Here is a 144,179-nt window from a genome sequence, read left to right as displayed (position 1 = left end):
TTGTCTTTTAGTTCTTATATTCCTGGCAAAAAAGGAACATTTTATTTCAATTTGTCAGTAAAAATGTATATTAGAAGTAACTTTACTTGCCAAATGTTCATATTTTGGCTTTTTTTAGTTCTTTTTTTCCTGGCAAAATAGGGACATTTTTGTCTTCAGAATATTTGAAATACCTGCCAAATTTTGACAGTTTTGACACCTACTTCATATCTTTGTAAAAACCCAGAATTATATTATGTAAGGACATGTGTACTTAAATTTGCATGTTACCTGTTTTATTTCTGTTATCCATTTACAAGTAAATCCAAGAAAGTTAAGAGATGAATGGGCATAAAAATCAGATAAAACACAAGATGTCCGTCTTTAACATCAATTTAGGCCTACTTCAGACCTGCCAACTTTTGAAAATCTCCATGGGGGATTTAGCGCACGACCAGATTTTTAAGGGTAACAATTTTAGGGACGTTTCTGTGTGCATTGTTTTTTACTCCTAAAATAGTCTAAGTTCTCTTCTTTTTTCTTTTGGTATACTAATGATGAGCTTGTAGGCCTTGATTTCTTTTATTTGCATGATTCTTGTACTATTAAATTATAAAATTGACAAAATAACTGAAGAATAGAGAAAAATGGCATTAAAAATAAAGGATTCAAAGTAGACCCCCCTTTTCCCCCTCCAAAGACCTTCTTATCTATGAACCTTGACTCAAAAGACCTAAAACTACATGTCCTAAAATTAGAAGGATGAAGACAGATTTTGATTTAGTCTTGCTTATCACTTGTGGTCTTATCAGTATCAATGAAAAAATGGATAACATTTGAGTTATCTTTCTTTGTATTCAGAGGTGCTCTTACCGGCGGAGGCTTATACAGTAACATGGTAGAAGTGAATACAAAATGGCGTCGATTTTAAATAAACAGACACACAACGTCTGGTTTCAAAAATTAAACGGATTTCAAGATAAACGATGTTTTCTTGAGAGTTCATTACAGTTCTCATCTTTCAATTAATTATGATTTTGTTGTAGAACTACGGCAAATGTTGCAAGTTGCGCTTGTATGATAAATTGATTAAAATTGAAAGGCTGTTTGACCAAATTTGTGTATACAAATTAATTTTGAGGACTGTTACGACCCATTAGGTAATCTGATTACATACAACCACTAATTATGACACCTGTTGTGACTGTTGATTAGCGGAGGGTCGTTAACTTGTCATAATATGTCCCCAGGTAAAATTATAGATTTTTTTTAAATTGATCAAATAAAACTTCAAAATCGGTAAACAATAATTTTTTCGGGTATATTTGGTGAAAATCGGGATTTTGACTAGTTTTACGATCCCGATATCGGGATTCGGGTTGAGGAATAAAAATCGGGATGATACCGCGAAAATCGGGATAGTTGGCAGGTCTGCTACTTACTAGTACTGTTAAGATTTCAAGGTTTCTAAACACAGGAACTGACAACTGTTACAATTTTATATACATTACCATTGAATTCTTATGAAATATTGAAGAACAAAATTGGATTTGTTGGCTTTATTAAAATGTTTCAGTGTATCCCAAACTCTGTCTGACCGACAAAATGTCAGACAAAAAACCATTCGGTCAGACAGAATTCTTATGGTTTTTTGGTTGAAAACATAGTACAAAATCAATTTTTCGGTCAAACAAACACTAAAACAGTTTGGCACAGACTGATGTTTATTGTGAAAAATGTCTATAGATGACTCAGATCATACAAGTTTGACCTCTAGTTAAAAAACAATGCAAAAAGTGCACAGACATCCATCATATACACATACCTGTCCTCATATAAAATTTACTGTAGAAAATTTGCCCTAGGACCATTTATGTCAACATTTGCAGTATAATATTGTTTTGTCTACCAAATGCATCCTTAAATTGATGAATTTTATTAGCAGAGGGAAATTATTTTGACATATTTGTACTTCTGAAAACCCAAGTGTCCTGTATCTAGGACAAGGATATAACTTTTAAGTAACAAGTATTTATGTTTTGTCTACTGGATTAAGTGAACTAATCTATGTATCAATGATGATTTCTGCCAAATGGGGCTTAAGCCAGGATTAAAAATGTACAAATTTGAGGTCCAAGATGGGGTAAATTTATGTCTATTCATTCAAGTCCTTTTCAATTTGAAAAGAGCCTCCTACTGACTTTTTTTAAGACTGGGTATTCAGCTGAAGGGATGTCATTATAGATTATTTGGACTTCTATGTACCTTAATTAAGTCAATGAATAATACCTACTTATGCTATTTTTTTTTATTCAGACAGTACCAATTCAAGCACTTGTTTAAGACGGGTTACAATTACAATTAGGACCTTTTAATAAAGACCATTATCGCTATTTTGTTCATTTTTCCTTTGATCTTTTTTTGTGATATTTTTCATATCATGCTACTCGCTTGAGATGGAAAATTATTGCTAGAAACTAAGCAGGCACGTGGCGTTGCTAACGAAATTTACATGAAATTGACAACGTCATCATAGGTAAAATAGCGATAAACAGATTATCATTGGTCATCTCAACTCGATTGCCTTTCTCTGAGATGATCAACGATAATCTATAATTATATACTATAGGCATAATGCATGGTCGATAAGTTGAAACAAATGTGATATATAATTAAAGGCCCCTGAAGATTAAGAGGTCTTTTGAAATCCTATCGAGAACAAAAATGTATCATTTGTTAACTTTTAAGTATAAAAGTCATGTGAACTTTTAAGTATAAAAGTCATGTGAGTCGACTGTAATTATTCTTTTTTTTATATATTATGTATTTCTCAGATAATATAAAATAGTATCTAAAACTTGCCAATTTGCCTTCAAATTATCTACGCAGTAAATCAATATCATTCTTATCAATATTATCTTAATAAATCTTTTATTTGATGGATACAAATATGAATTTCTCAGTCAATTGTTATATCATTATAATGCAAATGTACTATATGTCACAGAAGACATGAGATCATGATTTCATCTCATCTACATGTATATATATACAGGTATATTGATGTTAAAGATACAATAAAAAATCTAAATGATTCATGCATATTATATTTTAAAGCCTGTAGGGTTGGAAAAAAATTGTTATAGATCTATCTCAAAATGAGATCATTTTTTCCCAAGACAGTTTAAGCTCCACTTGGCTCTGACCTGATGCATAGATAATTAATTATGCATCCATAACAATGCAAAGTGCCAATATGTTTAAAATAACATTCTGATGTTTTTTTTATTTTAAATATATTCAAAATACAGGGATGATCCACAAGATGAAAAGAAATGAAGCAACTTGTGAATACTTATAACAATGAGAACATCTTAAACTTTCGTAGAATAGTAATTGTGAAAACTTCCCTCAATAGGAATAGCTAGCACTGCTTTGCGAGAAAAGCTAGAAAATGTCTGCTGGTAATGCTCAGGCCATTAATTATATTATTCCTTTTTTTAAATAAAATGTATATACAGAGAAAATTAACTTTCTGATAGCTAAACAAAAGTATTTTCTGCCTAATGAAGAAAGAATGAAGAGACTCACCTTTTACCAGCTGTGCATTGATGTATCAACGTCCTTGACTTTATATACACCATGTATCAAGAATATCACTCAGGATTAACATTTTTCTATTTCATGTTCATTGGTTTTAAATTTTAAAATTGAGGCATACAAATGAATATATTATATATGCATGTATTTAAAGTATTGATACAGCTGTTAACAAATCTATTGAATTCACTGATATAAAAATTTACAAGTCTTCCCAACACTCATGAACATGTAGCCTAGTCAGACACACCTGGGAAACTTGAGAAAAAAAGACCGTGGATGAAAATTTCCAATATAAAGATGCCTCTTCATGAAATTGTCATGACAATGCTGATGTACACTTGCAGGGTTCAGAAAGATATCGAATGTTTCCATTGTAGTTTATCCAATATCAATAATAATCTGAACTATAATTGTGATTCGTTCAATACACCAGACACAAGTTTCTCAGATAGAATAGTATTATGAATATCCACCAAATTCAAAAGTACCAAGTTTAAACAAAGTATGTCCATATATATACTTGACTTTATGGCTGAGCTTTGTTTTATATGATACTATACTACCAAAGACATAATTATCTTAAATGATAAATTAATAAAATATTAAGACAACAATAAAGCAAGTCTACAATACCATATTTGAAATATTATATCATCCCCTGGAGAAGCATCAGAGTATCATTAAACATCAAGAACAGAGAAAAATCCATACACAAGAAAATGTTATAGATATAATAAACGGATTTCAAGAGAGTCTAGACATTCGGCAGACTATTAATAAATTTGAATGCATTATATATTTTATTGTCAAATATGGCTATGCCTGACAAGCAAAATGTCTTCACAGAACTTAAAGCTGCCAAAACTATATTGACAAATTTTGGTAAATTCCGCAGACAATAATTGCATGCAATCAATAACTTCGACTTGAACACTAACTTTTTTAAAACTACCCACGTGCAGCGCTGTAACTCAACAAACCATTACAAACACCTTCTAGCTTTCATAGAACAAAGGTCAGATAAACTAATGATTAATTTAGAAAACAAAACAAAAATTTTACCAGACTGGACCACTTTACACTAGAAATGTAGACTGCCTTAAATCACATATATAATCATACAGATTAAAACGGTTTGAACTTATCTGTCCAGTTCTTGCTCAGTTTAACCCTCAGATGTTTAACCTTTATACAATAGGATTATTTAAACTTTGTCTGAAAAGTGAGAAAGTTTATGTGACTTGACTGTATATGTAAACTGTCATTTCAATAGACAAGTCTTTAAAATCAAATTAAAACAATGTTACAATAAAAGATGTTTAATTTTACATTTTCAAAAAGCTTTTATACTTCGAAATAATTATATATAATATTATACAAGTTATTATTTTTTTTAATATAACTGACCAAGGTCACAACATAATGGAAATAATTATGGATTATCTCCCTTATAACACTGTTAATGACCTTTTTCTATAGAGTGAATACACAACAGTCTCTTAAACAAGATTACTAAGATCAATCAATACACATGCTATAGATTTCTTGTCTGGGAGGTTTTGCTGACACAGCAAAAATTTGATGAGCTGAAATTACATTGTTAACATTCCCTTCAGACAAAAAAACGCCTTACCTCTTATTTCTGAATAATCAATTACATGTATCCATGTACAAACGATTAAATGTATAGTCATATATTATTGATATTTCCTGATTCCACTGAACTGAAAAACTTGGGTTGAAAAAACATCTTCCTACTTCCTGTTAAATATTCTATTATTTTTATTTCTGACATATCTAAACTCCTGATGAAACACAAAGTCTTTATTCCTTTTTTTTCAATTAAATAATTTAAACAGGTGAAAAATCAGCCTATCCACTCCTGAAGATCGATTATGTTTGAATTCTAAATACCAATACATTAAATCAAATATAATATATATAAGAAGGTCAAATTTTAGCACTTCAATGTTCAACTTCATCCAATATCTAGGTGAACATATACTGGACTGTGAAGTGCTCAAGGTTATACAGCCCCATTCAGTACACAGCTGATCATTCACCTGAACTATCTCATACTAATTATGTCTTGTATGTTAAAAACACATGAATACTTTCAAAAATTTGACAATATTACAAAACATTTTATAAAATCAGTTGTTAGTGCGTTAAAAAATCATAGCAATTCTGAAATCTTGATGTCAGCAGTATTTGAGATAGTTTTTATTTCTTTTAACTTGATCCAAAAATAATTAAGGATAATCCTACACTGACTTTCCTACTAAAGACTAAAAATCTTGGAAGTAAAAGTTGTCTTTTATTCCAACAAAGCTGTTTTAAAGTTTAGTTTTAATCATGCCAATAAACAAACCTTACATGTTTTCAAAATTTTTAATCCACATGTGCAAATAAATTTGATAATATTTATAAACAACAGTTTCCATCCTTTATCCGTGTAAACAAATGTACCATGCTTTGCATTGTGATCTTTTTGGACCTTGACCATTCACTGCATACTTGCATTTTTTTTACCTATACATAGTTTAATGCTATCTTTTCCCCCTCAGCTTGAGTATTAACATTCATGTATTTTATATGGATGAACTGAAGCAGCACGAGTGGTTTGTACAAAACTCTAGAACCCCCCTTCCACTCCCCCAAAAAATGCCTGAAGGCCATTTGAATTAAAAGAAGACTTAAGTTTACTATAGACAGTTGAATAGGGCAAAGTGACTGATCAGCACTTTTTGCACCAAAATTCTGAAGCATGGGCCCTTTTGTAATTTACAGACTTGTAACAAACTGCCAATAATAATAATAACCTTTCATTACACAACTCAAACTAAGATCTAAAATTTAAAATTACAGGGTCTACAAGAAATATACAGATATATATGACTTGCATCCGTATACCATGATGTCATTAAATTAGCTGGATATCCTGCATTCATCATGCTTTACTAATGTTTGTAAAAATTTTCCATTGGTTTTGTTTTGCACCACCCTTATATGTATACATATTATCATGTTTTGAATAAGGTAAATAGTTTTATCATAGTAATCCCCATATAAAATATATATAGGAATACTGCCCCAATTTATATGTACATCTAATAAATATAGGCTGGAAAGAACTGAATAAACCAATGCATTTAACAAATATGAAATAATACCTAACAAAGTATGCAAGAAAAGTTTAGATTTCCCCAAAAGATTGTAAGATATTTTCACTTCACAGTTCAATACCCCAAATAATGTCTTAATCAGCAAAAAATAAGTAATAATTTACATGTAGGTATACTATTGATTTCAGATTCTAAATAATTTGAATTTCATCCAACAATAATCCTAATAAAAGGTTAAGTCCACAATTGGTTTTATAATGTCCAGTAGATTTAAACCATTACTTGATGGTACAGTATTTTGCTGAATCAGCAGAAAGTTTGATATACAGGTATAACAAGTATGTAGACACATAAATACCTGAACTCAAGTCAGCTGATTCATACCTTTATGTAATTACATCATTCTATTTCTGTTTAGTAAGGACAGAAACAATTCCTTTCTATACAAATGTATATATTGGAAAAGATCGTTAGGGAACACTCTTAAAACTCCTACCTAATGTGTATCAGCCTACTTTATGACTTTTTATATAACTTATCACATTACCTGACAAACTAGTATGTATAGATATACATGTACATTTTTTAAATATCTGTGAAGGTGTACTTGTTCAAAGTTAAGATGAACTTTCATGAAAAGGGCGTAACTAGAAAATTTCTATTAGACACAGATATTGATTTTTTTTAAGGTTAGGATTAAGTCCTATTTTTTAAAGTGACTTTTTAGCTTGCTTAATAAGAAATTTTAAAATGGAGCCTATATAGATGTCTTCATTTTTATTTTATCAATTTTACAGATTTTTATTAGATTGTACAACAACTAGGGCTAGCCTGTCTGCTGTCTGACCCATTCATAATCTGCCAAACAAGATACTAGACCTCCAAGCTGTAAGAGATGATCCAGAAGAATACAGTATTGCTCAAGTTCAAAACATCAACTTTTAGAGAATATGTATAAGAAATGTCCTTTTTTCAGTTACTCAACAAAATAGTTATTATCAAAAGTACAACTTTCCAAAAAGACTTAATATTATATGTTAGTGTATAAAAAATTTAAACATACAGTATAATCCAATACTTAACTTTATCAGAACTTTTCCCAAAATATCCACAAATATTACTCACCATCTGTCTGTACTTATTTTAATATCAATTACACGAAAACATGACCAGATCTTCCTACAGAAGTCATAGACCCTCAATCCTTTTATGGTTGATTAAACTCCCAAGATTTCAGTACAGGGTGTAGACATCATAAAATTTAAACAATCTGTATCTAGTAATTATACCGTGAACAACAACCTAGACTTAATCTGTATTTAGTTTCCTACCTTCCTAGCTACCTAATGTCATTTATATAAACGAATAAAAAAAAGTGGTCAGTTTTTAAAACTGCCCAGCTGGTAACAAAATTGATTTTTTTTTCACACAGTGTTATACCCTTTGTTCGTTAATGAATTCAGCTCTATTATATGTTGTACAAAGATAATGATTACCAGCTTAAATTTTACAAAGCCGCACTTATGATTTGGTGGACGTTTTTTTTACTAGGACTGTACAATTTAGTACATGTACTCTGAATTACGAATCTTTAATTCTCCTTTATCTAAAACAATGAAAAACCAATACAACAACTTTCTGTCAATTCTTTCCATGTGTTACTATCATGACTATTGTTAGCCACTGCTTTTTTACTATTCACCATCTGGTGCATAATACATATAAAAAGACAACAAAACTATCAGACAGGACACATCATAATGAAAGCGCAACGCCAGCATGCATACTAACAAAGGATAATAAAACGACCAGAAAAGGACAAAGAAACAGGAATGTGTCCTCAGTACACGGATGCCCAACTCGCACTGTCATTTTTTATGTTCAGTGGACCGTGAAATTGGATATTAATCTAATTTGGCATTAAAATTAGAAATATTATACTATAGGGAACAAGTGTACTAAGTTTCAAGTTGATTGGACTTCAGCTTCATCAAGAACTACCTTGACCAAAAACTTTAACCTGAAGCGGGACGAACAAGGCCATAAAAAAGAAGAGGTTTGTTTGCCCAAACCCTACCTACCCAGAAAAAAGCTGCCAACTCAAATTCTTTTATTGTCCTGATTTGAAGAAGTTTTTTTTTTTAATCAGATAGGCAAGAAGACTATTAAACATCCGATACGTAAATTTCTTTAAAAAAAAATAAAAAAATGCCTACCTACCTACCCACTGTCTCAACCTTGGGTAGGGTTTGGGCAAACCAAAATATTTTTGATTGTGGCCCAAACGAACTGACGGATAAACGGACGGAGCCACAGACAAGAAAACATAATGCTCCTCTACTATCGTAGGTGGGGCATTAATCAGCCTCACAGTTAGTTTGAATCCTAAACGAGTCTCAGCATTTTCGTATTTTGATACCTTCAGGAGGTCTAGCTAGAAACATGACTTTGCTTTGGTTAAAGAGGCAAGACTGAATCCCTTGCCAAAACAAAAATGTACAACTTGGGTAAAGCTGGGCCTGTGTAGTTCAAAGATGGACCTCTGATGTCCACCCCTTATTTAACTACTTGTATATATATGAACTTTGAACTTACCGTTAAGGATTCCCTCTTTCTGCCACTGGTAATAAAGGAAAATCCTTGTGTTTCTATGGCAACACCAGTTCTCTGTACATGTTCTTCAACATACCTGAAAATAGAAATACAATGATTTTAAGAATTTGAAAAATATATTCCTATTGTAGTTTTAGAAAATACCAATATCATCCATCTATTGATTGTTGCCTGCTTAACCTAAAGAAGCAAATGTTATGCTTCTTCAAAATAAGATGAATTACAGTCTTTACCAAAAACTTTTTCAACTACTAGTCCGAAGACCAATATTCTGACATTTTTCTTATTGGTCCAAACAAAGTTTTGCAAAAAATTACAAGTCTGAATGAAATTAGACTAGTCTTGGGCATCAGACTAGTGGCTAACCGTGCAGACTAGAATTAACAATGAATTCATAGGAAAATTCTGCAAATTGGGTTAACAAGGATATGGATAGAAAAATTATCTGCCATTGCAATAGTGTGGCAACAATCAAGCTAAAGAAAAACAGGTTATCTACCTACTAGTAAGTTGTTGCCTAAGGTTTCCACACAACTTCAGCATGGGTTTAACTGCTGGATATAAGTTCAAGAACATCATAATTCTAAACCCCAGTCAACATAAGAGTGTAATTTAAATATATTATGTAAAATTCTTATTTAATCAGCATTCTTATTGGCTTAAGGTTATACCACATGACACTGTCATACACTTTCATATTGCATGAAAACATTTTGCTACCATAGATACATGGTAATCAATAGGTAAATCAATTAAAATAAAACATTCTATCATTTAATTATCATAATTATTCTATTTTTATAATGTATTTAACTTATATCATGCATACTTGTATTTATTAATATGTAGATATATAAGAAATGACTGAATTTTTCTGAATTTCAAGTCATAATAAATCGTATTCATTTATATAACAATGCACATTTTTAAACTACTTTTTACTTGATGTTTTTAGATGTTTTATGTCAACAGCAAAATGAGCAATATCCCCTCCTGTGGATTGATGCAAGAAACAAGTGTCCACAACTCATCACATCCACAATATGAAAAGGACTGGCAGGTCGTCAGTAACAAAATATGATTTATTATGCACTCAATCTATAATTCACTATTTTAGAGTTATGGACTTACTATTCAGCTTAATACCTTAAGGTGCACTACATGTATATCAAAATCTGGACAAGAGCTATAATCATGTACAAGGTAACACCCTCAGTTCAGTGAAAAGTAGTCCAAAATCATTTAATGTAATGCAAAAATTAATCCATAATTTCAATCAATACATAAACTGAATATCATCAGCTCAATGTCTCACGACACAACACAGAATATCTGAACAAATATCAAATTTTGGAATGGTGGACACAAGTTTTACTAAATGCCACAGTCTGAGTAGATATGGCTTTAACTTTTATGGCAAAAAATAGATGTCTGAACTATTTGCTCATCCTGTATGGTTATCACCTAATCTTAAAAGTCCATGGGACAACTAAAAATTACCTAGAAGGAAGTAAAAATTGTGGCCAATCATATCTATCCTTTAGCTGGACAAAATGCACTTTAACTGAAGAATATATGAAAGAAGGCAGTAAATGTCAATTATTTTCTTCAACGAACAAGACTTTAAAAAGTGTAAATTCAGTGTCTCTTGGTAAGAAGCTGTGACAATAGGATTGTTATGAAATAAAAAATAAAAAAGTGAAATGTTAGGTTTCTAAAGAGTTTCATTGTTGTAAAGTTACTTGTAGGACATGATCATTTCCCCATACTACTTTGATAATGATCACAAAATCCTTAAAGTTCATGAAGTGATGGCCTATGAACCTGAACCTACAAATCAACATAATCCATACGGGTGCTACATGTGGTCCAGGATCTGCTTCCAGAGCACCTAAAATCACCCCCATTTTTTGGAGGGGTTAGTAATGCTTAGTCTTTATTTTTCTATGTTGAATTTTGAGTACTAGGGTTTGTCTGTTTGTCTTTTAAACTTTTTTAGCCATGGTGTTGTCAATTTTTACGATTTATGAGTTTTGATGTCACTCTGGTCTCTTTCGCAGTTTCACCCCTTTATAACAAAAGGTTGTAGTTTAAATTGATATTTATATATATATATACCACAATGTATGCACACATGTAAAACTAACAAAGATTGATTGATTGCATATATTAAAATTAATGTTGTATCAGCATAAAAAGTTTCTTGATAAACCAATTTAACAATGCCAGCAAAAGTTTAGTTTAGAAAGTCAAGTTAATAAATCCAATGAAAACAATATAACCACATATCTGTGACATGTACTGAGTCAATTCATTAGCATTTTCACTGAATTGATTATTAATCAAAAGGATTTTTATCTTCTATAACAATAAAACTAGGCAACAGCTGTTAAATTTTCAATGGGAGATAACTCTTCAGTCTTATACAACAATACAAAGAATAGATGCTGACACATCAACTTTTTATATATGATTTCCTGCAGGGCAGAAATTAAATAATTTATTTAAATCAAAAAAGCTAATAAATATATACATTTTTCTATTGAGTCAGCTTTTGCTTTAACCATCCGAAACAATCTCTTAGGTTGAGTTCAAGGGTTAAATTAGGAAGATTAGTTAAGTTTCATAATTATAATGCTATTTTTGAAATTCAGACACTAAAAAAACAAGGAAAATGTCATCTTGGAATGGAAATCAGTAGAGAAAATTGCCAATTGTAGAAATATAGCAAGATTTGGAATAGATTAAGCAGAAACCCATACTTTTATCTTTAGGCATGTAAATCTGAAAATTCAATTCACAGTTTTTAAAGAATATCTTAGTTAAAAACATAAAAAATTGTACTTACAAATTGGTATAAAACAAGTCGATATTAATCAACCAATAATGAATAATTACAGAAAGTACGTATTCCCTCAAAGATTTTAATTACATGATGAACTAAACAATAAGTCATAAATGATGGAAACAATATCCGCACAATTTAACTCGTTCAAATATTAACTGCTAGACAAAAGAAGTACGATTTTTTTTAACTCCGCCAGAGTTCATTATAAATGCAGACAGTTATAAGCATTCTGGAAGAGACATTAATAACGCAATAACAAAAGACAACATGTGTCTCAATTTTTCACATACTATCCATTATTCGGGTATAGATCAATACAAACTTACCAAATTCCGTTAAAAATCAGACACAATATGTCTAACAACTAAAACTGCCAACATCGGCAAATTTTTACATCTCGTGTAGGATAAAAAGGATGGGAACCGAATTAGCTATCTGCTATTGATTTTACTGATGCACTTCTACATATGTACAGTTATTAATGCTCTTTATATGGTTGTTTTTTAGACGTCTGATGTAATTTCTTTAAATAGTGATGTGGTTGGATTTCCTCTTCAGATTAAGAGATTAACTACACATTGACGTATTTGTAGGTGTTTTCTGTAATTTTAAATTCATGTTTAAAGCCAGATTCCATAAATAACACCAGACTACACAAATAACTCACAGCCAATACTGGAGTTTTTCCTTTAAAATTAGCTTTCCCCTTATAATTGATTTATATAATGTTAATAAGGACTATGGCAAACAATGAAACACCAGTATAAGAAATTTCTCTCTTTCTGTTCATCACAGAAAATTAAAATCAGGCTTGAAGGAAAAGGATGAGCAGACCTTTTTGGGCCAAGTTACACTCAGCTTCAGACTATTAATATTGAGCTGGGCTTTTACAATTAAGCTGAAAATGCACCAAGTGCTTACATGTATGAAAATTTTTCATTTTGAGGAAGGTTTGGTACATTCCTTCTTCGTTCTCTTTTTTTGACAAGAATCTACGCACCAAACAACACCTACATTTGAAACCATATTTTATTTCAATCATATTCAATTTGAATCTTTTTCAAATTAAAATGTCGCATCCACCATTTTTTCAATTACTGCATCAGAATCTAGAAATACTTTAATCGTCAGAATTTCTTGGAAACTGCAAGCCTCCTAGATGTGGCTGTGGTTTTAATCGGAGACAGAATATTGATTTTCATACAGACGCAATAACATTTGACTGTCTGCTTTGGCTGACAAGCAAAAGAAACCTACATCCTTGTTGCTTAATAACTCTCACTTATTATGTAAAACAAAATAAAATTGCATTGCACCTTAAGGACTTTGATTATTAGTCAATAGATGAAGGTGTTTAAGTTGTCTGACAGCTATAATCAATAGCTTTTCTCTTTTTATTTTATTTTTTCCTTTTTGAAATGCTAGTTTACTATTAACAATGACATGTCATGTAATGCAAATAATTACAAGTAAATATATAAATCAAACTAGAACAGAATGATCCAAGCCGAGGCTACGCTAACATATTGATACCCACCTGGTCCAAGCAATGTCAATGTTTGGATACAATACTGTACATCATTTGGATTGGAAAAATAGTGCACAATGAATAGCATCATATATTAAAATTCAGAAAAATGGTTACTGAAAACCAACTTATTTTTGCGGATGCTTTATTTCGTGTTTAGCACTTTCTAGCCCATTTCGCAAAAACTAAATTTTGCGATTCTTAAATTTACTTGATGTCATTAAGGTAGCAAAAGTTTTTCTTGTTTTGACGATTTTTTAGCAATACTTTTCTACTGGCCAAATTGCTCGTGAAAATTAGTTGGTTTACAGTAATTGATTTCCATTCATTATATTTTAGCACTGCCAAGCATTTAAATTGAAAATCCTACAATGTAGGACTAATCTTGTCATATTAACCTATGCAAATTAAATATATAGTTGGAAGGCACATCTTGAAAAATGGGATGTATCATTATGTCAACAGGCAAGTTATTCCCAACTATGGAGAACATATTGAACTGACTCCACGAAAACAAACTAAAGTAGAAATCAAACACATTCAGGCTCTAGATCAAATATATTATAAGGCCAAATGCACTTTTTTTGTGTATGTTTAACAATTCTAAAGGAGTGTGAAGAGCTAAAATACATATGATCATATGCAGCTCAGGACTGGAGTGTTGTCCACTTAAATTTCATTCCTGATTTGTTATGAAAAATTAAATACATTTCATTTGCTTATTTTAATGTACAACACCTGCATATCTTGTGCAAAAAACAAGTATTGTCCATTCAAAGACTAAGAAAGCCATTCACCTTGAGACTTTGCTCACACTACACTGTTACTTAAAATAAAATCCGTTGAGTCTGTATAAACACCAAAAAAAATCTTACCAGTTTATAAATGAGCTCTTTCCAGCTGAGTGGTTACCAATCATCAAAACTGTAATTTTCTTCCTTGGGGCCAGGAGAGAAAGACCTAAACCTTCAGCTATTTTTACCATTCCTATAATAAATAAATTAAACATGCGTTGTAAAAATGGAAATCTTCTTTAACCAAACAGTAATCAGCTGACCTCAACATTTAATTATAGTACATATTCATAAGGTTACAATCTACAAGAGGACATAACTCACCAAGACATGTAACTAACTTTGGACACCCAGGCAAACTAGATAATGCTTATGGCGGCCAGGAAAGGCAAAGTGATAGACAGGAAGCAACTCTCTGGTCGCCTTCAAACATGAACCCTGACATCTATTAGATAGAAAGAATGAGAGTCGAATATGCAATAGATGTTGATGAAATTCAAATTGAATGTATGAGATAGATGAAAGAAAGATAGACATTTGATAATAGATGATTAAAAGCAAGTCATGAACTGGAAGGATACAAATGGTGAGTCAAATTCAGACGCAGACAGTGACTCAGAAAAGTGGGTCATTTGAGATGTCTGAATTCAAGACTAGCAAAACATTGATGACACATTTATACAATTAACCTGTTCCAATATATCTTCAAAGTAAATTTGCCCAGTGGCGGATCCAGAAAATTTCATAAGTGGGGGCCCACTGACTGACCTAAGAGGGGGCCCGCTCCAGTCACGCTTCAATGATTCCCTATATAAGCAACTAATTTTTTTCCCAAAAAGGGGAGGGCAAGGGCCCCGACCCTAAATCCGCCTCTGTTGCCTTCTTGTTTATTCATTGATATTTCTAACTACATTTATGCAAGAACAGAAACAAAGTTCAGCCAGTTTTCCATTGGTAACATTGGGCATAACTCTACAACTAAAGATAGAGAACGGAAACCATTTTTAAGACGTACAGACGGAAAGACAAGGGTAAAACATAATGACCCATCAGCTACGACAGGGCATAAAAAAAAGCCTCAAGGTGTGTAGTATCATTATATGAGTTAGTTTGTGAAAACTTTGTAATCTAAATACATATTTACATTTTTTCAGATGAGACAGTTTGAAATCAAATACATAAATGAGAAAGTGTCCATTGGACACAGATGCCTCCACTTGCATATCATGTAAAGTTATAAACTGACATAACTAATCAACTGTAACAGTGACACTTTCAACTGAGTTCTGTGGTAATAGTTATTGTGTTTTAGACTCATAAAAGGAGTAGGTCCGGTAAGGACAGATTTTGGCCTCAAATTTCAGGTTCATCTGACGAAAGATTTTGACCACTTTTTAAACACTTAAGTGTTTATTTTATTTGAATTCATTAGTTTATGTGAAAGATTTTAACAGATTTAGTCATTAAAAACGATCCGATTCAAGCTCAAATATGAAAAATCTACCTAATATACCGAAAAATGTCACTTTTCAGATGGTTTTTGGTAAAAATGAAAATGGTCGCATCCGTGTTCATCCTCAACCTTTATATATGTTCTGTATTATCATAAAATACAACTTACATTTCAATATTAAGGATGAACACGAATGCAGCCACTTTCGTTTTACAAGAAAAACCGTCTAAAATTTAACTAAAATGCTAGAATTATGAGGATTTCAGTAATTTAGCATGACTTAATGGTGCTAGTACCAGATATATGTGCATTGTATTGTCAAAAACAGCCCATATTTATGTAGCAGAAGCATACTACTGTCCAAATAATAACTTAAGGTTTACACTTTAACAATTTCGTAAAACTGCTACATTTTGGGGCCAAAAAGGGGTCTTACTGAACCTACTCCTTAAATTGAGGCAAACTTTTTCATTTGTAAAGGGACACAACTCGAGAACAGTTGAAGTGACGTCACCAAAACTTGAAATTTATCTGTTTTGTTGTAATAAACACTATGTATAAGTTTCTGATATTCATTATATTTTGTAGAGGCAAATTGACGTTATAGAACAGATACCAATATTGTCAGTGGCGGATCCAGGGAAGGGTTCCGGGGGTTGGAACCCCCCTTTTTTTGACGATCAATGCATTTGAATGGGGACATATAGTTGGAACCCCCCATTGTCCTGGGTTGGGAACCCCCCCTTTTTAAAATGGCTGGATCTGCCCCTGATTGTTGAACAATGGAATGCAAGTATGTACAGACAAGGGTAAAACTTTATGCCCCCACCACATCAGCATGGGCATAAAGGGATTAAAGATGCAGGTACCCCTTCAACCCATTTGGTATAACTGTGCATTATTCACTTAACAGTAAAGTTGAATGTACATTGTAAAAAAGCAACAGCACAAGTCTTACATTTTAGAAAAGGAACCTACAAAAAGTATTCCACTCCAATACTAGACAAAGGGATGCCCCCGCACTTCACTCGGAAGTAACTGTACAATGACAATGTACATTAGGACTTTCTTCAAGATATTATTGTGTTTGGGAGACAATTGAGGCCCCTGCAGATGCAAAGTGTAAATACTCCAAAAAATGACAAAGTTCAACTAAAGTATCCCCCAAAAGAACAAATATTAATAAAAATAAAAACCCTGACCACATTCACTGACATCTTCTGACATCAGACTCGGATTTCTCTTGAACTGAATTTTAATGTGCGTATTGTTATGCGTTTACTTTACTACATTGGTTAGAGGTATAGGGGGAGGGTTGAGATCTCACAAACATGTTTAACCCCGCCGCATTTTTGCGCCTGTCCCAAGTCAGGAGCCTCTGGCCTTTGTTAGTCTTGTATTATTTTAATTTTTTTTTCTTGTGTACAATTTGGAAATTAGTATGGCGTTCATTATCACTGGACTAGTATATATTTGTTTAGGGGCCAGCTGAAGGACGCCTCCATGTGCGGGAATTTCTCGCTACATTGAAGACCTGTTGGTGACCCTCTGCTGTTGTTTTTTTTTGGTCGGGTTGTTGTCTCTTTGACACATTCCCCATTTCCTTTCTCAATTTTACTGTCAATATATGTACATTTTAGACAGAAAAGTGAAAAATCCTAGGATTCAAACTGTAGGAAGAAATATTCAGAATAACTATATACATGTACATTTGTACCCATAATGGGAAAATAGACAGGGGTAAAACAATACGTCCCGAACTTTTAGTTGCAGAGGCATAAAAAGGTAGGAGTCAAAAACAACACTGTATGGGCAAGATTGTGAGAAATTTTCAATAAATTGATGGACACAAATTAGCGATATTAAAAAATTGGACAGGTACATGTATCTTCATGTCCTCCATCACAAGATATATATAAATGATTCCTTGGACAGGTTTAAATTTTGAACAGTGAATGTGGTCCTCTTTGACTTTATACAGACAAGCACTAGAATGCAACTGAAAACTTAAGTTTAAAGGCACTATCACTCTAGATCTCAGATTTAGACCCACTAATTTGCACTTGTCCTATCAGGTACATTGTACTTTATAGTTAAGTTGGTAACCCAAACTTAATGTACATGTATGCATGAAATAACACATTTATAAATATTTATAACATTTTAGAAAAAAAAATGCAAAATTATGCCCTAGACAGACTGCTGAGAAAATAAGATGTGGTATGTTTACCAATGGGATAGTACATTTCACCACCAACTACATATGATGAATTTGTCCAGCAAATAGGACTGTTTTGGAAACAAGATGTCCCAGTACAAAAAAAAACAAATGTACATGCCAGAGGCTGAACCTCTCTGATATTCGTAGAATGATCTCAATGTCAAGCAAAACACCTTAGTTTCAAACAGAAGTAGTTTATTTCATATAAAAAAAACTTTGGCTAGGGCCAATGATGGCTAGGGCCAATGATCACCTGTGACCTTGTGAACCTGAACAGATCAAATTCCTGTCAAGTCAGCAACCTAGACAATGCATCTTTTCAAAGGTTTTAAAATGACTGTCACAAAACAACAAACAGAGGTTATATATAATTTATTAAATATAAAACTATATAAACATGGAACATGTATTTGTGAGGCTGAAACTGCTAAAGTAACTACAAAGGTCTTCAAGTGCTTTATGATTCATCTAATCTGTAATGGTTAATTGTATTTCAATACCAGTCAGCAACTTCCTTATCTTTAACATTCCCTGAATTATATACTGTAATAAAAGAAATATGTCCAGAGGACAACTTTACCCAATCATTTATGCATGACCTTTGAATTGGTTGAATAAGAAGGAATTCAATAGTCAGCAGACTAAGGATTAGAAGTTATATTTAGCGCAGCCGGGTCAACCTTGAACGGGCAGTAACAAAAACTGGTCTTGCTGAAAAAAAATATGTTATTAAACGAATAAATAAATATATTTTAAGATGTACATACCAAAATTCACATATTAATTTTCCATGACGTCGTATTTATTCGATTTTCTTCGGTCACTGCCCTTTTTTCTACGTTTTTTTGTATGTGGCTTAAAAAGGAAAAAGTTATATTCAGATAAAATTAAGAAAAATTCTCACCATTTTCTGGTTCTGTGTAAAGAGAATGGCACTCTTTCAAGATCTTTTCGTTTACAGACTGAGTGGCTGAGTCAGCGGCATTTGCCGACGTCCTCTGCCTCACTTTTCCTGACATCTTCTTTCGGCTCCTGTCAAAATGTGAGCAGACAGACGGAGGTCGTAAGGGATAAATGAAATTATGATAAATATTTCCGAAAAATCAATAACGAAAACTACCTTTCCAGCAAATCTATCTAGTGCATTAAATTTTTTGATAAGTTTATATAAATTAAATGGAAACACATTTTCTATATTTGATTTCTTAAAGCTAAATTTTGTGCAAATAATTTCTCATCAAGAATATCAATTCCGATTCCCAGTCGGTTCTAAATTCTTACAGGTGCGACACCTACTTCCGTCAGCTGATTGGCGAGTGATTGAATGATTTGCATTGAAAGAAAATGAATTAATAAATAAATCTTAGATATATTTGTCTCCTGTATGTGAATTTCACTTAAAAACATAAAAGTCTTTTTATTTGTAACCTAGTGACAATGTTTAGGGAGGTTTATTTTGTTTGAACTATGACAACATGGCATAGAAGGTATGCCGGTAATTTTAACCAATGAAAATATTAAACTTTCTCAGCGCGATATTATAAATTTAACCGGAAATGGCATCTTTGGTAGCTAATTATGGTAGTGAAAGTGACAGCGAAGACGAAAGTCCTGTAGAGTATGTTTTTAGGTTTTATTCAGAATATGTAGTTGCACATCAATATCGTGTTTATCTTTGGTGCCCAAAACAATTGTATGCAGCGAGGTATGCAGCTTCAAAATAAAAGGGGGAGGGTACTTTGTTTACTAATAGTAATACGACTATGTCTATGGAACCAGAGACATATATATGTCTCTGATGGAACCAAGAGTATTGGACATAATAGTCACAGAGTAATTAAGTAGCGTCTTCACCTAGCTACAATTTCACAGTTATACTGTCAAGGGCAATCAGTAGGCTGGCACTTGTCAGTAAACATATAAATTAGTAATAGAGAAATATTAGAAAGGGAATTGTAGCAAGTCTATGTCGATGTCTATTGCAGGGAAAATTTAGTTCTTAAAATACACATACAATAATTGACCAACCCACAGCTGAGACTACTATAACACAGTGTTAACACAATATTGGCAATTGGAAGAAAATAGTGTCCATATATATAATATAGAAATATTGGCAATTGGAAGAAAATAGTGTACATGTATATATGGACACTATTTTCTTCCAATTGCCAATATTTTTATACTATTGCCTGTGACCAACCAATCTGTATTACCAGAGACTTATATATGTCTCCACTATAACATTTACATATAAAGTGATAAAAATCAATAACCACTTGTATATTTACATTATTAGTCAAAATGTTACCTCATGCATGTACATTTTTTACAGTGGCGGATCCAGAACTTTTCATCAAAGAGGGGCCACTCTAGTCATGCTTCAGTGATTCCCTATATAATCATTCAAATTTTTCCCACAAAATGGGGAGGGGGGGGGGGCCTGGATCAGCCTATGTTTTATGTACTTAAGCATAAAAAGAAAGCACAGCAGATGAGAAGCAGACTGCAGTAAACTACAATTCATCAACAATATTATATTTTAATAATGCTCTGTAGCACTGGTATTAAAGAGATAATAGTAACTGCAATTACGATTATCCCAATATGGCGACGGTAGATATAGGTAAAATCTTTACACTCGTTTTTCTTAAATGTAGCATGTTTTTGTCAATAGTTACTCAGCTGCAAGGTTTATCTATACCATTACATCATATTTGAATCGTAACGGTGCACTGGAATTGTCTAAGAGCTGTGAAAATAGCCGTTGAAAAATTCGGGATGATAATCGTAACTCTATGGTATTTTTCTTCTTTGATAATCGTAATTGTCTTTATATGATAATAGTAACTGAAACATAATAAATGTGTCTTTCAGCATTTCAATGGTATTTTGTGTGTTAAAAATGTTAATGCCCAGTTAAACGATGACATTAACGCATATAAAAATAAATGAAGAAACTTACAGGTTAATATCTAGGATAAATTTACCTATATATCTCTAATTGATGAGAAAAAGGATGGATTAGCTATATCCCATATTCCAAAAGTGCAATACTTTCAATTCATTGCTCAAAATGAAAGTCACGTATACCACATTTTCATATGTCAAAAAAGATATATGCCTGTTTCATTGATTTCAGGAAGGCATTTGATACTATTAATAGAGACGCCCTCTTTTACAAATTGTCTTATTACAACATAGATGGTCCCTTTTTTTAGTATAATGAAAGATATGTATAAAGAGGTTTTGTACTTGGTAAAGATCTCGGAAGGTATCACTGATTTTTTTAATTCCTCAGTTGGGGTAAAACAAGGGTGTATTTTAAGCCCTACATTATTTTCTTTATATATTAATGATTTACAATCTATTTTTGACTCAACATGTGAACCACCCAAGTTAAATGATAATGATATATCATATCTGTTATATGCTGATGATTTAGTTCTTATCAATAAATTCAGCCGTCCATATTTTTCCTTTGGATTCACTTTTTTCTATTTTATACTGATATATGATTTTAAAAATTAAATTCAAATGTTTTGATCAAATTCCCATGTATTTTAGGACGTTTCTTTAAACAGTGTGGATGGTAAAGGATCTAGAATAGTTACCGGTTTATTGTTACTATTGTTTATTGTCACTTTTGTTTTTTGTTACTTTTGTTTATTGTTACTTTTGTTTATTGTTATTTTTGTTTATTGTTACTTTTATTTTTTGTTTTTATTAGCCTTACCTATAGTCTTACGAAGCATTTGACAGACGAAAAAAAAACACAAATATGTATATTGATAAATTACATCAAAGGGCCAAACATGTAGATTATCACAGTCGGAACTGGTTTAATTACAAAGATTTTTATAGATTTTAAAACAAATATTTTGTGCTTCAGAAAAATGCATGAAAATTAGGAAAGGCTAATTTATGTTTTCATTTAATAGAAAAGTACTAATTATATGGCAAGTATGCAAATACAAAAATGTTCCTTGTTTAGCACCTTCAATATTTTTCTCTACAATATCTTCCATGCATATGTATGCAGCATACTTTTCATATACCGAGTATTTATGAATTTTTAATAAGTTTGTTTCTAATTTTGCGGAATATGCGTTATTTTATTCTCATCTTTGCAGTCATTCTTTGAATAAGTATTTCTTGTAAGAAAATTTAAAGCTACATCAATTTTATTTTTTGATTTTCGGGCTTTTGGCCAAACTATAAAAGAACACAAATCCATGTTTGTCAATGAACTCCACGTTACTTAATTTCATAATACACAAAGAATCTCATTTAGGGCCAAACATTCTCTAGTCTTATATAGCATTGAATGTTTTAAGGATGTCATATTATCATAATTCAAAATTGAATTTGTGTTGTTTATAGTTTATAAATATCTGAGATACTGAAATTTCAGTGACAGTCGTGAAGTAGCTAATATGAATAAGAAGATGTGGTATGTTTGCCAATGAGACAACTTTCCACAAGAGACCAACATGACTCAGAAATTAACAAATATAGGTCACCGTACGGTCTTCAACAATGAACAAAGCCCATACCGCATAGTCAGCTATAAAAGAAATGACACTGTAAAACACTTTTCAAAGTTATCCCTTGTTCATCATAACTTTTAAGTTGTGATATCATCCATGAAAAATGATCGAAGTGACATGAAAACTGTAGCCACTAATTTCTCGTCAAACGGTTTTTGACGAATACTAAATGTCTTTCCTACTTCGTTATGGCATAATAGGGTATGTTCTAGAATTAAATCTAACTACATTTACTATTTACTTCAGGATAAATTAATTTTTGTTTACTGTCTTAATCAGAAATCTGATGTAAGGTGACACATGCGTGTCGCCTGACAATTATTGTCATGTATCATAATTTCCATCGCTCATTCACATATTTTGTGGCATACCTAGTTCAATAAATTTCTGTATATTAACAAAGTTCGTGTTTTCCCATTTCCAAATTTCTTGAAGCTTGTTCACCCTTCCAATTTTATAATATACTAGTATGTAGCTGTTTTCATAAGAACAATTAATTATATATGCATAAAAAGAAATGTCATAAGATGTTGGGACGTTTCGTAAATAATTCATCACCATAATTTCATAATATGCTATCAGATATACGTTTTTAGTGTCAATATCAATAAAACAGTTTCCAGTTACGATTATCTTTTTTATTTTTAAATACCATAATTACGATTATTTTTTTTCCGAGTTACGATTATCATCCCGAATTTTTCAACGGCTATTTTCAAAGCGCTTAGACAATTCCAGTGCACCGTTACGATTCAAATATGATGTAATGGTATAGATAAACCTTGCAGCTGAGTAACTATTGACAAAAACATGCTACATTTAAGAAAAATGAGTGTAAAGATTTTACCTATATCTACCGTCGCCATATTGGGATAATCGTAATTGCAGTTACGATTATCTCTTTAATACCAGTGTGTAGATAGGTCCACAATTATTAAAACCTGAGACTATTGTACTAAGTTAGCATAATAGTCCCAGATACAACTGAAAATACTGTAATATAACATGTATAATAATCTTAAGATTACAAGAGCTTTAAAAATGTTAGCATATTCTTTATGGTCTTTGCTTTCTGACAGTTTTTTTTTATACGACCGCAAAAATTGAAAAAATTTTGGGCGTATATTGGTATCACATTGGCTTCTGCGTCGTCAGTGTCGTCGTCGTCCGAATACTTTTGGTTTCGCACTATAACTTTAGTTTAAGTAAATAGAAATCTATGAAAGGAGTATGTTCGATAAGGTCCTAAAATGGCCCCCCTTTTTAGCGTAAATTTCAAATTCGGATTTATTTACCAATATCACGATAAATTATAGCTAATACATTGACTAGATAGGATATAAGCCATTTTATTGAAAATTTCACATTTCTGCGTTTCATTATGACATCACAAGTTGTACTCATATTGATTTTTCACGAAAAAATCAATGAAAATGGGTAAATTTCCAGGAATTATTGGACAGGAAACATAGAGCGCATACGTCGACAACAAAGATCTTTTAAAATAATGTTTGTGAAGACATTTCACATGTCTTATTTGAATAGTAAGCTTGTCGACGCCTGCGCTCTATGTTTCCTGGTCCTTAATTTGGTTGAAATCCAGCTGATTTTGTCAAATTTCACAAAAATCCCTTATGTTGACCTTTTTGGGATGTAAAAATCAACTTGTTAGAATTAAACTTTGACAAAAACAGTTCTGTTTAACTTTCTCACATGTCTTTAAGGCAACTTAAAGCATTTATTGTCTTGTAACTATGAACTTTAAAATTGTGGCCAAATATGGCCCTTACCGAACTTACTCCTTTAAACACAAGGTTTATGACCATAAAATGAAGGTTGTGATTGATTTTGGAAGTTTTGCTCCCAACAGTTTAGGAATTAGGGGCCAAAAAGGGCCCAAATAAGCTTTTTTTAGGTTTTCGCACTATAACTTTAGTTTAGTAAATAGAAATCAATGATATTTTGACACATGGTTTATGACCACAAAAGGAAGATTGGGATTGATTTTGGGTGTTTTGGTTCCAACAGTTTACGAATTAGGAGCCCAAATAAGCATTTTTCTTGGTTTGCACCATAACTTTAGTATAAGTAAATAGAAATCTATGAAATTTAAACACAAGGTTTATGATCATAAAAGGAAGGTTGGGATTGATTTGGGGAGTTTTGGTCCCAACAGTTTAGGAATAAGGGGCCCAAAGGGTCCAAAATGAAACTTTGTTTGATTTTATCTAATATTGAATAATTGGGGTTCTTTGATATGCCAAATCTAACTGTGTATGTAGATTCTTAATTTTTGGTCCAGTTTTCAAATTGGTCTACATTAAAGTTCAAAGGGTCCAAAATAAAACTACATGTAGGTTTGATTTTAACAAAAATTGAATCTTTGGGCTTCTTTGATATGCTTCAATCTAAACATGTACTTAGATTTTTTATTATGTCTTTATGGGCCCAGTTTTCAAGATGGTCGAAATCAGGATCCAAAATTATTATATTAAGTATTGTGCAATAGCAAGAAATTTTCAATTGCACAGTATTCAGCAATAGCAAGAAATCTTCAATTGCACAGTATTGTTCAATAGCAAGAAATTTTTAATTGCACAGTGTTGGGCAATAGCAAAAAATCTTCAATTGCACAGTATTGTGCAATAGCAAGAAATTTTCAATTGCACAGTGTTGGGCAATAGCAAAAAATCTTCAATTGCACAGTATTGTGCAATAGCAAGAAATTTTCAATTGCACAGTGTTGGGCAATAGCAAAAAATCTTCAGTTGCACAGTATTGTGCAATTGCAAGTATTTTCAATTACACAGTGTTGCGCAATAGCAAGAAATATCTAATTACACAATATTGCACAATAGCAAGAAATTTTCAATTGGAGTTATCTTTCTTTGCCCAGAATAGTAGTTGAATCAACTTAAAACATTGTTTTATACAATATATACAATGTATATTCACTTTTACTACAAACTGATAAATTAAAACAATCTTTACCATTCAGTGATAACAGGCACTTTTTTTACATTTTAATATTTTATGATGTATTTAAGTGAGTAGTTATTGTTGCAAACTCCATTAGTAATTTGAATTGATATCAGTTTTGGAATAAGGGAAAGGGGGATGTGAAAAAAAAAATTGGGGGAGAGGGTTCAATTTTTCTCATTTCAGATTTCATAACTAAAAAGAAAATTTCTTCAAACATTTTTTTGAGAGGATTAATATTCAACAGCATAGTGAATTGCACAAAGGCAAAAAAAAAATTTAAGTTCATTAGACCACATTCATTCTGTGTCAGAAACCTATGCTGTGTCAACTATTTAATCACAATCCAAATTTAGAGCTGAATCGAGCTTGAATGTTGTGTCCATATTTGCCCCAACCATTCAGGGTTCAACCTCTGCGGTTGTATAAAGCTGCGCCCTGCAGAGCATCTGGTTTAAATATACAGTTACACAACAATTTTTGCATTCCATCTGAACACACAGCAGCCTGCATGAAGCTTAAAGGTGGGGCTTTCATTTCTTCCCTAGCACTATGGCATGAAAGCTGGATTAGTTAAAGCCCAGAAGAATGAATAGAAAACCCCTTTTAATTATTTTCACTCAATATTTCTTTTTATCTGATAATCACGATTTATACATAAATTTACAATATGACAGTTTTGATATGAGGAAGGTGCTACCTTAATTGCCAGCTTTATACCAAGACTATGTCCTATTATATTGATTGATTGTGGTTGCTTAACGTCCAGTTGCAAATATTTCATGCATGTTTAGGACGTATGTCCTTTATTATAGTTTTTGTCTTAAATAAAATAGGAAGTTCAGATGCTTGAAAATGTTAAGGGAACGATCATTGAACTTCAAAAGGTGGGAGTGGGTATGGGTTTTCTTCTTTAAAAAAAACATTTTGATTTTCAAATAGTTGAGAAAAAATTCTGTTCAAGCAGAGGACTAAAAAACATTCTGAATCTGTGTTTATATTATGCAAATAATAACCAATACAATATATTCTGGAATAAGGTACAATGTAAGATTGAAAAATGTACAAATTCTCTAAAAATTATTTGTTTTTCAAGTGATTTTTTCTGATTTCTTTTGATTTTTTCAGAAAATCTGTGGAGGCTACGGAAGATAAAAGACAGAATTATTTAATAACAGAAGACAATGACAGTGATGAAAGTGACATTAGTAACCATAGCAACAAAGAAGAAATAGATTCTAAAAATGAAGCTGAGAGACTTCCAAACCCTCTACTTGAGCCGTTACCAAGTGCTTCAAACTCTTTGCAACCATCGGCTGGTGCTTCAGTATTTGTTACTCAATATCATATAGCAGAGAAAGAAAAAGAATTAATTCTTGAAAAACACGTGAAACTTTCCGCAACAAAAATAGCAACTGGCAAAAAACAGCAGATATGTCATAAATTTAAGAGAGGGAGATGTAGATTCGGAAACAATTGCAAATATTCTCATGACATAGATAACTGTTCTAAAGTTCAAAATGTTCCTTTCGATCAGGAGACTGATCCATTCACAGGGGTGAATAAAATTCCCCTTTTTACGGACAGAGTAAAGAAGCCTTTACATCAGCCGAAATATATTCCTGCTATGAAAGAGGAAGAGAATGACGATGACAGTTACATGGGAGGTATGAAAAGAAAAAATAGAGCTGGACTCTCTGGAGGTCTTATACCTTCTAAAAAAGCACTATCCTCTTTGGGTAGACAGAGGGCTGCAGAAAGACCATGGACTGTTGATAAATAAATTAAATCTTTTGTAATTTCTTTCATTTTAAGCATATTGGGGGGATGTGCTTCAGGTCAACTGCAATGATCTACAATGGGGTATAGAAATATTGACATTTCTTACATTGTTACTTCTCCCTGCACCTGATTGTACATGTTGTAAAACCATGCGAAGAGAGTCATTCTTTTAATTATGAGGGATGTATTAATACTCAGCAGACAGCTAGGTGCCCCTTCTTCTGAATGGAGGCATTAAATCAGAAGTCTCCTCAGACCTTTTATAGCGAGATTGCCATGTTTTCTGTCCTTTAAAGAACCCTTGCAACAACTATTTGAGGGGTCAATAGTTGCAAGGCAAATGTATACCTCTATCAACCATATGTCAGTCCTCTAGCTGCTGAACTTAAAGTGATGGTTAAGGTTTTTTTCTTAGTTAGAAACATTTTTTATTGTGCAAAGTGCAAACATTTTTGGGGGGGGTTTTCAACACTATCAATCTAATAATTGTTTGGGCTGTTTTGTGCTCTTTGGTCAGGTTGAGTTCTCTTTTATACATTCCTCATTTCCATTCTCAATTTTAATTAACTTTGTAAAGTGACATTGGAATTTCTACTAGATATATATTATCAAGACAAGACATGTGAAAATGTTAATATGCTAATTACATCATACAACAGCCTTAAAAGAACCAAGTATTGCCTGGACTCCTCTTGACGAGTATGACAATTTATGCTGCTTGAAAAAAAGGAACATATTCAGTGACAGTACTTTTCTGACTATCCATTTGTTTGTGTGTTTGAAACGTGGTTTCCTTATGATAACCTAAGAATTCCTTTCTTGATTGCAGTGTCGGATCCAGAGGGGGGTTACCAGAGTTTGGAACCCCCCTTTTTTTCAGCTGATCAATGCATTTGAATGGGGACATATAGTTGGACCCCCCCCCCCTTTTTCTCCTGGGTTGGGAACCCCCTTTTTAAAATGGCTGGATCCGCCCCTGGATTGCCATGAAACTTATACATATAAAAGATATAGAGAAGGGAGAAAAGCTTTTTTTTTTATTTTGAGTCAAAGTTCAAGGTCACTGTTACTAAAAATAGAAATATTTGATTAGAGGGCTTCTTGATTGTCATTTGATTTCCCTTGATTGGTTGGAACTCAACTTGAACATTGCACGTGTGGAAAAAAAATGAAAGTTGGAAAGTTCAACTGTTTTGTGGTTAAAGGTCATTGTTACTAAAAAAAATAGATATATTATGTATACAGATAAGTTGTTTATTATGGTAACTGTCTTTTGTTGGTTTTTATTGACACTTGTATATACGGAAGATAAAGAGAAAGAGAAGATGAAGACCAAAGAAAACGATTCCCTGTTACTAATGGAGGGGTAACAACCTTATTGAAATCAGATCTTTCTACTTGGTTAGATAACTCCTGAAAGCTTAAGGAATAAGGAAGAAGGTAATCCATTCTAGGACAAAGGTCAAGATCTCGACAGCTTTTGACATTCTGAAATTTGAGGGAAATTAAAAATTTCTAGATATTATCTTTTGAACCATATATCTAATCATTACTGTTCTTGGTTTGATAATGCTCACTGGGATGAGGTCAAGTTTTGAATTTTATGTCAAAGGTCAAGGTCACATCAGATGTTTTTAAAAAAAAAATGCGACCATAAGCATGAATCCGAGAGCCAATACAGAAAATATTAGTCATCTCATCCACACTAATAAGTTAACCAAAGGCAGCAAAATTTAGCTCAGCATTAATCATTGTTGCAGCGATCTAAAATTTGAAATTAAAACCCTTATCATGTTTGCTATTGAACTATTATTGGACGTAAATACCACCAAAAAAACCAACAGTACATTTGAACTGTGACGTTGCCTCCATTGACATGGAGGACTGAGGCACCTGCCTAGGATAAAATTTGAAAAAAGCATGACAGGAGTTTTGAGTAAAAAAGGTAAGATAAGCATCTTGGAAAAAAGCAGGTGACAATTTATGTTAAAAAAAGCCGGGATAAACCAAAAAAGGGCATGACCGAAAAGAGTGAAAAATTAAAAAGGCAGGACAGAGATAACTAAAAATAAAATGCAGGACAAAGTTTTTCATCCTATCCCTTTCCTCTAACAATAAACTGGAAGCTCTTTAACTTGCGTGATGAATAAACTCAAACAAACTTTCTATGGGTTTCTTCGTTTAAAATGACGAAAATGATACTATTTCATTTGCAAAACTTCAATATCATCCGATGATAGCTGGGGAAATGTGTACCAGACCCCGTACCTCAATGAAATTAAATGCATGTCAATTACAAAATGTTGATAGCTCTGCTTCGAAGGGATATGAGCCCCCTGACACCATGCTTCGGTAAAATTATAAGGTTAAGCTACACCTATGAAATCCTAGTTAACATGTCCCAGGAGTGTTAACATCTACTTTATATATAATATATATTAAAATCTGTCATCATGACATACTTTTCAATTATTACGCATCATATAACAACAGATCAGTATATATGTCTTTCTTCTAACCTTTTTGACATTACCATGATTATAATTTATACAAAAATACAACGTGTAGTAGTACACAATTGTTAAATGTAATATTACAGTATGAGAAGTTCAGATCGGTAGTTTTGGGGACTTAAACTTACGACTACTTGTGTGGACCGTTGGACGTCCGACCGCAGTCTTTATGTTGGACCCAAACATTGAAATTACTGACACATATTTGAACCCATGATTGAAGTTAGTCTCAAAATATGACGTCACTGCAATCTAGGATTATTGATTTTGTCGATATTTTTTCTTGCGTTTAGCTCACAGGTGCTTGAGGACAGGATCCTGTATGAGTCCCAAATAGTCCCTCCCCCTTTTTTTTATAGTCGAGATTCACGTTGATAGTAAACATGCATATTAAGAGTATAAATATGGTATATTAGTATATATGGTACAAATAAGTACAAATAAGTGATATAGATAGAAAAATCTGAGATTTATGATTTTAAAAAAAGGGGGAGGGACTATATGGGGCTCATACAGGATCCTGTCCTCAAGCACCTGTGGTTTAGCTCCACTCCTTAATGGAGTATTTGCCGATTCATTCAGGGACTTTCTATGCTTAGTGTACTTAGTATAGAAAATCCATGGTTCATGTGAAAGCCATGATTTGGTCAGAAATGAATTTTTACTTGTATCTTTGTGTTCTCTTCGTTTGATATTTCGTCCTTAACATCCATGAAATATTTTCCACTGGGCGATTAGCAACCAACAATTAATAAACTGAAGTTTGTTGTAATTATTTCAAGGTGTATAAAAAGGGTATATCATAACTGATTTCATTTTTAGGAGTGGGAGGTGGGGCAGTTCACGGCGGTTGTTACTGATTCGGTCACATATTCGAATTAATATTTCCATGAATCCGTGTATTATAAATTTTGAAATAAACTTTCGCAAATCCTCATTTTTTTTCAGTGTCTCAAGTCAAAGTATTCGAGATATGGATTTCTATCTGACGGCGGCGGCGTAAAATTGAACTATTTATATAAAAAAAAAGATGTCACATGCTATTTCAGAAGTAAGAAGATCTGGACGAATAATACTTTGTGCTACAGTTTTTGGAAAGTTTGCTATAGCTTGCTATAGCAATAAACTTTCTTTAGGCATCGGCCTCTAACCGGAAAAGAGACAGACTATCTTACTTCAGGAAGTGTGTCCTTTTTCTAGATAATGTAGTACTCATGTTTGAAAACTAATAATAGAAAGATGCTTTTGAAATTTTGAGCTGTTCTATTTTAATAGCATACAGCTTGAATTAAAATGTACTGAGTTTTCATCAATATATCAAATAATTCAACTTCATTTCGAAAATGACGAACAAATACTACTTCGCGGATCTGCGATACGCCGGGAAAGTAAAATCAATACACACACGAGACAGCAGTTTCTACGTTATGATTTTATCGGTATTCTCCAGACATGCGTCAGATCCATATATGTGTGCCTCCAAACGGGAGTACTATCATCCCGGTTTCAAAGGTTTCCTACCTTCCTCCGGTTGAAAAGAAAAATTAATACCGTGTTTGAAATATTTCATGAATGAACATTTTTCGTCGCTTACTACGATTTTTACAAAAGTTTGTTCAATAGGTAAAAGTCCGAGAGTATCGGAAGTATCATGGTATCTCATCTCATCTCGGCCCACAACAAACTCGAACTATAATAAACTCGGCCTTTTACATATTCGGCATTAGAAATCGGACTGTAACAAAATTCGTAATTATACTAATTGCTATTAAGACTCCTAAACAAAGTTTTTGCTCAGTTCTTATTATTTTTCTTCTTGGGGTCTATTTAGTTGTATTTTGAGGGGCCATCAGAAGGGAGGAATTTACTATAGAACTCTATGGGATTTTTTTTTTTAATTTTCAATAACAATAATAAATTTTATAACTTGAAAACAGTAAGTGACAGACACATCTGGTTTTCAGTAATGATCACAGGACCATAAAACAAGTCAAATTAATTAAATGTAGGTTGAATGCAAGGTGTCACTCCACCCAACCCCTCATGTTTGAGAACTTAAAAACAGTCAGATTCCCACCCCTAACCATATATTCTTATACGTTACAATAAAACAAATCAAATGAAATAAAAGGCGAGCCCCTGGGGTCACTCTCACCCCCTGGTTGTTGGAGAACTTGTTGATAGTTCAGATCCCCACCCATATGCCATATGTATTATTGTATGGGACAATGAAATAAACCAAATGACATACAGAGGAACTCCAGAGGGGTCAGTCACCCCAGACCTGTCTTTTTGAAAACTTGTAAACGGTTGAGATCCCAACCCCTAAACCATATATATTTTTGCATGTGGCAACAAAACAAATCAAATGAAATAAAGTGGGTGTCCGTTTGGGTCAACCCCCACCCCTCATGTTTGTGAACTTGGAAACGGTCAAGATCTCCACCCATAAACCATATATATTTTTGTATGGGGCAACAAAACAAATCAAAAAAATAAAGTGGGAGTCCCTTTGGGTCCGCCCCACCCCCGTCATGTTTGAGAATTTGTAAACGGTTGAGATCCCCACCAACAAACCATATATATTTTTTTATGTGACAATAAAATAAATCAAATGAATATAGAAGAAGTCCACAGGGGTAACCCCACTCCCTTCTTTTTGAAAACTTGTAAACGGTCGAAATCCCCACCCCTAAACCATATATATTCTTTTATGAGACAACAAAACAAAACAAATGAAATACAAAACAAATGAAATATAGTGGGAGTCCCTCTGGGTCATCCCTTACCCCTCATGTTTGTGAACTTGTAAACGGTTGAGATCCCCAACTCTTAACCATAAATATTCTTGTATTGGACAATAAAATGAATCAAATGAAATATAAGGAGAGTCTCTCTTTGTAACCCCACCCCATCCTGTTTTGAGAACTTGTAAACAGTCAAGATCCACCCCCTTCTTTTCGAAAACTTGAAAACTGTCGAAATCTCCACACTGAAACAACATGTATTCTTGTACGGAATAATAAAACAAATCCGATGAAATAAAAGGCTAGTCCCCTAGGGTCACTATTACCCCTACCTCCTGTCTGTTTGAGAACTTGTAAACTGTCTAGATCCCCACCCCTAAATCATGAATATTACTGTACCATACATGATTTCAAGAAGATTTGAATGATATGCAGGTGTAATACCTAGACGTCACTTGTGCATATCACTTTAGTAGACCAGACGAATTTGTATTGGACTTTGCTTAATGTCAGGCGACCGTGGGAATGACTAATTTTGACAGCTTTGTTTGGGAGACTTCGTAGCAGCATTCTGTTACAATTATTTCTTGATAAAGTTTTTTTTCTTTTTTAAATAGGCAAAAAAATTAACCATGCAATCTACACATTTACAATCTATTTAAAATATTACAATCTATCGTTGCAAACTTTCTACAGGTGCTATCCAGCACTTTGATTTTTTTTGTCATGTGAATTTCCCACTAATTATAAGTAATGGGTATATGGGTTTCTTGCAAAGTCTGCATGTCTGTTAAACATCGATAGCCATACAAAGCGCGATTTTATTTCATGGATCAGTTATCAAGGTTGAAGTTACGTTATTATGTCCGTTTCTCAGAATATCATCAGGATTAGGTCAACTATATATGGTGACCGTGTATGTGTAATGATTGTAATTTGTAAGGGGTACATGTCAGACTAGTAGTTTTTTCGTCTCATCTTAATTGTTCTTATTTTCATGGTCCATTTGTCATAATTAGGTTTTGTGATTTTGTCTGTTTTTCGAGTACTTTAATAACTAATAGGTCATCTATATTTTACGTATGGCATGACTTTTGTCTAGTCGGTATCATCTCACCTAACTTCATCTTCATGATTCGTGATTTTATGTTATAGTATATTTTCAAATAATACTAGCAATAGGTTAGCTATATTTAGTGTATAAAATTGTTGCATGCTGTACAGGCCTGTATGGCCAGTATCATCTAACCTTGACCTCATTTTCATGTTTCATTCAAATTCGGTTTATTAAAATTTTGTGTTTTGAAATTTTCAATTACCATGCATATGCAATAGGTCAGCTGTATTTGATGTATGGAATGAAGCAAAGTGTACATGTCTGTCTGACAGGTACTATATGACCTTGACCTCAATTTAATGGATCTTAAAAATGTTATTTTTTTTAGATACTTGTAAAACAATCTTCACTTTTAGACTTTCAACATAAAATCAATGGTCACTAAATCAGGCGACTGTATGAACTCCTGTTTTTATATTGACTACGGATTCAGGGGCGGTCATTTTAAGGGAAACAAAAGAATCTGATACAAGTTTTGCTCTATCTCTATTTTTGTTACATGACGTTTATGATATATTGATCGTCTTTCGTCATGCTTTTTTCTCGTATTTGTCCTTCTCCAGGATGATATGTTGATTGTCTTCGTTTTAATACTTAATTGACATAATAGTATGTCTAAAACTAGTTGAATACTATGATATCCAGGAGGAAAATTATTCAATCTTCAGTCATTTTTTTTCAAAATTTGTCCGCATTCAGCGAAATTCAAAACTTGCGTACTGTATATAAAACGAGAGCAAATGATATATTATTTTCATCTGAATATAACAAACGAAGAGAACAGTAATATAAGAGTCGCTACATGTATATGATAAATTCCTTATCCTGCTTATCTCGCACAAGCACTGTCTTTGAATTTGTTTTATTATATACTAGTATACCGTAATGTGTAGAGGAAATATTTTTTCAGAGACAAGTGCCTGTGTTTTCTCGTTAAGGTAGATTTGATCTTTTACAACATAAATGCTATAATGACTTATAAAAAAATTATTTATAAATAAAGAAAAGAATATGTATTCAGAATGAACATAGGCCAAGCACAGTTATCAAAACAACGACGATAAAACAATTATCAAACTATAACGACATTACTTGTAACATGGTCTGAAAGTAGTGTCCTTTGATAAAATAATTTTCTTAATTCCTTTGTCAATAAATTGCGCGACTTTGTTAGGCTGAAGTGTAAATTATGTATAAGCAAATAGAAAATATAAATGTAAGATCAATTTAAAAGAGCAAAAACTGTGATGGTCAGAGAAACGAAAATGTGTAGGACAATATCACCATTCTAATTGAGATATAGATCTCGGATTTCGTTATGGTCGACGAGTAAGCGATTTACGATCGATATGAATTTTAAAAAGATTTGGAAATTCGTAACTTTCTGAGTGCAGAAAGAAAGTACTTTTGAAATTTCTGGAACTCTTCTGCATTACGATTCGTTTTGCAATAACCTTGTCCATCCAGTTTCCGTCCAACAAATATTTTTACCACATTGTGGTAGAAACTAAATTTCTCAGAAACATGGCAGATTCCTACTAATATTACAAGCTTTCTCAGAAACTACTGATGTATTAGAAACAACTGTACATAAGAAGACTTCTTATAAATTGTCATATAAAACCTACTTTCTGTTTTGCCGATACTTTGAATTATTTAAATATGTTGTAATGTTTTGTCGTCACTGCTAGTATATTTTTAGAATACAATTGACCAGAATGACTTGCCAGCAGTTCAAGGCTGACGAGTTCTAACTCTTAGTGTGCGCGCTCTTTGAACAACCATTTTCTGTTTTCCTATATCTATGTTTGGTCATCTCTGTTGTTATCCATTTCTAAAATACAATTTAACAGAATGACTTCATATTTGCCAGCAGTTCAAGTGTGATAAGTGGTAAGTCTGAGTGTGCTCGATCTTTATAGGACAACTATTTTCTGTTTTCCTATACCTTGAATTACGATTGAGGTATGCTTGGCACGACAACTCTTGCATTCTTGACATATGGTCTATATTATATGAATAGATATCAGAAGATGTGGTTTGAGTGCCAATGAGACAATTCCTCATCCAAGTCACAATATGTAAACAAAAATCTGTATTTATGTTACGTGAATGCAATTAATTTTCTCACAATTCTCATATTTCTTCATTGGTCTTATGTAAATGATCGACACAAGGAAGAACATCGTATGAATAAAGCAGAATACTATTTAAATATATATAAATGTTATACAACATCAAAGAAAGGACGAAAAGAGATAGCTTTAGTTCTTGAAATCAATGCGAGCTTCGTTCTCTATATTGTCAATATAAAATGAATAGGGCATGTGTCCATGGGACACAGATGATGCCCCGCTTGTATATCATATTAAGTTATAAAGGGACATAATTGAAGAACAGTTGAAGTGACCCTACCTAAATGTGTACTTGATCTGATTTTTGTGATAATAAGTATTGTGTATAAGTTTCAAAAAAATTGGTTGATGCAAACTTAATTTAGAGAACAGAAACGAAAAATTCCGCAACATTTCCATTTGTAAAGAGGCATAACTCTAGAAAATTAAATGACAACCCAAAATTCAAATTTGATCTTGTAGTAATAAGCATTGAAAAGCATTTGGTTGAGGCAAACTAAAGTTAAAGAACGGAAACGGAAAATTCGCCATTTTTTTCGTTTTAAAAAGGGCATAACACTGGAAAGGTTAAAGTGACGCAACTAAAGTTCAAACTTGATCTGTGTTTTGTGGTAATAAGCATTGTGTATAAGTTTCAAAGCATTTGGTCGAGGCAAACTAAAGTTAAAGAACGGAAACGGAAAATCGCCATTTTTTTTTCGTTTTAAAAAAGGCATAACACTTTAAAGGTTAAAGTGACGCAACTAAAATTCAAACTTGATCTGTGTTTTGTGGTAATAAGCATTGTGTATAAGTTTCATAACATTTGATTAAAGTTAAAGAACGGATACCAACTTTGGGACGTACGGACGGACAAGGGTAAAACCTTATGGCCCCTTCGCTACTGCGGGGACATATAAAACAGATGTGGTATGATTGTCAATGAGAAAATTCTACATAAGAGACCAAATGACAAAGAATTTAGCAACTGTAGATCGCCGTACGGCCTTCAACCATGAACAAACCCAAACCACATAATCAGCTGTATAAGGCCCCGAAATCGCAAATGTAAAACAATTCAAACGAGAAAAACTAACGGCCTAATCAATGTGTAAAAAAAAATGAACGAAATACAAATATTATTTTACAATGTTTTACCAGTATGATAATATATTATAGAAGTATTTAAGCGACCAACTTTAGGCACTGTGCTAACTGAAAGAACTTTGATATATAGCCTCTGGCCTTTGTTAGTCTTGTATGGTTTTTTTTAATTTTAGTTCATTTATATCTTTTGGAGTTTAGTGTGACGTCCATTTTCACTGAACTAGTACTCAATTTTATTTAGGGGCCAGATGCAGATGACCACCTCCGCGTGCAGGATTTTTCTTGTTGTGTTGAAGACCCATTGGTGGCCTTCGGTTGTTGTCTGTTCTATGGTCGGGTTGTTGTCTCTATGACTCATTCCCCATTTCCATTCTCAATTTTATTAAATATCTGTAGCAAAGATTGCGGATAAGAAAACTTATCTGTACATTGCATGGCTACATGTATGTAAAAAATGTGAATTCTTTGATATACAAGTTACAAAAATGTAGCCTCCCTTTCCAAATCTGTCGAATCAGCATGAAATCATAGTGAACATTTTGACAAATTCTGCACTAATATGTTTTTGTTCATTTATGATGCAAAACAATGTCTTTAATTTTGTAGATACATAATTCCAAAAAATGAATAATTATCGTTTGGTCATAAAAAATAAGTTTTGTTTTACTAATCAATAGGTAAGGTTTCTGGCAACTGAACTCGGATCTAAAAAAAATAAAACCTATTGATGGAAAGCATTTTAAATTGAAGACCCTGTGTTTAATAAAAAGAAAGATATGCATTTATTTTTTTTGAAAATCGATATGTGCTCTTTATGCATATTTAGAAAACGTCACTAAGACCACAACCCAATAATTTAAAAAGTTCCTGCGGTTGTTATTAAAACATCTATCAATCGTTTAAATATAAAATAGAATATAATGACCAACTTTACTTCTGGTTTATTTTATTACGTTTCAGCATACAGATTAAAACGATTGTGTAAAGTCTTTAATTATATAATGTGTAGAAAGGGGGGGCACTTCAAGTTCAAAATCTGGCGAAAACAGATAAAATCCTTATGAATATTCTGACCATTTCAATGCTTGATTAAAAGATGACCCCGTGTTTTATTGAAAGAGAAATATATTCGTACTCTTTCTGCCAGTTTAAAAGGCCACTGATAGATGGACAATTTTTTGTTTTACATGTAACATATAGATACAGTCTAAGGCAAAGCATAACTTAGTCATCCATAACTTTGTCAAACCCTCGTGGAATTATATTTAAATTGGACAGAAGCTTTTTATGATCAAAAGACAGTATGTGAATCAAAACTAGTCAGTATATTGTGTGTTCCCCCCCCCCCCCCCCCCCCCTATTTAATTGATAAAAGGACTTACCTATTTTAGTTTACATGTAGAAATAGTCCAAGTAAAAAGTTTATTTTTAGACATCAATGATATTTTGTCAAACCTTGATGATGACCAACTATGCTACCAAGAATGACTATTTTTTTTTGCTATTTCTAGAAGTTGGTACCCAACATCTCTTCTTTTGATCTTTAATTATTTCTGCCAAACAAATGGATAAAAAAGGGCAGTCAGAGTGACCTCAAACCGGATTTTTCTACAGAGGTCGAAATCTTGACAACTGTAGATGAACAATTGAGCAAGTATGAAGACAACATTTAAGCTTAAAACAGCTTTGTATTTAAAATGGGATTGAATATTTCACACAGTGTAGGATTGCGATACAAAATGAATTGTGTCTGAACTAAAAAAATGAAATTAGACATTTACCTACTATGGTTCATTATCCAAGAAATCAGTAAATTGCTACAATCAGCATATCAAAGAACCCCACGAATTAGATTTTTGATGAAATCAAACAAAAGTTTAATTTATTTATTAATTGCACCATTTTCCTGTTCACACGGAAATAACTCAAAATATAAAACAAGAAACCGAATGACAAAGAAATAACAAACACTGTTCAAAGGGAAATAACTCAATATCAAAATAAATAACGAGGGTCTAAAGTCGCTCACCTTGGTCTATGTGGATATGAAGAACACAGATTCATGACAAAATTGTGTTTTGGTGATGGTGATGTGTTTGTAGATCTTACTTTACTGAACATTCTTGCTGCTTACACTTATCTCTATATAATGAACTTGGCCCAGTAGTTAAAATATTTTGTAATTTTTTTTACAAAATTTACAAAATTTATGAAAATTGTTAAAAATTTATTATAAAGGCCAATAACTCCGTAAGGGGTCAATTGACCATTTTGATCATGTCGAAATATTTGTAGGTCTTACTTTGCTGTACATTATTGCTGGTTACTATCTATAATAATATTCAAGATAATAATCAAAAGCTGCAAAATTTTCTTAAAATTACCAATTCAGGGCAGCAACCCAACGACTGATTGCCTGATTGGTCTGAAAATTTCAGGGCAGATAGACCTTGACCTAACGAACAAATTAATCCCGTCTCCCGATTTGCTCTAAATGCTTTGGTTTCTGAGATATGAGCCAAACACTGCATTTTATCCTATGTACTATTTTTAGCCATGTCGGCCATCTTGGTTCGGAGTTAAGGTCATCGGACACATTTTTTAAACTAAATACCTTAAAGATGATTCTGGACAAGTTTGGTTAAATTTGTCTTCATAGTTTCAGAGGAGAAGATTTTTGTAAAAGATTACAAAAATTTAAGAAAATTGTAAACTAGAGGCTCTAAAGAGCCTGTGTCGCTCACCTTGGTCTATGTGCATATTAAACAAAGGACACAAATGGATTCATGACAAAATTGTATTTTGGTGATGGTGATGTGTTTGAAGTTCTTACTTTACTGAACGATTTTGCTTCTTACAATTATATCTATAATGAACTTTGCCCATTAGTAACAGAGAACTATATTTGGTAAAAATTTACATATATTTACCAAATTAATGAAAATTGTTAAAAATTGACTATAAAGGGCAATAACTCCTTAAGGGGTCAATTGACCATTTAGGTCATGTTGACTTATTTGTAGATCTTACTTTGCTGAACATTATTGCTGTTTACAGTTTATCGCTATCTATAATAGTATTCAAGATAACCAAAAACGGCAAAATTTCTTTAAAAATTACCAATTGGAGGGCAGCAACCCAACAACCAGTTGTCCAATTCATCTGAAAAATTCAGGCCAGATAGATATTGACTTGATTAACAATTTAACTTCTTGTCAGATTTGCTCTAGATGCTTTGAATTCATAGTTATAAGCCAAAAACTGCATTTTACCCCTATGTTCTATTTTTAGCCGTGGCGGCCATCTTGGTTGAATGGCCAGGTCATCGGACACATTTTTCAAACTAGATACCCCAAAGATGATTGTGGCCTAGTAGTTTCAGTGGAGATTTTGTAAAAGATTACTTAGATTTATGAAAAATGGTTAAAGATTGACTATAAAGGGCAATAACTCCTAAAGGGGTCAACTGACCATTTTGGTCATGTTGACTTATTTGTAGATCTTACTTTGCTGAACATTATTGCTGTTTACAATTTATCTCTATCTATAATAATATTCAAGATAATAACCAAAAACAGCAAAATTTCCTCAAAATTACCAATTCAGGGGCAGCAACCCAACAACCGATTGACCGATTCATATGAAAATTTCAGGGCAGATAGTTCTTGACCTGATAAACATTTTTATCCAATGTCAGATTTCCTCAAAATGCTTTGGTTTTTGAGTTATAAGCCAAAAACTGCATTTTACCCCTATGTTCTATTTTTAGCGGTGGCGGCCATCTTGGTTGGTTGACCAGGTCACGCCACACATTTTTTAAACTAGATACCCCAAAGATGATTGTGGCCAAGTTTGGATTAATTTGGCCCAGTAGTTTCAGAGGAGAAGATTTTTGTAAAAGATTAATTTAATTTATGAAAAATGGTTAAAATTGACTATAAAGGGCAATCACTCCTAAACGGGTCAACTGACCATTTTGGTCATGTTGACTTATTTGTAGATCTTACTTTGCTGAACATTATTGCTGTTTACAGTTTATCTCTATCTATAATAATATTCAAGATAATAACCAAAAACAGCAAAATTTCCTCAAAATTACCAATTCAGGGGCAGCAACCCAACAACCGATTGACTGATTCATCTGAAAATATCAGGGCAGATAGATCTTGACCTGATAAACATTTTTACCCCATGTCAGATTTGCTCTAAATGCTTTGGTTTTTGAGTTATAAGCCAAAAACTGCATTTTACCCCTTTGTTCTATTTTTAGCCGTGGCGGCCATCTTGGTTGGTTGACCAGGTCACGCCACACATTTTTTAAACTAGATACCCCAAAGATGATTGTGGCCAAGTTTGGATTAATTTGGCCCAGTAGTTTCAGAGGAGAAGATTTTTGTAAAAGATTACTTTAATTAACGAAAAATGGTTAAAAATTGACTATAAAGGGCAATAACTCCTAAACGGGTCAACTGACCATTTTGGTCATGTTGACTTATTTGTAGATCTTACTTTGCTGAACATTATTGCTGTTTACAGTTTATCTCTATCTATAATAATATTCAAGATAATAACCAAAAACAGCAAAATTTCCTCAAAATTACCAATTCAGGGGCAGCAACCCAACAACCGATTGACCGATTCATCTGAAAATTTCAGGGCAGATAGATCTTGACCTGATAAACATTTTTACCCCATGTCAGATTTGCTCTAAATGCTTTGGTTTTTGAGTTATAAGCCAAAAAATGCATTTTACCCCCATGTTCTATTTTTAGCTGTGGCGGCCATCTTGGTTGGTTGACCGGGTCAAGCCACACATTTTTTAAACTAGATACCCCAATGATGATTGTGGCCAAGTTTGGTTTGATTTGGCCCAGTAGTTTCAGAGGAGAAGATTTTTGTAAAAGTTAACGACGACGGACGACGACGACGGACGACGGACGACGGACGCCAAGTGATGAGAAAAGCTCACTTGGCCCTTCGGGCCAGGTGAGCTAAAAATTGACTATAAATGGCAATAACTCCTTAAGGGGTCAACTGACCATTTTGGTCATGTTGACTTTTTTGTAGATCTTAATTTGTTGAACATTATTGCAGTTTACAGTTTATCTCTATCTATAATAATATTCAAGAAAATAACCAAAAACGGCAAAATTTCCTTAAAATTACCAATTCAGGGGCAGCAACTGAACAACAGGTGGTCTGATTCAACTGAAAATTTCAGGGCAGATAGACAAATTAACCCCATGTCAGGTTTGCTCTAAATGCTTTGGTTTCAGAGATATAAGCCAAAATCTACATTTTACCCCTACGTTCTATGTTTAGCCATGGCGGCCATCTTGGTTGGTTGACCGGGTCACTGGACACATTTTTCAAATAAAATACCCCAATGATGATTGTAGCCAAGTTTGGTTAAATTTGGCCCAGTAGTTTCAGAGGAGAAGATTTTTGTTAAAGTTAACGACGACGACGGACGATGGATGACCGACGCCAAGTGATGAGAAAAGCTCACATGGGGGTAAACTTGTATCAAGTCAAGATCTATCTGCCCTGAAATTTTCAGATGAATCCGACAACCGGATGTTGAATTGCTGTCCCCGAATTGGTAATTTTAGGGTAATTTTGCCAATTTTGGTTATTATCTTGAATATTATAGATAGAGATAAACTGTAAACAGCAATAATGTTCAGCAAAGTTGACCCCTTAATGAGTTATTGCCCTTTATAGTCATTTTTTACCAATTTTTTGTAAATTTTTGTAATCTTTTACAAAAATCTTCTCTGAAACTACTTGGTCAAATTTAACTAAATTGAACTACAATCATTATTAGGGTATCTAGTTAAAAAAAATGTGAGCAGTGACCCAGCCAACCAATCAAGATGGCCGCCATGGCTAAAAATAGAACAAAGGGGTAAAATGTAGACTCTGAAACCAAAGCATTTAGAGCAAATCTGACAAGGGGTTTAATTATTTATCAAGTCAATATCTATCTGCCCTGAAATTTTCAGATGAATCAGACAACTGGTTGTTGGGTTGCTGCCCCCAAATTGGTAATCTTTAAAGAAATTTTTCAGTGTTTGGTTATTATCTTGAATATTGTTATAGATAAACTGTAAACAGCAATAATGTTCAGCAAAGTAAGATCTACAAATAAGTCAACATGACCAAAATGGTCAGGTAACCCCTGAAGGAGTTATTGCCCTTTATAGTCAATTTTTAACAATTTTCATTAATTTTGTAAATTTTTGTAAATTTTTACTAAATATTTTCCCCTGTATCTAAAGTGCTAAGTTTATTATAGATAGAGAAAATTGTAAGCAGCATGAATTTTCAGTCTAGTAAGATCTACAAACACAATTTTGTCATGAACTCATCTGTGTCCGACCAAGGTGAGCAACACAGGCTCTTAAGAGCCTCTAGTTTATGTATGTTGACTTCTTTGTAGATATTACTTCTGCTCAACACTTATGATTTTTACAATTTTGTTCCATCATATATAGTTTAAGCAAATCAGTCAAGGACATTTACTCCTATCAGATCAACTGGAGCTTGTCCATGTTTACTCATTCTTACAGTTATTTTTTTTCTATCATTTCAAGTTATCAAGATTCAAAAACTGTGAAAAAATGGAAATTAGAGACCCTAAAGAGCCTGTGTCGACAACATTGGTCTATGTGCATATTCAACAAAGGATATCCTCCAACACTCTAGATGACAATAGAATTCATGAGTCATCCAGAGTATCAAATCTGAGAAGCTTACATGTAGTTATTGTCCTTGAAATGAAGGTTTTACTAGTATACCATTTTTTGAATGTAAACTTTAAACTAAAAGAGCTAGGTTAACAGATAGAGGAAGTGTATGAGGTCTCAATATAATCACCAAATCTGTTTAGAGTTACCACCCCTGAACTATCTATTTTGACTGATTTTGCAAATTTTGGGTAGTTATCTTGAATATAAGGTTAAAAATAATCAACACAAGTTCTATCTACCCTGAAAATTTCAGAAAAATCTGTGATTCTGTTTAGAAATTATTAAATATCATTTATTTTTACAATTTTTAAAAACAGGTTTTTGTTGTTATTTTGAATATTTAAGGAGCTAGGCTTGAAGTGACATCTACAAAAATGATAAAATTTATTCTGAAAATTTCAAACTGTATATCCAGTTTCTAGTATTGCCCTTGAAATGTTGATTCTAATTCTTGTTAGTGTAACTTTTAACTCTTATCTCAACAAGACCAATGCAGTGTCTTGATCTGCATTGGTGAAAAATAAAACTATAGTCTTAGTCTTAGATACATGATTTTTATAACTTGTTAACTTGAGGGATAGATATATACCCTGCCTTGTCCTTTGTCTGTGTTTTCGTTTGATGTGTGAAGTCTTTTTCACTGAATTTTATAGTTTGTTCTTATGTTGTGCTGTTACACCGCTGTCCCAGGTTAGGGGGATGGTTCAGCACTCAAATCAGTTTTACCCCACCATATTCTTTATGTCAAAGTATACTTCAGTGGTTGTCCTTGGTTCATGTCCGTCATATTTGTTTTTCAGAAAAAAAATTACCGGTAGGCCATTACTTTTTTTAATTGAATTTATTCATATTTTTATGTCATGTCCTTTTATAGCCAACAATACAGTAAGAGTTTTTCTAATTGTAGAAGGCTCTTTTGCTGCTTTAAATTGCTTACATCCACTCCTTTTGAACTTTGTTGGTCTCATTGGCAATTATTACCACATACATCTCCTTATTTTTATGTAGACAAATTTTAAGTAGCTTCACAGCAGATTAAAATAAATGGGGATGATGCCCCTGCTTGCATATCATTTAATGTTATAAAGGGACAAAGGGACATAAGTGAAGAACGGTAAAAGTGATGCTTCATTTGTAAAGGAGGGGGGGGGGGGGTGTGGATAAAAATAACTTATACACTACAACTTAACATAATCGAGAGCAGGTAAGGTTCAGATGTGAGATACTGGCTCAGTTGAGCCTCTTGTTCACATTGCCAATGTAAATCTCAGAGGAAATTTAAGGCAAATTTAGAACTCCAAAAGAGGCTTCTATTCAAACTGATCTAAAAACAAAATGACAACAAACACTTTAAATAATTTATACATTTATTACAATAATTACTATGAAGTGGTCTTTTAATTTAACTTAAGCTGCCAAAGTTTTATATTATTTTGAAGGATCAACCCTGGTTATTTAATATAAAATTTATAATTTAAATAAAAACATACAAAGTGATATTAGTGAAATGAATTAATTACATATCAAAATGTTCATCTGATACTACTGTGAATTCATTTATTTTCGTGTGTATCAATTTCATTGGATTGAGGAAAACTTTTTTTTTTCTTTTTTTTTAAACTTTCGTTTTTGTGGATTTCATGGTTGTCCACTTACTGCATACACAACCTATAGAAAATGTGCAATTTGTTGAATATTTCAATTTTGTGGTTCACCTTTCACACAAAACTCACAAAAATTGGTATACAACTAGTAATAATGACTCCACAGTATAACAATCAATTGTAAAACAAAAGATGACAAATATCAGTGTCTTTTAAACAGGTATATCATGTTAAGGAGGGGTATTTGCGAAAAATACCAGTTGAGAGAATGTTAAATTTCACGAGCCGTAAGGCAAGGGAAATTCATTCTCAAGACTGGTATTTTTTGGCAAATACCCCTCAAGAACATGCTATATCTGTTTAATTACACCGAATGTTAATGTTCAAAAACACATTGATGATCGTGACGTTACAAGCGTCCAGTCGGATAGAGTATTTTTAGGCAAATACCACGGCAGAGAGTGTAAAATAGACATATCCTTTTGGCAAATACCCCGGCGGCGTAAAAAAATGAATGATATTCATTTGATAATAGTAAATTGGTGAAAAATACACTGGCCATCAACTAATCAAAATCCAGGATTCTTACATAAGGTGTAATTAGGCTAGCAAAACCCCTTAAATGGAGAAAGTGGTTCCTTGAATGTTTTTTTGAAAGGATTAACAGGTAAACTTTAAACTGAAGTTTTCCTACTAGATGCATTAAGTTTGCAGAAATGTAAGGTCTAATCATATTTTTTTCACTAAATTACGTGGAACTTTCAAATTTCTTCCCTTATAAATAAATTTGCACATAAGCTGACAAACATAAGCCTAGGCTATATATAAAATCAAACTCTCAGATCACAATATCATACATGTATTGCCAGGGGCTGATCTATACTTAGTACGATGAAGAACAACAAAAAAATATCACTGTTTTCCCCTTGTAAGTAAAACAGAAATATAAAAGTAATGCAATAATACTATGGAAGTTAATTGTATTGCAGATTAAAATTTGTTTTTTGAGTACTTATTTTCTTGGATATTGAAGGTAATTTCTCAGAAAAGGCTGAATAAAATAATTTTAGAATTACCAAAGCAATGATTCAAAATATGAGACATGTTACCTTCCTGTGAAAAATAACAAAGTGATCAAAACACCTTTTTCCTCTTACTGCTTAATGATAATAGAATTATGATGATTTTTTTATGCTTCAACATCCAGTGGCAAATATTACATGCATTTCAGGATGAAAACATGTTAATTTGACAAGAATATGAAGCCTACTTTGTACTAGAATGATATACTGAGTCATATTTATAAGATGCTAAATCATGACATTTATGACTTGATATTACCATGCAGAAAATAATATTTATGACTTGATATCATGATGTATGAAATAACACTGATGACTTATATTCATGTAGGAAATAAAAATTTTGACTTGATATCTCCATGTATAATAAAACATTTAAGACTTGATATCACAATGTATGAAATAGTATTCTGTGTAGAAAATAACATTTTTCGCTTGAAATCTCCATTGAAAAAGCATTTTTGACTTGACATCACCATGTACAATAAAACATTTATGACTTGATATATTTATGTAGAAAATAATATTTAATTTATGACTTGATATCTATGTAGGAAATAAAACTTAATTTAAGACTTGATATCTAAGAGTAAATAATATTTAATTTATGACTTGATATCTCCATGAAGAAAATCATATTCATAACTTGATATAACCATGTAGGAAATATCACTTTTTGACTTGATATAACCATGTAGGAAATATCACTTTTTGACTTAATATAACCATGTAGGAAATATCACTTTTTGACTTGATATAACCATGTAGGAAATATCACTTTTTGACTTGATATAATCATGTAGGAAATATCACTTTTTGACTTGATATAACCATGTAGGAAATATCACTTTTTGACTTGATATAACCATGTAGGAAATATCTCTTTTTGACTTGATTTTACCATGTAGAAAATAAAATATTTACGACTTGATATCACCATGAAGAAATAACATTTATAACTTGATATGATCATGTTAAAAATATTGACCTGACATATTTTTCTTTAAAAATGGGTAATTTTTCACCATAATAAATGTATAAAAATTATTCCTACTCAATATATTTACATAAAAATCAATTGTAGAACTGACAGAGAGAATTCTTCTGTTCAAATACAAACAGAGAATAATATGTGGAAAATGAAACAAAAATCGCAATATTATGCTTTGTAGAATATAACATTTCAAAAACACAATTTTTTTTTTAGCACTATCTGAGATAATCTACTGAACAATTCAGATCTAAATAAATATTCAAAATCTAACATAAAATTATAATAATCTCAACTTTTTATATAAATAAAGTGTTTATATCAAAACAACTTCAGACACAGCCATTATCTAAAATATACAGTGGCACCGTCTTAAATAGACATCTGCAAATAGATTTAACCCTAAGAATATCCCTTGAGCTTACAAAAATTGAATAACTTAAAATTTTCAAAATATATATGGTTCAAAAAGGCTATCTTTGCCTGACCACTTAAAAAATGTCTACTGTAAGCAAACCTGCCATAAAATACATTATAAACGGCAATTACAAAGGTAATGGCTCTCTTGTAGAAAACTCCAACTATGAAAACTTTAGGAGCAAGCATGATTACTTTTTCACATCTTGTCCAGTCTTATTCAAATATTGTATAAACAAACACAGGTATGTTTAAAATTATAAAATGCTACTGACCAGCAGTGACCAATAGGTGTACTTAGCTTTTTCAAAATTACAATTAGTTTAAAGCAACAAAATTAATTATCTGATTTAAGATTAAACCTCACAAAATATGAAAGTTATATTGTAGTTTTTTTTTTTTTTTTTTAATATAAAAAAGGTTAAAAATTTAGTTTAAAATCACAAAAATTTGGTTCCAAAGAGAAAATAAATGACTCCATGGGTATGTTGATAGAAAAAGGTTGGGCATCATGATATCTTAAAAGCTACAAAATTTACTACAGAAATCTTATGTTAAATCCAATTTAAGCAATAGCCCAAGAATGAAATAAATGCAATTAAGCACACAGAAATACAATATAAATATACAGACATATCGTACCCTCCTGTCCGATTATGTAAACTGAAAAATCTTTTCCAGACGTTTAAGCACTGATCTGCTGGAAAATCTTCATTTTTCGTCTCTGCTTCCATAATGCATATAATTTAATTTCTCTTTTCAAATTTCTACTTACAATAAAATTAATAAAAAAACAATTCAAATGATTTTTAAATTAACACAATCTTTTTTCTTGCCTACAATAATGTATAATGTAAAGCAAGTTCTCTTTTTGAAATAACTACTTTAGAATAAAACTGTCATATGAATTCTAAACACACATGACCTTAGCCAACTGTCAAATGAATTTTAAATACACATGAACTTAGCCAGTAGGTCAAACAATACTCTCTTCCATCACATAGGAGTATTTATATCATTTTTCTCCATGCTATCTACGTCCCCCTTAAATATGTACTTGTCGGTGACACCATTCTGTATGGGAACATCTCCATTTCCATTTGCATGTAGCGGTGGGTATTGTCCATCGCTGTCGTCTGGTAAAGTTGATTTCATCGAACTTTTAAACTTCTGTGAAAAGTAAATAACAAAAAAATCAGAAGTTAGAAAAAGCGTGAAAATACAATCACAACAAATACAATGTTGTTAGAATAAGAATGTGTTTTTCTCTGATCAGCAAAATTATTTCTTCCATGAACCACCCGCATCCTTCGCCCCCTTTTCTTTATTAAATTAAATGAAATTGAGAATGGAAATGGGGAATGTGTCAAAGAGACAACAACCCGACCAAATAAAAAACAACAGCAGAAGGTCACCAACAGGTCTTCAATGTAGCGAGAAATTCCCGCAACAATGTATCCATAGGGCACTGATGCCCCTGCTTATTAATATCACCATATTCAGAAATTTTTTAATTTACAAAGGGACATAAAATGAGAATGAACATATGATGTACAGACAGATGAGGGTAAAAAATTGTTCCCCCTTCCTGCTATGGCGGAGGTATAACATTGTTCTACAGTATAATTCTATTCTGTTTTAAACTTGACATACCGCCAACAAGGTGTCTCCTTTAGCATAATAGACGGAGTGCACCATACCAGCAGGCACACATATGATAGACATGATAGCTAAAGACCATCCAAGTGCAGCAGCCCACGGAGGATACTCATAACCGTCCATCTTGAAAGGTTGGTACTGGATCATACTGAACAACCATATACCCTGGCAAATATATCATTAAAAATATGAGCAACAAATAAAAAAGACTTAGGACTTTAGTTTCATTCTCTTGTAACATAAATTTTCAACATATTTAAAAGCTACAATCAATATAAATAACTTATAAAGGGTTTAACAATTTACCATACTACAACTTGTTTTTTTTTTTTTCAATCAGTGCGTACATTGAAGATAAAGAGACCAAGACAAAAATTATCACAACTTTGGATTTTTGCTTGAATTTGCAAGAATGATTTCCTCTGCAAAATATCAATTTATTTTTGTGGTACCAGTTTTTGTGGATTGATGATTTTTTTTTATTAGATTTTGTGGTTTTTCAAAATTTTGTATGCAAACCAATTGAAAATGCACTTTATTGAACTTTTGAATTCATGGTATGTCCTTACCCATGAACATAAGTATCAAACGAGTCACCCACTGTACCTTTCTAAATGTAAAAGACATCACACAAATAGAGAGAAAACATTCTACAGTATTTAGATATTCCAATGGCTGTCAGTATACTTACAAATATAAAGATAGGTGATATGAAGTACCAACATACAATGAAGAAAATATTAGGTTGTTGGCCATTCATTTCTTCCACATTTCTAGCAAGACGTCTAGCTCCTAAAATGTACAATTTATAACATTCATGAAATGCACATTTATCTCTCATTCTGAAGAGTTGTCACGAATTTTTTGGTTACTAGAAGATGCCAGCATAATTGCGGTACAAACGAACAAGTGTTGAAACAAAGATATTTTGCGGGTAATACATTGACCGAACATGCATGAAAGTGTATAAGACACGGACCAATTACAAAACACTTCATTTGTACGTCATGTCTTTGTATGGTTTCAGAGGAGTTGCAGCTCAATGAAGTCAGTCTCTTCCTCACGTAGTATAGAAGTCACATAATATGAAAATAGAGATTCCCTCCCCCCCCCCAGGTAATAATTTATAATAATCATATCATCTTTTAAGACAAAAAAAAATCCTGGTTCTCAGAACATTTTTTTTCAATCAATAATATAATTTATTTAAATTGTAAATATATAATTGTAAATATATAATTTAAAAGTCTGTGGTTTGACAAAGCTTATGATCAAACTAATAACCTTAAACACTTGTGCCAAGAACACTTAATCTATCACCATAGAAAAAAGACTGTATACTTACCATAGAACCAAGTTATAGCTATAACCTCAAAGAAAGCCAGATACATCAATGACACAGCGGCTGCATAATGGTCTATCAATGAGAAGAAATATATACCTCCCTGAAATAAAAGAAATTCAGTAATCAAAACATATCTAAGGCTGTTATCAACTCAAGATATTTCTCCACTCGAGACAGTTAAATTTTAATATTTAAAGCGTGAGGCTTGCCGAGCTTTTTAAATAATTAAAATTTAACTGTCGAGAGTGGAGATATATCGTAATACATGAGATATAGTGGTGGAATCTGTTTTTTTAATGATTTTTATCCTTACTTTTCAGAGGTACAAGGAAAGATGTGTACTTTTGATGTGATGTAATCAGACATGGTCGTCTTTTTCCATTTTTCTCACACTGGTCAAGAATTGTGAAAATAGCACAAAAATTAGAGAAATTTAGCTCTCCCTTTTCAGGTCCTATATATCCTTGGCTTTTATAATTATTGGTTTTGAATGCATCTAATTATATATGTTAATAGTATTATTTCCATTTGCTATAATTAATATTTGTGATAGTTTTATACAGATGAGAAATTTTCCTCTTGAAGTTATTTGAGCCAGTCTATTCATGAGTAAAGCTTATATGGAAGCTCCAAAAAAAATTTAAATGAATTTTAGCCGTATAAATTAGGAGATATAACTACAACTAAGTACAAAGGAAGATAACTCCAATTTTAAATATTACCTAAAACAAGAACATCTGACACTAAATTTTTTTAAATACACTAGATTCATGCACATGCATAGTTTCTGTAATTTTGCATGGTTATATATATCCACAGCATTTTGTAAATTAAGAATCTGAGTATATATTTCAATTTGAAATTTTAATAGGTAGGATATATATGTTTTGGACTGATAAAATATAGAAATCAAGCCAGCCACACACAGGTTTTGTTTGCATGAATGCATTCTTTACCCAAGTGAAAAACAAAGATCATTCTTTACCTGAGTAACATTAGGAAGTCCACACAGGAATGATACAGAGCAGTCAATGATGACTAGGAATTCTTTACCTGAGTAACATTAGGAAGTCCACACAGGAATGATACAGAGCAGACAATGATGACTAGGAATTCTTTACCTGAGTAACATTAGGAAGTCCACACAGGAATGATACAGAGCACACAATGATGACTAGAAATTCTTTACCTGAGTAACATTAGGAAGTCCACACAGGAATGATACAGAGCAGACAATGATGACTAGAAATTCTTTACCTGAGTAACATTAGGAAGTCCACACAGGAATGATACAGAGCAGACAATGATGACTAGAAATTCTTTACCTGAGTAATATTAGGAAGTCCACACAGGAATGATACAGAGCAGACAATGATGACTAGGAATTCTTTACCTGAGTAACATTAGGAAGTCCACACAGGAATGATACAGAGCAGACAATGATGACTAGAAACTCTTTACCTGAGTAACATTAGGTAGTCCACACAGGAATGATACAGAGCAGACAATGATGACTAGGAATTCTTTACCTGAGTAATATTAGGAAGTCCACACAGGAATGATACAGAGCAGACAATGATGACTAGAAATTCTTTACCTGAGTAACATTAGGAAGTCCACACAGGAATGATACAGAGCAGACGATTATGACTAGAATTTCTTTACCTGAGTAACATTAGGAAGTCCACACAGGAATGATACAGAGCAGACAATGATGACTAGAAATTCTTTACCTGAGTAACATTAGGAAGTCCACACAGGAATGATACAGAGCAGACAATGATGACTAGGAATTCTTTACCTGAGTAACATTAGGAAGTCCACACAGGAATGATACAGAGCAGACAATGATGACTAGGAATTCTTTACCTGAGTAACATTAGGAAGTTTACACAGGAACGATACAGAGCTGACTATTATGACTTGGAATTCTTTACCTGAGTAACATTAGGAAGTCCACACAGGAATGATACAGAGCAGACAATGATGACTAGGAATTCTTTACCTGAGTAACATTAGGAAGTTTACACAGGAACGATACAGAGCTGACTATTATGACTAGGAATTCTTTACCTGAGTAACATTAGGAAGTCCACACAGGAATGATACAGAGCAGACAATGATGACTAGAAATTCTTTACGCTTCAGATACTTCTTCACATAATATCCAAAATGGTCATAAATTGTTGTCACTATCACTTCTGTTGAACAAAACTACAAAAGAATAAAAGATATTTAAGAAACCAGCCTACATGAGATATTATTTGGTTAAAGTTTTAATTGGTCAATAAGTCATGAGCGTCCTGGATGTACCAGAATATTTGACTCTTAGAGAAATAGACCACTTTCATGTTTACCCGTCACCAGAAAAAAATCGTCAATTATATGCGCCTTTATGACGTCATTTACCAGGGATTATCTGTATCCCTCAGGGATGATTCCACTATATAGTTTAGGGCCGCTCAGCGGCCCTTAAATACGTCAGCGGCCCCAAAAAAATGTACATGAAAATGAATTCCCAATTCAGGAAAATAAAATAAAAATTGATATTTCCTGAAAAATTTCTGTTACCGATTAAGGCAACTATAATTTTTCATAGTTTGTTGTCAAAATGTTTTAAAATCCGGATAAGAATGCTGTTTACGATCGCATTTTATTAACAACGATTTAATTATGTCAAAAAACATGTGGCAAACAATTTTAGCAGCCGAATTTAATTGATTAATTTGTTATGGGAGTATTCGATCTTGTAAAAGCAGATCGCCCAGCAGGTTGATAAAAATGGGTGTCAAAGCAGACCTCGGCAGAGAGCAAATTCAAATTTTGATATAACATTGATGGATCAAGTTTAATGGGCGCCAAACTCGTAAAAGCAGATCGCCCAGCAGAGCCGGTTATATAATATGATGAAAACTTGTTTGTAAAAAAATTATTTCCTCAAAAGACAAAAGTTTGATCGTTTTTTTGAAAATAATGATGATGATAGACCATTCATGAAATACGATGTCATCATTATGGAACTATTTCAAAAGTTTTGAAGATGATCCAAATAATTTTAAAGAACACTCGTTCAATGCTTTAAATATCTTATCAATTAAGTATATGAACTTTTGTAATTACTTTTCTGAATTCGACAATTGACCAGTTCAATTTGAAATCCATTTGAATCAAGGTAAATTTATAGAGATAAGATATAGAGACCTGCTGTTGAAAAAATACCAGATGAATGATTTTTTTCAGTGGTTTATGTCAGCTGAAGTATATGTTTTTGTAATAGGCCTAGGTAACTATAGCTAAGATGATAGACTAGTGCATCATGTTCAATGAATGAATGATATTCATGTAATAACAGAATTATTCAAAATGTTACAACTTACATGAACATCAGTGTACAGGTTTAACTTAATAATATACATTTTCCATTTTTACAGGAAAATAATGTTATTTCGTCTTAGATTTTATGCTTAAAAAATTTCCAATTAGAATAAAAATTCCCAATTTGATGTTCAAGGGACTGATTTGAAAACACCTGGAATCATCCCTGTCCCTGCACTAGAAACGTTCATCAAGCGTCTTAGTGATCGTCATTCTGCAGGATAAACTAGAAATTGTATTTATTCTGTAAATACTTGATTACAATTCCCTTATGACAGCAGTGCAGAAAGACCAAATATGAAAATTCAATTTGCCGAATAATTTGTGCAATGTAGCTTTATAGTTTTCCAAACACTCGCTCAACATTAGAACGGAAGTGACGATGCCCCATAACCCACGAATGATGTTCACTAAAATCAAAGTTTTTGACAGAAATGCATCGAACTACAAAGTTGTCTTATGATACAAGGAAAATTAAGGTCTTTTTAGTACATAAGTAATATTCAATTACCCTTTTTTTCAACTATTAAATTGTTCCTCACAAATCAAAACAATCAAAATAATCTGTTTTAATCAACAGAAAACATAAAAAGTCATGGAATACTATGGTATGTAAACAATGAATAAAATGTAAGTAGTAAACTTAAATGGGCCAGGAAAGTTGCAATTACATCTGCTTACCTGACTGTCAATTCCTAGTAAAATCAACATGAAGAAGAAAGCAAAAGCAAACACAGGTGATCCTGGCATGGTACTGAAGGCCTCTGGGTATATGATGAAGACCAATCCAGGACCTGTAAATAATTTATTTTGATGAATAAGTGTGTCTTTCATAATCTGCAAATTCTTAAAAAAATAAAGCTTTTTTTAAAACAAAATATATGTCAAGTATGTCACAAATACGAAATAGAAACCCTATCTTTTTAATAAACAAAAATTTCATAATTTCATGTGTGTTTAATTTTTCACTTTTTCTGAGGGATATTAACGTAGATTTAACCTGAACAAATTTCTGGAGATATGCCAGATTAGTCTCTCCTTTGAACATTTTATAAATATCATATATATATATATATAGACAGATTTGGATTAATGGAGTCAAACTCATCATATAAACCTGTATTCTATAAAACTTGCCTTGGCTAATGACATCTTCAACTTCTTTACCCTGATTATGGGCCAAAAATCCCAAAGTGGCAAAAATGGCAAATCCTGCCAAAATGCAAGTGACAGCATCAACTGCTGCTATAGTCAACACGTCCCTGAAAAGAATAAAAAAAAGATTGACAATGCATTTTATATAATTATTCATTTATAAAAATCATGCATTATCTCTATAAAAAATATATATACTATTAAAGCGGTTTATGTTTTAGTGAAGGTTACATTTTCCAAATTTCAAAAGTCTAACCTATTTGCAAGGCTTGTTATTCTTTAACAATAGAAGCAGCAAATTTTATAAATTTTATACCAATAGTTGCAGATCCATTTGAACAATATTTTGGTAACAAGTACAATCTTTTTGACAGAGTAGGCACACAGTAGTCCCTAGTCTGTGCATATAATTTTATAAAGAAACAGATTTGAATAAAGAATGTTGAAACACATAGACACCAAGGTCAAATAAATGTTTATAACTAACAAAGGGGTATAACAACCATCTAATAGACCACACTCATGGCCAGGGGGTTGCTGAAAACCTTCTCCCCACTCATGGCCAGGGGGTTGCTGAAAACCTCCCCTCTCTTCACCAGTATTATTCATGGTAACCCAAAATAGCATGGCTTATCAAAAGACCTTAAAGTCACTGAACCATCAAAAATAGGTCAAGAGCAACAAACTTTACACCATATCTTTTTACTAACTTTGGTTTATATCATGCATATACCACCTCTTCTTCTGAAATATTCAAAAGGTTTTTACAAATAGTAACTATTGCCATCCAATAAGCATTTATAAGTTTCACCTTCATCACCAGTCTCTGCACCATTGAAATAGGTCTAGAGGAACAAACTTCAGGAAAAGACAAACAGCCCACAAAACACAGCATAGAAAAACTAAAGACCCTCACATGACTGCTTATAATCTTCCATGATAAAAGACCCTAACATGACTGCTTATAATCTTCCATGATAAAAGACCCTCACATGACTGCTTATAATCATGCATGATAATAATCTATTGTAAGTAATTGTTAAAAACATCTCTAAAACTCAGTCTCATATTCTACTCGGAAATGAAATGTATGAAATCTTAAGCAACAATAGCAACTCAAGTAAGGCTAGGATATTTTCAATTACCAATCTTATAATGAAACATTTGAACATTGCCAAAATTCTGAGCCGATGCATGTATGTTACTTTTACAGCAGGTCTTTTCTTACTACTTCTTCCTAAACACTGAAAAGTCAATAAGGATAAATAGATCTTTGTTCAAGTCAAAGGAGCATCACTGAGAGGGCTAGACATCAATGATTGTGGGATAGCTGGCAAAACTGAGATGAATAGAGTGACTAGACAAAAATGATGCCCAAAAATGCATGCATGAAAAGAGAACTATTATTTGTGATGTTTTCAAGATTCCAAGAGACACCATGTTCCACACGTTGGACAGACTGACAAAGGTACTTAACAAATGCCACCTACATATTGTCACGGCGGCATAAAATTTAAATTTATTATTTGTCAAATTACATAAGTCCTTATGTTAAAATTAACCAATTTAATTGCAAGGTCTAATAAGTTACAAATCTTTTGTCTAGCCTCCCACAGTGTTAGCCACAAGCAAAAGAATTTAACAACCTTGACTATATTATTGAAACGTCTATACATTCCTTTTCGTGACATTTTTAAACTTACTGCACTTCGAAGTGTAAGAACTGTTAATAATTTTACCGTTAAATTTCACACTTGAATAATATATATTACATGTAATTATGTAACAAAATAAAACATTGCTCAAATGGCATGAAGCTAACAAAAGACTTAAATAATTCTATCAAATTAAAAAAAAAAAAAAGGTCCTCACCGAATTTTATAACTTTGCTTCAGTGAACAAAAATTTAACTCCCACATGTTCACGGACAGTTAAACTCAGTTATGCACTTTAAGTTTAAAAGCATACCTTATGAACTTGTGAAAATTGTCCATCAAGATAGAATTAGTTTATTCTTTTAATAATCTTATTTGATCAATGTTACCGCATCTCTTCACCATTTTGATTTTGAGTTGAATAATCTTTTGGAGGATTTTTTTTTCAAATGCAATGAATTTTGTGCTATCCATATTCATTGGTTATTTAAAATTTATAAAAAGTCATAAATTCTTCTTAAAAATGTTCAAGTCTAATTTTAATTCAAAGCACATGTAGGCGGACAATTCTTTTTTACAGAGATCTAAAAGTGCAATGGAATTGTCGATCTACCTACACAAAACGTGAAATTTTGTTTGTTTTTTAGCGATAAGAAATTTATAGTTATATAATCTCCTATTTGAATTTGTATGCTCCAAAACATGCAATTATTAAAAAAAGTTCTTTAATCCCTCACACAAATGACAAAGGCTCTTTAATTTTCTTCTTGACTACTTACACAACTGAGTTTTTAATCTTTATTTTTTATTACAGAAATGCTATAACTGCCAAAAAGTCAACCATAAAGCAACTTAATTTTTGTTTAAGCTGTTTTATATCATTCAAACTTTTATATTCATTCTTTGAGGAGTGATAAAAAGAAGAGCCAAACTTGAAGTAAAATAATTCTTTAAACCAGCATTTTTAACTATTTACATCTATGCTGAAGTGGTCAATAATGCACCCAGTACAGGCCTGGCTATGATGAAAATTTTGAGTATTAAGAATTCAAATGATCAAAAACACTGGATTTGGTGTTTTGAGAATATTGTAAAATATTGTACTCTTGAATACCAATAAAGTTTAATGACCGAGATCCCTGATATCCACTCTTTACTAAATAACTAACAGGGCCCTGCTCACTGTGCTTAAACGGCTGTGGGTAACTTAAGTTACCCACAGCCCAAGATGGAGCCGCCTTGCGTCGGTTAGATACTTTTCTTTTATAGAATAACAATACCACGAATGCATCAATTAAACAACTGAATTTAAAAGTTGTATTAATCGTTTAGGGAAACCCCTAAACTGGAAAGGTGATTAAATTCTACAAAATAAACGATCACAGCACGATTTTAAAAAACACTTAGGCTGTCCGTAACTTCAAAACAACTTGTCCGTAACTTTTTTCATCATACCAATAGAGATGTCCGTAACTTTCAAAGAATCGACATACGCGGATGTAATGTTTAAACTGATGACAGAGATTGCATCGAATAAATATTCACAAAACGAAGTAGATGTCTAGTATGATATAATTCATTGTATCGATGGAAGACAAAATTGGGAAAAATATGAAAAAAATCACGATAAATCCGCAAAACTCAGGTCTCATTTTTTTTTTTTTTTTTTTTTTTTTTTAATTTCATTTTGTATAACGTCGGGGTACCCAAATCGCCTAGTTCGGAGGGTTGTTTCCGATCATAGCAGATAAACTGTTGAAACATCATTGTTCGTTTTTATTTTTGAACAAGTAGACTACACAAGTATTTTTTACACATACATGTAGCATGTATACACTTACTGATTTTTTTGCCAGCAACGACAAGGGTAGCGTGAATCCGGGATTTTGGAGGGGAACCCAAATTGCCCAGGCATGCAGTGGATAGACTATGCGAGACTTAAGTGCACAAACTTTTCCCGTCTTTTTGAAAAAGCCAAAAACACTTTTCTCTCATCCCCACAAAAACAAATCCCATCAGCATTGACAGTAAAATAAAAGAGGTGTCAATCTGGACACACTGGGACGTAGGCACGGTGATATTGCGGCACCCTGGCCAAGATTTACAGTAAATGGGAAAACTTAAAAAAGGACATTTTGTATAAATGAATAAACCTAGTTTTACAGCTAGCTGCATATTTCATTTGTATGCAAGTTGCATTAACTCTCATTAAACTGAATAAAACTAAAAGACACAATAGGTAAAAGTCAGTGACAATAAAAGGAAAAGAGCAGTCAACATAGTGTAACAATTCGACATAGATATAAATAACTACGTAGGACAACAGGGTAATTTGATAGTCTAACAACCCCTGATAACATACAAAGAGAGAAAAAAAACATACTAGGAAACATATTAAAAAAATCATAACACTATAACTAACTTGTGGGATGTATAAATACCGAGCCGAATCAAAGAGTATTCATCAAAATACACATAGAAAGGAACAGAGGTGAAGGTAAACCGCAAACATATAATTAAACTCAAAACATTAAAGAGTATGGAAAAGCCTTGGTCTGACAAGCGAAAAACGTCGATAAGACGCACATCAGTAAATAAAAGTTCAAACCATAACCAGGATGGAGTACCACAAACCCCACATAAAACTTCTGTGGTGTAAGTATGATGCGTTAATAAAATCACATTTGGTGGTGAATGAGTAGTATAAACGGCCGCAAAGGTTACAAATATGATGTCAATTGTCTTCTAATTGTTGAAATTATAATTCTTAAAGTTTTAAATCAAAAGTTACCCACATCTAAAAATAAAGTTACGGACAGTCTGCTTAGTTTCGATCAAAAAGTTACGGACATCTTATGCATTTTTTAAAGTTGACCTTGCACTTTAGTGAACTCTATATTAACAAATTTATGGTAATTGTTAGTCATTTCTTTATTCAATAATCCTATAAATATTTACATTCTGCATGAAAAACGTCGCAAAAGGTACATTTTGTATGAATTAAATATCAACGAGTTTAGAGTCCGCCATCTTGGGCTGTGGGTAACTTAAGTTACCCACAGCCGTTTAAGCACAGTGCTGCTGGAGAATGAAGCCTACTATGAAGTTGAAGTACAATATGAACCCTAGAAAATAAAGAAAAACTATATTTTGAATTTAACAGGGAATCTTTACTAACAGACAGTGACTGACACACAAAAAAAGAAATACACTGAATATGAAGGAAAAATTACACAATGGAATTTAAAATAACAAAATCTTCTATGACACTTCACTGAAACAAGAGTGCACACGCTGAAATGTCTCGCCTTCTTTATTAATCATTGATATTATGTTGATAGTCCTAAGTATAAAGCTTTATTACAACTGTCACATAAACTAAACATTTACCAAGATAACTAAATAAAGACCAATGAACCATGAGAATGAGGTCAAGGTCAGATGAACCATGCCAGGCAGATATACAGCTAACAATGCTTCCATACAACAATTATAGTTGACCTATTACTTATAAACACAAAAACTTAACACTGATCAATGAACCGTGAAAAGGAGGTCAAGGTCAAATAAAACCTGCGCCACTGACATATAGATCATAAAATATTTCTATACACCAAATATAGTTGACCTATGGCTTATAGTATTAGATAAAGAGACCAAAACTCAAAAACTTAACTTTGACCACTGAACCATGAAAATGAGGTCAAGGTCAGATGACATTTGCCCGCTAGACATGTACACCTTACAATCATTCCATACAACAAATATAGTAGACCTATTGAAAAAAAGTACGAGAAAAACAGACCAAAACACAAAAACTTAACTATAACCACTGAACCATGAAAATGAGGTCAAGGTCAGATGACACCTGCCAGTTGGACATGTACACCTTACAGTCCTTCCATACACCGAATATACCAGCCCTATTGCTTATAGTATCTGAGATATGGACTTGACCACCAAAACTTAACCTTGTTCACTGATCCATGAAATGAGGTCGAGGTCAAGTGAAAACTGTCTGATGGGCATGAGGACCTTGCAAGGTACGCACATACCAAATATATTTATCTTATTACTTATAATAAGAGAGAATTCAACATTACAAAAAATCTGAACTTTTTTTTCAAGTGGTCACTGAACCATGAAAATGAGGTCAAGGAAATTTGACATGTGACTGACGGAAACTTCGTAACATGAAGCATCTATATACAAAGTATGAAGCATCCAGGTCTTCCACCTTCTAAAATATAAAGCTTTTAAGAACTTAGCTAACGCCGCCGCCGGATCACTATCCCTATGTCGAGCTTTCTGCAACAAAAGTTGCAGGCTCGACAAAAATGGTAAAAAAAAAGAGTGGATGAAGAGAGATTATAGAAATTACAGAAGAAGTGAAAGTGTAGTGTAAGACTAGGGAGGGTAGGAGAGATAAAGTGACTATGAAAAGGATAGAAGAGGAAGGAGACATGATTTTTCTATCAGTTATTTCTGGCAAAGTTTAATTAAAAAATTGTTAAAAAGAAAATTTCTGGGAAAAACAATGGGGATCAGCTGGATTTTTTTTTTATCCAGTCTCTGACTATGGAACAATAGATGTTAGCATTTATTCACAAAGATCAGGGAAAGTTGGTGTCTGACAAATAAGACATGGAATAACCATTACTTGCCATATAATATAAAATTTATTTTAACAAGATATAAAAACAGGTAGAACTTTAATACTCGTTAAGCATTACTATCCTGTATTATGCCAAGCACAAATAAAATGTATATCCATGGCAATGTATGATTTTTTTCTCTTTATACTGCAATGTTCAATTCTTTAGAAGACGATAAAAACAAACGAATTTGTAAAATTTTTAAATGAATCATAGACATAATAATCTAACAAATATCATAAAAAAAATTACATGGAAATTTTTAAATCAAATCACAAAAGAATTTTCTGCAGATAAAGATCTTGTTTACATATATCCTGGAATATATGAACAAGTACAACTTTGATTTTTTGAATCACTCATCATGAATATCTAAGCAGACAATTTTATTAGTTCCAGATGAAATTGATGACCATGGACTCATCTAAGCTAGTTCCACAAATGTGTGTATCTCTTTTATCATGATTGATTGCAGTATAATTGGTGGTACATAACAAAGGTTTATTAATTGATGTAAATCTAATGACAAACATGACAATCCGGGCACAAAGTCAACCCAGACTTACTTCAAGATATTATTGTTGAATTTATTATAACTTGACATAGTAATAATACCACCGAACGCTATTCCCAGAGAATTGAAGGTCTGTGCCGCAGCATACACCCAAACCTGAAGATAATAAAACAATAATAGATATTTGTCTCAAGTCTGTCAATCGTAATTTAGTCTGTAATGTCAGCACAATAATTATCTATTTCAATTTTGACAAAATCTCTGTCTAGAGTTATTTCCCCTAAAAAAAGATCACTGTTACCCAGCCTTGTAAGAGCAATTGATAAGAAACATAAATTTCTGATTATACCTATTTGTATTGAATTAACACTATGAAAACTGAAGTTGAAAACAAAACCAGTTCAAGCATAATGGTTTACCATATGTTATAATATCAAAAAGTAAATTGACCCAATGCTCCTAAAATTGCTCCTACACTGACTGGGAACCAGTCATCTTCTCTTTAATATGATTCACACTTTTCTCTTTAATATGATTCACAAACAGTTTTGATTCAAAATAATATCAAAAAAATCTTGTCATAGTCTGTCAATTTTAAGTTATGAACACTTATAACAGTCCAGTGTCCGTCAACTATACTTTGTTTAACAGTTTATTGTCAAAACTGTAAATGCAGGAATCATGCTTGGTCTTCAGAACACCATCTGATGACTCTAGTTTATTATCTATGATCTAAGAATTCAGAATCTGTCCAAATTGTCAGGTGTCTGTCATCCAAAGATAACAAAGGTCTCCTTAAGTCACTCAAAAATTTTTGCTCATAAAAGTACAATATTTTCCCTTCTCCATATACCTTATTGTCACAATAGTCAAAGGTTTTGAAGTCAGTTGTCCATAGTTACTCAGTTATATTCTAATTCATTGTTCGTTCTTAAATCTACTGTATGTTCAACTATACTAAGAAAATTATTCTTCATGAAAATCTACATGTAGATAAGTTATAAAAGCAATATGATATTTTTTTTTAAAGCTGCCCATAAAACAGTCAGTTGAACTTTTTGTATTGACATAAAATGATTTCCTATAAATATAATCCTGTATCAAAAAGGCAGCAGAAAGATTTTGTGCAATTTTAAGTAAAAAAATATAGAAAACTCGACAAAATTACAATGAAGTACAATTTTTTTGTTTTCGCATAAATTTTGATGAAAAATTAAACTTTTCAGAGACTGCTGAACATACAGTACTGCAAATACTGTGTATTCATTATTATTTGTGGGATACCAATTTTAATGGATTTTGTAGGTACAGGTGAATGATGAATCTAAATGTTCAAAGAATGACACATTTTCTATAATGCATGTTTTGGCAAAACCACCAAAACAAATATTGACAAAAATGCAAGTTTTCCTCAATCCACGAAAAAATTGGCAACCACAAAATAATAAATGAATCCACAGTACCTGAAAATCATTAAAAAATAACAATATTCAAACAGATTAACAAAATATTAATTACCAAACTGTTTGAAATAATTCGATTTTTTTTAACCTGGGGCCAAGTAAATTTGTATAGAAAACTTTCTGAACATGATTCCATGAATGCTCTATTGTAAATAAAAAAAATTACATTTAATAATCTGTCGATCAAGTTGCTTTCAAAAATATTCCTTTTTAGACTTTTTTTTACTTTAAACATGTTTTTTCCACTTTTTCTACATAAGGTTTTGTCACTAAGTCAGTTCTCCACTGGTTAAAATGCAGTTATTACATCCAATTTCCTTGCTACTTCCTGGTCTGCCGATGTGTTGGCACGAAAAAAAAGCAACAATGGCTAAATGATTTTTTTTAAATGGAACTAAATTAAAAATTGTCAGAAAAAAACCCATCAAATGTGGAATAAATATCAACTAAAAGAATTGACTTGTCCCATAATATTATACATTGTACCCAGGGAAGGCAAGGCACTTAACCTCCTATAAATGAAATTTTGGCAACCTGTTTACATTTTAAACATGAAAAAAAAATGACACCCGCTGAAAATTGGAAAACATTCCCTTTGAGTTGCAGAAACTCTTGGAATAAACCAAGGGCTCCAAGAAATCTGTATTGTTCACCTGGAAAACAACATAATGATTAAATCTGTGAAATAATTACTTTGGAAGTTCATTCATTCATTTTTTTTATTTTATCCTACTACTTTTAATAGTGGCAAGTCATGTTAAAGTTCTGATGAATAATCAAATTCATTTAAAATAATGTTTCTGGATGATGATGAATGCCAAGTGAAAACCGAAGACCGCATAGGTCCAAAATAATAAAAGAAATAATTAAAAAAAACTTTAAATTAAAAGACAAAAATCCAAGATTAATAATTGACAATTCTGTTAATGATGGGTTCAAATCATATATACTGAATTTAAAATGAGAGTTCTAATTAATGAATTAATAAAATGTTACAAAACAGTATGTCTATTTGTAGTTTTAATTAAAATTTTGTTCAACTACATTAAATTTTACTATTTAATAAATCCAATTGCCTTTTTCTACCATGTTTTATTAATGAATCCTTGCATAAGTCTATTTCACATAAATTAACATTTCTTTAAATTTAGAATTACAATCTTGAATTTTTAGTATCTCACAAAATTTTTGATCTATTTCTCAAACTGAAAACTAATTGGAACAGAAATAATTATAAACTCCCAGATATAACTTACTTTACGTTCCTAATTGATAGGAACTCACACATTTATTTTCATATCTGAAACTGATAGAAGTGTAACTCAAAAGCAAACACAATTTTATAGATTTGTTTTAAACATAATTTTATTATTAGGGGCCAGTTGTTTTCTTCATACCACATTTTTCAATATCAAACAAACAAATGGAAATGTTTTTTCAACAGCTTCTCATGAAATTTAACTAATAGAATTTTCAGCTTTTTTTATACATATGTAAAGTATTTACAAAATGACAAAAAAAAATAACTATCCTTTTAATATAAATTCCAACGTCAAAGAATGAAATTTTGTAGTCTCAGAATTGTTTCTAATGCTGCCTTATTTTTCTTAAGATTAAAACAAGCTCTGATCCAAATTAAATTAATAATGTCATGTCTTGAATCCTGAAATTGACTCTAAAATTATATGTTCATACAAGATATAGATTAAGTGCTTGATTGCCGAAATAGGGAGCTACAGTTAAATGATATTATTAATCTATTTGCTTAAAATTAATTAATAATTTCTAGCTTTTAATTACAAGTTTATTGGAAGCAAAAAAGGCAAAAATTCTTATCATATGCATGCAATTACTGCAAATATATGGAATAACAGTGCTGGTTATAAATGCATTTTTTTGTTGGACAGGTTAATTATATTTCCAAGAACTTGCAAGTAAAAATTTCCAATTTTTTTCTTGGAAAATGTGTAGTTTGTTTATTACTTTATATGCATTGGTATTGTGAGGGTAAGCCCATTTATCTATTGAAAATGTATATAAGATAAAAATCTTGCCTTTTATTTGATAACTATATTATGAAAAAGTTGCCTAAAATTAGCCTGTTGAGTTAATCGTAAAAATAAAAATGTTGATATTGGATTCTCATTGCATGAATCCAGCATTGTTCTCTTAAGGAGGACTACCTAGTACATTAAGTAATAATTTCAGAGTCAATTCAGGACAAAATTAAGGAAATGACAATAGGAAAAAAACATTTTTTTTATCATGCACTTAAAATTTTTGAACTAGTTATAAACTATACCTTTTTTAACCTCCCCCTCACAGTAACAAAAGGAAGGACACAAGAACTATTGTCCTTAACAAATACTTATGAACGGAAACCAAATGGGAAGTTTTCTTTTTGATCTTGTTGACAAAAAAATATGTAATTACGTAAGTCTTTAATCACATCCTGTATGTATTAAAGGTGACATTCCACTGTCACACCTACATACATACATATTATATAATTTTATATTACCTTAGCATCTAGAAGAAGGTGCCACTTGGGATTTATAAAGTACATCACACCTTTGTATGACCCCTCCAAGGTCAGTCCTCGAACCAACAATACCAGTAATACAAGATACGGGAATGTAGCAGTAAAATACACAACCTAAAAATAGATATATGTTTCATAAAACAACATTCACATATAGTAATATTTTGTAACACAAGCAACAAATATAGATTTGTTTTGTTCCAGCTACAAATATAGAAATGTTTCGTAACATCACTTTCAAATAAAGATAAGTTTCATAACACAAAACTATAAGTATAGATATGTTTTTTAAAACACAGCCTACAAATATAGAAACATATATGTTTCTCAACACAACATACATATATTATGCATATAGATATTTCGTAACACAACAAATTTAGATATGTAGCATAACGCAACTACAACTAAAAATAGGTTTAATGACAATTAAAACAAATACTGTGCATTTATTTGTAGATAAAAAATTTCATGCATTTTCTGGGTGTAGCTGACCACAAATTTAAATTTTAAAAAAGTACATATATGTCATAGATTTGAATGCAGAATTTAGAAAATTAAAAATCCATTTAAAATTTGATTTTTCAATCATTCTTAATCTGTACCCACAAAAATAAATGACTCCACAGTAATTGATCAAAATTTAGGTCTGTAGCATATTAGATAGGAGGTTAACAGTTTTCATAAAAATTCAAAAAAATTGTGAAAACTATAATGATACTGACTCAGATATCTGCAGAATAAGTCTTAGAAATTAGAGGATTACCAGAGAAAATATGAGCCCACACTCAATTACAACATTTCACTAAGTATAATTTTTCATAAATTCATTATTTATAAGGACAACTTAATGAGATAACTGTTTTGTCTTTTAACTAGGTTTAATTATGGTATGGACAAAAAAAATCTTTAAAATTGGTATTTACTTCCTTCCTAATGCATTAATTTCCCATAAATAAAAAAAAAAAAGATTTTGACGGATGTGATATGTTTTCCTAAGATAGATGATTTGTACAAATTTAAATGTATTCATGTAGGAATTTCTCACTGCATTGAAGACCTGTTGGTGACCTTCTGCTGATGTCTGTTCTATGGTCGGGTTGTTTTCTCTTTGACACATTCCCCATTTCCATTCTCAATTTTATTCAACATCTATTAACATGTAATTGTAAAAATATTTTTCCTCAGTAGTTGTTGTTTGTTGATGTGGTTCATAAGTGTTTCTCATTTCTTGTTTTTCATATAAATTAGACAGTTGATTTCACGTTTGAATGGTTTGAAACTAGCCATTTTTGGGGCCCTTTATAGCTTGCTGTTCGGTGTTAGCCAACCCTCTGCTGTTAAAGACTTACTTTGACCTATAATGGTTTACTTTTGCCAATTGTAACTTGGATGGAGAGTTGTCTCATGTGGTACTCATACCACATATTCTTATATCTATTGAACCAGCCAGTATTTTATGTATTTTCAAATGTCCATGTTCTTGGGAACTGATAAAGATAATAACTCGAAATTTTTCCTGTTGTCTTTTTGATAAAATCTAGGAAATAATGAACTATTGTTCAAGTACATAATCAGATAATTTTTCCAGATAAGGCCAAAAACGCTGACACACAAAACATATATCTCATAATAATCAACCACATAATCATCCTTTCAAACTTTATGAATAAATAAAGTACTGAAAATGATAACTATCGTTAATCTTTTTGTTTATTTTCCAAGAAATATTGTTTTTTAATTTATATGTCTGTCACTTAATATCCCCTTGTCAAAATTATTTCCTGGTTTAGCCAGTAAACATTCGTGTTTGTTTATAATGTACATACTTCTAGGTGTTTATTGTTACCTTGTTACCGCTTGTAAGATTTATTGTTGTATCTGAAGAGCAACCAGGTGCTCCGCAGGGCGCAGCTTTATACGACCGCAGAGGTCGAATCCTGAACAGTTGGGGCAAGTATGGACAAAACATTCAAGCGTGATACAGCTCTGAATTTGGATTGTGATCAAATTTTTGACATTACATGGTTTTTTTTTACACAAAACAAATGTCAAGATTTTACAAATCAATTAAAGATTTCTTCTTCAAACTTTTTAAATCTAAAATTAAATAGTTGACACAGCATAGGTTTCTGACACAGAATGAATGTGGTCTAATGAACTTAAAAGGTTTTTTTTGCCTTTGAGCAATTCACTATGCTGTTGAATATTAATCCTCTCAAAAAAATGTTTGAAGAAATTTTCTTTTTATTTATGAAATCTGAAATGAGAAAAATTTAAACCCCCCCCCCCCTTTTTTTTCACATCCCCGCTTCCCTTTTTCCAAAACTGATATCAATTCAAATTTCTAATGGAGTTTGCAACAATAACTACTCTTTTAAATACATCATAAAATATTAAAATGTAAAATAAAGTGCTTGTTATCACTGAATGGTAAAGATTGGTTGGTAGTAAAAGTAATTATACATTGTTTATTGTATAAAACAATAAAAAAAACTTCATCAGCAACATTTTATATTGGAAAATTTCCAATGAAGTTATTTACATAAAGTTATTGGCAAATAAAAATAGAAAATGACATCATAGTCATGTCTGGCAAATGTCCAACATACATTATCTAAAAACATTTTAGATAAGATAAGGAAAAAAAGCTTCATCAGCAACATTTTATATTGGCAAATTTCCAATGAAGTTATTTACATAAAGTTATTGGCAAATAAAAATAGAAAATTACATCATAGTCATGTCTGGCAAATTTCCAACATATATTATCAACTACTATTCTATACAAAGAAAGATAACTCCAATTGAAAATTAATTGCTATTGCATAATATTGTGCAATTAGATATTTCTTGCTATTGTGCTATACTGTGCAATTGAAAATGTCTTGCTATTGCACAATACTTGATATGGAATCCTGATTTGGACCAACTTGAAAACTGGGCCCATAATCAAAAATCAAAGTACATATTTAGATAAAGCATATAAAAAAAGCCCAAGAATTTATTTTTTGTTAAAATCAAACTTAGATTAATTTTGGACCCTTTGGACCTTAATGTAGACCAATTTGAAAACTGGACCAAAAATTAAGAATCTACATACACAGTTAGATTTGGCATATCAAAGAACCCCAATTATTCAATTTTTGATGAAAACAAACAAAGTTTAATTTTGGACCCCCATTTGGACTAACTTGAAAACTAGGCCAATAATTAAAAATCTAAGTACATTTTTAAATTCAGCATATCAAAGAACCCCTAGGATTTAATTTTTGTTAAAATCAAACTAAGTTTAATTTTGGACCCTTTGGACCTTAATGTAGACCAATTTGAAAACGGGACAAAAATTAAGAATCTACATACATAGTTAGATTCGGCATATCAAAGAACCCCAATTATTCAACTTTTGATGAAATCACACAAAGTTCAATTTTGGACCCTTTGGGCCCCTTATTCCTAAACTGTTAGGACCAAAACTCTTAAAATCAAACCCAACCTTCCTTTTATGGTCATAAACCTTGTGTTTAAATTTCATAGATTTCTATTTACTAATACTAATGTTATGGTTCAAAAACCAAAAATAATGCTTATTTGGGCCGCTTTTTGGCCCCTTATTCATAAACTGTTGTGACCTCAACTCCAAAAATCAATCCCAACCTTCCTTTTGTGGTCATAAACCTTGTGTTAAAGTTTCATTCATTTCTATTTACTTATACTAAAGTTATTGTGCGAAAACCAAGAATAATGCTTATTTGGGCCCTTTTTTGGCCCTTAATTCCTAAACTGTTGGAACCAAAACTCCCAAAATCAATCCCAACCTTCCTTTTGTGGTCATAAACCTTGTGTCAAAATTTCATAGATTTCTTTTCACTTAAACTAAAGTTATAGTGCGAAAACCAAGAAAATGCTTATTTGGCCCCTTTTTGGCCCCTAATTCCTAAAATGTTGGGACCAAAACTCCCAAAATCAATCCCAACCTTCCTTTTGTGGTCATAAACCTTGTGTTAAAATTTCATAGATTTCCATTCACTTTTACTAAAGTTAGAGTGCGAAAACTAAAAGTATTCGGACGACGACGACGACGACGACGACGCCGACGCCGACGTGATAGCAATATACGACGAAAAATTTTTCAAATTTTGCGGTCGTATAAAAACCATCCATGTGTTATCGTACGCATCAAAATTATTTGATATATAAAAATATCCATCGTTTAAAAATAAAAAGAAGTTTAGACCAGATTGTTTGGGTAATTCATTGACTTTTCATTTTCAACCAGTAAGGGATGCTCAGAAAAAGACATTCCGTCTTCTATAATTGCAATAAATATGGTTGACACATCAATGATTTCTGCTTGAAATGTTAATAATAAGTTTTTACTTTTTTGGTTTGTCATGAGAATTAACTTACCTTTCCAGTAGATTTAGGTCCTTTCCATATACAGAAATAAACAATGACCCAACATAGTAACAGTATCAGGACTAGGTCCCACTTCAGTACTCCTGGTTCATCAATACCTGAGGTCTTCCCTAGAACCTTAGACCTGAAAATGTATAGAATAGAAAAAAACATAATTATTGTAAATTCAGAATTAATGGAGTTTTATTATTACAATTTTAGAAGAATGCAGTAATATGTACCAGTTATGAGAATGTGTGAGTTTTATTATTGCAAGACTTACCCAGTTGCATATACATATACCTCACAATTATTTCAGAATTAGGACACAATGCCCCATCACAACATGGTACATTTGTATAGATAGGGCTCAAAAATAGGTCATTAATTAGGGGTGTGACATGTGGGTGCTTTTTTCCTACATACTGCCTTTTTTATTTACTTTCTTTTTAATTTTCCCTTTTTAATTTTAGATCCCCATTTTTTTAATCCTGGCCCACCCCTATATCTCACATCCCCATATTTTTCTCACATTCCCATTTTTTCTCACATCCCCATTTTTATCTCACATTCCCATTTATTTCTCACATTCCCATTTTTAACACCCCCTCCCCAATTAAAAAATCCTCTATATCCAATAACTCAAAAGTTTGCCACCCCCCTAATCTATGTCAATGATCTTATTATCAGTAAATCAACATAAGAGAAAGAGGGTGAACTATTACAGATCAAATCTTCACACAATTGAATCACTTAAATTAACATTAAGTGGTTTCCAATAATAATTTGTTTTTAAATATAAACTTTATGAATAAAATGATTTTTCCCTTCAATCTTAAGTAATTTTTCAAAAATAATATAATTAACATCATATCTCATTCTGTGTGAACTAAATTAATATGTAGAACTCAGCACACTTAAATTAGACTATTGACCAAATTATTTCTTAACAAAACTATGCAAACAAACAAAAATCAGAAAAATGTGTACAAGATCCTTAATAAAATATCAACACATTAACCTATAACTTTTACTGTCCCGAAACATAAACAAGAGTTTATTTATGTCATTTGAGAATGAATTTATCTTAGAAGTAAACAATCATCTGTATTATTGTCAAATTTTCACAATGTTGAGTCATGCATTTAATCTAACATTTGTAGTTTCTATACAAAAATATATTCATATTTTCTATGTGTAAATAAAATAGGACTTCATTTCAACAACATATTCATTAATTAGTTTGGTAGTTTCTACTTATAAGTGATAATAGGACATCTATATTTTGGTAAAAACAATATTCTCAAAATGCAACTACTGGCAGACATAAACCAACAACAACCGCTGAGTTAGTCTCTTGACTTGGGACAGGCACATAGTGTGGCGGTGTTGAATGTATGCTGAGTTAGTCTCTTGACTTGGGACAGGCACATAGTGTGGCAGTGTTGAATGTATGCTGAGTTAGTCTTTTGACTTGGGACAGGCACATAGTGTGGCAGTGTTGAATGTATGCTGAGTTAGTCTTTTGACTTGGGACAGGCACATAGTGTGGCAGTGTTGAATGTATGCTGAGTTAGTCTCTTGACTTGGGACAGGCACATAGTGTGGCAGTGTTGAATGTATGCTGAGTTAGTCTCTTGACTTGGGACAGGCACATAGTGTGGCAGTGTTGAATGTATGCTAAGTTAGTCTCTTGACTTGGGACAGGCACATAGTGTGGCAGTGTTGAATGTATGCTGAGTTAGTCTTTTGACTTGGGACAGGCACATAGTGTGGCAGTGTTGAATGTATGCTGAGTTAGTCTCTTGACTTGGGACAGGCACATAGTGTGGCAGTGTTGAATGTATGCTGAGTTAGTCTCTTGACTTGGGACAGGCACATAGTGTGGCAGTGTTGAATGTATGCTAAGTTAGTCTCTTGACTTGGGACAGGCACATAGTGTGGCAGTGTTGAATGTATGCTTAAAAAATGCCTTGGTTGGCAGAGTATTTCATAGGCCAAGACAAATCTTAATATTCATTGCATTTCAATTTCTTTGGTTCATTTTTTTGCCCTTTAAAACACCTAACAGTATGCTTATGTTTTGAACTGAATGAAAAGAATATTTTTCTTTTTCATTGCAACTTGAAACACTCTGCAAATTCTTTCAACTACATTCTTACGCATAAAAATCTTCAGTAACTGATACACTGTTATTGGGTCGAACAACTTCTGTGAAATTCTTTAAGACAGTCATGCCGCCTACAGTAACATTTCTCCAAACTGTGGTTGTATTTCCAGTTCCGTCCCAGCAGTTAGGCGACGCCCACTCTGGATCACAGTAACTCCAAGGCAGCACAGATCTAAAGGTGTTGAAGAGGTAATAAAACGCCCATGTGATGATGACATTGTAGTAGGTCGTGAACAGGAAAGATATTACAACAGTTGCAAGACCAGCTCCTGAAAAATTCAAAAAAATCTCAAATGTTTGATTTTAACTTTTTTTTCACTCTTTTAATATTTTTACCTCCTCAGAGTTTTTCTATGCACTACCTAAAGAATGTTGCCAAGCAACATCTATCATGGCCAATACTTTTTAATATGTATGCTATGAATTCGGAAATATTTGCAATGCATGAATCTAATTTTGAGATTGTACTATAGAACAATGGATACAAGTGTGAAATCTTTTCAGCAATTTCAGGAAATACAAACAAATGCTATTGATATAACAATAAGAATGAAACTGTTGTAGTCTGCACGTTTAGCCACTAGTCCGATGCCCCAGACTAGTAAAATTTCATTAGGACTAGTAATTTTTTGCAAAACTTTGTTTGGCCAAAAATGTCAGAATATTGGTCTTCGGACTAGTAGTTGAAAAAGTTTTTGGTGCAGACTGGAACTTGTACATGTACCTAAATGGTGTAGGTGTACATATACTTTTAAAAGGGTAGGAAGGTGCAAGTGTACATCATAAAAAACTTATCATTTTCACATGATTTCAGGATAAAATTACAATCTTACATAATTTGGAGTACAAAACAATAATATAGAAATTGTAAAAGTTGCTCTCTCATTTGGATGTTTATCTTACATCTCTATTTATTTACATAATATAAATGTCCGTGACTGTCACTACATGGTCCAAACAGGATATTTTTAACTACAATTTGATATACAAAAGAACAAGTCTATTGTAAAAGAAATTTCATAAATCTTCCCTAATACCACCAAAAATTAATACTTTTTTGAGAACTCTTGTTATATAAGAACTTTTCAAGGAGACTTTAAATTGTTCAGCTTACACTTTTATTTACTTTCAATTATAGTTTTCTATTTGAATTCAGAACTTTTTTTTTCCTACAAAAATTTTGACAAACTTTGTTCAATGAGTGAGTGTATTTGATTATGAGCAAGGCAGTTTGAAACAAAGAATATAAATGTATGACCAATTTGAAGTGGAAAGATAAATCATGGTGGCTTTTTCAAATCAATGATCTGTAGATCAGACAATACAAGACCACAGAAAAACAATTGATCAAAAATTCAAGTGGTTCTAATTTGAAGATTTTATCATTGCAACCCAATACTTTAGAAAGTGTAATTATCCCCTTTTCTTACCTTCTATACAAATGGACATCTATTTTGAAAGAATTAATGTTTTAATATTTCAAAAGATGAAAAAAATCAATGAACATTTTTTTAAATTTTTTATTCAAGTTTAATCTTCTGCAGTTGTATGCAAAATCTTCTAAAAATCGATATGACAAGTCCCAATTACTGACATTATGGCATTATTTAAAACTGCGCTCAGGTGCATGAATACTAGAATTAAACAAAGAAGGTCACAAATGCCAATAGGTATTACAGCTTATTGTTCTTAATTAGTCAGGTTTTTACGGTCTGATAGGTGGGTCAAAATAAAGGACATTTTGTAATTTGATACTATCTAAAAGATTTTGTTCTCTTGTACATGAATTAACTCTTTTTCTTGCTAATCCTGTTATATTTCCTTTTCATAATCATCATGAGTAATTACAATTAAGCCATAACGGTTAAAAAATTTAAAACAATAATAAGATTAAATTCATTACATATAAAGATCTTTAACGAAAGTATTTTAGTTCCTTCTTTATGAATTTAATCTTGACATACCTTAATAGGCATGATATGGTTTTCTAAAATTTATATCATGATATGCAATGAACAATGTACAATGCTTATGTCTCGTGTTCCTAAAAGAATTTTAAGGTCTAATTATTTCATGATATATATGCAATGCACATGTCTCATGCATCATGAAATAAAATTGCAGAATATTACAAATTACAAAAAGACTAGTTTTAAGTGGGTGTCAGACAATGCCAGCAAAAAGCAAAAACAGTCAGTTAAATTGGCTTCACAAAAAATACTTACAGCTAAGATGGATTGTAGGTATACTGAATTGCTGTAAAGTCAATCTTAGTTGTAAGTTTTTTGGTGAACAGTTAATCTTTGTCGAATTTTTTTTGTGGAACTAGGTAATTTCAAAGATTTTAAAATGTTTTTACTTCATTTAATTCAAAATAGAACTAAATAAATTATGATAGATGATAAACATGTATGATCTTGAACCTTCCCGGAACTGCTGATTAGCAAAGTAAAGAAAATTAGGTTCTAACATGCTATTATCATATTAACAACAGTTGAACAGATAAATATGCTCAATAATGTAAGTCTTTTAATAAGATGTCAAGGCATCAATTAAATCTAGAGTACAATATGAATTTGTTTTTAAAAACTTTGATATAAGAAAATTTTACAAGTATAAGAACTACGATATAGGAAAATTTTACAAGTACAAAGAAACAATTTTAATGAGTAATGTTTAGTTGTTTTAACTATTGATCAGTAATTGTATAAAGTTTTATAATGTTAGTGTCTCATAAGTCAGTATTTATGGCTGGATATTGTGGATATTGATTGTTTTATGTGTAAATATTATAATTGTTGTATATGTTTTATGGCAATCAATATGTGACACTTTAATAAACAAATTTATATATTATATATATGAACATATGCACTTAGTTTATAATTTTCTCTGATGATAGCTTATTTTGTTTTTTTAATTAATCCTTTATACATTATTAATGATTCAATTGGTACTCCCAGCTGTGTCTGTTTCACACCTCAAGTGTAAAAGTAAATTCTAAGGTATAAATGCAAAGTCATTGGCAAGGCTTATTTATAGGAAAAAAGGTAAAATTTAATTGATTTTTTGTCCTAAAAAGTTATAGTTATATTTTTCATGTGTTTCCAAAATTCTTTGATTTGCAGGATTGGGGTAGAACTGAGCATCTAAGGTACATTTATAAGATTGTTTGCTAATTTTAAATGTTCCTATAATTTGCAAGTATGATTCCGCATCAAGACAAAAACTGAGACTTACTTTTATTTCTTTAAATCATGCCCTTCATGAAAATATTGTATCTTATTCTACCGGATAAGTTATAGAAATAAATCTTAATTCTTATCTATCAATAAACAAAATTTCAATGATTTTTCAAAGGGAGATAACTTTTGCACAAATAGGTTCAATTCAAGGGGGAGATAATTAACCTTTACATTTGGAATTTACTTTTTCATCTTAGCTAGCCATGGGTAACGATCCACTCCCGCTCTTCTTGTGGTTAACAAAATCTGGTTCAATCTGCCAAGGGTGATGAGAACAGGAGTGGATCGTAACTCTTGACCAGCGAAGATGTAAAATGATCAACACAATCAGTAGGCCAGTCCATGCAAATACTGACTGAAACTGAATGATAATCATGAAAAATTACAACTTTGAGGCAATTTTCATTATAAATATATTTATTATCATAATTAATTCAAACATTTACCTTTAAATAGTGGACAAATCTTTGCCAGGGCTCCTACTGGTCCCTGTCGAGTGTACTGGCCAATTGATAGCTCCATATACAACAATGGTACTCCACAAAGTACCAACATCAGAAAGAATGGTATCAAAAATGCTCCTAAAAATAAAGATCATGCAAATTATAATAGAATCTTGAAGGAAACATTCAGCTACCATATCCAGATTTTGCAACAATACAGAATACTACTTTCTCAAGGTTCCATTTGTTTCAACTAAATGAAAGAAGATGATTTGATTCTTAACAATAAACATAAAGCTTTTAAAAAAGTAAAACCATCAAATTTGGTGCTATATGGAAAACATTTGACAATCTTTCTTAAAAAATAAAACCATCGGAAAAGACAGGATTTTGTTTTATACCATCAAATCAACTTTAAATAAGGGTTTAAATTTGAGTCTAAGAATTAATGAGCCCTTCATATTAATATTGTTAATTTGAACTGACTATATCCCCCACCCAAGCATTTCCTCGTTACCAAATATATTATTCATTGTGTGTTAATTTGTGTTACTACGTTTTTTGATTGAGTTAAGCCTTCCTATAAATATATAGTGTGTCTTTCTATGTTGTGATGATATAATATTGTTTCAGAAAAGGGAGAAGGTTTGGTACCATTAAAACGTTTAATTCTGCTGCAATTGTTTGCACCTGTCCTAACTCTAGAATCTGAATTTCAGTGGTTGTCGTCTGTTTATGTGGTTCAAGTGTTTCACGTTTCTCGTATTTTTATATAGATTAGACCATTGGTTTTCCCATTTGAATGGTTTTACACTTGTTATTTTTGGGGCCTTTTATAGTTTGCTGTTCGGTGTGAGCCAAGGCTCCGTGTTGAAGCATACCTTGACCTATAATGGTTTACTTTTATAAATTGTTACTTGGATAGAGAGTTGTTTCATTGGCACTCATACAACACCTTCCTATAGCTATGTATGTTAATATGGATTTCTTAAACATATGAATGAAACAATTCAATAATAAGACTTCATATAAAATATGCAAAAAGTCCAGTCAGAAAACCATGGTTGTGGTGTGCATTCATATTTAATCTCCATGGAAAGGATATGTAGCAGTTTCTTATACAACTGCAAATCAAATATTATGCAAAAGTAAATAGACCAGGGTAGGACAAAATAATCTTCATGAGAATAAGATGCGACAATGCTTATACAAATGCACACCAAATTCACACTTTTTTAAACTGGCCTAATCAAAATTTTAAAAAGACCCCTGTGTCAGACAATAATTATCACTCCTAAATCTGGCCTCCATAACTTGGTCTATACATCAATCCAATAGAAAATTTTTCCAAGTTATTAATTAAAAGATAAGTTTAAACTTATCTTTTAGGCTTTAAAACTTATTAAAGTCTTTCTCTACTCGAAGGCTTTGACAATTGTTTAGTTTACCAGTATGTCAACAACTTTTTTAAGTTATAATATGGCATCCCATTCAAATATATAGACCAAGGCAAAAACAATTCAAACTAAATCTAAATTAAGATCTATAGGGGGAAAAAAAAGATTGACAACTTCAAGATCTCTATTAGTCAAGAACTGAAGGTTATAACTATCTATTGATAAATCAGTGCAATATCTTTTTTATTTTAAAGGTCTGACATGAAATATTTAAATATCAAGTGAACAAACCCATAAAAGCTGGAGTTATTGCTATTACTACTCAACATGTACTTTTTTAAGGTAGATGTACGATTCAATAACAATACAACTACTAATGCATGTAAAGTACAATTATATATATATTTCTTTCATATTGTGGTAAACCATTTGTTGAGGTGTTCTCATATTGTAAGTTTCATTTCCTACATAAACATTTACATGCATCCTAAGGTTAATTTTGTTTAATCTCATGACATCAGGATGAACTTAGTTAATTAAATAAAAAAATCTAGAATTCAAAAATGATACTACATGTACATGTATAAGGCAGTAGAGCATTAGTTAAGGAACAAAATAAGCTTACTATATTGATAAGTTATGGTGCTCTTTTCCAAAATATTCATTTTTGTTTTCAAATGGGTGGTAAAAGGCTGACTCAGACTTTTACCTTATATTATATGCATTGGCATTATTTGGGTCTAAAACTGAAAGAAATCTAGAATCTGCTTTAATTTTGATAAATAAGCTTTTAAAAGCTACCAAGGATTTTCATACTATACAAATCCTTGGAGCTACTGAGATCTTATATGACAAGAAAAATGGCTCTTATGGGGCGAACTATTTTACCCTGTATCGTAGGAAACAAACCAAGGAGTCTGAATATCTGACACACATTCCGAAACCTGACCTCAGTACATCCTTTAAGTCATAATATAATTTATGCATATAGTTTATGCAATTAGCTCTTAATACCAAACAAGTCAATACCCCACACTTAAAGTATCCAGTAAACAGGATGTTGAAAACCAATCACAATTATATAAAGCATAAAATGTTGATATCAAATTGCAGGGTACATTGTACTTTAATTTTTAAGTTAAAAAATTTCAACACAAATAGCACACATTATCATTTTGTGTAAAAATATATTAGTACTATGAGCGTTATTGTGAAAAAGCATCACACAGTATAACATGTTCATACAAGCTTATTTGTTATCATGCAGGCTTCTATGAAATTCAATTTAATTTCAGAATTTAGTTTCAATAAACAGTTATGTCACGCGGGATGAATCAAAAAGCTCACCACACAGTATAGCACATTTAAAACAAATTTCAGTAGTTCCCATGAAAATTGAAACAGAAATCTTATGTATGGCCATTGTGTGTTAAGAATATTTAAGTATGGGGTAAACTGTGGATGTTGATACGAGATGAATCTGAAAATGCATCACATGGTATAAATCCTGTTCACATTAAGATGGATAATAAATTTCTCATGAGAAATTTTTTAAAAAATTTCATGAGACAGCTGACAAGGGTTAAATATACCCCAATTCTTCAGAGCAGGGTAAAACTATACCAGTATAGGTCAACTTCTTTTTGAGAACTGAACAATTAGAATTCCTAAATGGATGAAAGACGCATCAACAAATATTATCTTATAGCGGGTTATTTTCGCTTATTTCACGAATAAAACAAAATCGCCAAAATAAATTCTGCCAAATTAAAAGTGTACATGCAAAGGTATTGATAAAAGTTTTGAATCTGCCAAAATAATAACCGCCAAAATATTTCGTATACCTAATTCAATGAAAATCTTCAAATTTTACACCCGCGAAAATAACCCTCTATATATGGTATTCCCTCCTCTAACAACCAGATGAAAACTAACACTAAGTTTAACCAAAATTGACTATCAATTGTTTTTATAACCAATCATCACACTTTTGTGTTGACAGTGAATTGCTTACCTCCACCGCTTTCAAAACACAGGTATGGAAACCTCCAGACATTGCCTAGACCGACAGAATAGCCGATAGCTGCCAAAATAAATTCCAACTTCTTACTCCAGTTCTCCCTCTCTTCTATCAAGACTCTCATCTTTGATCTTTAATTCAAACCTGAAAATGATTTTTAAAATACAGAAAAAGTCTATTTATTTCACCTCTAAATTCATATTTTTTAAGCGTAGGAAGTCAATTTATGATTTCATGCATGAATGATAATAAAAAAAGATTCAATTTCCTCTAAATAACCCAAATAACATAACATTTTCAAGGTCTATTATTAGTGAAAAAAAGTTTTTTAACAACAAAAATTTAAAAGGACATTTATTGATGGGACATGCCAACAATGCAAGACTGACATGGATAGTAAAGGTTGATAAAAAAAACATTTTGTCAGACTTGCCAAACCAACTTAAAACTACTGGTTTAATGTTACTGCAAGGATTTGTATAGTATAACTATACAAATCTTTGGTAACTGGTAGTGTTTTTAAAAAGACCAGGGCCATAAAAAAGAATAGGTTTGTTTGCCCAAACGCTACCTACCCAAAAAAAAGCTGCCTACTCAAAATCTTTTATTGTCCTGATTTGAAGATGTTTTTTTTAATCGGATAGCCATAAAAACTTATAAACCATAGATACTACAACTTCTTTTTGTTGAAAAAAAAAAGAAAATGCCTACCTACCTACCCAGTGTCTCAACCTTAGGGTAGGGTTTGGGCAAACCAAAATATTTTTAATTTTGGCCCAGTGGATTCATAATTATCCATGGGATACTAATTTTTATGAAATACATGGGTACAGGTTTTGCTACATAAATTTATTTATAGGCTTATATGCAGGCTTTATACACTCACACCACATCTTCCGATATCTATTTTGCAAAACCAAAAAATCAAATTAAATATCTTTGAAAATACAAGTTTTCCTCATTCCACAAAAAATAAAATGTGCTGACAATACACAATGTTAGAACATAATTAATGAAAAAGACAAAAATTCTGCCTCCTAATATCAATATATATTAAAACTGTAGCATGTTTACTTTTGACAAAAAATTAGATGAATTTTATTATCATTTAATATCTTAGTATACCAGATTAAGTCATAAAACAGCTGGAAATGAAATAAATATTTAAGACTTCACTGAACCCAGAGAAGGACTAAATGCTGATCATACAAATAAACATTATTACAACAGTCAGAATAAATTTTTAAGAATAATATGAAAATTTAATGGTCACTAACTTAAGAAATATTTATATATATATATATGTATGCACCAAGATATTAAATATGTCTTTCATTGGAAAATAGCTGTATACAGTAATAAACCTATTAAAAGTTGACCTCCATTAAGCAAGAAAATGTCAGGTTACACTGTAATAATACCTATGCATATTTAACCTCATGTCAATAGTCATCTGTCTTTTAACATGTTTAAGGTGTGTTTTAACTGCAGTGGATAACTTTCAATATATACAGATTTGACTGTTGCATTGGGATTTGGGTTATTTTAACTTCATAAAGTGAGGGAGAGTCATGACACTTAAAATTATAAGCAAGTTCATATATGTCAGATGGGTATAAGCGAGATTTGAGCATGGCCCATAACACTGGAATATACCTGAAAATTCACTTTGTTAGGCAGTATTTATGAATGTAGCTTCATAACTCTATGACACCCCCTCCCCCTCCCACATGTCAACCCCCAACTCCAAAAATCTAGCTCTGTACTATTATCTTATTGGAATCAGAAAACTTCAACATTTTGACAGACTGAAACAAACTTTCATATTTACAACAGAATTTTTTTGGTTGTTCTGGTACAGAAGAAAATTTGTAAGGGTTCCTCGGAACCCAGTGTCTCGCCTACTTTTGCTGTTAATCACACACTCATCAAAAATGATGAAAAAAATCAATAAAATTATTCCTCTCGATACTATCTTTTGATTGTCAGAAGCTTCTGTCCAAGTTTGGTAAAAATCCAGGCTAGTTTAAGAATCTTAAAAATGTTTTAAATACTTTAACTGCAGACTATATGTAATGTTAACTGGAAGAAAACTAAGTCCATTTATAAGTAAAATACGGGAAAAATGGAATTTTATTTTTACAAAATTTACTTCTGGATACTATCTTCTGAACATAAACAAGCTTCTGGCCAAGTTTCTTACAATTCCAGGATAGTTTAAGAAAGTTATTAAAATTTTAAAAACTTTAACCACAGAGTGAATGTAATGTTTCCTTGCAGAAAAAAATAAGTCCATTTATAGTAAAATACGGAAAAAATGGATTTTTTTTTTACAAAATTTACTTCTGGATACTATCTTCTGAACATAAACAAGCTTCTGGCCAAGTTTCTTACAATTCCAGGATAGTTTAAGAAAGTTATTAAAATTTTAAAAACTTTAACCACAGAGTGAATGTAATGTTTCCTGGCAGAAAATAAGTTCATTTATAGTAAAATACGGAAAAAATGGATTTTTTTTTTTTTAAATTTACTTCTGGATACTATCTCCTGATCATAAACAAGCTTCTGGCCAAGTTTCTTACAATTCCAGGATAGTTTAAGAAAGTTATTAAAATTTTAAAAACTTTAACCACAGAGTGAATGTAATGTTTCCTGGCAGAAAAAACTAAGTCCATTTATAAGTAAAATATGGAAAAAATGGAATTTTATTTTTACAAAATTTACTTCTAAATACTATCTTATGAACATAAACAAGCTTCTGTCCAAATTTCGTACAATTCAAGGATAGTTTAAGAAAGTTATTAAAATTTCAAAAACTTTAACCACAGAGTGAATATTTGTGCACGCCGCCGACGACGATGCCGACGGAATGTAGGATCGCTATGTCTCGCTTTTTCGACTAAAGTCGAAGGATCGACAAAAATTGTATAACTTTATTAATGGTATGCTTTGTGGGATTGGTACTGAACGTACATATAAAGGAAAGCTATATAAATCACTTAAATTCTTTTATTTAAAGGTGGAGGTGGCTTTTGTCTCTTTTCTTAACACTTGAGCTACATTACGTAATGTAATGTTTGTACAATAAACAGAGAACAATGGACAGAATTTTAGCAAAAAATCCCATTCACTAGAAAACTTATTCAAATTGATAGTCGTAAGGTAAAAGGTTATTACCCCTGGTGCAAACTGCAGTCAAAACAAATATTAAACTATATTAGTCAATGGTCCTGTTATTTGATTGACAATCTATTTAGAAAACTCATCCTGGTTCAAATTAAGATTTATCTGAAGCACTTGACCTTGTCTTCAACTTGATAACAATTTTTCTTGGTATCCTAGTCCTAGTGAAAATGATTTTCTGTGAATTGTACCTATATCTAAGTGAGTTCCAAAAAGTCATACCAATAAACATATTGCTGAAATTGTTTTATTCAATATTTTGACAACACCTATCTATTTTCTCCCGTTACAAGATCTGTGTCGACTGCATGTACAAATACAGAATATTGGTTAAAACAAGAATGTGTCCTCAGTACACGAATGCCCCACTCATACTATCATTTTCTATGTTCAGTGGACCGTGAAATTCGGGTAAAATCTCTAATTTGGCATTAAAATTAGAAAGATCATATCATAGGGAACATGTGTACCAAGTTTGAAGTCAATTGGACTTCAACTTCATCAAAAACTACCTTGACCAAAAACTTTAACCTGAAGCGGGACAGACGGACGAACAGACGGACGGACGGACGAACGGACGCACAGACCAGAAAACATAATGCCCCTCTACTATCGTAGGTGGGGCATAAAAATCATTCCATGTAATACATGTAATATGGTAACGGTTGGTGTAAAGTTGTGACACTCTATGTTTAAGAAAAAGTTTTTTGGCTTTTCCCCATTTCAACCATTCAGTGACAAGTATTTAAAGATGAAGATTATCTATGATTCTTTTATAAATGACAAAGATATTCTGCCTAATCTCTTCAAATGGTAATAGCCTTGAGAAGAGTATAGTGGTGAAAATGTCCTAGAGTTTGAACTTTGTTTATTGCTATTTTCTAGGCAACTTTAGCTTATGACCTATAGATACCTATCTCGCTCTACTCAATTGAGAAATTCAGCCATCTCAGTCAAGTTAAGGAAAATTACCACACAGAAAGTTCAAAGACAAATTTTAGAGAGTAGATTAACATATTTACCTATGTCATTGCTTGATAGACAAATTGATATACTTTTTTCTTGTCCAAATAAATCATACTTAACATTATCTTTTGATCTTTAAATCATTTGTAAAATACTAAATATCATAAATTTTAAATTTCAAAAGATCCATAAAAAGGTCAATGTAAAAAGGTTTCAGATCACATTGCTTATATACTGCTAGTTATTAAATAATCATATATAAATGGTTCATTATAAAGCTTTCCATACAAGAGAATGCTGGCAATCGATTGGCTTTCCAATTAGTAATTTAGTTAAGAATTGATGTATTGAGTAGTTTAAAGGCATATTTTCTTTATGGTCATATGTCACCTGCTGTAAATATAATGTTATAAAGGTTAATTGGTCTAAACAAATGAAAACATAAAATTGAAACTAAACTTTCCTTTTTTTTCTTTTTTAAGCTGTAATCAAAAATGTATGACAGGCACTTAAAATTGAAATATGATTTATTGTAGTACAAATCTACTAAATACTCTTGATTATACCTTTAATAATAGATCATCATTATCATGATTATGGTTTGTTGCTTGATTAGCAAATACAAATTGGTACGTCCCTTTAAATATTGATTCAAAAATAAAATATAGAACAAGGATGCAATTATGTTCACAAATATATACTTAATTTTCAACAAGTCTTTAATGAGCTACTTTCAGATTTTTATGAAGGGGGCTAGGATGATTTTTTTTTTGCCAAGTTGCTCATCCTGCCTGGTTTTTTTTTAACTCAAAACTTCTGTCCTGCTTTTTTATTATCCTGGCCCCTAAAAATCAAATGGTAGCTCCCTTAGTGAAAAATTGCACTTGATGTAAAGAATGGGTTAGAAAAACTATGTTCATCATTTGTTCATGAAAAATAGACTTTTATTTTCAAATCTCAATCTTGGATTGTTTGTGTACAAGTTGTATAAAAAGTGCCATTTTTACTGATTGATTTTAGTTGTCACCTTTATATGGCATTTCTACTAAAAGTAGCTAGACCCTCTTTTATATAAACCCATTGAAATGTACACAGCCTGTTACATTTGTCTACATGACAGTGGCGGATCCAGGGGGGGGGGGGTCCCGGGGGTTGGAACCCCCCCTTTTTTTTTGGTTGATCAATGCGTTTGAATGGGAGCATATAGTTGGAACCCCCCCTTTTTTAATTGCATGAATATTCAGAACAATTCTTACTTTAAGGCCACAGTATTTCTGCTAACAGTGATAACTTGATTAATGTCAAAAATATAATGCATTTTGTTCTGCTTGGTTCTCCCAAATAGAGCCCCATATTTTTAACCCTTTGTCTGACAGTTTAAAATCAAAGGAGCAAATATTAAGGAACAAATTGTGTTCAAAGAGTCAATGTACATGATGTTTATCTTTTTTCCAGTTTTATTTTTATTTCCTTCTACTTCAAAATAATCTTATTGGCAAATTTTTATTATCAGACAGTTCCTGGAACTATTACAGGAACAATTTTGTTGTGTTGTATCCAACGTGCATGCCCAATCGTTTTCCCTGTTGAATGTTTACTTCCTACTACTAAAAACTTATCAGTTAACAAATCTATATCTTTAGACATTTAGAAATTCTTAGAAAAGCATTTTTCAGTTATATAGTACACTGAATATAATGTAGTTCAAGAAGAGACTGAATTAAAAAGAATATTGTACTATCCACTTCAAAATAAAAAGGAAACTGTTTAATACAATCCGTGAGAAATTAATATGTATGTCATCAATAATTCTCAACCTTATTTTTTCAATCAATAATCAAAGATAAAACCTTTAGATGCAGAAACATCTACGAAAGACTGGTCAGTGATGCTTGAATTCCAAACGTTAATCTAGCCAAATAAGGTACAAAGTTGATGTATATATTAAATCAAATTTAAGAGTTTGAATAAATTTGGTGGGCATGAATTTGTGCAGGTAGGGCTCCTTAAAAACAAGCACAGAAAAAACAAGAATGTGTCAATAGTACACTGATGCCCCATCTGCACTATCATTTTCTATGTCAGTAGACCATGTAGACTGTGAAAATGGGGGTAAAATCTCTAATCTCAAAGGGAACATGTGTACTAAGTTTCAAGTTGATTGGACTTAACTTCATCAAAAACAACCTCCACCAAAAACTTTAACCTGAAAACTTTTACCTGAAGCAGGACAGACAGGCGGACGAACGAACGGATGAACTGACGCACAGACCAGAAAACATAACGCCCATAATAAATGGGGCATAACAATGGGGCATAACAATGGGGCATAAAAACCAATTCTTCTTTTACTGCACGACATTTAACCAAGTAACAGTATGCAAAGAATGCATACATGTAATTGAACTAAAAGGAAAGACACAGGGAATGACCAGTTCATTCGTTCTTATGCATATCTTACTGAAAGAACAGCCATATAAATATTTAACCTGTATAATTAAAATGATTTCATATAAATGAACATTAACATAAATATTCAGGAAACTATCTGATTGAACAAACAATGAATCTTATTAAAAAGTGTATATAAGGCCTACTTGCTTTGAGCAGTATCTTTACAATCTTTTTAATAAAACGATATACCGGTAAGTGTATATTTTTTGAAAAAAGTGGATATGTTGTATAAAAGTATGATGAAAGTTCTTATAAGAACTTGGAAAAAACCTAAAGCATTCATATTGCTATATATGCATATCGCAACGTGGCTGTGTATAACACTTTTCTAAAATCTCACATCTCACTTAATTCCAGTTTAGTTGTTTTATTTACTTGCATTTCCTTCTGAGGAATATACATGTAGACTCAGACTATTATACTAGTATAATACTAGTATAATAGTCGCAGATGTAGAAAATATAATAAGTCTGTTGTACATATATCAAAACTAGTTTTATACTCTCTTTTGCAAGATTTTTTTTTTTTTTGGAAAGGGGGGTCATCTCTCCAACAAGTAACTGACATATAATGTAGATCAACATTGATTTGAAGATTTTCAAATTTTGTTGCCATGGTGGCCAGAACACAAAATACACAGAAGACTATACCTGCAAGTGTTAATTTATCTTCCAAATTCTAAAATGATATTTATAAATAAAATTTCACATTCATTTATCATCCAGGATATTATCTGATCTTTGTTATTTATTGTTGTAAAATTATGTCACATTTAGTGCCAGAATACAAAAGTGTATTTTAATACAGAAAAGTGAGTACTTTATTACCAAAATCCCTTTAATTCATTTCTAAAGATTTTTTTTTTTTAAATGAGACAAAAATAAAATTCAGTTGTGTTTCCTGCTCCCATATCATCCATCAATTTTCATGCATACACAAAGCAATTTATTAATGTTTTTGGTGAAACACCATTAAAGTGTAGATATTATTGGTGATATCCTTTTAAACTTCACAATATTTCACTGTATAAACATCATGCAAAACATCCATGAAAATAAAACATTTTATGAACCAACCTATCAACTCTCCTTAGTTTTTCTGCTAGGAGATGGGGAAACGAATATTTTGTTCTTCTGGCCTGCAGAAAAAAAAGGAGGATATCTGATTTAAATATGTCAGGGTGACTTTAGTGTGTCAGAGTATCTTGATAACTGAAAAGTGAATAGCATCCTAAACAAAACACCATCAACAAATAAAATTGGCGTCAACAAATTTTCTCTTTTTTTACCAAGTGATGTAAAGAAAAATTTGAAATCCGATTAAATCATTTCAGGTTTAGCACAAATAGTAGTGAAAGAATATGTTGATGTTAGAAAGTAATTGGAAAAGTGTCCATAACATTGAATAAGAACTCAAGATCTGGACATATTCATTTACCAATGAATGTGAATGCTTAGAAAACACAACAACCTCTATCTATATTATAATATCGATAGAGGTTGTTGTATTTTATAATATATATATAATATGTACAAAATATATTCAAATTTTATCCATTTAAGTTGAAATTAGAAAAATATTCCATTATCATGCCACATTGATTATTTATTCAATTCTTTGCATTATTTCTTATCTTATATTAGACATAAATCAGGAGGGATGGTTGAGTGCCTGCAGACACTGGAACTAAATTAAACAAAAAACAACATATAATTAATAGCATATAAAATTAACATAATTAAGTTCTATTTTGAGAAAAAATGAATAAAAAAACTTACATGCATTAGACACCTACACAAAATAGTTGATGTACCAAAAATGAACATGTAGCAAGTGCTGCGAGTCAGTACGTATTCTTAAATTTTGAAATTAATAGAAAAGCACAAACACTAATAAGTATTGATTTCAGACTGGTCAACAATTGAAACTAGGTTTAAAAATTTAGGGTAAATAGTAAAGAAAATATTAGTGCCCAGTATAAAACATTGAACTTGACATTGTACCTTGTAAAATAAATATGATCCTCATTCTATTTCATTTTAAATCATTAAAGTTGGAAACTGGAGTTGAAGCCTCTAAATCAAATGAATTTTGTATAGTCATAATATCTTTAAATTCAATAGGTTGAAAAATAATGTCAATATAGTATTTGGAAAAGTAAGTAAGTAAATATTTTGACAGTGAAAAAATAAAGTCTTTAATCATTTATACTTTTTAAATAATTGGAACCTTTATCTGATTTACTATATTTAACAGAACCGTATAAGTCATTGACTTGACCTATTTTTCACATCCATTTTATATCTTTGTTTACTCTAAAAAAAAATACTTTTCCTGCCTCCAGACAAAAATAAATGAGACAGTACAAAATAAAGGATAAAGGTACATTTATATGTGGTTCACCCATTTATGTAGTTAAAAAAATATATTTCCCACTGTTATGAACTTATGAGGGGTGAAAACTTTAAAATTTGTATAATCATTTTTTAAAATGTGTAGTTACTGAACAAATTTACATATTTTTTATAGATCCTAATAAGATTAATAATGCAATGTACATATAAACAAGAATGGATGTCCCATCCGCACTATCATTTTCTACCTTTAGTGGACTTTGAAAATGCGGTAAAATTAAGAAATAATTGATGCCAGCTATACTTTATTGTAGTTTTAACATGGGTAGGCATTATATTCGTGATTATTTTTGCCAGAGCGATAGCGAGGGCTAAAATAACACGAATATAATGCCTACCCATGTTAAAACTAAAATAAAGTATAGCTGGCATCAATTATTTCGATTCTGAATAGGACAATTACGGTAATTTCTATGTTCGCTGTGTATAAGTGTACGATCTTCGTGTAGGCTCTTCCATCAACCTCGCTGTCGATTTTTATCCAACTAGTTCAAACCAGTTTAATTTCGCAAAGTTGTAGGTTTCTAAAATTCAAAATTGAAACAGAAATTAACAAATTAATTTATCAGCCTAACTAAAACAATATTTGAGTCACAATATAACAGAAAATTTATATTACAACAGTCTTTTCCTTTGAGGTCAATTTCTGACACGCACATTTTCAAGTCAGTTGTCAATGGCGGTGGACGCACAAGGAGAATCGGGTAGGTCTTTATTTTACTAAATTAATCGTAAATATTTCGCCAGTTAATAGTGTAGCATTGGTAAATATGTTTATATTTGATAGAGGATTCCTTGATAAAGTTGTGCTGACATTTGAGACTTGGAAGGAGGGGCCCTTTGACAAAGATCCATTTATACTTGCGGTGGTTACACCTTGTAAAGTTGATCAAAGGGCACGCCTTTGTGCATCTGACGATTTCAAATGCTGTATTACATGATGATTAAAATTAATACTGGGTGACAATCTTGTTGCATTTGTAAAATGGATTGGAAACCTTGGTGGTATATTGGTAATTACGCCTATTTTTTTTTTTTATAGGAGAATGGGGTTCGATTCCCTGCTAGGGTCAATCCATTTTATCAGAAATATATGAAACAATTTTGTCATTTCAGTACAACAGTAATAATAACCTATACTTGATTTTATATTTTATCATCGGAACATATGTTTCAATGAAATTATTCTATACAATGACATGCCTTTTTAAAAGGAGAGATGAAACGTGTTTTTCAGAGGGAGGGGTTTTGAAGTTAGAACAGCCAACATGAACGATGCGGTATCTAGGTCAAATATGTCAATTACGAATTGTAACACATTGTTGTCATTGTAAAAGTATAAGGAACAAAATGTGTATCATTTTAGTGTTTGAAAGTGGTTTAATTTAAGGAAATACATTAAATGCATATCAATTTGACGAAATTCATTTTTCTGCCGTAGTCAATATACGCATGTGCAAACTAATTTTATTGGATAATAAAGTATGGTTTCTTTACAAAGCTTAAGAAGCACGTCATATTAGAATTTCTGATTTGACATTAAAATTAGAAAGATCATATCATAGGGAACATATGTGTACTAAGTTTCAGGTTGATTGGACTTCCAACTTCATCAAAAACTACCTCGATCAAAAACTTTAACCTGAAGCAGGACAGACGGACGGACAAACGAAACAAACAAACGGACAGAATAGATCAGAAAACTATATGCCCATAGATGGGGTACAAAAAGTAGCATTTCCCATGGTTCCTTGAAACCTTTCCTGATACATGTACATTACATTGCCTGAAATTGACTTACAATGTATGTGACTTCCTCTTTATCAGTTTATAATGATAATAATTAATAAGGTTTCTTTAATCATTTGAATTTGAAATTGTGACAGTTTTATTGAAATCTAAGTTGGTTTTTTTTTTCATGGAATCCTTCATGGCAGAATTAATATTCTGTACATGAAGTAATTTTTGAAGTTAGTTAGTTACAGAACATTGTCTGACTATCACAATGACATTCAGAGAGTACACTATTTCATGAAATTATTAGTTTTAGAATGAGCTTTATCATGTTTCTAGTGTTCCTCCATACGGACCATAGTAATCCTAATTTCGGGGATTGAATAATAGGATTATGTCATTTGCATTAATTATAACATATATATCCAGATTAAATAATTTATTTCCATATAAGCTTATGTATATATACATGTATGATTATATGAAAATGGAAGGTGGATTAAGATTAAATTGGATATTTAAGTACATGTTATTGTGCACATCGATATTTTTCTATATAAATACATATAACATCTGGGTTATAATAACCCAAATGGGGTATAGAGAAACAATGCAAAAATACATTTATTTAAACTTTTGCCTTTAGTCTTCCATGTAAAAAATGCATGAATAAATAGATATATCATGTTAAGGAGGGGTATTTGCGAAAAATACAAGTAGAGAGAATGTTAAATTTCGCGAGCCATAAGGCGAGGGAAATTCATAACAGTGTATTAAAAAATTTTAGAATTATTTGCAAATACACCTCAAGAACATGATATATCTGTTTAATTACACTGAATGTTAATGTTCAAAAACGCATTGATGATCGTGACGTTACAAGCGTCCAGTCGGAAAGAGTATTTTTTGGCAAATACCACGGCAGAGAGGGTAAAAAAGGCATTTGGCAAATACCCCGGCCGCGTTAAAATATGAACGATATTCATTTGATAACAGTAAATTGGTGAAAAATATGCTGGCTATCGACCAATCAGAATCCAGGATTCTTACATAAGGTGTAATTATGTATTCAATAACTTTTTTATTTTTAGCAATTAGTGAATACTGTGGATTATTGAATGGTTGAATACCATGAACCATGAAATCAAATGTTAAAGGAATGAACAATTTTCTTTAGGCTGAATAAGGCCAAATAAAAATATATGTGTGGTTCCAGTAACCCTACCGTCCCTACATTTTTTCGGCTGAAAAATAGCTGCCCTAAAGATTTGATTGTCATTTTTCATTAAGCACTGTTAAAGTCAGAATGTTGCTCCCATAGACTCAATGTAAAAAAAACAACATAAAATAAAAAAATATCCCTGCGTACCTACCCTAACTTTTTTTCAGATGTAACTGGAACCACACATACTTTTTTATTTGGCCTAATAAATGAATCCACAGTTGTCAAAGAGCCTTAATAAAGCTCATAGTGCATTTTCTGATCTCAATACATCTCAATAATTAAACCATGAATTGGTTCTGTTGAAGATGTATGAATATTGTCAGATATATTTGGTAAGATATTCTCCGGTCTTGTTTTTAGACTTTCTGTCATCCCATTTATTATTATCATTATACATTTTGTAAATTCTATATTTTTATCAAATATCACTTTAATTAAAGGCTTCACATACATTGTACAGCCTCTTGGTACATGTATAGTAGGAGTGTACATTTATACCATACTTATAAGAGGGGCGTAAATAAGGGGTATCTGCACGGAAGAACGCGAAATAAAATTGCCATTTCACAATGAACGAACAATTAAAAAAATCTTGCACATTGATCTTTTTACTGATTTCATGAAACACGGTGAATAACGAACCTTTTTCACGGCTATATGTGAAAAAAAAGGCAAAACACATTGCACGAAATAACCCTTTGCCACCCTCCTATAATATGCTGCATTTCCTGGGGAACAGACTGCTAACAAACATACCTTTGATCCCGGATCCCGCTTACTGATTTTTGTCAGATTCCCTTATCCCGCTTACACTATGTACATAAGCAATTATATTTCTTAATTCGTCAAAATTACATGCTAGGTCAGTTTCATATGTTTCAGAAAATATTGCGATTTGTTCGTTTGTGATATTTCCTACAACGCAATGAAGCAGATACAGCACAAAGAAGCGATTTTCTGATAACTTGATGCGACTCCACTCTCCAGTTGCCTTATCATATGGTCTATGAACGCAAAAAATAATGAGACTTTCCAATACTGTTTTGGCTTGGTTGCAGGGTGATTGGCTCCGGTAGTCATGGTAGTCTGTCAACCACATCGCCTCAGCATATTTTCAACGATATCGAAGGGATCTGATAATTCTTATGCCGATTGGTACATCTCATTCCAAACTGATGAACTGTACAGAGTAAAATGTGCTCCAAAACTACATATCTTAGACTGAGTATTACATATTCAAAAGTAAAAATCTTGTAAAAGATACAAGAAACCTTCCGATTTTGTCATAATCTCCAAACAAAAAAATTATTTTAAAACCAAATGTCGTTATTTAATGATATTTCATCAATTAAAAAAAGTGACAACATAGGTGTTTCCTTTAACATTCAATTTATAAATTTTTATTTTGCCACTTCTTTTTTTGCATGCCGAATCAATGTGCAAGCAACTTCGGAGCTACGATCTTTTTCTGAATGAACAGCTTCTTCAACACTTGTAACTAGGTTGTCAAACTAATATCCGGGATAGACAGAAAAGACACCAACAGTCTCCGATTCCGATTGACCAACTCATCTCTCTGCTTTTTTTTTTTTTTTTTTTTTTTTGTGAAAACGACGTGGATGCACATGCTGTTGTGCCTCTGGGTAGCTACGCCCCTGCTTTTGACGTCAAGCAACATTTACTTTTTATAGTTGTGACGTCAAAATTCTTTAAATTATGATGTCAAAGTTTCGGCTGAACCAGCCGCTGGAACTTTTAACGCATACAACAATCACTTTTCCATTATAGCGTCAGATGTTTTGTTTTGTGACGAAAATTGACGGGAACCTGTTTGATATCCAGTAATGGGGACAAATAGCGATTAGGTGTATGTATATATGTTGGAAATATAAAATTTACTAACAACAAAAAAACATAAAATGGAAAAATGGGGTCCCTCCACAAATTGCATGAGGATCTTTACAACATTTCTATAAAAAAAATATAAGAAATTACCTTTGCAGATAAAACCAGGAATTGCTCGTTTTTCTTACGTTGCGTAACACAAAAATCAGACTCAGTAACCCTTTGGCTTTGCGCAATATTTTTACTCCACTTCTTTGTCAGTGGTGTCTCAGGATTCTATTTAACTCTGTCAAATGACAGGTAATACTGTCAACAACTATAACACAATATTTACAAACATTACACAGAATAAATTATACACCCGGTCACAGCGATGCATGTCACCACTTTAAACCCGCCGTTTTGACAGCTACTACAGAATTGGAAATTTTCCTGTTGTGGCCTCATAGCAAAATCTTCTAAATATGATTGGAAACCAGTTGAGTTCAAGAGTTCATTAATGTAGTATAATTTAGGAATCAATAGTGTATTGGATACGTAATACTCCGTAGGTGTAGACATAAGTTGAAAAAACAGAACATTCAAGTCATTGCTGTTATTTAACCTAAGGGGGCTGATCTAATTAGAATTAATCCAGGAGAGTCAATAATTATGGATGGTATGGGATAAATAAAAAAAACCAATTCAGGCTATAATGAAGCACCGATCATAATGCATTCATTCATCTGACCGTGATTATCAGAGTCAAATTTAGGGTGGGTGGGGGGTGGGGGGGGGGGCAAAAGGGGGGGGGGGGCAGGGGGGTTTCGGGATTGACCCTTTCGGCATCCGGGAATTCTTTTTTCGGATTTCAGGATGTCGGGATATCAAATTTATTTAAATTCGGGACCTCGGGATTTCGTATTTTTAAGCCCGAGATTTCGGGAGCAGGACCCATCCTACCCCCCCCCCCCCCCCTTTTTCAGTGATTGTGGAGGGTGTCGGTGCATGTATCATTTTTGGGGACGGTACATTTCTTTCAACATTCGGGATCCACACTCGACCTAGCAAAAAAGCAATGATGGATGAGAAAATGAAACTTATTCTTGGCGAGAGAAAGGCGCGATATCGAAAGACTTGCAAGAAAGGAAAATGAATAGCTCAGGCAAGGCGTATGCAAATATTTATACGCCAAATTAAAAAAAAAATAATTGAAGATGAGGATGAAGAGAATGGGAGATATGATCAGAGTTAAATAAATGCAAATTGACGAAAGATCGAAACAAATATTTTCTGGTGAGTAATTGAAGTCCTCTTACCTTATTCCAACTTAAGGTCAATATTTACAGAAAGTTCAAGTTTACATACTATAGATGTGTGACTGATTACAATTTTACATTAGCTGGTCTAAACTGGAATCAGAACCACAGGCAATTGTCTTTGATCTTTTTTTAAACATATATACCTCAATATATCACATGTCATATTAAAGTTTTTAAAATATAGGTATTTCTTTAGATCGAGACAAGCTAGACTTACTGACTGTGTCAATGACCCCCAGAACTGATAAAGGTGAATCAACTTATGTTTGTTTGTTTTTAAACTTTTTGGCTTCGGGTTATAAATAGGGTTGTCGGACTCACGAATGCATGTTGAACTAGTGGGCTGCAGGACTAATAAGTGTCGGACTAATGGAGTGTTCGACTAGTCCGTCTCACTAGTCGGACAAGTAGTGGTGGTCGGAATATCGGGTTCGTCCCAACAAGACACACGCTGTTCTGCTTCATCAGGTGTATAATCATATCAAAGAAAGTTTTAATAGTAATAAGCTATTTAGTGTTGATGGTGTAAACCTTTATGTTACATTAAAATGGAGGGAAAGGGCCTGCATAATGGTGTAGTTATCATAAGGGGGAAATAATGCATATTTTAAAATGAATGATTGGGGTTTTTTTTTGTGTATGCTTTATATACATGTTTGTGGCTACCATTTACATTCTCAAGAATTCAACAATCATGCACATTTATCAATTGTTGTAACACGTTATATAGCATAATTGAACAAACAATATAAAAAAAATCTTATACACAGATAATTTTGATAAATACTACAAAAAAAACTAACAAATAAACCATGACCATGATATTCTTCTTTACTGTGCAAAAATCATATAGGAGGGTCTGGATGGGGGGGGGGGGGGGGGTCTGTTATTCTGTAAACATTTAATTTTCACCCCTTTTTTTCTCTAATCATTAAAAAATTAACCCTTTTTTTTTATCTAATCTTCAAAAAATTAACCCCTTTTTTTCTAATCTTCATTTTATGGCCCGTTATTCTCTAATCTTCATTTTTAAGGGCATTATTCTTTAATCATTTAACCCCATCCAAACCCTCATATAGGATCAACAAGGAAACACAGACAACTAGTAAACTGCGTTCATTTCCTATTTTGCAATACATGTTGTGTTATCATATACATTTCATTTCTAAGCAAATTTGATTTTGAAAAATCAAATTCTTTATCGCCCATGAAAGAAGATAACGATACTTTTTCCAAGAAAGGGAGATAATGTATACAAACCAGTAGTTACAACACTCCCCTTTTTCATTCTCAATTCTAGTTTCAAGAATTAGCTGTGATAAAGTGAGCATCTTGGATCATCTGTTTGGTCATTCATCAACTACTTCAATCATGCAACAACTAAATGATTCAAAGGAACTTTCCTAAACATTCGAGTATTCTTTATATTGGCAAGATTGGGTAAATATTCTAAATTTCTAATAGTTTTCTGATTGAACACGAAAGACGAGTGATAACGATTGTATATTCAAACTTATTACCAGAAGACAAAATCACAACGGCATGGCAAATAATATCCAATAAAACGAAACAAAAAAATCAAAACAATAGTCTACAAACACAACAATAGAAAACTATAACGACTGAGAAACGCAAACCCCTTAAAAAACATTTCAAAAATATTGTAGAATCAGGCCGCTTACTTGAAGCTACGGGGACAAAGCATATTTTTATCATTTCATATATCATATTATTTGGACTCAGGAGAATATGCTGGCTTAGCAGATACAATCATTCAGTTGTCACAGCTTCTGAACTTGCATCCATTAAAAAAGAGGGACGAAAGGTACCAGAGGGACAGTCAAACTCATAAATCGAAAATAAACTGACAACGCCATGGCTAAAAATGAAAAAGACAAACAGACAAACAATAGTACACATGACACATCATAGAAAACTAAAGAATAAGCAACACGAACCGGCCCACCAAAAACTAGGGGTGATCTCATGTGCTCCGGAAGGGTAAGCAGATCCTGCTCCACATGTGGCACCCGTCGTGTTGCTCGTGTTATAACAAGTCAAATCCGGTAAAAAGTCTATTTCGGTAGGTCACAGGGAAGGGGATTGTTGTTACGACGTCCGGAACATATCCGATAGCATTTGTAAAACGGTTATTCCATAACGGTCAACCAATGCAACTCGTGATGGCGTCCGTTAAATTTACGACGGGATGATTTCAACTTCACCATCTGGAACACCACTAACCTTCCGCTCCCTCGGCCAGCTGTCTAGCTTGAAGAACAGCATCAGTATTAAAATGAACTAATTGATTTCTTTTTCAACATTTTGAATAGCATAGAGTAAAAAAAATAAGTATCAGATCTCATTATGTTATGGCAAATTGAGGTTCAAAATCAATAAATTTGACAATAAAAACTCAAAAGTCAATATTGGAACAATCATATGATAGCAAATTACATTAATTCATGCTTGGGGTAAATAGGGAGAAAATTTCATTTCTTTCATGTTATGATAAAAACCCAAAATATTGATAACCGAACTTGGCAGATTTGTAAGCTTATTGTATAACTATGGAGTCATCCATGAAGCAATCATTTTTCTTAAACTATAAGAAATGAAAAATAAAGGGACTTCAAGTGCATTTCAAGTGACATTACTTAAAAATATAATAAACTTGTAAAAATAAAGTATCTTCACTTAAACCACTGCTGTGAAGTATGTTTAAAAGTATTTACCGTGGTTTCTCAGTGTATAGAAACAATGCTTCTTTGAATGGTCATTGAAATGAAGTCTTCTAATTATTCAAATGTACAATACAATGAATGAAAAATATATCTAACCACTTTAACCACTGCTGTAACGAAAGTCTATTCACAATGGTGTCTTATTCTATAAAACAAACGCTCATTAATCGTTCCCGGAAATAAAGTAATCTAATTAATTTAAAGTAAAATAAGCTTTGGTTATTTTTCTCAATTGAATTGTTTCATATTTTTCATATCGGGGCCTTTTACAGCCGTAAACGGTATGAGTTTTGCTATTTGTCGAAGGCCGTAGGGTTGCTTATAATTGCTTATATGCAAATTTTTTTACATCGAGATGACCTTGAGGTCATTCCGATGTATTTCTATCGCCTAAATTTCCATTATGCAAATTAGTTTTGTGTTTTCAACCGATCTATAAAAATCATTGATCTGCGGACATTATCTAGTGCAAAATAACATTCCTTGTCGCTTGTTCTTAATTCATTTTTTTAATGGAGACTCCTATTTAATTTTTTAAACACAAATTAAAATATGAAAATGTTTTGTCGTTAGATATATATATATGTAAGACTTTGAACCGCGATGGTACGACACAGGTAGACCATCGCACTTCAGCGTACCCTTCAACGCACTTCAGCGTATCTAACAACAAGATAGCGTCACAATGGCACATCGCACTTTGGCGTTGTTAAACAAAGTACTTCAGCGTGTACCATCGCACTTCAGCGTGACTATCGCGGTTCGATGGTCCGCGCTGAAGTGCGTTGTTAACCATCTCTGTGCCATGGGCCACTTTTGGGCCATTTTTTTCATACTACGTTCAGTGCCACGGGGCCACTTTTGGGCCATTGTTTTTTTTACTCTGATGCTATGAAATGTACTATGACGTAACGTCATTGTCCGTGCTTCTTTGAAATGCACAAAGCGCGCCAAATTATTGGAATATTGTAATTTTTTTAAAAGTTGCCTATACTAAATACACAACTGAAAAATAGTTTATCAATAAGATAATATATTTTTCTAATAAATCAAATTATGCTTTATGTCTTTTATACATATCTTTTTTATTCTCTCAACATTTAGTTTAGCTATCATAATCTAGTTCGCTTTCATTGTTGTATATTTTTTTATTTTCTTTGCCATGCGGAGGACATTATAACTAAGTCTTATCTACGTGCATATCCGTAGATATGAATATTTTAACACCCTGAAGTATCCAGGTACACCCGGAGGTCTCAGTCTAAATCTGGCAATTTTTAGAGAAGGTGATCCACAAAGTTTAAAGTGAAGGCAACGGGTTTTTTTCTTCATTTTTTATATATCTTTTATTGAAATTTGACTTATTTTTAACGGGGTGTAGGGTACACTAAGCCGTGGATAAAAGTTTTTGACAGTTACCCTTGAATCTCTCATGGCACATTTTGAACTGATTTTTAATAATGATAAAAAAAAATCATTAAAAAATAAACGGGAACATTTTTTTAAAGAGGTAGGTTAAATGCATATTTATGACGAGGAGATGGTATATGAGATTTGAATATTTACCAAGCTTTATAATAGACCGACTCGCTGTGTCTGTTTATTTTACTTGCTAGTTCAAAAAATGAGTTTTAAAACTCTGTTGAACAACAAGTTACCCTACGCGAACACATAATTTCGACTCCTGGACGAACAGAATTTCTTTACTCATAAACAGCGCGTGCTAAGCGGAAAAGTAGTAAAGTTTTTAATAGTGACCAGGCGCAAAGCTTGAATCCACGACTTCATTTTGAAAATCAGTGCCATAACTTTTAGAATTTATCTTAGTAAAACTTCAATTTATTTTATATAAGAGATACATGCAACGGTGGGCACATGTTGAGCAGTATCGGCTTCCCTTTCTGTTTCGGTAAAGGGTTTTTGTTACTCGGTCTTCAGTTTTTGAGTAGTTTTTGAAGACTCGTTCTTTGTCTTTTTGTCGTTTAAATAAAATTTCTTTACTCGGGGTTTATTTCCGTTGTCTAGGACAGCCGTTTTGTTGGGGCTTAAATTCAAAACAATTTTCTTTGTGCTCTTTCGCAATATGCAAACATCATAGAATGTGTCCCTTGAGAGTTTATAAAATGTATATCCACGTGCACTTGATATGGTATGTTTTATCATGTTCGGCATGTTCCTGTTTTGGCGAACAGTTCCTGTAAAATGTGCGCCGAGTTGTAAAAAGATGTTTAGCAAGTGATGTAGAAGTAAAGAAGCTGTGACATACGACATTGGTATTTTTTACGAAGTAATTTAAATAAGAAGATGTGGTATGAGTGTTAACAAGACATTAATTCTCCATCAATTCAAAATGTATAAAAAAAAAAAAAAATTAAAGATCATACATGCATAGTACACAGAACAAAAAGGTACAACGCTCCCAAAATGACCCGTGTAAAATAATTCAAGTAGGAAACGGTCTAATCTATATATATGAATTTAAAAAAATCGAGAAGCATCTATGAACCACATCAACAAACGACAACCACTGAACAACAACCCTTGGGTTGACATGGTGGTATTTGATTGACTGCACGTCTTTTCTCTCTATATACTATATATATACATGTACAAAAAAGTATAATATACTATAGTGAGCATGATTTATCCTGACACTGACTCTACCAGCATCCAAACTTTTACCTCGAAATAAGAACTTTTTGCAGGAATGCATTGCAGCATGCATGTTTGATTGCGAGTTCTTACTAATTGCGATTGAATAAATCCGAAATTTCGCTGTCGGAGTGTAGTTAAAATTGTTTCTACCGGGAAGGTTATTGTTGTTAGTTAGATGAGAATTAAAAATTAGTTGAAATATGTTGCGACTAAACATGCATGTTCTTAAAACATTTGGTCTCTTGGCTAAGCAATTTAATGTTCCAATATTCAAATATCGACGCTATGAGTATGTATCGTACAAGGGAAAGGAGAATTAAATAAATGTTCTTTCATTGAACAATTGTTCACTGTGTGTTAAAATGTATACGAAATGCCTGCAAAATTTACTGACGATCACATTTTGCAAGAACCGCAGAAGCCGATTTTTTTCGGCGTTAAATTCATCGTCATTTGCATTCATTTCGTATAATTATATACAAACCACAACTCTCAAGCCTTTTAGTTACAAATCATTGAAAATTGACACAACAGTTGTATGAAATTAACATCGTGAATGCAAAAGTAGAAATAAGGCAACCAAAACGTTCGTGGTAGAAATGACCAAGTACCTGAATCAAAATTATTTGATATTATGTACGTCCATATCATCGGATTATAATTTAGTCATGTGATTTTTACATGACTTTTTGTTCTATCAGTAACTGTTGTTCGTAACACTTTTTAATTGCCAAATAAATCACAAATCACATGATGTATACGAAAAAAATGCGAATAATTATAAGGAAGACGATACAATTCAATTGCAGTAAAGGTACATATATATCATTGAAATATTGACAAAATAAAAGATTTTCGTTATAAAGTTTATGTATGAACTTGTATAGGTTTTTTATTTGAAATATTGTTTTCATTTTTTGTTCCATTTGAAGTTTTATAAGACTTTAAAAATCTTTGTTAAAGAAGAAATATACATATGTATGTAAATACGGTAAAAACTGTGGTTATTCGCAAAAAAAAACAATATTTGGACTTTTTCGTAAATTTTTATTTTCCCCGCGTTTTTCCGCTAACACTTTCTTGCAGTAAGCCTACACTATGACGTTAGGGTACAGTAACGTCATAATACATAGCCAGTCTAGATGGAAAAACATGCCTTGGCACTGAACCTATATTTTTACGATTTGGCCGAAGTGCGATGTGCCATTGTGACGCTATCTTGTTGTTAGATACGCTGAAGTGCATTAAAGGGTACGCTGAAGTGCGCTGGTCTACCTGTGGCGTTGTGTATACTGGTTAATGTGTATACTGGTTAATCAATCTTTCAATTCATCCATTTATTCAGACACGTCTCAGTCATTACAGCTGAACGGACGTGCTGGGCCAGCTCTCCTTTACCCGCTTTCTTCGATGAGGGTTTACAGTTAGATGATCAACGACTTACTACTTTAGATGGCAGAAACCAATCCAACGCCGTACAGTAGACGTAGTAGTAGGCGGGCCCGCATTAACATGCACTCCAAAACACATTGTATCATGAGGGAGTGTAACTGTTATGCCGATTAACGTCCGAAGGCTTTTCCTAAGTGTTAGATGATTGACCTTCATTTCACTGCCTCACGGCTTTGGTCCTGATAACGCTTCCTGTCATCTTTAGCACTACGTCCAAGAATCATCTACCAGTACTCCATCATCGAGGTTAGCGGGCTGCCAAGCTGACCAAACTGACATTGAAAGCAGCCGTTGTGAAGAAATAACAGCAAAATAGTAAAAAAACCAAAAAGAACTCACAAATCCAAGATGGCGACCTCCAGAATGGCCACCACCACATGTTCCTGACCGATGCCGGCAAAAAATATTTAAACGCTCACAAATCGCCTTCGGGCACCGAGCCGACCATGCGAGGGCTGTATAGCCAGTCATGGTTGGTTGAAACTTCCATTTGTACTGGTTAATGCGATGGTCTGTAGTTAAACCCAATTTCGTGCTGCGTTCACACGAAACTCGAATTTGATTCGCATTACCTAATTCGAATTTGTTTAATTCGCATTCGAAACGTTTGACGTCCAAACGTAAATTCTAATTCGAATTGCAATGCGTGTCAAATTTGCTTTACTGTCCGCACGATGTTTTTTATCCGTATCAACAAAAACGGATTCTAGTGCGAATTGGTTAATGCGAATTAGCCATTTCGAATCAATTTCAATTAAAAAGGAAGAGTTTGTGAACGCGATCAGCGAATTCGATTCGAATTCAATTCGAATTAAATGTACGTGTGAACTAGGCATTAATGTGGTGGTGTAGTGGTGAGCGTGCAAAGCCTCACATTTTGGAAGATTTGGTTTCATTTCTGGTCAGGTCAAACCGAAGACTTAAATTCTTAACTTTCTAATTATTCGCTTAGCACACAACCGTTTGCCGTATGTAGTCAGAAAATAGACTGGATGGCTCAGATTAAGTATAATGGATTCGGGTTGGAAAACATGTTTTGATATTGGGCATAAAAGTGTGATAAACAAAAAACCGGGTTCAGCGCTGCGGTCTATAGTACCAACTAAGCAAAATACATTTATTTTTGTCAAACATACTAGTGGCCCTTTAAAGCTTGCTGTTCAGTATGAACCAAGGCTCCGTGATGAAGGCCGTACCTTGACCTATAATGGTTTACTTTTATAAATTGTTACTTAGATGGAGAGTTGTCTCATTGGCACTCATACCACATCTTCCTATTAATCTAGTATATATACATTTACTTGAAGAGAAGTCAAAATTTATATTAAGATCAAAACATTTTATTTGCCTTTTAAAACGTTTGCGGCATGCATTATACATGCTTCCGAACAATTGTTACCTTAAATGCAGACCAAGATCATCCTTTAGTCGCCTTGTTTGCCATGGTTTGCTGTCTGACTTAGTTTTACATATTTTTGTAACAGTTTTGTATGATGCTCAAAACTGTTTGATTCCGGACTTGAATATTTCGTTTCATTCTGTTTCCTTTCCTATGTACACTTGAAACCTTTCTCTACAAATTTTATTCTCCCGCCTATGACCCATCTAAATTTTAAATAACGTTGTACTTAAAAAAACTAAAGTCTCTAAAGAGCCTGTGTCGCTCACCTTCACTGTGCTTAAACGGCTGTGGGTAACTTAAGTTACCCACAGCCCAAGATGGCGGACTCTAAACTCGTTGATATTTAATTCATACAAAATGTATCTTTTGCGACGTTTTTCATGTAGAATGTAAATATTTATAGGATTATTGAATAAAGAAAAGACTAAAAATTACCATAAATTTGTTAATATAGAGTTCACTAAAGCGCAATGTCAACTTTAAAAAATGCACAAGATGTCCGTAACTTTTTGATCGAAACTAAGCAGACTGTCCGTAACTTTATTTTTAGATGTGGGTAACTTTTGATTTAAAATTTTAAGAATTATAATTTCAACAATTAGAAGACAATTAACATCATATTTGTAACCTTCGCGGCCGTTTATACTACTCATTCACCACCACATGTGATTTTATCAACGCATCATACTTACACCACAGAAGTTTTATGTGGGGTTTGTGGTACTCCATCCTGGTTATGGTTTGAACTTTTATTTACTGATGTGCGTCTTATCGACGTTTTTCGCTTGTCAGACCAAGGCTTTTCCATACTCTTTAATGTTTTGAGTTTAATTATATGTTTGCGGTTTACCTTCACCTCTGTTTCTTTCTATGTGTATTTTGATGAATACTCTTTGACGCGGCTCAGTATTTATACATCCCACCAGTTAGTTATAGTGTTATGATTTTTTGAATATGTTTCCTAGTATGTTTTTTTCTCTCTTTGGATGTTATCAGGGTTTTTAGACTATTAAATTACCCTGTTGTCCTACGTAGTTATTTATATTTTTATATACTATGTCGAATTGTTACACTATGTTGACTGCTCTTTTCCGTTTATTGTCACTGACTTTTATCTATTGTGTCTTTTAGTTTTTTATTCAGTTTAATGAGATTTAATGAAACTTCACTTGCATACAAATGAAATATGCAGCTAGCTGTAAAACTAAGTTTATTCATTTATACAAAATGTCCTTTTTTAAAGTTTTCCCATTTACTGTAAATCTTGGCCAGGGTGCCGCAATATCACCGTGCGCAACGTACCAGTGTGTCCAGATTGACACCCCTTTTATTTTACTGTCCATGCTGATGGGATTTGTTTTTGTGGGGATGAGAGAAAAGTGTTTTTGGCTTTTTTCAAAAAGACGGGAAAAGTTTGTGCACTTAAGTCTCGTATAGTCTATCCACTGCATGCCTGGGCAATTTGGGTTCCCCTCCAAAATCCCGGATTCCCGCTACCCTTAAATTATGTAACACTGAAGTTGAAGATGAAATTCATTTTCTTCTTCAGTGTCCTGTTTTAGAAAGTAAAAGATCTGAATATATAGATTACTTAAATAAGGTTAACAAAAACTTTAAAAGCCTCCCAAATAAATCAAAATTAATATGGTTAATGTCATCTGAGGATAATGTTATAATTAAAAAAGTAAGTTTATTATTGTGTACTTTATTCAAAGAGAGAAAATTAATTCTAGATACAGTTTAGTCACCGGTAGTTTGTCCATCTATATTATATTGCAAAACTATATATATATATATATATATATCTTTTCTGCAGAATTTATTTGGTTGAAAAAGACTTGACTTTGTTTAATTGTTAAATGAGGGGGAGGACAGGGGGGTACCCTTCTCCCTTCTCCCACCCATCTTCTCCTTTCTCCTACCCCCGTTCTCCTTTCTCCCATTAGAATAAAACATCTCCTTTTGAGATATTTTTTCTTGAAATATTAGAAATTTTTTTAAAAGGAGAGATATTTTATTTTTTCTCCTTTCTCCAACTTTTTCTCCTTTCTCCCAGCCTTCCTCTCCTTTCTCCTTTCTCCTACCCCCTTTCTCCCTGTCTCCCTTACCCCTGTCCTCCCCCTCTTAAATAATCAATGTAATCAATATGTAATCACTTGTATGAAATTGAACTTAATTGTACTGCTCAAATTATTGGGCGTCATAATTGACAATAAAAAAAAACTTTGTATATTGTCGTTGCTGTCAGAAAATCAGTAAGTGTATACATGCTCCATGTATGTGTAAAAAATACTTGTGTAGTCTACTTGTTCAAAAATAAAAACGAACAATGATGTTTCAACAGTTTATCTGCTATGATCGGAAACAACCCTTCGAATTAGGCGATTCGGGTACCCCGACGTTATACAAAATGAGACCCGAGTTTTGCGGATTTATCGTGATTTTTTTCATATTTTTCCCAATTTTGTCTTCCATCGGTACAATGAATTATATCATACTAGACATCTACTTCGTTTTGTGAATATGTATTCGATGCAATCTCTATCAACAGTTTAAACATTACATCCGCGTATGTCGATTCTTTGAAAGTTACGGACATCTCTATTGGTATGATGGAAAAAGTTACGGACAAGTTGTTTTGAAGTTACGGACAGCCTAAGTGTTTTTAAAATCGTGCTGTGATCGTTTATTTTGTAGAATTTAATCACCTTTCCAGTTTAGGGGTTTCCCTAAACGATCAATACAACTTTTAAATTCAGTTGTTTAATTGATGCATTTGTGGTATTGTTATTCTATAGAAGAAAAGTATCTAACCGACGCAAGGCGGCTCCATCTTGGGCTGTGGGTAAATTAAGTTACCCACAGCCGTTTAAGCACAGTGACCTTGGTCTATGTGAATATTAAACAAAAGAAGCAGATGGATTCATGACAAAATTGTGTTTTGGTGAAGGGATGTGTTTGTACATCTTACTTTACTGAACATTCTTGCTGCTTACAATTATCTCTATCTATAATGAACTTGGCCCAGTAGTTTCAGTTGAAAATATTAGTAAAAATTTACAAATTTTATGAAAATTGTTAAAGATTGACTCTAAAGGACAATAACTCCTTAGGGGGTCAATTGACCCTTTTGGTCATGTTGCCTTATTTTTAGGTCTTACTTTGCTGTACATTATTGATGTTTACAGTTTATCTCTATCTATAATAACATTCAAGATCTGAATAACCAAAAACAGCAAAATTTCCTTAAAATTACCAATTCAGGGGCAGCAACCCAACAACAGGTTGTCCGATCCATCTGAAAATTTCAGGGCAGATAGATCATGACCTGATTAACAATTTACCCCATCAACTTGCTCTAAATGCTATAAGCTAAAAACTGCATTTTACACCTAGGTTTTATTTTTAGCCGTAGCGACCATCTTGGTTGGTTGGCCGGATCACCGGACACATTTATTAAACTAAATACCCCAAAGATGATTGTGGCCAAGTTTGGATTAATTTGGCCCAGTAGTTTCAGAGGAGAAGATTTTTGTAAAAGATTACTAAGATTTACGAAAAATGGTTAAAAATTGACTATAAAGGGCAATAACTCCTAAAGGGGTCAACTGACCATTTCGATCATGTTGACTTATTTGTAAATCTTACTTTGCTGAACATTATTGCTGTTTACAGTTTATCTCTATCTATAATGATATTGAAGATAATAACCAAAAACAGCAAAATCTCCTTAAAATTATAAATTAAGGGGCAGCAACCCAACAACGGGTTATCCGATTCATCTGAAAATTTGAGGGCAGATAGATCTTGGCCTTATAAACAATTTTATCCAGTCAGATTAGCTCTAAATGTTTTGGTTTTTGAGTTATAAGCCAAAAACTGCATTGTACCCCTATGTTCAATTTTTAGCCATGGCGGCCATCTTGGTTGGCTGGCCGGGTCACCAGACACATGCACTTGCACTGCACTATTTTTTAGAATAGTAGAATAGAATGATATACAAATGGATGAAAATTATATATACATGTAACTGTTATATTAATATAATTTATAACAAAAAACCAGTGTATACTCTGGGACTATTATTATATTAGTATAACAGTCCCAGGTATACTGATTTGTATCACTAAAATATAATAGTTATTACGTTGCGGTTATATTTTCTATCATTTATTCATCATCCACGGACGAACTTGTCTCAGAAAAAAGATATATCTGTACTTTCACCTCAGTTTCATGTATAGAGATGTGATTTTTTGCTTGGACCATCAACAAGAACTTCCGGTAATCCGATGTTCAGTACTTCAGTAATTTGAATTTTCTTTGTTGTGACTGAGATTTGACTTCGCTTCTCACAAATTGTTCGACGAAATGTTTCAGTTATCACTCTCGCTATATTCAAATGCCGAGTTTACACATATCAATAGGGCTTGTGTATTTGTACATTTGAAAACGTAGTATAAATAATGTAATTTGGTACCCGCAAGATATTAAGATGAGTTTAAAAAATTATTGTTGAAAGGAACATGTTAAACTTCATTGGGGTATAAAGGTGAATTTTAGTACGACGCACAAGCTGTGATATCCAATCAAAATAACAGATTCTTCTGAAGCATACATGTAAATAGAACATTGCCATTTTGGTGTTTGTGGACTTTTCATTTGTTTTAGTACGTGCATATTTTGACATGTTCGTAAAATATAACAAGCATATAAACTTTAAGAGGTTGATTCATACTATTTTCTTTCAGTAACATTATGTTTAACTAGAAAATTGGTTCGATTACGGTTTGTCTATTAGTTTTGATAATGGACAAATTTCTGAATAATATCATTAAGTTCGTGCAATTTTCTATCGATGTTCATAATAATTACTGTAAAAGTTAGCAATGTGACTGTATAGAGAGGGGGGCAATAGGGGATCCGTTAACATGTTAAAAACACCTCGATTTTGGCCAAAACTGTTAACAAAAATGCAAAAATGCACACAGTGGGTTGAAACAGTTAACAGTTTAAATTTATCTCAGATAACAGTTAACAACACCTTGCAATAGGCCATACCAGGTTAATACGAAAATGTATTGCCCCCTTTTTTGTACACACGATATGAAAATTGAAGTTTTCTATTTGTTTAAATAGATAGGAACAAGTAAACGACTGAGCAGAAAGATACAAAGATATTACTGAAAGCAACAAGGTTTTCACTATGTTAAATAACAAGAAATCGGCTAATACCATTCACTTTATGTCATGTGAATAAATCTGCTTCTTGTAAAGATATGGATACATGCATATGTTTCAGTTCTTCCACTACTGCTTTTATAATCTGTTAAACCTGTTGTCAAACATCGCGAAATAGCTTACTACCAGTAAGTTAAAATCTGTAACTGTTACAACTGTTTCGAGAGTACCTTTGGAATTCTTGAATAAACTAACTTCCTTCGAAGGAAAGTCTGTCTCCGTTAACAGTCATTCTATTTACCGTTTATGTCTAATCTGATAATACTCTGCCAGTTTATTTTAACCGTTTTCTATGATATTTATAACAAGAGGTTTATAGGAGCCATGTATCGCTTTTTTGTGATTTTGCATACACATATACATAACTTATTTGCTATTTTAAAATAAACAAAATGGCAGCATTCACGTTACACTAGCTGGAAGCCCACCGAGAGACAAGGAAATAAGGCATCGGACACGAATAGAGTGCCAGCAGCTGATGAAAGCTCTTATAGAGTAACGGTCCTTTTCAGGGCCATCAATATTTTACAAAAAGATTCTACCTTTGTTGTACATTCTAGAAATTTTAGAATACAAATGTATTTTCAAACGTCAGCTTGTCTTTGACTGTATTATGTAAAGTTTTAAAAATATAGAAAGTGTTCGAAAGGCCTTTCCACTGTTAGTTCGGTATAATAAAACAATTGTGACCCCTTAGAACCGCTTCGACCTCATTGAAATAACCTTCTCGTGTTGTCAGTTTTGGATATTCACCTTTTCAACGGGCCATAATTGTATATAATTGCAAGCAATTGCAAATACTAAAAAATGATTAAAATCTTCATCCAAGGCCAACAAATCCTTCGAGAAGTTAACTGATGATTTCAAAACCTGTTGACATTTTAAAAATCTTAAAATGCATGCTATTCACAATTTCTCTCTTACTATCTATTAAGTTTTCGCAACACCAAAACACAACTAATGACCATTAAATCCTTTATGATTAAATTACTGTTTTGTTGATTATGTTTTGCTGAAAATTTTCACTCTTTATAGATTTCACAATTTTAAAATTGTTGCCCAAAGTCGAATTAAATGTTAAAATCGGCATTTAGCATGTTAAGGCAATAACTCTCTAAAATTAACTGGCATTTTCGGCTATGTTGATTGATTAAGAGATAGTGTCCCAGCTCATCATTCTGCTGTTTAAAGTTTCTATCTATCTCATAATAAGCAGCAAATTGGGAAAAAGGGTTAAACTCGTCATTGAAGATTCTTTCAAGAGCATATACTACTTCAAAGAGTTGACAGACAATTTAGACTATGTTGAGTAATTTGTCGATCTTGTCTAGTGATGATTTTTGCTTTTTATATTTAGATATCTATCGATTTGAATTTTCAAGGTGATAGACAAACACGCAAAAACTTTTCAAATCGTCATGTAATGGCATTTAATCTTAGGGAGCTACCATTTGATTTTTATGGGGGGGGGGGGGGGCTAGGATGAAAAATTTTGTCCTGCATTTTTTTTTTAGCTGTAATCTCTGTCCTGCCTTTTTATTTTTCACTCTGTTTTTTTTTTAGTTTATCCTGACTTTTTTTTACCTAAATTGTCATGAATTTTTTTTTTTTGCAAGTGTCTCATCCTGCCTTTTTTTTTTACTATAAACTCCTGTCCTGCCTATTTTTTTCAAATTTCATCCTAGCCCAAACGTAAAATACATGTCCACCTTACAATGATTCAATACACTAAATATAATTGATCTATTGCTTACAGTTTTTAAGAAACACACTTAACCAAGAAACTAAAAATTGACCAATTAACCATGAAAATGAGGTCAAAGTCAGATGAACCATACCAGGCGGACACGTAAAGCTTACAATCCTTCAATACAACAAATATAGTTGACCTATTGCTTTTAGTACTAGAAAAAAGACCTTAGCTTAACTTTGACCACTGAACAATAAAATTCGTAAGAGTTCCGCGGAACCAAGTGTCTCACCTACTTTTTCTGTTAATCGCAGGCTCAACAAAAATGAAGAATTCCTTTTGATTGTAAGAAGCTTCTGTCCAAGTTTGGTAAAAATCCAGGATAGTTTATGAATCTAATAAATGTTTAAAAACTTTAACTGCGGACTGAATGTAATGTTAACTGGAAGAAAAGAAAATTTCCTTCTAGAAACAAGCATTTGATCATAAATAAGCTTCTGTCCAAGTTCAGTACAAATCCAAAATAATATAAGAAAGTTATTAAAAGTTTAACCACAGAGTGAATGTGTTATTTCCTGTCAGAAAATCTAAGTCCATTTAAAAGTAAAATACGGAAAAAATGGATTTATTTTTTTACAAAACTTACTTCTAGATACTAGCTTTTGATCATAAAAAAGCTTCTGTTCAAGTTTGGTACAAATCCAAAATAGTATAAGAAAGTTATTAAAATTTTAAAAACTTTAACCACAGAGTGAATGCTATATTTCCCGGCAGAAAAACTAAGTCCATTTATAGGTAAAATACGGAAAAAAATGGAATTTTATTTTTACAAAATTTACTCCTGGATACTATCTTATGATCATAAACAATCGTCTGTCCAAGTTTGGTAGAAAGCCAGGATAGTTTAAGAAAGTGATAAAAATTTCAAAAACATTAACCACAGAGTGAATATTTGTAGGATCGCTATGTTTCGCTTTTTCAACTAAAGTCGAAGGCTCGACAATAAATGAGGTTAAGGTCAGATGACATCTATCAGTTGGACATGTACACCTCACAATCATTCCATACACAAAATATAGTAGACCGATTGAAAACAGTGTAAGAAAACCAGATCAAAACACAAAGACAACTATAACCATTGAATCATGAAAATTAGGTCAAGGTCATATGACACCTGCCATTTGGACATTTACATCTAACAATAATTCCATACACCAAATATAGCAGACCTATTGCAAACAGTGTAAGCTAGTAAACCAGATCAAAACACAAAAACTTAACTCTAACAACTGAACCATGAAAATTAGGTCAAGGTCAGATGACACCTGTCATTTGGACATGTACACCTTACAATCCTTCCTTACACCAAACCTATTGCTTATAGTTTCTGAGATATTGACTTGACCACCAAAACTTAAGCTTGTTCACTGATCAATGAAATGAGGTCGAGGTCAAGTGAAAAATGTCTGACAGACATGAGGACCTTACAAGGTACGCACATACAAAGTATAGTAATCCTATTACCAATGATAAGAGAGAAACTAACATTACAAAAAATCTAAACTTTTTTTCAATTGATCACTGAACCATGAAAATGAGGTCAAGGACAATAGACATTTGACGGACAGAAACTTTGTAGCATAAGCCATCCATATAAGAAGTATGAAGCATCCAGATGATCCAACTTCTTAAATATAAAGCTTATGAGAAGTTGACCAACACTGCTGTCGCCGTAGCTGCCAGATCACTATCCCTATGTCAAGGTTTCTGTGACAAAAGTCACAGGCTCGACAATATGACCATTCAAGGGTAATAACTTTTTAAAGAAGCCAGATGAGAATTTCTGCCTTATTGACTTATTTGTAGATCCTATTTTGCTGAACACATTTGCTGTTTACAAATTCTCTCTATGATATCAGTAACATGTCTCTATAAAGGGCAATAACTCCCATAAGGACTTCAATAGATTTGTTCTTGTTAACTAATTTGTAGATTATCTTTTGTTTACCATTTCTTTTTTAAAAGATTGTCTCTATTAACTATAGGTTACTTAAAAATGTGATCACTTTGTTTTCGGTCATTTTTACTGATAAAAATTTCTCTCATTTGTGCAAAAAATACTTTTCAGAGGTAAGGTAAAACTGTAACTGTAAAATTAATTGTCATATTTTTTGAAATAATTGCAGATTGACCTTGACCTGGTGATCTATTCTAACCATGTCAGATGTACTCTAACTACTTTAATTTTGAGTAAAAGCAACAATAAAAAAAAATTCCAGGGGCAACAATTCCCAAAATGGGTTTTCTGATTTTTTTAAAATTGACATAAGATATCCTTTGACCTGATGATCATTTTTATCCAGTCAGATTTTAAAAATAATTCTTCACTTTATGAACTATAGAAGTAAACCAAAAATGCAATTTACCTTGAATTTACCCCTATTTTTCTATTTTTTAGAAAACATCAGCTAAGGGAATTTAATACCAAGCTTTTAATGTTATTTAATCTAAAAAATCAAACAAATTAGAATTTGCTTTCGACTTTAATAGACTTATTGATATAGTTTAAACTATACTTCTGTTGTTCAATCATTGATACTGATATTATGTTAGAATTAACCTCCAATTTTAAGCAAGACTAAAGGAGAGGGAAAAGATACCAAAGGGACACTCAAACTCATAAGTTGAAAAAAACCTGACAACAGCATGGCTAAAAAACAAAAAGACCATAAGACAACCAAAAGTGAACAAAATATAACATATAAAACTATGGACTGAGCAACACGACCACACCAAAAATTGATCCTAATCCACATGTAGCACCTGCCTTGTAATATATTGAAATTGGTAGTTCCCATCCTGGAAAAGGGGACAGGATTTAATTAGGAACATATCCTCTATCATCTGTAAAACTGGATATTTCAGAACTTCTGAGAAAGAAAGAAAAGAAGTTGGCAGTACAACCAATTTGTGATAGCATCTGTGAAATTTATGACGGGATGAATTCAACTTCACCACTTGAACCTTTTGGTTTAATACCTTCCTTGTAAGTCAAGAGGTGAGGCACCCTTAACTGTATCTGTTTTATCTTTTATCTCTAGTTCAATGGGACATAGACGACATCTTTTCTAATGAAATAAATACATCATCTATTTAGCGGAAAGTAAAGTTGAAAGATACTAATAACTTCTTTTCTGTCTTCCTATGAGTTTCCTGCATGCAGGCAGCCTCATATGAATCAAGGTACAAGTTGACAAGAGGTACTAAATTGGTTCCCATAAGAACCCCATGTTGAAAACCATGTCCAGCAAATTTAACAAATATGTTGTCAATCAAGAAATCAAGCATCTTCATAATGTCAGTTTCGAATAAATTTTTTAGAAAGTAGGATTTATCCCCTTCCTAAGACAAAATACATGTATTGAATCTATGTTGGCCATTCTTTTTTATTAAACAAAGCAGGACCAAATCTTTCAATTTGTCTTTTATTTTGGAATCGGCAATACTGGTGTAAGTGTAGAAAAGTCGATTTTTTATACTACACGTATTGCAATATGAAAGAGTCTTAGATTGTCTGATTCTGTACTGTTTATGACACTTTTATCTGAAATCTTAATAGTATTACAGCAACTGATAAGAGTGTAGGATTAGATGTTTAAATATCAGCTTGATATCCTTTGATATTCTTTCACAGTAGTTGTTGTCAGGCATGGATCTATAATTTGATATAAGGGGGGCTACTCTTGAAAATTAGAAGTTAGAGGATGATATTTTGACAAAAAATTGTTCTTACTGTTTATCAGGAGGGTGGGCCATGCATGCATGGTTAATAGGGTTGAATGTATTACATGTATGTTTATACTGAAATAAAGTAAAGCGAACCTTTGCTAAACCTCTTCCATTTGGTAGTTAACATAACACATTTCTTTTCAATTTTAGAGAATTGGAAATTACTCCAGATTCTAAGAATTCCTTTTTCAAAAATATTCAGGCAAAACTTATAAAGGCCAAATTTCATCAAATTTTTTAGACAAATAACATTTAATACAATAACTACATACAAAATAAACAAATGACATAAGTTATCTTTGATTCATTATGCTAAGTTCCTCTTGTTCTCGGTTAGTTGACATAATTCCTTGTAAACCAGATAAAAACTTATTAAAACTGTCTCTAACAGATTCCCCATCCTCTTCTATATTTGTCTGTACTACAGATAAATTGCTAAAGGCTCCAGCTGAAATAGACAAAAAATATGTATCTTATAAGTATGCATATTAATATAAGTGATTATCAAAGAGACAAAAGAAAGCTTGCATTTTGCAAATAACAGCTGGTACTATGTATTAACTCAAAATGTATGTACTTTTAGGAAATAAATGGTATTACAATCATTGACAAACTCTATACGTCTTCTGATCATTTGTGTAGTTTTTTGTTGCCAATTCTTCATAGAATATTTAATTATCTTCAGGGGCGGATCCAGCCATTTAAAAAAAAGGGGGGGGGGGGGGGTCTCAACCCAGGACAAAGGGGGGGGGGGGGGGGGGGGGGGGTTCCAACTGTATGTCCCCATTCAAATGAATTGATCGGCCAAAAAAATGGAGGGGTTCCAACCCCAGGAACCCCCCACCCCCTGGATCTGCCATAATCTTTTGTTTCAAATTTGGTGCAGTCCAAATAAAGTTTAAACTTTATAATTCAACGTGAGACATTGTTTAATGGTATACATTATTCCCTTGTAAACAAAATGATGTGTAAAATGGGAAAGTTAGGAAAAAGCTTTGACTAAAATATCGCATCTGCATTGAAGACTTTAGCATACAAAGAGACAACTGACAAATTGCTTTATGAGTCATGTCACCTGATGATCAAATGACCAATCAAATCATTTACAAATGTTACTTACAGAGTTCTGCACGCTCCCTGTCTGATGAACCAGGTTTGTGATGAGCAAATACAGCACACTGACTGTCTTTTAAACCCTGATTCTGTACAAAACAATCATGCCTGCAAAATAAAATCAGTAAATGAACTGGCAAATACAGTATTCATCTTATAGGTTTAATACTTTCACTAAAATTTATTTGGCTCGTTTAATTTTCATAAAATTTTGTCAAAGTCTTTACTTTGACACTTCAACAAAGATATAAAAATTTGAAAAATTTTGAACCAACCGTTTATCAGAAAAATTACACTGGTTATATAGCAATTTGTCAATCACCAATTTTGATCATTGAGAAGCTTAATATTCCTTTTACAACACAACGTAATTAAAACGTTTAGCTGACTTTACAGAGTTATCTCCCTGTAGTGTTAGATACCACCTTAATTCCAAATTTGAAATTAAATATTAAAGCTGTATCACTTTAATTGGGGATTTTGTATTAAATGAAGTGAAACAAAGACTTGGAAAAAATAAAGAATGAAAAATATCTAGAAAACCAAATACTTTGCATGTTTGATGTACATGTATTTGAACAGATTTAAATTTACATTCATTTTGAGTTATCACCTTTAACACTGAATATACCCCGAGACTCAGTTTCACCAGTGTGTTAGAGGTATGTTGATCTATATAGGTTCAAACTTTGACTGATGGAAGTATCCTAGTACTTACATTTCATAAATTGATATCTTACCATTTTGCTAAGTCTTGTCCATGACTTCCCTGATCTGGGTCATATACAAATAAAACTCCATTTGTATCTTTTGCTATTGCTGGCCAACATGACTCAAATCTACAAATAAACTAGAGGCTCTCAAGAGCCTGTATCGCTCACCTGATTCTACTTGGGTTTTTGTAATCATATAAAAAAATATAAAATTTGGCTAAAAGTGACAACACAACCTCATTTATAAGGAAAGGAACATGTTTAATTTCATTCAAAAGTCCCCCACTGGCGGCCATCTTGGATGACAGATCGGCTACAAAGTAACAACACTTGGTCAGCACCTCATAAGGAACATTCATGCCATGTTTGGTTTTATTCCATTCAGTGGTTCTCTAAAAGAAGTCATTTGTATGCATTTCCCATAGGGTCCTATGTTAAACTAAGTCCCCTGCTGGCGGCCATCTTGGATGATGGATCGGCTACAAAGTAACAACACTTGGTCAGCACCTCATAAGGAACATTCATGCAATGTTTGGTTTTATTCCATTCAGTGGTTCTCTAAAAGAAGTCATTTGTATGCATTTCCCATAGAGTCCTATGTTAAACTAAGTCCCCCGCTGGCGACAATCTTGGATAATGGATCGGCTACAAAGTAACAACACTTGGTCAGCACCACATTAGGAACATTCATGCCATGTTTGATTTCATTCCATTCAGTGGTTCTCTAAAAGAAGTCATTTGTATGCATTTCCCATAGGGTCCTATGTTAAACTAAGTCCCCGGCTGGCGGCCATCTTGGATGATGGATCGGCTACAAAGTAACAACACTTGGTCAGCACCACATAAGGAACATTCATGCCATGTTTGGTTTCATTCCATTCAGTGCTTCACTAGAAGAAGTGATTTGTATGCATTTCCAATAGGGTCCTATGTTAAACTAAGTCCCCCGCTGGCGGCCATCTTGGATAATGGATCAGCTACAAAGTAACAACACTTGGTCAGCACTCCATAAGGAACATTCATGCTATGTTTGGTTTAATTCCATTTAGTGGTTCTCTAGAAGAAGTCATTTGTATGCATTTCCCATAGGGTCCTATGTTAAACTAAGTCCCCCGCTTGCCGCCATCTTGGATGATGGATCGGCTACAAAGTAACAACACTTGGTCAGCACCCCATAAGGAACATTCATGCTATGTTTGGTTTTATTCCATTCAGTGGTTCTCTAAAAGAAGTCATTTGTATGCATTTCCCATAGGGTCCTATGTTAAACTAAGTCCCCGGCTGGTGGCCATCTTGGATGATGGATCAGCAACAAAGTAACAACACTTGGTCAGCACCTCATAAGGAACATTCATGCCATGTTTGGTTTCATTCCATTCAGTGGTTCTCTAAAAGAAGTCATTTGTATGCATTTCCCATAGGGTCCTATGTTAAACTAAGTCCCCCGCTGACGGCCATCTTGGATGATGGATCGGCTACAAAGTAACAACACTTGGTCAGCACCCCATAAGGAACATTCATGCTATGTTTGGTTTTATTCCATTCAGTGGTTCTCTAAAAGAAGTCATTTGTATGCATTTCCCATAGGGTCCTATGTTAAACTAAGTCCCCTGCTGGGGGCCATCTTTGATGATGGATCGGCTACAAAGTAACAACACTTGGTCAGCACCACATAAGGAACATTCATGCCATGTTTGGTTTCATTCCATTCAGTAGTTCACTAGAAGAAGTCATTTGTATGCATTTCCAATAGGGTCCTATGTTAAACTAAGTCCCCGCTGGCGGCCATCTTGGATAATGGATCGGCTACAAAGTAACAACAATTGGTCAGCACTCCATAAGGAACATTCATGCAATGTTTGTTTTCATTCCATTTAGTGGTTCTCTAGAAGAAGTCATTTGTATGCATTTCCCATAGGGTCCTATGTTAAACTAAGTCCCCCGCTGGCGGCCATCTTGGATGATGGATCGGCTACAAAGTAACAACACTTGGTCAGCACCCCATAAGGATAATTCATGCTATGTTTGGTTTTATTCCATTCAGTGGTTCTCTAGAAGAAGTCATTTGTATGCATTTCCCATAGGGTCCTATGTTAAACTAAGTCCCCGGCTGGCGGCCATCTTGGATGATGGATCGGCAACAAAGTAACAACACTTGGTCAACACCTCATAAGGAACATTCATACCATGTTTGGTTTCATTCCATTCAGTGGTTCTCTAAAAGAAGTCATTTGTATGCATTTCCCATAGCGTCCTATGTTAAACTAAGTCCCCCACTGGCGGCCATCTTGGATGATGGATCGGCTACAAAGTAACAACACTTGGTCAGCACCTCATAAGGAACATTCATGCCATGTTTGGTTCCATTCCATTCAGTGGTTCTCTAGAAGAAGTTCAAAATGTAAATTGTTAACGACGACGACGACGGACGACGGACGACGACGACGGACGACGGACGCCAAGTGGTGAGAAAAGCTCACTTGGCCCTTCGGGCCAGGTGAGCTAAAAATGGTTCAAGTGAATGTATTTCACCAAAATGACACACACAAAAAAACTGTGTCCTTTTTTAATATATGAGTAAGCATTCATTTAATACATATTGTCTTAATTCTGTTTCAAATAAATGTTTAAATACCATTGAAGAAATTGCCTTTCACAAACTGCATTAGTAATAAAAGATTAATCTCCCTTTATCCACATCTACATAAGTAAGATTGATTGATTGTTGGTTGCTTTACACCGTAGAAGTAAGACACTGTTCGTCAAAATTATTATAATTCATAGACTTTTTTAATGTCATACAAGAATCATGGTCTTTTTTCAGGATAATATGGTTTCTGTTTCTACCACCTCTACAACAAATTTCCTTTTGTTCATTACAGATCTATGTCTTACCGTAATCAAATCAGATTTTGAAAGTGTAAGTATTTTGGTATGTCAATCTTATAGACTTATACATTATAAAATCTTACTTTTTGTCCCCGCTGACATCCCATAATTCAACTTCTATGTTTTGTCGACTGTTGAAGTTGTTTGTTTCAAATTCTAAAATTCTGAAAAAAAAGAATTAAAAAAATTTTCATAATTATAAACAATCCATCAATTGGAAATTCAAGAACATAAAAAGTAAGAAAAAAATTCAGTAGAAAGAAACAAGTATTGTTTTGAGTTGGAATTAAGGCAGCCATTTTTCATTTACCTTCCAACATATCTAGTTGATGCAAATGAATCTAAAGGAAGGGCCATATAATAAAGTTCAATATAACAAGATTATAAATGTTTTTTAAAGGTGGTGTCTTTCGCCATCTTGGATTGTAAAAAACAGAGAACCTAAGGTCCATATTTTCTATCAAATCAGCAAAATTTGATGCAGGAATGCAGATATTTAATGTGAATTATCATTTAAAAGAACCAATTTATGAGAATATAACTTATAAATATTAATATTTTTACAAGTGTAGATTATTTCTGGTTGTTTTGAAATGTTTTTTAAATTGGCATTTTAAGTGGAGGTAACTCTAGAACTGCATTTTCTGAAGGAATCTACATGGAATTTTCCTATTTTGTTACGTATTTTAGCCGGAAAAAACATACGGTGACCCAATCCTTTCTTTTGATATTCTCAAAGCATTTATTTTACAATTCTATCATTTTGTTTGGTTTCTAATCACAAAATGGTGTTTTTTCCTGTATAATCCATACAAAATGTGTCATTTTGTTACAACCTGTAATTTGAGAAAATGCACGGTGACCTATCATTTTTATTATATTTTTGAACATATATCAATAGATACTACGTTTTGGCAAAATATGAACAAATTCTATTATTTTTATTTTAGACTCCCATACCACCTTAAGTTGACTAAAAGACATGTGACAAAGTTACATAGAACTATTTTTACCATAGTTTTATTTTGAAGCGTTGATTTTTACATCCCAGTTAGGTCAAAATAAGAGATTTTGGCGAAATTTGACAAAATCGGTAAAATTTCAGCCAAATCTAAGATCAGGAAACATAAAGCGCAGCCATTGACAACCTTGATATTCAAGCTAAAATGTCATTACAAACATCATTGTCAAAGATCTTTTTTGTCGATGTATGCACTGTATGTTTCCTGTCCAAATAATCAATAGAAATTTACCCATTTTCATTGTTTTAGCGTGGAAAATCAATATGAGTACTATTTGTGACATCATGTTAAAATGCAAAACATAAATTTACAACAAAAAGACTTAAGTCCTATCTAATCACTGTATTAGCTATGATTCATTTTGATATTGGTCATCAAATCCCAATTTGAAATTTAGGCTAAAAAAGGGGGCCATTTTAGGTCCTTATCGAACCTACTCCTTTATTACTAACAATACTTAAGATTAATAATGTTTCAGAAAATGAAAAAGTCAATGTCATTTAATGTCTGGTGGAGAGTTGTCTCATTGGTACATGTGATACCTTATTGTATCTGAGAATCAGAGATGAAATTTTACATTCTATTTACACCTTTTTTTAAAAGTTCTTATGCTCTCAAATGGTTAATAACTTTGGCTTATTGAAAGCTTTGAATGACAATAATACACCTAGATTGTACCTGCATCCCTGTGTTGGATGGTATTCACCACTAGAAGTATCTGTTGCATCTGCTAAGAAGTTCGCTAACACAGTTTTACCACTCTGTAAAATAAAATAAAAATTATCAAGATCTTCTTTAACAAAGTTAATATACACATAAATGATAAATTGTGTGACTTCATAAATCAATAGAATCTGAAATGGAATTGAGTCTCTGTGTGCTGTACTGCATGTCTGTAAAATATGTATACACTATATTGCAAAGTGGATACCTCTGGTATGCAGGGTCATTACAATTTACACATGAAGTGTTGTTACAAGACTTAATTTCTACATGTTAAATTTCAAGATTGTTATAATTTAATCAAAAAAGCTTGATAGATAATAACAGATATATTTCTTTTTTATTATTCAGTGTTGTTTTGTGCACATTTTAGATGTTTATATATATAACTAATTTATTGTCTACATGTATTGTTACTTGTAACAATCCAGCACCCTTGCATGAAAGTTTGTTCACTAATATTCAGACGTTTTATATATTTATATACATTTTGTAATTCGTCTAAACAACAGCCCAACAATGTTAGAATTTTTATTCTTCCCTGGCTGGAATTGGAACTCACCAAAACGCCTTGCACTAATCCCAGCACACTAGAACCCTTGTTATATTTATCTTTTTAATACTGGTTAATGATATTATTACAAAATGTACTGGCTGGTCATTATTGCGTATGAAACAATTTTGACCAGCCTACATGTACATAGATAATAAATATTCATGACTTTATAGATACGATCAGCATGTGCAGCCATAAAGTGATAAACTGAGAGTTGGATAATTGTACATATGTAGTTTTGAGAATAAAACATAGTTACAAAGATATAGTTATTGATTATTATAATTCGAGCAGGTAAAACACAGATCAATCACCCTGCAAAAAAGCAGCAAATAGACGTATTTACACTTGTATGCAAATTTGTCCGCCATTACGTAAAATCACACAGGTTCCTGTAAACTTTGACATCATAATCTAAAATATTTGACGTCACAATTTAAAAGTGATTGTTGCCTCACGTCAAAAGGTGATTTGGAGTAGATCTAAGGTCATTCGGAGACAATTTCCAAGATTCAGCTTAATACCAAAAGTGTTAATACGTTTATATCAATTTCAAAGTCTTAGGTTCAAATGAGGTTTACCTCAGCAAGGGTTGGAACCCACAACCTCCAATACTTAACACATAACTTGAGACAAGCATGCTAGCACAGGCAGTCCACAAAATATGAAATATTGGAGTCGGTGGTAAAGTCTGACAAGTTACGTTACAAGGATCTGCACATGCATTTCAATTCCCACTTCTGAAATTATACAGATGGGTATGTCACATATTCCTTTCGACTTTTGTGTGGACAATTTTTACAAAAACTTTCATTGGATCATTTGGCAGTCTGGTATTAGTAGCACCTGTAAAAAATATTCACTCTTGAAGTCTCTTCAGTTTCAGTTTTAAAACACACTTGAAAACCTTATCTTGAAAATAAATATATTTCGAAAACTTAAGTTAAAGCTGAATTGTTGTGAAACTTGCCTCACAAGGTCCAACTACAAGAATTTTTACTTTAAACATCATTTTACACCAACTGACTTATTTCTTATTCACAGATTGAAGGAATGTGTACATCTCGCTAAGGAAGTGGAATTAAAGCGACACCTGGTGATCATTGGAAATATTTGATAATATTCTAAATCTTGAGAGAGTAAGGAAGGTTCTTGATAAATCATCACAACGATTATCATTTACTTTCGCTCGTACAATCATAAGATTTGGAAATAAGGCATATATAAAAAGTAATATATTTTACGACACACACCTTTTACGGTTTGTTTGATCACGTGATCTTAAATTTTCAGATTGAAAGCCGCAAAAGTTATATCATGCTGAGTCTTGTAGAAAGTTTGATTTCTCAAATATTTCATTGATTGCCACATATGTTACAAGGTACCATATATGTTATGGAATAATTTTTGTACATGTATATGTTGCTGCTAAATGTATTGTAGAGGATTTTTTTTAATTGAAAAATTCTTGTACATTCAAAATTTTTATTTACAATTTTTAATTTCTATTAACAAAAATAGGGTTCATGGTGTCAATATAAATATGAAGCATTGATTACCTTGGGAGAGGACCGAGTTAATGATACTGATCTGTAATCAAGCTAGACCAGTTTCAGCAGCCCTGTTTCTTGTTAATATGTAATGTGAGTTAACCCTCTTAGTGCGTAGCTAAATTTCAAAACATTGTCCAGAAACGGGTCAATTTCAGTAAAAAAATACCAAAAACAGTAAATTGTTATTTAGTCTTGTATAACAGCATGTTAACTCAAATAATTGAAGAATTACCAAACATAAAGTATAGATGTTTATTTTTTTCTTCAAAAAATAACGTTATTTATATGACATGACATGACGTGAATCCGGGTCTGTTCGCGCCCAATCACGTTCGCACCCTTCCACATTCGCCCCCATTCACTTTCGCACCCCACATGTTCGCACCCAAATTTTGCAAAGTTCGTTCGCACCCCACACGTTCGCACCCAATTTTACCGATTTTTTTTAGGTGTATTGGTATAAATATATATGCCATTGTTTCTAAATAATTCGAGATACTGACAAGTTTTTTTGTGTCATGACAAGTTTATAAAAAAAAAGGTCTTTGTTTTTAAGTCGGATTATGTTATTCTGGCAACAACTATTTCATTTGTGTGTTGAATAATTCTTAATCGTGTTTTGGTTAGTGTATTGAAATAATTTGTTTTTCACTGTTTCTAGTCAATTTTAGTGCGTATCTGGTCCAACATGTTGAACAACTGGTATGCATGGTAAGTGTATTGCTATATATTTATTTTATTAGTATTTACATCAAAGCAATTTAAAACAACAATCATGATTTATAAACAACAGTAAACAATAACACCAAATTGTCATAAATACCAATTAGCAATAATCATACATAATCAACATTTAATAATTAATCATCAGATTGATAAAAGAAAAAATCTATTCAATAAATTCTCAAATTTTATTCAAATAGAATACAATTATTCATATGAATAATTTCTAACAATTTAACTTAAATTTTATTAAAAATTGGGCGCGAACATGTAGGGTGCGAACGGACGTGGGGGGCGAAAATGTGAGGTGCGAACGTGTAGGGTGCGAAACTATATTGGGCGCGAACGGACCTGATACCACATGACGTAACGTCATAATGATAATCACGTCACGTCCTAAGGAAGCTTCGCGCTATTCAATTAGTCAAGCACTTTGCAGTGTTTTGAAGAAAACGTTCAGTTTTTGCAAAACGGCACTATACTTTACAAAATTTCAAGTCAGATTTACAGCTGTACTTATTTTCGGTTGGTCATCTTAGATCAAATAAAATATTTCATTGGATAAAAAGCACCTATATATAAAAAAAGATGGCATTGCGTATTCCAAGTGTACTTCAACAAACATGACATATATACAACATGACAAATAATGTAAATAAAACATAATGCAAAATAAGAGAAAATTCATTATATGCTGTATCTACAACTACAAGTCTATTTTTTGTATAGTTCTTCCATTATTTATGGTAGACTTACTGACACTAAGCATTGTTTTGAACTTTAAATTGTGGTTTTCTCATTGTTAATGACCGTACGGTTGCCTGTAATTACAATGTACTTACATCCACTTCATTTGAACTTTGGTGGATAGTTGTCTTATTGCCAATCATACCACATCTGACATCTCCTTTTTTTTATATTCAAATGCTTATCTCATATATTTACAAATTTGGTTGGCATCAGCAATTTTATTTTGATTAATTAAATATGATACTGATTTGATAACATTAACTTTAACTTTAACCAATTTTTGAAAACTTAAACGTAAATTCCCCCGAAGGTTTTTATATTGGGGACATTATAAAAGGAAATGCGTACAATATTCTATGTTATCTCCGCAAAATTTACAGAAACTTTCAGTTGCTAGTGCTTTATGTAAACTGTGTATCACCCCGTTTTAATAGCAAGTGATTGTGCACTTATTTTTGATTCGTAAGAAGTAAGCTCTCATACTTTGGTATAACAAAGCATAGGTAAGCTTTTTAAAGTCAAACGATTAGCAAGTTATACAAAAACAATCTGAGTTAAATAGTGATGTGTTATTATGTTAACTATGCTCAAGTTGATATAATGTTATAAAGGATGTATGTGCCCCAACATAAATATCGCCACACCTAAAAACAAAACCATTTTATTGGCTTAATATTTTGATATGAGCGTCACTGATGAGTCTTATGTAGACAAAACGCGCGTCTGGCGTACTAGCTAAATTATAATCCTGGTACCTTTGATAACTATACTATGACGCAATTAATTTTCAGCCTTAATTTTTGTCGAGCCTGCAACTTTTGTTGCAGAAAGCTCGACATAGGTATAGTGATCCGGCGGCGGCTACGGCGGCGGCGGCGTTAGCTAACTTCTTAAAAGCTTTATATTTTAGAAGGTGGAAGACCTGGATGCTTCATACTTTGTATATAGATGCCTCATGTTACGAAGTTTCCGTCAGTCACATGTCCAATGTCCTTGACCTCATTTTCATGGTTCAGTGACCACTTGAAAAAAAAGTTCAAATTTTTTGTAATGTTGAATTCTCTCTTATTATAAGTAATAGGATAACTATATTTGATATGTGCATACCTTGCAAGGTTCTCATGTCTGTCAGACAGTTTTCACTTGACCTCGACCTCATTTCATGGATCAGTGAACAAGGTTAAGTTTTGGTGGTCAAGTCCATATCTCAGATACTATAAGCAATAGGGCTAATATATTTGGTGTATGGAAGGACTGTAAGGTGTACATGTCCAACTGGCAGGTGTCATCTGACCTTGACCTCATTTTCATGGTTCAGTGGTTATAGTTAAATTTTTGTGTTTTGGTCTGTTTTTCTCATACTATATGCAATAGGTCTACTATATTTGTTGTATGGAACGATTGTAAGGTGTACATGTCTAGCGGGCAGATGTCATGTGACCTTGACCTCATTTTCATGGTTCAGTGGTCAAAGTTAAATTTTTGTGTTTTGGTCTGTTTTTCTCATACTATATGCAATAGGTCTACTATATTTGTTGTATGGAACGATTGTAAGGTGTACATGTCTAGCGGGCAGATGTCATGTGACCTTGACCTCATTTTCATGGTTCAGTGGTCAAAGTTTTTATCTAATACTATATGCCATAGGTCAACTATATTTGGTGTATGGAAATATTTTATGATCTTTATGTCAGTCGCACAGGTTTTATTTGATCGTGACCTCATTTTCACGGTTCATTGCACAGTGTTAAGTTTTTGTGTTTTGGTCTATTTTTCTTAAACTATATAAGTAATAAGTCAACTATATATGTTGTATAGAAGCATTGTTAGCTGTACATGTCTGCCTGGCATGGTTCATCTGACCTTGACCTCATTTTCAAGGTTCATTGGTCTATGTTTAGTTATCTTGGTTAATGTTAAGTTTATGTGACAGTTGTTATAAAGCTTAGCTTTATACTAAGGACTATCAACATAATATCAGTGATTAGTATAGAAGGCGAGACATTTCAGCGTGTGCACTCTTGTTTAAGAAAGACACATGATTAATGGTGTTTACACATGCACACTTTTTATCCTTTTTTTTAATAGAAATGTTTAAAAATGCCAAAAATATGTCAATGCTGTGAAATGTTTTGCTATGTATACTGTAAAATGTATCTGTCTCCGTAAATATTCTCCATCAGTGATACACTGTAATCGTCTTGTTCCCTTTTCTGTGTAGATGATGGTTGCACCGACGCTAATGTCATCACTTGAAATATTTCTTGTGTTTACTACTGATATGCTGATGTTCAGTAGTTGTCGTGTGTTGGTGTGGTTCATAAGTGTCTCTCGTTTCTCGTTTTTTATATAGATTATACCGTTGTTTTTTCCGGGTTTTTTTTCACACTAGAATTGTTTGGGGCCCTTTATAGCTTGCTATTCGGTGTCAGCCAAGGCTCCGTGTTGAAGCATGTACTTTGACCTATCGTGGTTTACTTTTATATAAATTGTGACTCGGATGGAGAGTTGTCTCATTGGCACTCATACCACATTTCTCATATCTATTCATATCATATTTTATTTGTCATATTCATTTTCATAACACATTGATGCTTAACGAATGACAAATCCAAATCAAACACACATTTTTACATGGTGCATGCTTACTAATTATACCACCATAAAATCCCTTCTTAACTGTAATATATCTTTGCATACCTGTATTTTTCATTCAGGTGTTGTAATCTGTGGATGGTGTGCGCTATTAGCTATATTTTTACATGTTTGTTTTTTATGTTTCTTATTTTTTTAGGTTCGGTTCTAATATTTTCGTTAATAACTGCCTAATTTCTGTGATTACTATTGTTCAATGGTATATTTATACTATTTGTAAACATCAATATGTATATATTTATAGAATAAATAATTAGAGGGCCCTTCCGAATTTATATGCGTACTTCAATCTAATATTTACACATATTTAGAAAAGATATTTTATTACACCTTTCCCCCAACTTATATTGCATGTGAAGCATACTAAGGAAGACATAGATTTTTGTTTAAAGCCATGATATATCATTATATGAGTTTTAAAAATGTTTACTGGTCTCAAATTTAAACATCGTATGGTGTTACTTCATTGAATAAATGTAAAGGAATTAAATATTTGTCGTTAAAAATGTGAAACTCTGATCTTTTATTGGTATAAATACAGTTCCAATGTGGTGTAACTTCGAGTCATCACAAGCCACGCGTTATAAAATTATATATATATATAATAAGAACACTTTTTCTGAAAGGTTGAAAGGCAGGATACAAAAAACTATAACACAAAATAGATTAATTTACACATAAGTTTTCAGCAGCAAATATTTCAAAAGGTAACAACACTCGTCAAACAAAAAATGACCGGAAAAATAAAGATAACACACTCTTTTGTTTACGTCCCAAGTCATGAGTCTGTAATTCAGTGGTTGTCGTTGGATCATGTCTGTCACATATATTTTTAATAAATTAAATTGTTATAAATCATGCCGTTAGTTTTCATGTTAGTTTTACATTTTTTCATGTCGGGGCCTTCTTTAGCTGACTTTACGCTAAAGGCTTTTCTCATTATTTTGCTGATTCCTGCTCCTAACGGGTTTTCAATAACTCCATAGTATCTATACATTTTTGCACATTAACTAAAACTAAAGTTTATAATAGCTAATAGTGCATAAAAAAATACATTAAAATGAAGAATGCTATTTTACAATTCGTGTCAGTAAATCAATTGTAGACTTATTTATTTATTAAATACCAACGTAGACTTTTTCGTTGTTTAATTAATTTGTTTTTAAAGAAGTAAGAAAACCAAGGCAAGCATCAAGTACAAGACTAAGTATATATGTGTTCCTCCAAATATAAAAGAATTAAGGACATTTGTTTAAAATATTTATTTATTGTTGGGTTTTGTTTGTATTGCTTAATGATCATTTGTTGAGGTTGGGTTCTATCTTCCTTCTGTTTCATACTATGATTCTTTTTTATTTTATCAATAACAGAATAAAAATTGATCATTATAAAATTTGATAGCGCTATCATGCCGTCAAATCAATTACAACGTCGAATGACGTCAAATAATATATGACGTAATGATGACGTTTTATGAAACAGATAGAAAAAAAGAAAACAACAACAAAAATAATAATCACATGATGAATAAAATATATAAAATGTATTCAATAACTGAAGGAAAGGTGTTTTTTCAGAAATATTACGAAAGGGAAAAAAATAATCATTTTTTTTCACAAAGGACATATATGTCCTTTCCGCAGTAAGCCAGGGGAGGACACATATGTCCTTCCCGCAGTAAGAGGGTTAAGATGGTTGACACAAGTTCAATCAGGACAAATGAGATCATGGTTACCTACTTATTGGTAGGACATCCTGCATGGGTATTGGTGAAGTAAGAAAAATACACCTTATTGCTATTTGTCGGCCATTTAGCATTACTATAGCTATACATCACAAATGTCTTTAGGCTTTAGTAAGTGTCAACTTGACACTATAATCTCTGTAAATTTTTGACGTCATAATAGAAAATATCTTACGCCACCATGCAGAAGTGATTGTTTGATGACATCATTAGTTCAACTGGCTAGGATTCTCGGTTCCACCAGCGGAAATTGAGTTTCAGGTGTATGTACATGCTGTAAATATAAAGTAAAGCATTTTTTGCATGATTTTTGTGGTTTGGTCTATTTCTCAGATATTATAAGCAATAGGTCAATTATATTTAGTACATGTATAACATTCACCACATTTTGTTGGTTCATTGGTCAATGATAATTTTTCCTAATTTTGTTAGTTTATCAGATATTCCAGAGCTCCAGATAAGCTGCGTATTTGCGTGATCACGCAATACAAATAATAAAAAACCCAATGCAATTGCACATTGCAGGGTTCAATAACCCAATTAATTCAAAGGAAAACCCAATTATATTTCAAAACCATGAGTTCTCAACCCTTTTATTGGCTACCATTTGCGTTATTTACCCTCATCTGTTTACAGTCGTCGCGTAAACTATTTTTATAATATTTATAATTGGAAATTTCCTTTCGTTCTAAAAATAGATCCCTGTATCAAGTAACTGAAATGGGTCCCTGTTAGAGTTTTCCGTTGCTCAATAGGTACACGTGTTTTTGAAAACATTTCGATCTTCTCGGCGTTTATCCAATTAGCGTGTGTCATGTAGTAAATTTTTTTTCGCATTGCTCGAGATGTATCATTACATACATTGAATTAAAACGAAAGTGAATGTCCGGTAAAAATGTTGAATAGATGAGGGAAAGTTATGATGATAACAAGACTCAGTCAGTGTTTTTAGGAAGCGTCCATCGAACACACAGGCGTGTGTGCGTATCTTAACGAGAACATTGCTGATAAGCATGATAAGAACGGGGTTTCCTCAAAAACGAAATCAGTTGGAAAAAGTGAAAGGCTAAATCAATTATGACATGATAAAGCATCAGAAACCAAAAGTTCTAATAAAAGACAACTAAACCCAGATTTATGAAAATTGGAATAAAACAAAAACATTCAAGTATAATTAGAGTTTATATATATACTATATTTTTTTTCATTTTACGGTTAATTAATGAATACACACACAGGCACTGGTCTCAGAATTTATTATATAAAGGTACATTTGTATAAGACGAGTGCCTGTGAATACACATATCCGTTTTGTATCAGTTTATATGAGAAAATACAAAACTGGCAGAAGGTTTGAAACGGAACACAAATTAAACCTACAATTGCTCCTCAGTGAATAAACCAAATGGAAAAGCTAGCAAATAACCCTAACCCTAAACCAAGTAAAACAGCTAAACAAAGAAAGAAACATATTTAAGATGGAAAAAAATCTGGGGTTGATATTCCCTAAATATTCCATATTGTGTTGATGAAAAAACCCAATACATAAGTCATTAAGGAGCTTGGTGGTGAAAAACCCAATTTGATATTAACATGAGGGGTGAATATGAATTGACAATGCAATTAAAAAACTTTATCACCCAATTGTATAAGAAATTGGTGGGTAAAAAACCCAATTTTTGAATTCTTATCTGGAGCTCTGATATTCTAAGCAATATGTATGGGTCAGCTAAATTTGGTGTATGGAATAGTTGTAAGGTACATTGTATACATGTCTGTCTGGTAGGTTTCATCTGACCTTGACCTCATTTTATGGTAAACTAAGGAAGTCTTGAGCAAATTGCTCTTTTAGCTCACCTGGCCCGAAGGGCCAAGTGAGCTTTTCCCATCACTTTGCGTCTGGCGTCCGTCGTCGTCCGTCGTCGTTAACTTTTACAAAAATCTTCTCCTCTGAAACTCCTGGGCCAAATTAAACCAAACTTGGCCACAATCATCATTGGGGTATTTAGTTAAAAAAATGTGTGGCGTGACCCGGCCAACCAACCAAGATGGCCGCCATGGCTAAAAATAGAACATAGGGGTAAAATGCAGTTTTTGGCTTGTAACTCAAAAACCAAAGCATTTAGAGCAAATCTGACATGGGTAAAATTGTTTATTATTCACATAGACCAAGGTGAGCGACACAGGCTCTTTAGAGCCTCTAGTTTATTGAAATTATGCAATGTTTTTGCTTTCTGCATTTCTTACTTTAAACATGTTAAAAGAAATATAAAAACTGGTATTGGTAAAAGAAATCACCACTCTGAACATACTAATTTGATTGAATCATTCAGATTGTGATTTTTGATTAAAGCACAGTCATGACAGTACATGTATGTGACTATTTTATATACATGTACCATATATGTGTGAAATTATTTATCTTTTTGTATTTGTAGATTCGAAATACTTTTAATTTCCTACAAATTTAAATCTCTATTGACGGAAGGAACTGAAATGACTAAAAAGTATATATTTGTTAATATATTTTTAGGATGGAAAAGGAAGTTTCTAATAAATATTGTTTAAAGAAAGACTAGACAATGTCTTCTGTAAGTAAATATCTAATCATGCTAATAAATCATTTAGTTTATTGAAATTTTCATTAGAACTTACTGCAGTTGTTGCTTGGTTCTGGTTATAAATCATAGTGAATGTAAACTGGTACATTAAAATTGTTCCTTTATCTAGTTGTGAAGAACATATACATGTATAATTATCTTTTTTTTTCCTCTGAATTAACAAGATTTAAGCAAAAATTCTACATGTATATAAACATTCAAGGATATGGTGTACATGTATACATCAAAGAGACAACAAATCAGCTACACACATTACCAAAAGATATCTAGAGGGTATTATGTTCATCTTCTTAACAAAAGACATTAATCTTTACATATACATGTCTACTATATGATAAAATCTTTCAAACATCTGCCATTCACACCAAATAAAAAACAATGGACATTTGAATTAGCAAATCTATCAACTTTCTCCTTACATTGCTTAGTTCAACAAACAATTTTGGTGTACAGTTATTTATGTTATTGTGTGAAATATTTATTTTATTCTTGTGTAAAATATATATTCTGTTTAAAACATTTTTTGGGGCTTTTAGACAAGTGCTCCAAGTACAAATGACCTTGCCTTGCCAGTTGCTGCCATTGTGTGCATATCTGTTGTGTGTTATACATTGTTGATTATAGGTGTACTAGTTCTTAGATGGGCTATTCGTGTAAGTATAAAGACCTGATTTCATTCTGAATAATATTTTTGAAACTAGAAATCAAATTACATCAACCAATTTTCAGTCGCTTTCAAAAGAACTGATTTAAATTTTTTTTTTTTTTAATTATTGTTATTTAATCAATTGCATCTTTTTTTTTTTAAACAAAAAAAGGAACGCATGTAACAAACAAAATATACTTAGCTCCACTGTGTGTAGTATGTGTACTGTTCATGTGTATAATCACTGGTTTTAAGTTTAATAACCATTTTTCAACAAAAAAATAGGACCATTTTGAATATATATAGACAAAATTATTAACAAAACTTTTAGTAGGAGAAGAATGATTACCTTGTTTTGATTAGTGTGAAGATTCGACAGATCAGCTCATCTGTTTTAAATGGTTTAAGTGGGTAAAGAATAAAAGCTAAGCACTCAATGTTGTATGACAGATCAGTTCATCTGTTTTAAATGGTTTAAGCGATTAAAGAATAAAAGCTTAGCACTCAGTGTTGTACGACAGATCAGTTCATCTGTTTTAAATGGTTTAAGCGATTAAAGAATAAAAGCTTAGCACTCAGTGTTGTACGACAGATCAGTTCATCTGTTTTAAATGGTTTAAGCAGTAAAAGAATAAAAGCTAAACACTCAAGTTTATTATTAATACACTCAGGCACATTGTGTGCAACAAGAGCAACAAAATGTAGTATACAATATAATAAATTGGTCAATAAATATTACAAATTTATAAATAATATCGCAACCACTCAATGTTGTACACCACCACGAGGAAAAGGAGAAATGAACTTTTATTTTCAAACACTCTTTATTATTACTGGTGAATCAAGAGACAACTCTTCTCTCTATTAACAAATACTGCATAGAAACAATGTATTTTCAACCATATTATGCTTTTATAGAAATGGGAACCCCTTTGTCAAAATTCTGTATTCATGGTAATAATTAATTTGACCACTTTTAATCTGAAAATTCAGCTCCATAATTGAAAACTTTTAATTCACACCTGACACATATGTAATGATGATTTATAATGCTTTGCTATAGCTGCAAAAGTATTAAAACAAAAAAAAGGTGTGGTAGTCTGACCAAGAGACGACTATCCAGAGACAAAAAGATGTACATGTGTAGATGTAATCACTTACAGCAAAGACAAAAAGATGTACATGTGTAGATGTAATCATTTACAGCAAAATTGGGCACTAACTGTCCTTATACAATGAGCACACCCCAACTTTCGGGGTTTTTTTTTCAGACACTTTAAATTACATTAGGAAAACAATTTGTGTAATCTTCTTTATATTTATATTGACTCATTAATTAATTTCTATTTTTAGAGACATAACATTTGTGAAAATTGCTGCAAGTGTAATTTATGTGGAAAAGAGGAACCACTAGAGTGTACATGTTGTGTGAATGTTTCTCAGAGCTGTGACTGTGATCCTAGTCTTAATAGATGTTTGGACAAGTTATGTCCCAATAGAAAGGTATGGTGGTCAGGTGTCAAAGTCGTGTGACAAAATTTAGAATAAACATGATATAGGGTTAGAATAAATAAAGGAGCAGTTTATTTTAAAGACTTGGGGATTGAAATAATTAAGATACTGGCTTTATCATTTTATTGCATTGGTGACAAATTTAACAGCTTTTAACTCATTTATTGTATTAAAGGTATGTAAAATAATGTACATGCATGAAATTAGATAAAAATATTAGTTTTAGTCAGAACATTAACGAGAGCATTAGAAAAGTTCAATTTCAGCCAAAGTTTAAAACAGCATGCATGCATGTTTGCAATAATTTAGACGTCTTTACTAACTTGATGCCCATTTCCTTTTAATGAATATAAATGCTTTATACAATTGTGAAAATTCTCTTATAATTATTTATTTCAGATATACAATGGTTTGACAATCAATCAAAAGATTAAAAGCATGTTTATTTATGAGACAAAGTCATTGCACTTCTTTAAATTTCAGATTTTTCAAAATGTAAAAAGACATGTTTTTATAACAATTGTGTTTTCAGAAGGTGCAGCAATATTGGAGAGAAAGGGTATTACAATCATGTTTCTATGTTCTCTTTGTTTGTTATTGTATTGAAACTGAATGACAGTTACCAGTATTCAATAATTTTGTTAATAACCAGATAAATATGATATGGTTAAAAGTAATGTTTTTATTTTTTTTAAAGTTATTTTAGGGAAGGTGTAAATATACACTTTGTGTAACAGCAAGGGTAAACAAATAACTATAGCAAATGAACCATAAAATAACATACATGTAAACTTATCATGTTTTATACCTGAAAATTATGTAGCATTCTTCCAGCTGCATTCTTCTATATTTTTGAAATGACCCATAATTCAATCACACTAAGCATTTCTAATATGAATATGATCATGATGATGATAAGCTGGAATGATCTGTCCACTTATAAAGTTATATACATGGAATTCATCTCCAGATTACATGGCAACTAAGATCCTATTTTTGTATGTAGCTGGTTTTGTTATCATTTAAATTCATATTGAAAAAAATGGGTATGATATCATGCTCTTTAGTCATTATTTTACATAAAAACGAAAATTTAAAGAATTTGATCTTTTAAGACAGGAAAATAAGTCAATATATTTCTTTTAAAAAAAAATTGCTAAAAAAAGGAGATGTAGTATGATTGCCAATGAGACAACTATTCCAAAGGGTTCAATTGATTAAGATGAAAGCAATTACAAAATATACTGGTCACTGTATGTTCTTCAACAATGAGAAAACCCCATATACAAGATATAAAAGTACCTAACATAAAGAATTTAAAACAATGCATTACAGAAAACTAACAGCCTTATTTGTACAATGCAATAGTAGACAGAACAAAATGGGGGAAAAAATTATGTCAGACATAAAGCAACTACAATGATTTAAAAGCTCCTGGCATGGGACAGGCACACAAAGAATATGACAGGGCTAAACATTTAGATATTGTTGATATTAATCCTTACAATTTTTGTAATTTATTTTCATCCATATTTATTTTTTTTGTTTCTCATCCCTCTTATTTTGATTTCATTCCACCTTTTCCAGTTAATATTCTTTGATTATTTGTCCTATTGTGTTCAAAATTTATTTTGTTACAAGTTGTTTATATCATTATTTTGATTTATTTTTAAAATTTACACATTTCACAATTTGTTTCAACGGGTATTCAATCTGACAAACATGCTGCAATATTCACTAAATAATGGAAATAATATGGTTACCACTTACATTAGTGCATGGAGGCATTCTATTGGTGCCAGTTTTCTTAGGCTCAGCAACTTTGAATATTTAAATTCATAGTTTGTAAATCCTACTCTATTAAATTTACTAAATTTGGTGACCAATCTTACTGCATTTGAGATATGAAATAATTTTTGTTTATGTTCCTGGTGTGAAACATCATTTGAAACCTTCAAAATTAGTAGGTTATAGCCCTTTTGTGTTAAAGATTTTACACTATGAAATGTATTCAAATTTCTGATATCAATTCTACTATAAAACATATATCATGTATATAGTAGTAATTTCTAGCACAATTTGTTTTAGTGTGAGAGATAACATGTACAATGGTTTTACTGTATTCTTGGCCCCTGAATCCCCTTCCCAATCCCCCTTTCAAAAAGGGATATATATTAAGAAAAAAATCATCAATTTTGTACGTGTTTAATATGATTCTTTTGGTATTTGCATAAAAAAAAACGCCTTTTCATATAATATATACCACTAGAGGAAAATAATGTCATTTGGAGCTTGGAAACAAATTATGATATTGTTAAAATGACACTTTATGATTTTTTTTGGATTTTTTTCAGAATGTGAGTTGTGTAGATATTTTGCTGTGCCAATGTTTTGCAGGTCCAAATAATTGTTGTACAAATGTAAGTAAAACATCATTGCAAAAAATCTTACACTTTTAATATTGTTTGTTCTTTGTTAAGTTGTTAAATGGTAGGATCAGATTAAAAAAATTGTTAGGTTATAATCATTGCCAGGGTTATAATGTAGAACTGTGTCTATGTCACAACCCTATTTCCTTGAGTTTAAATTTAACTTAAATACATTTATATATATAGAAAACTGAAAAGAAGTGATGATTTACATTTTTTTTTCAATGGGTATAGGTTATGTAGGTTGATGAACCTAATTTTTTTCCAAATTCAAGGTAAGGAGTTTAAAAAAGTTAACCTGAATTGATTAGAAATTGCAGTATTTCAATTATACATTTTCTCATTTCTGCCAAATAATGGTACACGTAAATAACCTTTTATTAAAGTTATTATTTGACAATTCAAACCATTACTGAAATGGAAAATTAATATCGGTAAAGTGATAAGGCATTGGGTAAAGGTTTTCTCATGACATTTTGTCAATTAAAAACCATTACTGGATTAGGAAATGAATATCAGTTCAGCAATAAGGCGGCATGGATTACTCATATACCTTTGTATTTTTATTAGAGAAATTTGATGGCATATTTCATGCATGGCATTTAGTAATGAATGATGATTTTATTACAATTTATATTTTTCAAAAGTTTGCATGATATATTTTTATAGAAGATTAACTAACAAATATGAATATTCATGTTCATTAATTTAAGGAAGGAGATCTATATGAGGTACACAGAAATCAATTTTTAGATGAGATATAATATATACTCAATATTCCTAGGGTTACTACTCTGATCTCTGTTCGGGGTCTGCGGTCATAAAACTTTACCCTGTATGATGAGTACAAAATGTATGATTGATACAAAAATCCAACATTTTTTAAAGTTAGTTTCTGAAAAGTAAGAGTATGATGATTTTCCTTCAAATTTTTATGACCGCATGGCCAGCTCTGTAACTTGAACTTAAAAGCTGTGGTTGGTATGGGACTTTCATCTCACTTCACAAAAATGTGATTTCCTTTTGGAATATTCATACATACTTCTGAATATAAAGACATGTCCATCCACACTTTTTCTTCAAATTCTGGTTTCCAACTTTCCAGTTATGAGGGTTGCCCATTATTAAATCAATATCAGTTTGTCCCAAATGACCTTGCACACTTGATGGTGATGCAGTGCTTACAAAGTTATAATTTCAATTTTTTCTCTGGATTTGAAGGGATTCAGTTCCAATTTGTTTGTGACAAATTGTTCTTCTATTAAAAAATTAGTTATACAAAGTATTTGTAAAATATGAATTGAATTGTTCTTTAACTGGGTAAATTAAAAAAAGTTAGATTATTCATGGAATTAAAGGGTAAGGGTAATTAAATTTCAGGAAAATAAAAGCGTTGTTAAATTGGCTCTTAATTTCCCCCAAAATGTAGGGTTGAACTTTAAATCTTAAAAAAAAGAAAACATTTGTGTAATCAAGGTTTTACTGTAATATTGTTTTTCTTCTATACAGTGGTGCAATGAATGTGGAACTCTACAATCTCAAAATGTCACGTGACATATTTCCATGGTAACAATAATTTATAAATTACTTATAGTTGAGTAAGTATTTGTGTGAATATTCTCACCAGACTTCTCCACTCCTGTCTCATCACTGTTTCTTTGCTTGCTTTTACAAGACGTAGCACTGCTTGTAGGACGCATGAGCTTATAACATTTCACATGTACAAATCTTTGAATACACTGAAAAGTACAATTATTTCATTTTCGTTTATTTTGTTAAAAATTTCATGGCATGCATACTTTGAAAACCATAACAGATTTTGTCAAATTTACATTTATTTAACCTGGAACCTAATCTATTTTACAAAAATGTTTTATAAAGACATGTTAATTATAAAGTATATGCTATTTAAGGTTACTTATGAATTGAAAAAGCAAAATTCCTGTTTGTCTGATATATCATCATTAATTTGATTCCAATTAAGTAACAATACTGTTTATGTTAAAATTTGAAAAAATACACAAACTTCCAGAAATATATCAATAGATTCGTACTGTGAAATGTGGTTATAATATCTTTCAGATTTCTAATGGGTGTGATGGTGCTTAAACTTACATATTAATCTCTTTTTATAATCATTACTAACCGTAGAGTAGAAATTAGCTATATTTAAAAATTTATATTATTTTAATTATATTCTTACAATCTCATATTATTTAATTAACAATCATCTCAAAATGAAAAAGTCATGATGAAAATATATTTGGTCTGTTGCTATATATAATTTTTTGAAACCAAAAATTTGCATGGATAATATATTCATATGTATATTGTTTGTCAGCAAAGATTATTTCAATGAGATACACTTCCTATAGTTCTGTTTGCAAATGATTTTCAAATACCTTTAAAAATGGCATGGAAAGAAATCATAAGGTTATATATTTCTTATACATAAAAACAACCTTAACTTTAGAAATTTTCTAATATAATTATTAGCACTCAATTACTTATTTGCGGTCTAGAACTGTAATAACAGCGTAAGATTTCATTTAAATTGTTGGTCAGAGGGCTTCATTTTGAACAATATCACATTTTGAGATGGTCTGTTTTATTTTTGCTTCTTTATATAGCATGACTAAAATCAGGTGCAGAAAATAGCACATTAAGATATATAGACATTTATTGGTCATACATATACATTTTGTATGTGTAAATACATGTGTGGAGGTAAACTATAAATAATTTGGTGACTTGCATGATTGGGTGGGTATTTAAAAATAGAACATTAGTTGTCAGTATGAAAATATGTGTATGAGGTAATATTGGATAGCAGACTATAAAATTTTATTTTAAGATAAACTGTTTAGTGTAAAAGTATACTTTAAAATGTCTTAGTTTAGCCATTATATTTCTAATGTGTTACTTGTACACAGTGTGTAAAGGACCGTGTATTACTTGTACACAATGTATGAATGAATGTGTGTTACTTGTACACAATGTGTGAATGAATGTGTGTTTTTGTACACAATGTGTGAATGAATGTGGTTTTGTGTTACTTGTACACTATTTGTGAACCACTGTGCTTTATGTGTATCCTTTGAACAATTGTTGAATGGCTGTGAGTTTGTGGTTTTTTTTTCCATGTTACTTGTACACAATGTGTGAATGGCTTTACACAATGTGTGAACAGCTGTGAGTGTGTTTTTTTTATGTTACTTGTACACAATGTATGAATGAATGTGTGATTTTGCCTATATATATATGAAAAATGGAGAGGATATTGTTGCATTAAGAATGATATCGAGTGCTTTTGATGTGCAGGTTTTGTAATTTTGCTTGACAGGTAAGATAATGAAAGAATATTAGCAATATAACAATGTAATTTATCACATCACCTGTTTATATGTGATGACCAAGATGTCACCTAAAAGAATCCATATATTTTTTTGCTTGATATTTTCCTTTGCAGATCTATGTGTATTTGAGTTTAGCAATTATTAAAAATCAAATTTATGGCAAATTTTTATATATTCATGATATTTAAACAAAACACCAAAAAAACTTTCAGTTTAGACTGCACATACCTATCAAATATTAACATAAAGGAAATAATATTTGATTTTGCAAAGCATCATTTTTCAAGGAGAAGAAAGTCCTGAATCCACCTTTTCATCCAAAGTCTTTAATAGGAGATCCTTTAGATATTTCTATCAGTTTACAAATTTTTCTTGGAGATTCAACTGAACATATATAGAGTTATTTGAAAAATCTGAGCCTATTCTTTATAATGTTTGGCAAATCTTAGAAACCTTTAATACATGAACAGCAAACCTTAAAAAAAGTTTCACTCCTACAGGATGATCTGAATGTGCACAGAGATTATGGTTTTAAACGCAATCATTCTAACTTTAATTTGATAACTAATCCAAGAAATCAACTGTTGAAAAATATTAACATGTGGCTGAACAACACTTTAATTCACATGGTTAGGTGTGCTTCTCAGATACTATTAGCAATAGGTCAAATATATTTGATACATGCATATGGAATGTTTATAAATATGGTGTACATGTCCATCTTTCAGGGTTCCTTTGACATTGATGTCATGATGTCATTTTCATGGTTCTATGGTCAACTTTAAATTTTCAATGTTAGCTCCTTTGTTATACACTTTAAGCAATAAGTCAAATATATTTGGTGTTAGGAATGATTGTTTGTGTACATATTGCAGGGTTCGTCTGACCTTAACTTCACTTCAGTAAAATGTTTTGAAACTAAAACAAAATCTTTATCTAAAGAAAATAAATTTAGTCATGATCAGTAAAGCAGGAGCAACCTTTCAGCATGTACTCTCTTGTTATTATTGATCAATTTTGTTTTAATGGTTTCATGATTCAATTGAAGTTATATCAGACAAAAAGACATGAACAGTTATAAATCCTTAGGGATTATGCATGCACATGGCACTAGCTGAATTGACAGTTGTTATCATGAAAATATATCTACTCCAAAATACTGTACATAAGGATCAGAATGTTGTTAGAAAGATCAATGAATGGCAATAAAAAAACAATAAATGACATTTATTTCTTCATAAGAACAAAATATTTCAGGGAAAATTAGCAAAAGATGTGTCCCAAAAATGTGGTGACTTTGTTCTAGAAACTCAACTTCTCAAACGAATAAAGTTCAAGTTGAGATCTTGTCCTACAGTTAAAATAGAGTCATTTATAAGACAATTTTCAATACTTGATTCTAATTATATATTTAATTGTAGCCATAGTTAATACAAAGAAATATCAGATGAAATGTGTTCCAGTTTCATGAAGTGTGAAGTGTGATCTTAAACATTCATGTCAACTATATAGCCCCATAAAAAAAATAGATTGAAGAAACTTAATTTGTACTTTTATATAATTTTAGGTAGAGAAAGAAAATGATTGTTGTGTATTGCCGTGTGACATCAAGTGTAATCATTTCAACTTTTGTTGTTTTGAGGTCAATTTGAGAACAACAACAAGTGAGAGAGAACACTCTGACTTTCAAATGATGCAGGTGAACTCAGCAAGAAGTATGCCTAGCCGTTATAAATCTGGACGAGAACCTTCAACTGTGGTTCAAGTTATTAATATTTAATGGAAAAGAAAACCCATTTGTATTTGATATTTGTTTGTTACTTTTTTGTTTAAATGATTTTTTTTTTTAGGAGTTTTAAAGATTTTTGATAGTCACAGACATAATCTTTGTTGTAAAAATTACTGTCAGTATAGAGTTAAACGAAGCAGGTCACAATAGTAAGTTCTAAAGTGTGTTTTTTTCATGGAAATAAAATATATCTGGTGTCTTTTCCTTCATATCTTATTTTTAGAGTTGCAAATAAATATATCTCTGACATTTTTTTTTATCAAGCAGACTTGCACTTTTCTTCCTTTTCAACAGTCTCAGAGAGGAAGTGTTTTGAAATGATTGTCTGAATCTAAAATTTTATTTTATGAATGAGCATAATCTTTTGTTTAAATAAGTACATGTATTGGAGGTTTAACAATATTAAATAGAAGTAGAACAAACCCATTGTCGTTTTCTCGATAATACTTAAAGAAACCTGTTATGTAAACAAAGTAAAGTTTCAGAGGGTATGTTCATTTTGTTTATTAAAAATGTTTTATCTCATGAAACAATTTTAACATATTTATGATCTTAATAATCAAAATACTTGTATTACATGAATCTCATTTTGTTTTGTGATAAGTAAAACATGCAAAATTTTTTGCAGGTGATGGTGCTAAACATTTTCCCTTTCCATTGATTTTTTTCTTGCACAATTCATATAAATTTAAATTTTAAATGTGTACTTGTAGTGGTCAAATATTTTAAATTTATCTTTCCAAAGTGAAGTTCTTGTGTTGTGGTTGTATAATGCATGAATCAGTGATAAACATGATATTTGCTTTAGTGCTATTGTTCATATTTAGTTATGAAGAAATTCATAATAAAAAATTTCATATGGGGCAGGTAGTCACTCTCTTCTTACTTTAGATTTTTCAGTACTGTTTTCTTTTAATTTTAGTAGTGACAACACTGTCTAGTTTTTTTGTCAGCTTTTAAGTTGTGAATATTCAGTATGTTTTATGATATTTGAAATGAGAAATAGATCTACGTAACCCAATTGGTCATGTGGTCAGCATTATTTATTGTTATTGTATATGAGATGTGACCAACGAATATTTTACCGTCCATTGTTATAAGCATTGTTATTTATTTAGATATTTAATAAACTGAGATATTGTGCTTTTTATTTTTATTATTTTTCCTGTTATAAATAACAAAATGAAGGTACATTTTGCTTAGCTCGAGCATATGTTAATGTACTATAAATTCAGAAACAATTGTGCAACTGGTTGAGTATCGCAATAATATCGTGTATGCTGGTATCTGATACATGTATTTTTATGCAGATTCTCCTGAAATCTCAGTAATAAATCTCACAATTCTGAAATCACAATAATAGATGCACACAATAATTTCTGAATTAACAGTATATCAAACACATATATTTGGTATGATTGCCAATGAGACAACTATCCACCCTAGAATATTGTCCAGCAGTCATTCTTGTTGAATCTATTTCAGATTTATTTCACCTGATCATCACCCAATTTTCATTTTCTATCACCCAGCATCTCTGTTCTTGCTATCACTGGGAAGAATGTTGTGGAGGCCAGATAAACATTTATTTCATTTTCAATCTTTAGCATGTGTATTTGCCTGCACACTTTGATTGTGAGTAGTTTGGTCTACCAATACTTAATCGTTGTTATCCTGCTTTTTCATTTATCAACATTAATTCACATCTACTAACTGGTTGGTTTGCCATCTCAATCCTTTACATTTGTTTTTTTTTATTATAGAGAAATGTTTTATATTCATATGAACACACTGAAGTAGAATATAATTGCATTTTCTTGTTCATATGTATTTGCCTTGTCGCCTACACCTGGTTTTGACATTAAAAGTCAAGTCCAATATAGAATAGGACTATATTTTATAAGCATTTGCATCATAATCTCTGCATTTCTAATTCCATTGTTTTGCGTCTCTGTTCCTTGTCAAAAGCTTCAGTAATTATAGCATTTTTACAGTTTTCAAATAGTAACTTTTCTAATCATTTGTGTTTATAAAAAGTTCTCAAAAGTGGTGAATGAATAAATTTTTATAAAGCGGGGCACTGACTTCATAAGAGGGGGTCACAGGGTCATTAGGGTTAGGATTACAAGCATCAAGGGTTACAGACAGCATTATAGTTAGGGTTGCAGACATCATTTGGGTTAGGGTTACAGACAACATTAGACTTAGGGTTACAGACATCATTAGGGTAAGGGTTACAGCCAGCATTAGGGTTAATGTAACAGACATCATTAGGGTTAGGGTTACAGACAGTCTTGGGGTAAGTGTTACAGACAGCATAAGGGTTACAGTTACAGACAGCATTAGGGTTAGGGTTAGACAGCAGTGAGTTAGGCTTCATTAGGGTTAGGGTTCAAGACATAATTAGGGTTAGGGTTACAGACAACATTAGGGTTAGGGTTACGGACAGGATTAGGGTTAGGGTTACAGACATCATAAGGGTCAGGGTTACAGACAGCATGAGGGTTAGGGTTACAGACATCATTAGGATTAGGGTTAAAGACATCATTAGGGTAAGGGTTAAAGACATCATAAGGGTTAGGGTTACAAACATCATTAGGGTTAGGGTTACAAACATCATTAAGGTTAGGGTTACAGACAACATTAGGGTAAAGGTTACAGATAACATTAGGGTAAGGGTTACAGACATCATAAGGGTTAGGGTTACAGACATCATTAGGGTTTGGGTTACGGATATCATTAGGGTTAGGGTTACAGATATCATTAGGGTAAGGGTTACAGACATCATTAGGGTTAGGGTTACAGACAACATTAGAGAGGGTTGCAGACAACATTAGGGTTAGGGTTACAGACAACATTAGGGTTAGGGTTACAGACATCATTAGGGTTAGGCTTACAGACAGCATTAGGGTTAGGGTTACAGGTAGCATTAGAGTAAGGGTTACAGACATCATTAGGGTTAGGGTTACAGACAGCATTAGAATTAGGGGTACAGACAGCATTAGGATAATGGTTACAGACAGCATTAGGGTTAAGGTTACAGACAGTATTAAGGTAAGGTTACAGACATCATTAGAGTTAGGGTTACATACATCATTAGGGTTAGGGTTACAGATAACATTAGGGTTAGGGTTACAGACAGCATTAGGGTTAGGGTAACAGACAACATTAGGGTTAGGGTTACAGACATCATTAGGGTTAGGGTTACAGACATCATTAGGGTAAGGGTTACAAACATCATTAAGGTAAGGGTTACAGACAACATTAGGGTAAAGGTTACAGACAACATTAGGGTAATGGTTACAGACATCATAAGGGTTAGGGTTACAGACATC

At 32.2% G+C, this 144,179-nt stretch overlaps 6 protein-coding genes across 11 annotated transcripts in view; 2 read left to right on the top strand and 4 right to left on the bottom strand.

Annotated features, from left to right (window-relative positions):
* LOC139527812 (uncharacterized) overlaps nt 1-19,234 on the bottom strand; it is a 40,181-nt gene extending 20,947 nt beyond the window's left edge. The window contains exons 1-3 of the mRNA XM_071323494.1: nt 19,069-19,234; nt 14,572-14,683; nt 9,303-9,396 (exon numbers count right to left, since the gene is read on the bottom strand). Of these exons, the coding sequence (XP_071179595.1) occupies nt 9,303-9,396; nt 14,572-14,683; nt 19,069-19,183 (321 nt within the window). The 5' untranslated portion in view covers nt 19,184-19,234. The remainder of the gene's footprint in view (nt 1-9,302; nt 9,397-14,571; nt 14,684-19,068) is intronic.
* Nucleotides 19,235-19,461: 227 nt separating this feature from the next.
* LOC139527813 (uncharacterized) lies at nt 19,462-27,492 on the top strand. The gene is made up of 2 exons (XM_071323495.1): nt 19,462-19,782; nt 26,822-27,492. Exons 1-2 carry the CDS (start codon nt 19,721-19,723, stop codon nt 27,474-27,476), a joined length of 717 nt encoding a protein of 238 aa, XP_071179596.1. The 5' UTR covers nt 19,462-19,720; the 3' UTR covers nt 27,477-27,492.
* Nucleotides 27,493-45,436: 17,944 nt separating this feature from the next.
* LOC139529112 (sodium- and chloride-dependent GABA transporter ine-like) lies at nt 45,437-94,211 on the bottom strand. Of its 3 annotated transcripts, XM_071325392.1 has the most exons (15): nt 93,927-94,211; nt 79,950-80,099; nt 76,542-76,676; nt 72,843-73,119; nt 70,693-70,825; nt 66,262-66,396; nt 62,330-62,433; nt 55,436-55,560; nt 54,980-55,092; nt 53,065-53,137; nt 52,045-52,112; nt 50,924-51,023; nt 50,270-50,370; nt 49,573-49,743; nt 45,437-49,089 (listed from the first exon to the last, which is right to left on the bottom strand). In XM_071325392.1, the coding sequence occupies exons 2-15, from the start codon at nt 80,077-80,079 to the stop codon at nt 48,916-48,918; spliced, it is 1,839 nt and encodes a 612-aa protein (XP_071181493.1). In that variant the 5' UTR covers nt 80,080-80,099; nt 93,927-94,211; the 3' UTR covers nt 45,437-48,915. The 3 variants fall into 3 exon arrangements, with proteins under 3 accessions (XP_071181493.1, XP_071181491.1, XP_071181492.1); XM_071325390.1 differs by lacking the exon at nt 52,045-52,112 and having other exon boundaries at nt 52,997-53,137; XM_071325391.1 differs by lacking the exons at nt 52,045-52,112; nt 93,927-94,211 and adding an exon at nt 87,209-87,314 and having other exon boundaries at nt 52,997-53,137.
* A 20,072-nt stretch (nt 94,212-114,283) lies between these two features.
* On the bottom strand, nt 114,284-122,176 carry LOC139529111 (intraflagellar transport protein 22 homolog). The gene is made up of 6 exons (XM_071325389.1): nt 122,037-122,176; nt 120,466-120,548; nt 118,849-118,929; nt 115,904-116,002; nt 115,171-115,271; nt 114,284-114,498 (listed from the first exon to the last, which is right to left on the bottom strand). Exons 1-6 carry the CDS (start codon nt 122,076-122,078, stop codon nt 114,344-114,346), a joined length of 561 nt encoding a protein of 186 aa, XP_071181490.1. The 5' UTR covers nt 122,079-122,176; the 3' UTR covers nt 114,284-114,343.
* Nucleotides 122,177-122,220: 44 nt separating this feature from the next.
* Nucleotides 122,221-141,987, top strand: LOC139529109 (uncharacterized). Of its 4 annotated transcripts, XM_071325388.1 has the most exons (8): nt 122,317-122,447; nt 131,025-131,082; nt 131,649-131,765; nt 133,112-133,261; nt 133,803-133,829; nt 135,625-135,690; nt 137,209-137,297; nt 140,623-140,757. In XM_071325388.1, the coding sequence occupies exons 2-7, from the start codon at nt 131,074-131,076 to the stop codon at nt 137,251-137,253; spliced, it is 414 nt and encodes a 137-aa protein (XP_071181489.1). In that variant the 5' UTR covers nt 122,317-122,447; nt 131,025-131,073; the 3' UTR covers nt 137,254-137,297; nt 140,623-140,757. The 4 variants fall into 4 exon arrangements, with proteins under 4 accessions (XP_071181487.1, XP_071181489.1, XP_071181486.1 ...); XM_071325386.1 differs by lacking the exons at nt 122,317-122,447; nt 137,209-137,297 and adding an exon at nt 122,221-122,296 and having other exon boundaries at nt 140,623-141,987; XM_071325385.1 differs by lacking the exon at nt 137,209-137,297 and having other exon boundaries at nt 140,623-141,987.
* Nucleotides 141,988-143,213: 1,226 nt separating this feature from the next.
* Nucleotides 143,214-143,678, bottom strand: LOC139526445 (circumsporozoite protein-like). Its single transcript, XM_071321593.1, has one exon. The coding sequence runs from the start codon at nt 143,676-143,678 to the stop codon at nt 143,214-143,216; it is 465 nt and encodes a 154-aa protein (XP_071177694.1).
* Between the last annotated feature and the right edge of the window lie 501 nt (nt 143,679-144,179).

This window comes from Mytilus edulis, chromosome 6, assembly GCF_963676685.1.
Source record: "Mytilus edulis chromosome 6, xbMytEdul2.2, whole genome shotgun sequence".
Taxonomy (NCBI): Eukaryota; Metazoa; Mollusca; class Bivalvia; order Mytilida; family Mytilidae; genus Mytilus; species Mytilus edulis.
This window is presented reverse-complemented; position numbering and strand designations above follow the sequence as displayed.

Excerpts from the sequence above, each read along its gene's own strand:
- LOC139529112 (XM_071325390.1), bottom strand. The coding sequence starts at position 80,079 with ATGAGAGTCTTGATAGAAGAGAGGGAGAACTGGAGTAAGAAGTTGGAA. Across the intron at positions 62,434-66,261 it reads ACCTTCTTCTAGATGCTAAG|GTTTGGGTGTATGCTGCGGC; the intron begins GTAATATAAAAT and ends TATTATCTTCAG. Across the intron at positions 53,138-54,979 it reads TACTAGGAATTGACAGTCAG|TTTTGTTCAACAGAAGTGAT; the intron begins GTAAGCAGATGT and ends ATTCTTTTGTAG.
- LOC139529109 (XM_071325386.1), top strand. Across the intron at positions 131,766-133,111 it reads TTCTTAGATGGGCTATTCGT|AGACATAACATTTGTGAAAA; the intron begins GTAAGTATAAAG and ends TTCTATTTTTAG. Across the intron at positions 133,262-133,802 it reads AGTTATGTCCCAATAGAAAG|AAGGTGCAGCAATATTGGAG; the intron begins GTATGGTGGTCA and ends TTGTGTTTTCAG.
- LOC139527813 (XM_071323495.1), top strand. The coding sequence starts at position 19,721 with ATGGCATCTTTGGTAGCTAATTATGGTAGTGAAAGTGACAGCGAAGAC. Across the intron at positions 19,783-26,821 it reads GAAGACGAAAGTCCTGTAGA|AAAATCTGTGGAGGCTACGG; the intron begins GTATGTTTTTAG and ends TGATTTTTTCAG.
- LOC139526445 (XM_071321593.1), bottom strand. The coding sequence starts at position 143,678 with ATGTTGTCTGCAACCCTCTCTAATGTTGTCTGTAACCCTAACCCTAAT.
- LOC139529111 (XM_071325389.1), bottom strand. The coding sequence starts at position 122,078 with ATGATGTTTAAAGTAAAAATTCTTGTAGTTGGACCTTGTGAG. Across the intron at positions 118,930-120,465 it reads CATCCAACACAGGGATGCAG|AATTTTAGAATTTGAAACAA; the intron begins GTACAATCTAGG and ends CTTTTTTTTCAG. Across the intron at positions 114,499-115,170 it reads CAGGGAGCGTGCAGAACTCT|CTGGAGCCTTTAGCAATTTA; the intron begins GTAAGTAACATT and ends TGTCTATTTCAG.